General features: G+C 45.0%; 4 protein-coding genes and 1 non-coding gene across 10 annotated transcripts; all 5 read right to left on the reverse strand.

Annotated features, from left to right (window-relative positions):
* Positions 1-3,140: 3,140 nt before the first annotated feature.
* On the reverse strand, positions 3,141-59,031 carry LOC134365195 (putative pleckstrin homology domain-containing family M member 1P). Of its 6 annotated transcripts, XM_063081404.1 has the most exons (13): positions 58,895-59,031; positions 57,266-57,372; positions 50,349-50,431; positions 43,400-43,647; positions 40,860-41,486; positions 34,607-35,006; positions 22,886-23,156; positions 18,873-19,793; positions 15,978-16,123; positions 11,989-12,182; positions 6,994-7,057; positions 6,333-6,490; positions 3,141-5,338 (listed from the first exon to the last, which is right to left on the reverse strand). In XM_063081404.1, exons 3-13 carry the CDS (start codon positions 50,391-50,393, stop codon positions 5,227-5,229), a joined length of 3,186 nt encoding a protein of 1,061 aa, XP_062937474.1. In that variant the 5' UTR covers positions 50,394-50,431; positions 57,266-57,372; positions 58,895-59,031; the 3' UTR covers positions 3,141-5,226. The 6 variants fall into 6 exon arrangements, with proteins under 6 accessions (XP_062937474.1, XP_062937473.1, XP_062937475.1 ...); XM_063081403.1 differs by lacking the exon at positions 57,266-57,372; XM_063081405.1 differs by lacking the exon at positions 50,349-50,431.
* Positions 50,707-55,252, reverse strand: LOC134365025 (large ribosomal subunit protein uL16-like). The gene is made up of 2 exons (XM_063081246.1): positions 55,199-55,252; positions 50,707-51,021 (listed from the first exon to the last, which is right to left on the reverse strand). Exons 1-2 carry the CDS (start codon positions 55,250-55,252, stop codon positions 50,707-50,709), a joined length of 369 nt encoding a protein of 122 aa, XP_062937316.1.
* On the reverse strand, positions 51,071-51,201 carry LOC134365315 (small nucleolar RNA SNORA70). Its single transcript, XR_010022020.1, has one exon. It is a non-coding gene; the product is annotated as a small nucleolar RNA SNORA70 (small nucleolar RNA).
* Positions 59,032-63,876: 4,845 nt separating the features above from the next.
* Positions 63,877-69,537, reverse strand: LOC134365073 (leucine-rich repeat-containing protein 37A-like). Its single transcript, XM_063081264.1, has 4 exons — positions 69,437-69,537; positions 64,423-64,477; positions 64,217-64,341; positions 63,877-63,984 (listed from the first exon to the last, which is right to left on the reverse strand). Exons 1-4 carry the CDS (start codon positions 69,535-69,537, stop codon positions 63,888-63,890), a joined length of 378 nt encoding a protein of 125 aa, XP_062937334.1. The 3' UTR covers positions 63,877-63,887.
* Positions 69,538-69,830: 293 nt separating this feature from the next.
* Positions 69,831-113,210, reverse strand: LOC134365074 (leucine-rich repeat-containing protein 37A3-like). Its single transcript, XM_063081265.1, has 11 exons — positions 110,269-113,210; positions 109,807-110,151; positions 106,521-106,592; positions 98,084-98,155; positions 95,329-95,400; positions 94,586-94,666; positions 79,551-79,622; positions 78,930-79,004; positions 73,535-73,653; positions 70,650-71,797; positions 69,831-70,043 (listed from the first exon to the last, which is right to left on the reverse strand). The coding sequence occupies exons 1-11, from the start codon at positions 113,208-113,210 to the stop codon at positions 69,831-69,833; spliced, it is 5,211 nt and encodes a 1,736-aa protein (XP_062937335.1).
* Between the last annotated feature and the right edge of the window lie 3,832 nt (positions 113,211-117,042).

Here is a 117,042-nt window from a genome sequence, read left to right on the forward strand (position 1 = left end):
CAGGGGCGCGGGCGGGTCGCGAGCGGAGCTCTGAGAGGGGACGGCCCCGCCCCTGCGGGATTGGCTGTCCGCGAGCCCCTGCCCCTGGGCGCCCTGCTCGGGGAACGTCGGGCTGGGGCTGCTCGTTTCGTCCGGGCGTTCCCGTTCCGAACGAGGCCATTTGCACCCTGAATCACCGACTACAAGTGCTTTCCAGCCGGATTGCCGGCACTACCCGCTCCGGGCCCACCTCCGCCCTCTCCAGGCCCTTTCCTGGCGCAGCCAGGACGGGCCTGGAAAAACTGGGAGCGGGATTCCCACGGCAGGGGCGCCCACCGGAGCGCAGTCTTCTCGGGCTGGGTAGGGAGGGGACCCGGGCCTCGGCTCCTTACCCCGCCCTGGGGGAGTAAAGAGAAGGGGAGCGCTGGGGGAGCGGGGAGGGTCCCTGGGGCGCAGGAACGCTCACGTCGCCAGGAGGTGCCCTGCGTCCGCCGCCCGGGCGACGCGAGCGAGCGGCGGGGGGCCCGGGCCTCGTTCCCTCCTGACCCCGGACGGAGGGCGGCCCTGCGCCTACCTCCACTTCTCCAGCGGGACCGGGCGCACGCGGCCCTCCTCCCCGGCCCGCGCGGCTCCCCCCACCCCGGCTCAGCGTCCCCAGCCCGGCCCTGCCAGCCCTGGCACCTCCGGGCGTCCGCTCGCTGGCCTTGCCTCCACTTGCCCTGGCAGAAGCGCGTGGGCTCGGCGTCCGGCGCTCCCTCCTCGACCGCCCGGCTCCAGCGCTGCCCTGTTTCCTGTTCAACAATATAACGAGGGAGGCACCGGCGGAGAGCGCCCGGCCAAACTTCCTCCCGGGCTGGGGCTGGGCTGCGGTTGCGAGAGACAATCCCCGGTGTCCCGGCTTCCTGTCCCCTCTGGGCCGGGCCAGCGCCCCAGGAGCAGAGGCGCCACCCCCTCCCCGCTGCATCTCCGGGATCCTGGGCCACACCTGGCTGTCTCCAGGGTGGAGGAGGTAGCAGGGCCAGGATGGTGGGATAAGGGGGGGTGGTAAAGCCTCCTCCCACCAGATTCTCCTGCCCAGATTGCCCTCCCATTGTCCCCCCCCCTTTGATCCTTGTTGGGGAGGAGAGCCACCAGCCCCAATCTATCCACAGGGTAAACTCAGAGCAACCTCCTGGAGGCCAGTCCCAGGGCCCTCCATCTTGGGGGTCTTGAAATCGGAACCACCTGCCTGTTTGGAGAAAGCAGCCCACCTCCTATGACTTGCTCTGTACTCACTCTGGACATGGACAGCCCCAGCCCACTGGGCCCCCTACTTTCGGGCCCTCAAGGAACAGTGTGTCCACCTGGTGCATGTGCTGAGTGCTGGCTGCTACAGGCTAGTGTTCTGAGAGGAGAAGGGAGCCCCCACCCCAGGGGTGGCCCCTCCAGACACTTCATGAGGGCACAGGGTTTGGTTGGAACCTGAACCTAGCCTGAATCTAGCCACATTTTCTTGAACTCCCTTACACCAGTGAGTCCACATTGTGCTTGCTATCTCAGTGTGTGAGAGTGGCATCTTGGCATCCTCTAGGACAGGTGCATGGCAGAACTCAGCATTTGAGTTAGAAAATAATGGCTGGATAAACCCTCTCTCAACACCCACCTGCCCCAGAGTTACCCAGCAAGCCGGGTAGGGTGGCAGTGGCTGGTAGTGGTCATGGTCCTTGCCTGGGGTCGGGCAGGGCTGATACCCAACTCTGCCACTTTCTGAGTTTCAGACCTTGGGAGTTGTGCCTTATCTCTGCATCTCCGTTTTCTTTTCTATAAACGGCATGGTAACCCCTACTTTATAGGATTGTTGGGAAGATTAAATGAGGCACTAGGCACAATGCCTGACACCTGGTAAGTACACACAATATATTAGTTATTATTACTTTTATTATGAGACGAGCTCTTTGGGGTTGGACCGGGACCTCCAAACCTCCCGTCCTCCTTTAGGCAGCAAGAGAGAAGGGGGAAGCAAGTGCCCTCAGAGCTCTTTGCTGAGAATGGAGGCGCCAAGCCCAAAGGCAGGGCAGCACCGGGTCGCCTCGCCCTGCTCTCAAACTCAGTTCCTTTCTCTTCTCTGGGCCTACCACCTCCTGCCCCTGAAGGGAGGTGAGGCCCTTGGGGGAAGCTGCGGCTCATGGATGGGCAGAGGTTGCCCATTGTAGGCTGAAAGGGTCTTCCAAGACAGGAAACTGCAGAACTGAATGTTGTCTTTTCCCATCCCGATTTCCCTGCAACCTTGATTTTCCTTGGAATTAGTCTGTTTCCTTCTTTTGTTCTTACAATGGACAGTGGTGAGTTTCCCCCTGAGCTTCTGCTGGAACTTCTGAGGAAGGCTGTAGCCAAGTGAAGGCCACTTTGAGCCCTAAAATGATGAGCCCTAAATCAACGGTCCTGCTCAAATACCCTGTCCTCCCTGAGTGCCCTCTCTCTCCCTTATTTCTCCTGTGAGAAATTTGTCCCGTATTCCTTAGGTTTCACAGGATTCAATGTCAGCGTCTGTGCTTTGACATTTAAGGTACAAGAAAAGAAGCTGTGGTGCAATCAGCTTGGGTTGTTATGAGTGTATGCAAAGAAAGCTTCCCAATGCCCCTGAACCCTACCCCACAGGGGACCCTGGCTCCTGGGCGTGGCAAGGGTGGAGTACAGACTGAACACTGTGGCTTATTCACCCTCTTCTCCCTGCCCACTCCTGGCCCACAAGCCCCCTACCTGCAAGTGTTTGCCACCTACCCTGCCTCCCCAGCCCTTCCCTGTGCCCAGGGACTGACCAACAGGAGAATGAGGGACCTTATCAGAAGGCAATGAATGACTGGTGGTCTTCCCCCAGTGACGGGATTCAGAAGCCAGACCAACAGATTAGAAAGATCAGGTCTTAGGGCTGGCCCGTGGCTCACTCGGGAGAGTGTGGTGCTGATAACACCAGGGCTATGGGTTCGGATCCCTATATAGGGATGGCTGATTGCTCGCTGCGGAGAGCGTGGTGCTGACAACACCAAGTCAAGGGTTGAGATCCCCTTACCGGTCATCTTTTTTTAAAAAAAGAAAGATCAGGTCTTTACCGCAAAATCATTCAAAAATCACACGGCAGCAGTTCCTTCAATACACTGCAAAGCACTTCTCAGGGCCAGAGCTCCACTTGCTAGAAACAGTTTATTGCATAAAATAGCATTTCTAAAATAGTGTGGGCACTACTGAGGTTCACATCAGCTTTCCACTGGAGGTGAGGAGGATACAAGTCAAATCATCTGAAAGCATTAGCAGCTTTTTGGTAGGGGGAAGGGGCCAGCTCTAATGCTAACAATCCTGGGGCTGGGCGGAGGCCCCACCAACCAGGGCCTTACTCCTGCTGCCTCCTAGGGCACCTTCTGGAGTGTTCTCACAGGCCCACCCCAGGCAGTTACCTGCCCACTCAGGGATCTGGAGCAACTATGGCTTTGACCTGGCTGTGTCTGTGGTGGTTAATGCTGGCTATGGGTGGTGGGCTGGGGATAAGGACCCACATCTCGGTTGAGGTGGCTTTGGCATACCAGACACGGAGGGCCCCATCATCCATCATGGGGCTAGAGAAGCTGTGTGGCAGCCTCAACTGCCTGCCACTACCTCCCCTGTCCTATTGCACAATTCACACAGGGCCGGGAGGGTGAGTCAGCAGCCAAGTCACCCAAGGGAAGGGTGGGGTATGTTCACCTCTTGATAGTGATAGGCAGATTCTGCCAGGTAAGATGGCCAGAAGATACCAGGGCTGAGGGGGCCTGCTGGGCACAGGAGAAGTGGGGGATGCAGCAGAGAGACCACACCCATATTCCCCCAAACCTCAAGGGTCTAAAACATCACTGAAAACAATTTGAGGGGCCGGCCCGTGGCTCACTTGGGAGAGCGTGGTGCTGACAACACCAAGTCAAGCATTAAGATCCCCTTACTGGTCATCTTTAAAAAAACCCAAAAAACAATTTGAGGCGCCCATCCCATCCCCAAGACCTCCTTTGAAAGGCAATCCAACTCCAAAGAAATTTCCCATTCTCTGGCAGCGTCCCTGCTGGGCCAGTCCAGCAAAGCTTTGGGAATGAACGGCTTTGTGGGACTGAGGCTGAGGATGCTTTGGCAGTGTAGCGTCTCTGCCTGGCCCAGTGCAACTCAGCAGTGGGAGGACCCGGTCACTTCTCCACAGTGCAGGGCCCGTAGTCATGGCACGTGAGGCTGGCCCGTGGCCTGGGCTCGCTGCCCTCTCTGGGGTGCGGCCTATCTCTGCCATTGCAGGGTCAGTTGGGAGGGGCTGTACCCTGACAGCCTACCCGGGGTGGGCCTGCCCATCTGTGGAGGAAAGAGGAGGGCATGGGGACGAGGGCTGGGCAAGATAGCGACCCTTCCCTGCACCAAGGAAGGCGCAAAGTGCTGACAGTGCTGGTTTCAAGTCACTTCCCTTCTGCTGGGACCAAGATCCCAGGCTGAAGGAGAGCCAGGGGGCTCTGACACCGAGAGAGGGATGGGCTATCCAGGAGAGGAGCACGGATGCGGGCGGAGAGTGAAGAGGAGACCGGAAGAGGAGGAAGGCGGTCAGCAGGCTGACCCTGCCTGGCCTGATGGGCGGTTTGGCACATGGCACTCAGCTGCCAGCCCCAGTGCCGGTGAAGGAAAGGCACCCCGACCAGCCAACAGGACCTGTCCCAGCTGGGGCCCGCCCGCCCAGCCACTGCCCACTTCAGGCCAGGCCTGAGTGGCTCCTGCACACCTGCTCAGGGTGAGAATGCCTGGATTTCTCGGGTATAGGGTCAAGAATAAAAAAATATTTTCTGTTGAAATCTGAAGGGGAAAAACCCACCTTAAAAAACTAGACCTTTTAATCAGGAATGCAGAATTGAAAATGTTCCCCAAGTCTTGTTTCCACGGTGTCTGAACAGCCCTAATGGGGGTGCCATGACAGCAGAGCGAGCCAGGGCCTGATTAGTGAAAGGCTCCCTTCTGCCCCCAGACAGGGGGCATCTGGAGGTGTCCCTGCCTCCTGGAGCAGAGGGGTGGTAGGGAGGCCATGGGGCATCAGGGGGGGCTTTCTGGGCTTTCTCTGGGAGGCCCGTGCTCTGGTCACAACTGAGGGTCTTCCTGACAAGAAGAGACAGCTGTGACACTGATACAGGATAGCTGAGCTGATAGCAGACCCAGCTGGGATGTCTGAGCTGCAGCTGACCCCCTGGCCTCCATGGTGGGGTCGGGAGATCAGGGTTAGGTGAGCATGTTCTGTTCCTGGTACTTGCGCCGGCGGGCACAGCGGGGGCAGCCCTTCTTCACCACAGCCTGGCAGCTCTGGTGGAAGACGGTCTTGCACTCAGCACACCTGGGGAGAGAGTAGCAAGCCCTGCTTGGACCAGTTGGGCCGGAGGCCTCCCTGTGGCAGGGCTGGCCGGAGCTTTTGACCAGAACCCACCTAAGGCTGTGCTCTACTCTGCCACCCGTGCACACATGCAGCACCTCTCCATCCCAGAACAAAGAGCCATGAAACAATGCTTGCCCATAAGGCACGCAGTGCACACTGATAGTCTCTGTCCTATTTCCTTTTTTATAAATCCTGCTTGAGAGTCACTAAATGATTCTTGCGTTTGTTTAAAATACAGTACCATTTAAAAACTCAGCCCTTGGGTTGGCTGGTTAGCTCAGTTGGTTAGAGTGCAGTGTTATAACACCAAGGTCAAGAGTTCGGATCCCCATACCAGCAAATCAATCAATCAATCAGCCCTCGGCCCATTAAGGGCTGAATCCTGGCCAGTGGACATCTACTGAAAGTGAATGAATGCTCCCACCATGCAGTTTTCCACTCCCACATGGGTTGAAGGAAGTTTGGATGAATTTTCCATCTGGAGGCTTCAGATAATGACCAATAACTGGGGACAAGAGCGATCGCTATAGTCGCAGAGGTAGTGGCAGGTACCAACCGTCAGGCCCACTTTGCACTGGACCTTGTGCCTACACTCTAGGGCAGTAACTCATCCAATCCCTCTTCAGCTCATTCAGAGATGACAAGACCGAGGTCCAGGGAGGCCCCTACTCAGACGACCAGCAGCCATCTCTTCTCTAGGAAGATGGATGGCTCAGTAGAGGCAGGGAAGTCCTGTGTAGGTTCGTCTTGCCCCTGAGCTGAACCTGAGCTGGTTGTGACTGCCCAGGGCACAGCTGCTCTGGACAGCCTTGACACCCCTTGGTACTGGCACAGTGGATGTTCAATATGTTCCTGTGCAACAGAGCTAGATCTGCCATCCTGGAATGCTCAGGCCAGGCTGAGAGTGTTGGGGGAGGGTGGGGCTGGAAGGCAGCTGGCTGGGTGGCCCACGTACCTGACTGTGGTGTCAAATTCAAAGGGGAAGATGATGTCGTGGTGGTGGCAGATCTGGCAAATGAAGCCACGCTGGGTGCACAGGTCACAGTGGTAGACGTGCTGGGAGGCAAATTCGATCAGGGCCTTGAGGAATCCTTCATATGTCCCCTCTGCAATCTGTGGAGGGCAAGCACAAGCCACCAGGCCTTTCAGGTAGCTGTGCCGAGGCTGTGTGGAGCGTGGCCCGCTGTGGCTCCTGGCACATACCTGGAGACCTTCTACCCCCAGTTCCCATGAGGGCAAGGAAACCTCCCCAAACTCAGCTGAGCAATGCAGGCGTCCAGCTGCTGTGCACAGAGGTTCCTGGAGGGTTATGGGGTTTACAGATGAGGCCCAAATCCACTGCGCTCTCCCTTGAGGAAAAGAGCGTCCCAAACTCTCACTCCTGTGATCCTAGGATTTGCTGAAGTGCCTGTTCATTCTGGGGGGGGCTGGGGGGCTCAGTCACTGCCCAGGAAGCTTGGGGCAGCAGGGCTACCCATTCTGAGGTGCAGAAAAGCTGAAGATTGCCATCTTGCTCAGTAAATTGTAGACACCCCTTGTCCCATCTCCCTTTCCGATTTCTCCAGGAATGAGTCCCTCTAGAGAGGTCTGGGGGGGTGGGGACATGACATTCTTACCTGCTGGAGGTCAGCAACACTGAACTTGTGTGGAGACTCCAAGAGATAATTCCTGCGGTCAAGCCTTCAAAGAAAACACAAGAGATCCCTTAGAAGGTTTCCAAGAGCTGGGCCAACCTGTGATGTTTTTCATTCCCTCAGCTCTGCTAACCGGGCATGAACACTTCACCTGGGCGGGGCAGCGGCTAAGCATGAGTCAGCCTGCCTGGCCTTGGATCTGGTCTTCCAGGGAACTAACCAGCTGGTGGGACCTTGGGCAATTTACTTAACCTCTTTGAACCTCAGGTTTCCTCCCTTGAGAAATGGAGTTCTGAGGATTAAATAATTTATTTAAAGTCTTTGGCACAGTGCCTAACACATAGTAAACATAATTAATAATAATGACGAGGATGATGATGAATGCTAACACTTGGTACCAGGAACTGGGCTAAGAGCTTTCTGCACGTTCATTCATTTAATCCTCACGATAACTCTGCGAGGCTGGTACTATTAAAATACCTATTTTGGGCTGGCCAATTAGCTCGGTTTGTTAGAGCTCACTGTTATAACAGCAGGGTCAAGGGTTCCAATCCCTATACTGGCCAGCTGCCCTCTCCCCACCAAAAAAAATCCCAATGTTGAGAAGAAGAGGATACACAGAGAGGCTAAATAACTTGCCTGAAGTCACGCAGCTGGTAAACAGCAGAGCTGGAGCTGAATGCAGGAGCCTGGCGCACTCCAGAGCCTGGGCCCTCAACCACCCCAGCGAGTGCCACATTACAAACCAGGGACAGTGCTGGGGACACAAACGCACAAGGCATGGCCTCTGCCTCGCTGTATGCCCTGGTCTGGCTGAGGAGCAGACGTTCGAGTGTCTGGCTTTGGTGCTACCTGAGAGGAACTGAGATGTGTCCCAAGCATGGCAGATCCCATCTTCAGTATGGGGGAGGCAGAAGACGAGGGTTTAGCTGCCAACCCAGCACTAGTTTCCACCCCACCAATGGCCAGGATCCCACAGGTCACATCCTGAGGGATGGAGAGGAAACACTTGCAGAAAATCCCCTGGTACAAAAACCTGCCTGGCCTTGCTGTATGTGTTTGTGTGGGTCCTGGAGGTGGGGAGAAAATACTGTGGCAGAGGAAGCTTGGAAACCTGCCCGGGGATGCCCCAGACATCTGGGAGCTGGATGATCCCAGGGCCTGGGTCTGGGCCTCCAGGGCATGAGCTGTGGGGCACCTGGAATAGGGCCTTGGCCACCCCGTGACCTTAATTGTGGTCCAGGGGGAGCCCAATCTGGAGCAGAGATGGTGAGTCCCACCAAGCAGCCAGGCAGGCCACACTGTGCCACATGGGATGAGGATGCTGCCAACTAGCCCCTCAGTTTATCATGCTGGTGTCCCCAGTAAATGTCCAGCTTTCTGGGAACAGGAAACTGCCATTTTCCACCAAGAACACACCGGGGGTGGTGGGGGGCACGGGCTGGCCCTGAGCTGGCAGGAAGGGTGGGGCTGATTTGGATAGAAATTTACCTCTGTTGGCTGTCCTCCATCCACAGCTGTGGAAGCCGTGGGGGCCGCCCATGGCCTTCCCTCTGAGCCACTGTACCCTGGGCCTGTCATGCTCTTAGCGGGGCCTTGCAACTGGTTTCTCTGCCACACCCAGTCAAGGCGAGAGGGGAGAGGACTGGCTCAGGGTGAGAGGCCCCTTCTCATCCTGGCCTCTGGAGAGAAATCCACACGTACCAGGGCATACCCCAGGCCTACTCAGTGCCTCAGTTTCTGCACCCTCACAATGAGGAGGCCCCTCTCTGTCCTCTGATGTGAAGCTGACTGCCTGGGGAAGGATCCAGAGGAATCTTTAGGGCTCTCTGGGAGAGAGCAGAAGGTGAGAGAAGAAGGTTGCCTCAACCCCTGTAACCAACGAAGTGAGGGATAGGAAAGGGCGCCAGCTAGGGCGGGAAGATCTGGGGGACTCACGTGGATAGGCTGAGTGCTACCTGTCTCCTCTCGGCCCCCGGCTCTTCCTCTGCCCACCCCTCCCCCGCTGTTGAGAGGAGCACCTGACGTCTGGTGGGCAGATGCCCCTGTGGGCCATTTCTGTGCAGGCTCTTTCCCAAATGCCTGAAAGGACGTTCTCCAGGGGCTTCTCTGGCCTTCAGAGACATGTCCCAGGCCTGCCAGAGAACCTGGCCAGGCTGCTGCTACTGGTAGAGGGGAGGCCCTCCCTGACTTCACCTCCCACATCCACAGCCTGCCCACACCTCCTCAAACCTTCTCCATCTCTCAGCCTCTCTCTGGCTGGCTCCTCCAGGCCTCCCCAGCTCCCCGGATTAATTACTACTCCAGCCACCCACCGAGGGCTCTCCCTTTCACCCGTGCACCCACTGCTGTCAGAGCAGTCTTTTCTAACTGCTGATAAGAATGTGAGAGTCCCGTGCTCAAAGCCCCTCAATGGCTCCCCACTGGTGGCAGACAAAATCCAAAGGCCTTCGGTGTGGCACACAGGACGTCCGAGGTCTGGCCCCTGAACCCACAGCCCAGCTGCCCTGAGCCCCTCGCGGGTCCTGGCGAGCCCATTCCCACCTGCCTCCTGCCATGGGTCCCTAGCCAGGAAAGCCAGGCCCTCCTTCGCCCTTTCTTCTCTTTAGTTATTTTTCTAAACCCCAGTTCAGCATATGCACAACGCCACTGTTGCTGAGGGAATTCCGTTTTCATGTTCATGAGACAGACTGAGGACTGGAAGCAGAAGACAGTGGGATTTGAGAAAGGCGATTTGAATGTTCTGCTTTATTCTCTTTTATAAATATCCCTTAGAATATTAACTATCTTTGTAAAGAAGAAAAATATTTTTTTAAAAGAAAAAGGAAAAACACTCCGTAACCCTGAGCTTAATGCCATCTCCTCTGGGAGCTCCCCTGGCTCTCTGGCCGCTTCCCAGGCTGGGTTAGGCACCCTCCCTCCCTCAGGGCACACACCACACTGACCCAGGGCCATCTGTCTGCCTGTCTGTGGCTCTCTCCAGACTCTGAGCCCCTCATGCAGCCCTCACCACAGCTCAGGAACACAGGGATCACTGGCCCATGTTATAGATGGGACAGCAGCGGCCCAGAGAAATGAAACAACTTCCTCGAGTCACACAGCAGGTCCGGGGCCGGGCAGGGGCTGCTCCTCAGCTCTTTCCCCTGCCCTGCGTTGCTTCTGAAATGGGACTTCCACGGGCATGGCCCCGCCCTCTAGCAGGCTGGGTGCACAGTAGGTGTATAATGCTGCTGCCCAAGGATGGGACAGCAGGACCAGGGAGAAAGAGGCAAGCCTGCCCCTGGCACACAGCACAGCCGGCTCAGAGACGAGTCTCAGCAGGATGGGTGAGTGGGCTGGTGCCCTGAGCCCATCCTGCAGGCACCTGGTTTACACAGGCTGGCAGGTCTCTGCAGGTACTTGGAATTTTGACCAGGGAGGGTGACGAGGCCCCACCATCCCAGTCAGGGGGCGCAGGAGAGCAGATAGGCAGACTCTCTGGAGCCCTGGGTCCTGGAATCTCAGTAAGGATAAGAACGAGTGAGAACCCACTGAGTGGTGGAGACCCAGGCACCCAGCTGATGATCAGGGGTGAGCAGAGACTCTCAGAATAGAAGCCACCTAGGGTCCCTCATGGTGGCCCCCAGAGGGCTTTCTGTTCTTCCAGGCCCTGCAGAGGAGACCAGGGCTCAGCTAGCTGCCCTGCAGGGACTGTGAGGGGCAAGACTCTCCCCTTTGCCTAGAAGAGAGCTCCCTGCAGCACCCTCCTCCTCAAGAGCCTCATGGGACCTGTACCAGGTACACCCTGGCCCCAAGGAGTGGTATAGGCATGGCTCTGGGAGAACTGTAGCTGGGACAGAGGAGGGGCCCTTCAGACAGGTGCTCTCTGTGCCAGCCCTGTGGGGAGGGGAGGCTGGAGGAGGGAACCTGGAGGGACTTGTGAGCTATTCCAAGTCCCCAGAAATCCAGCAAAGGTAGCACGAAGCCTGTGGTGGGCAGTAAGCATCGGTTCCTTGACTTGAGGTCTGCCCTCCTGAGGGCCTGGGGAGAGCACAGCCACTCAGAAGGCTGCAGCCTGGCCTGTGAGCTAAGGGCTGGGGGTGTTTATGATGGGCACAGAAAGGCCTTCCAAGTCCATCCTGAAGCCCAGTGTCATCTCCTATCTCTGAGCACCAAAGGCCCCCAGGCCCTGGACACCAGAAGCTTCTTGAAGGGCAACCTGAGGGTCCCAGTCCCCCATGTCACACTCCTTGGAGGATTTCAGGAGGGATGGACGTCCAAGCAGGCAAGGACGGAGGACTGGCTGGGGTGGGGAGGAGGCAGGGAACACAGCTGTTCATCATCCGGCTGGCGCCTGCCTCTCTGGCCTGCCTCACCCCACGCTCCCCACTTCCCTCCTTGCTACAGCCACAGTTCTCCCTGTTCTCTCCACACATGGTGCCTTTGTCTGTGGCCTGCGTGTGCAGTTCCTTCTGGCTGGAACCTTCTTCTCTTCTTCTAACTCCTACTCATTTTTCAGGTCTCACCTGAGAAGTCCCTTCCTCCAGGAAGTCTTTCTGGCTATGCCATCCTCTAATCTGGGTCAGATGTCTCACCTCTGTGCTTCCTGGGTGTCCCGCCTCTCTCTCCTGGCCCTCAACCCCTGGCTGGAGTTGCCAGCTTACTCATCTGCCTTCCCTGCCAGACCAGGAGCTTCCAGAGCTAGGTCCTGGGTCTACCCTGCTCAGAGTTGTGTCCCACACCTAGCCTGGTGCTTGATACTTAGTATGTTCCCAATTAAATATGTTGGATGAACGAATGAAGACATGAACAAAAAACAAAAACCACCCCCAAAGGATGCGGTCATTTCCCCAGCCCAGTAGGAAGATCTCCACTCAGTCCTGGCACTTCTCCCAAGTGAACAGATGCCTGGCCCCGGGCACTGGCCTCCATGCATGCATGACATGCGTGCATGTGCGTGCCCGTGCGTGCCTGTTTTCATGCGTGGAGGGCGCTCACCTCTTGCTTAGCTCCTTCAGGGCACCACTTCGGCACAGGCTCAGATAATCCCCCAGAAGCTTCAGCTGCTCCCGGCTCCTCCCGACAAGGTGCATCTGCTCCACATGCTCGTACAGAGACGCGTTCACCCGCTGCAGGTTGATGAGAGGCTGTGCCCGGATATGAGTCAGGAACTTTAGGGCCTGCCGGCAGACCTGGGACACCAGCAGGCATTGCGGGTGGGAGAGAATGGCCGTTCAGTGAGCACCTCTGGGCCAGGCGCTGCACTGCCTAGTCACTCACCTGCCCCTGCAAACCCTCCAAGGGCAGCAGTACGACCTTCCCCTTACAGATGAGGAAACTGAGGTCCAGAGAGGTGAAGTGACTTGGCATAGTCAGGATTGGAACCCTCTTTATCTGACTCCCAAACCCACGCTCCCTCTGACAGCACAAGTTGCTGCCCCTCCTGACCATGCTGATGGGGGAGGGGCCACTCTGGTCAACACCCCTCACCCCTGGGCCTCAGAGACCCTTCCCACTCCTTCCTGTCCTCCCAGCCCCCATCTTCCTGCCTAAAGGAACCAGGCGCTCCCCTCCAGGCCCTGATTCGGGAACCAGGTGACAGGTCTGAGTCAGGCTCCAGCCACAGGAAGCCACAGATCAGGCACAGGTCAACAAGGATTTCCCGAGCTCCCTCGGCTCTCACCAGCGATCTCCATGTGGGGTTGAGGGATCTGTTTCAGCCACTCCCACCAATAGGTGTTGAAGGTTGTACCCTCGGCCCTGGCCCTAATACCAATAATGTCAGGAACTGAGCACCTACTCTCTGCCAGACGCTGGGCCTGGGCCCTTGACTACATCCTCTCCTCATCTTCAGAACAACCCATCATCTCCATCTTTCAAATGAAGAAACTGAGACTCAGAGAAGCTAAAGTGGCTGATCCCACCTGTCTGCAGAGCTGAGGTGTTGCCTCTGAACACCAGGCTGCTGCACTAACCACTGAACAGCCCTTCTCCCCTGTCATCTCACCGCATGACAAGAGGGAGAGAGGAGCTGACATTCTCCATGGCCGGCTGTGGAGTCAGAACTGGATCAAAGCCGCCTCCACCACTTCCTACATGTATGACCTTGTGAAACGCAACCTCTCTGTGACTCAGTTTCCTCATGTGTGAAGTGGCGGAATAAAAGCGCCTACCTCACGGGATTATTTTGAGTTTAGATTAGAAGAGATAATCCATGTAAGCTCATGGCACAGGGCCTGGCATGTAGTGTGTGCTCAGTAAATGTGAGTTGCTGTCAGCTGCTATGGGAGTGCCTGTTGTGGCCCAGCCATCCCTTTGAGGGTCAGGGCCCTCAGGAGACCCGCCCCTATATTTGGGGGCTAGGGAGGCCTCTAGCGTCCTGTCTCTCAGCTCCACCAAGATCTCTTCCTCCCCCAGCAATGGACAACTCCTTCTTTTCCCATATCTTAGAGCCCTGAGCTACCAGCCCCAGCCTAGGGGCAGCCCAATGGCAAACTGCTGTCTTCCAGCCCTAGCAAAGCCCTTCCCACAACTCATCCTCAGGCCTGGGGTGAGGCTCAGATGAAACAACACAGGAATGTGCTGCAGATGGGCGGGGCTCCATGCTCCCCAGGGACCATTTGTTTCTGTCCTGTGGGCATGGAGGAGACAGACAAAAAAGCCCTAGTCCTGGGCTGACATCCTGCCAAGTGCTGGCCAGGCCTCAGCACAAGCGGGTCAGCCAGAACAATAACAGCAAACGATAAGGCCCCAAACCTGCAGACCAGCCACTTGCTATTCTGAATTTTCCTGTCTTTCCCAGGCTGGCAATCTTTGGGAGAGATCTGAGTATTTCCTGATCTCAGATATGCCTAGAAAAGAATTGTAATTTTCTAGTTAGAAAAAGGAAGTGGCACAAGAATTGTAGCAATAAATAAGGAAACAGCACAACAGAAGTATCAAGGTCCTAGTAAATAATGAATGAGGTTTTTGGTCAAAGGGTTTTTTGCATTTTGGGTGATTGTGAGGCTTAGTTTTCTCCATGTTTTTGGCTAAATACTTAACATTGAGTGCAGAGGTGGGGACAGTAAACAACTAAAAAGCCAAAATGAAGCCAACTTCCTTGGGGTTTCCCTTCCCTGGGGAGCAGACGTTGGGCTGGAACTGACTTGGAGAGTCACCCTCTCTGCACTCGCATGAGGACTCATCCACATATTGAGACTGCACAGCTGGAAGGCAAACAGCTTCTTGTGTTTCTGTGTCTGTCCTGGCAGAAATCTGTGCCTTTGGGAGAAAGCCAAGGTGCGCCCCTTGAGGCTGACCTGGACTGAGTTAATTAGGGGCAGGAGGAATTACAGGCCTCAGGGAAGGGGAAGGGTATTGTTTTAAGTGACAGGTGCGTACTGCCATGTCTGTCCTCACAACGACTCTGACACAGATGCTGTTATGAATCCCTTTTTACAGATAGGAAACTGAAGTTAATTTGCTGGTGGTAACACAGCTAGAAAAGAGGCTAAGCTCAGCTGGAGAAAAGGAAACTCTGAAAGATCTTAGGACACAACTCATTCAAAATCATTTGGTGAACATAAAAAAAGTACCCAAGATATAATACTAAGTGAACAAAGCATGTTACAAAGTAGTGTGAGTCCAGTATGATCTCAACTTCATAAAAAAGTAGATGCGTATGTGCGGAATACCCTAAAAAGCATATGTACTTCACAGGACACGGTTTTCCAAAGCCTTGCAGTTTCAAATATTGACCTTGTGGAGGAATGGGAATTTCCCTCAGGCTATAAGTCTTTGTTGCAAGATAAGGATTGTGGCACAGCAGGTTGCTGGCTCAAAGACAGACTAGTTACTGATGGTCATGTAAAGACACTGAGAATTGTTATAGGAAGGAATGTTTGCTAAGATCAAACTGCTGTTGATAAGACCACTTAACTGTCTGCTGGAATGTCATCTGGCTTGTTTCACTGAAAGTTACCAGCCTATACTGTTAAACTATAACCCCACCTATGTCTCTTCCTGTAACTTCTTGGTCTGGAAAATAAATGCAGGAAGAGAACCCCAATTCGGCATTAATTTCCCAAGGAAGGGATGCCTCTTGCTTGAGGGTTCCGGTGGGAGAATAACCACTTCAGGGCCTCTCACTGCTCAGCAGAGATGGGCTTTGAGTAATCCTTTGCATCTCTGTCACTCAGGGGAAATGGGGTGACAAACCCGTTGGGGGCAAAGCAACATGTATGTAAATAAATGCACAGAAAAGGGTATACCCCAAAATGTTACTAGTGATTATCTCTGGATTATGACACAATTTTGACTTGTCTTTGGCTTTCCCATAATTTAAAAATGTTAAGCAATAATCTTGTATTATCTTTATAAAGGGGGAAGCCCCAGAAAAAGTGCCCTTTCACAAACATGAAATGAGCGAGCCCATGCAGGGCCTGCAGGGAAGTGCAGTCACCTGGGCCTCATGGGGTTGGCAAAGGCAGGGCTGACTGCTCCAAGGGGTGTAGCCAGCCAGCCCACCCACCCATCCGCCCCCCACCCATTGGTCCATCCATCTTATCTATCTACCTACCTTTCTATCTACTGACCTTTCTTCCTTTCTATCTGTCTATGTATTTACCTATCTACCTACCTTTCTATCTACCTACCTACTTTTCTTTCTTTTTATCTAGCTAGCTAGCTGTCTAGATATCTAGCTAGTTAGTTGTCAGTGCCTTACATGGTTTTGTTGGTAGCTGTGGAGAGCTGCAGAGAACCATCCTCAGATTTCCACCTGCGACCAAGGCAGGCACTGGCAGAGCTCTGCCCAGGGGCTGTGGACAGGCACCACGTTTTTCTTTTGGTCATCTCCCCCACAGCACAGGGCCTGAAAAAGTGACCCTGGCTTCCCCAGAGCCAAACTCCCCTAAACAGAGGAACAACAGCAGCCAAGAGGAGTGAACAGTCTTCTGTTACTCAGCAGCCCCAGGTGGCTGTGACAGGTAGGGCCTGGGACTTACCGGGCGCTTGGTGAGGTCCCAATTGTGGATGATCCTGGCTGGAATCACTGAGGCATCATCTTGATGGCAGATGTCACAGTAATAGAGGCCAGAGAAGGCACAGAGCTTGGGTCGTACAAAGGAGAAGCCGATCTGCCGGGAGCAGCCTGGGGAGACGGGCAGTGGGTGAGTGGGAGGCTGTGCGCCAGAGTCACCTCCTAGTAACACAGCAGCTGCTGTGGCAGAAAGCGCCCGCTGGTTACTTTTATATTTTTAATTTTTAAAAGATGACCGGTAAGTGGATCTTAACCGTTGATTTGGTGTTGTCAGTACTACGCTCTCCCAAGTGAGCTAACTGGCCATCCCTACATAGGGATCCAAACCCATGGCCTTGGTGTTATCAGCACCGCACTCTCCCAAGTGAGCCACGGGCCGGCCCTGGTCACTTACTTTTAAAGGAGAGTAAAAAGATAAACATAACCACCACTCATATCTCCACCACTCAGAGTCAACCCTGTTAATTAATTAACCTTTACAATGACAACCCACTGAAAGAATTATCATTGCCATGTTACAGCTGAAAGAAACTGATGCCCAGGATGGTTAGGAAATGTGCCGGGCACACGACGATTAAGCAGCACAGGGGGCATCACATCTGGATGTGGTGGTTCCCAAGCCCGCATTTTCTTCCAGTACACTTAGCTGGCTTTGTCCCCACTGCTTGCTCACCAGTACCAACCTCCTCCCGGTCCACCCCTCCACTGGGCCTGGAAACAGAAGCAACTGAGTCGGGGCCTCGGCAAGCAGGGAAGGAGCTAGGGAGATGGGTCTGGCCACAGCGCTTCCAGTCCCTCAGGATGGGGGCAGTGGGAGTGGGGTATGCACAGGACAGAGAACAAAGTCCTGGCTCAAATCCTGAACATGTACCCTGCCTTCCACAAAGGAGGGGAACAGGTCCCTCCAGCCTCAGGACAGAGGGCCAGCTCTTTCGCTGGCCAATGGCCTCATAAATGACCTTCACCTAATTTTTTCCATGTTCCATTTCAGTATCTGTAAAATTCAGCTACTATCAGCAATTCTGTGGGGTTATTACAAAGACTAAATGAGACGAGGTTCTGAAACTATGAAGTACAACCCAGATGTCAGTGGTCAGTGTCTGCCTGGCCACTGAGCCAAGCTTGCAGGGTGGAAAGGAAGCCCAAACTCCCTGGTCTCATGGTCCTGGCTGGGAGGTGAGAGCTGTGGTGAGAGCCGTCCCCAAAGCATTCACACTGATAGGTGGGGAACCCCTCCTCACAAGCCCTGCAGTCCTGGACTCCCACAGTCTGAAGATCAAGTGGGAGTGCTGGAATGGGTGGGACAGGGGGCAAGGGTTGGGCGCTGGCCTGAAGTGGCTTTCTACAGGAAGCTCTGCTCTGCTTAGCTTCTCCCATCCTCCAGGGGTCTGACCACAGACCACTTCCTTCCAGACACTTGAAGCAGGCTTTCCCCTCCAGTCCATAGGCTCCACTCCAACAGGACAGCTCCTAAACCAAGGCAGAGCTTCTTGCTCTGGTCTTCTGCAGCAGGGCAACCTCCTCACTGTTCTCCTGAGGACCCCATGGTGATGGAGATGGCATCTCCCCTTGGATGGGGGAGTGGGAAGAACTAGCACTGGAACATGGGCCATGGGACATCTCATAGCCTTGAACAACACACTGGACAGGAGGCCCTCTCTGGTCCTGCCTATGAGCACAGGCTCTGGGGCCCAACCATCAAGGTCCTAATTCTGCCTCTGCCACTTATGAGCTGTGTGAGCCTGAGACAAGGTATTTACCAGCTCTGTGCCTCAGTTTACTCACCTATAAACAGAGATAACACCTCTCTCTACAGGGTTGTTGTGAGGATTAAATGAGATCATCCAAATAAAGCATCTGGCCCAGTGCCCAGCACGGGAGTATTAGATTTGATCATGAGAATGATATAGCAGATGTACTGACTTGGAGTAATATCCATAATGTACTATTACGTAGGACAAAACCAAGTGGCAGAACAATAATATATGAGAGTACTTCAAAAAGTTTGTGGAAAAACAATGAAAAGATAATACGAGTCTTTCCGTGAACTTTTTGAAGACCCCTCGTATAGCTGCACTGTCCAATATAGTGGCACCAGCCACGTGTGCAAGGGGGCTGGCCGTTTAGTTCACTTGGTTAGAATGTGGTGCTGATAACACCAAGGTCAAGGTTTTAGATCCCCATACTGGCCAGCCACCAACAACAACAACAAAAAAAGAATTTAAATGGAAAATTCAGTTCCTTAGTCACCCTAGACACATTTTAAGCACACAGTAGCCACATGTCGCTCAGAGCTACCGCATTGGATAACACAAATCTAGAACATTTTCATCATCGCTAAAACTTCTATTGGATGGCACTGAAGCATGAGCCCATTTTTGTAATAAAAAACTGTGTCCACTGCAAAACCATGCACACCTCTCTGGAAAGATACCATGCCCTGGCTCTGAAAGATGACAGCACATAGGGCCGGCCCATGGCTCACTTGGGAGAGTGTGGTGTTGACAACACCAAGGCCATGGGTTCGGATCCCTGTATAGGGATGGCCGGTCAGCTCACTCGGGTGAGCGTGGTGCTGATAACACCAAGTCAAGGGTTAAGATCCCCTTACCAGTCATCTTACTTAAAAAAAAAAAAAGACAGTATAGTAAGAAGACAATGGGGGGGCGGGACTCCCGGAGTAGAGCGCAGTGGAGGCGGGGCTGCCACCCGCAGGTTCCACCTTGGGAAGGAGGCAGCACGCAGGGAAGGGGGAAGGGAAGGGGAGGGAGGCAGGCGCTGTGGAGCGCCAGGGCGGGGCGGAGAGCCTGCGTCAGGAACCCGCGGGAGGCACAGGGAGGCTGGCAGGTGGGGGCGGGACCTGCGCAGAAGCAGCCCTGGGAGTCGAGGCCCTTCTCCGTGGGGATGGCCACCAGGTACTGCAGCAGGAAGCCGTTCTCCCGGGTGGCAAACTTCAGCACCTCCTGACAGCTTTCGTCCAGACTCCCGCCGAGTGTCACTGCCTCCTCTGCCGTCTCCAAGTAGGACGCCAGAACCTTGCGGACCAGGTCCCTCCACAGGGCGGCCTCCTCGGCATCCCCGGCCTGCAGCTTCAGGACGGCCTTGGCCGTGATGATTTTGAAGAACGACGGGCCCCCGAGGCTTGTGTCCGGCAGGATATCTCGGATGGTCTCAACTCCGTGGCTGTCACTTAGTATCTTCTCATTGTTTCTCACGCGGAAGCATTTCAGAGACTCCAAGGACAGGGAAAAAATATAAGGCACCCAGGTCCTGTCCGTGCACAGGTACAGAAGGGACTCCTTAATAGCGTCTGGCTCTGGAACCTGAGCGGACGACCAGTCCAACCGTGTGCCCTGGAGGGTGGCAGGCTCCGAGAGCAGGTCCGAGTGAGAGGGGCAGCCATCCTGCGGGGCCTCGGGGGGGTCCTCAGGCTGCTCTGGGTACTGGATATTCACCCACTCGTCCTCCTGCTGAGGCCGGACCTTCTGCAGGGCCTCCCGCACCCGGTCCAGCCAGTCCTCGGCTTCATCCTGGGACGAGGCACGCAGCGCCAGCTTCTTGCCGGAGAAGAGCAGCTCGAAGCGGCCGTCGCTGTGGGCCGGCCCCACGGACTCGCAGCGCAGCAGGGAGCAGCTCTCCACACAGGTGCGCTCCTCGTCACTCAGGTAGAGGCGGAACTCCAGCGGGGAGAGCTCGCAGAAGAGCTCCTTCCAGATGCCCATCACGCCCCGCCGCTCTACTGTGCCCAGCTTCACGAGCCCCCGGAACGGGTTGGACAGCCCTGGAAGCAGAAAGAGGCACTTTAGACTATGCACCTGTCCCTTTACCACCAAAGGCGACCTCTGGAGCCCGATGTCCTGCAGTGGGTGTGGACACAGCGACTGTCACCAGAACGCAGGCCTGCCACAGGTCACTGTCAAATGGGATTCTGAAAGTGGGGAGGGGGATGTTTCTTGGGTGCCTCCCTCCAACCTCCCCCGAGCTGTTGACCTTGCTTTCTGTATTTTGCTGAGAAAGTAAAAGCACTCAAAATATTACTTCCACATGTCCCCTTACGACACTCACCCGCTTCCAGCATCTGTACCCACACTCTGACTTCCCTCCTGTCGCTAGGGACGAAGGACTGTGCTTCTGTGGAGGCCAACCCCTCCATTTGCACAGAAGGTCCCCGACCCCTGCCACCTACTCAAGGACAAGGACATCTCTCCAGCAATTCTCCCCTTCTCCTGTGTCACCCTGTTCTCCCTTCTCACTGGATCATTCCCATCGGCACACAAACTTGCTATCCCCACTCATTCCTCTAATCACCACCCTGTTCCTGCGCCCCGTCTACAGGAAAACTGCTTGAGGAGTTTGAAACTCTCTTTCTCTAGTTTCCCTGCTCCCATTCCTTCCTCAACCTGCTCCAGTTGGGCTTTTGTCCCCTCATTCCACTGAAACTGCTCCTGGGAAGGCCACCAATGCCCTCCTGTTGCCAAACCCAAAGGCCACTCCTCCGCCCTCCTCTGCACCCTCCCACCCCTTGGCTTGCTCCTCCTCTCCCTGACCTCTCAGGGCTGAGCACCCAGAGCTTAGTCCCGGGTCCTCGTCTCTTCCCTGCAGACACCCACTTCCTAGCTGACCCTACCTGCTCTCAGGGCTGTATGCCAACAACTCTCCAGTGTTTATCTCCAGCCTGGACCTCGCTCTTGAACTTCATATATCCATCTGCTCCATGTATGTCTAAGCGAGCGTCTCAATGCTGGCAAAACTGAATTCCTGATTCTCCCACTGCAAACCTGTTCCTTCCCTAATGTTCCTTATCTCAGAAACTGGTAAATTTCATCCTTCCAGTGGCTTGGGCTAAAAGCCTTGAAGTTACTGTAGATTTTCTTTCTTTCACACCCCACATCTGACCGAACAGCAGATCCTGTTGGCTCTACTGTCAACACACATCCAGAATCCCCCACGTCTCACCACCTCGGCCACCACCTCATGGGATTAATCCACTGCTGTCTCTGGCCTGGGGTATGACAATCGCCTCCTAACTGGTCTTCTCCCCCTGCAGTCCTTCAACATAGGAGTCAGGATGGCCTGTTTAAAAGACATCATGTTCTGCTGCCCAAAACTCTGCAGTGGCTGCCTCAGGGCAAAACCACAGTGCTTTCCAGTGACCCTGAGGCCCTGTCACTCTGACCTCACCTCTTACCACCCTGCCCCCATCTCCTCTGCTCCAGCCACTCTCGTCTCCACTGTTCCCTGCATGTGTCCAGCATGTTCCCAGCAAAGGGTCTTTGCATTTGTTCTCCCTGCTTGAAACATACAGGTCACCTCATGCCTCCCTCTCTCCTTCCCTCCGTTCACATCTCCTTAAATGTCACCTTATGTGAGGGCTTCCCTGGCCAAACTGCATGCAATAGTCCACGCTCCACCTTGGTACTCCCTGGTTAATTGTTCTCTACAGCACTTATTACCTCACGACCATACTCTACAATTACTTGTTAATTTTCTTATTTCCTGTCTCCTGCTATTAGAATATAAATCCCAGGCCGGCCTGTGGCTCACTTGGGAGAGTGTGGTGCTGATAACACCAAGGCCACAGGTTCGGATCCCATATAGGGATGGCCGGTTAGCTCACTGGCCAGTGAGCGTGGTGCTGACAACACCAAGTCAAGGGTTAAGATCCCCTTACCGGTCATCTTTAAAAAAAAAAGAATATAAATTCCATGAAGACCGGGACACTGTTTTGCTTCCTGCTGTGTCCCCAGCACCTAGAACAGTGCCCAGCACATCACAGATGCTCAATAACTATTTTCTGTATGAATGAGTGAGTGAGTGAATGAGCGAGTGAGTGCGTATGTACCACAGACTCCCGGTGCTCCCTGCTCCCTGGGTCTGCCACCAACCAGGGGGTCCAAAGGACACACAATTCTCTCTCTTCCAGCCTGGACTTGCCCTGGAGATTTCAAACTATTGTACAGGGGTTTCCTACCCTTCAGGGAACTTGATGGCCTAGGCATGAAGTACACTGTCTCTGGCCTGGTCAGAGACCACAACCATCACATGGGCTGGAAGCCAAACCTAAAAGGAGCCAGCATGAGACCAGGGCTCCACCCACATCGCCCAAGCCAGGGCCCCACGAGTCTGGCAGAATTCCCTGCTGTGTCCCCACAAACAGAAAATGAGGAGAAGGCTGGGTGGTTAGCTCAGCTGGTTAGAGCATCAAGGAAGGAAAGAAAGAAGGGAGGGAAGAAAGAAAGAAAATGAGGTGAGAAACAGACCGACTCTAGGGCACACTTTTTGTGTTGGTTTTGAAGAGGGAACTCATGATGAGGATTACAGAAAAATTAGGTTAAGGTTGTTTAGCACTTTCTGGAATTTCACAGGGTATAAAATAAAGATCAAGCTGCCTGACTGTAAACAGCAGGCAGAGTACACTAAACAAATGGCAGAACTGATAAACCCCACCAGAGCTGCTAAATAAACCATCTGAGATAAATGCCTTTGGAAGAACCAGTTGAAACACCTGGGGCTTCAAGGGGCAGAGATTGCTCTGAGCCACAGATAGAATCAAGTGTTCTCTATAATCATGTCTTTCGTAGAGTAGTTTCAGGGAAATATTTTCCATTTCAATATTTGAAACAGTATTTTTGTTCTCTGTAGGCAGCTTTGAGCATTATTCTATAGAGATTTTATAAGAAGATACAGTACTTTTCATGAAATGCTTTCCTGATTTACTAAGCACAAGTGCTCCTTATTATGGGGTTCTAGGATGAGGTTTTCCTTGTGAGAGCACACCACCGTTTGGTAATGAAAACAGGACTTTAGGGCTGCTTTCTGACAGGCACTGTCCCTGCATACAGGGCCCACCGGGGACCCCGTACAGGCACCTACCCATCTGCCTCCGGTGCACCACACAGAAGTTCTTATGCTCCTGCGCCGGGGCTGCCTTCGTTTTCCTGCTTCCTGGGGAAGGCACACGTGCTTTGTCTAATGCCCCCAGGGAGAAGCTTTCTCTTGGTCCTTGAGAAAAATTCCTGTGGAGACCCGGCTTTGACTCTGGAGTCCCTCTGGAAGATGCTATTGAGTGATCTGAAGCCATTTCTGGGGGTTGCTCCTGGGGAGGCCGGTAGAAATCATCTTCTGAGATCCAGCTCTTGCTTTTCTATTCAGAAAGAAGTAAAGACAGGTTGTTTTTAAGTTTTTTTTAAAAGAAATCTTTATTTAGACATAATTCATGTATCATAAAATTAACCCATCTAAAGTGTACAATTCAATACTTTTGGCATATTCATAGAGTTGTGCAACCCTCAGCACAATCTAAGTTTAGAACATTTTTGTCATCCCTAAGAGAAGCCCCTCCCCATTAGCAGTCACTCCCATTTCCCCCTGACCACCCCAGCTCTAGGCAACCACTAATCTACTTTCTATCTGTACAGATATGCCCATTCTGGCCATTTCCTTTAAGTGGAGTAATGTATGGGGCCTTTGTGACTGGCTTCTTTCCCTTAGCATGATGTTTTCAAGGTTCATTATGCCGCAAGCCTGTATGAGTATTCATTCTTTTTTATTGCTAAATAATATTCCATTGTATGGATGCCCCACATTTGGTTTATCTGCTCATCAACTGATGGACATTTGGGTTGTTTCCACTTTGGGCCATTATAAATAATGCTGCCATGAACACTTATGTACAAGTTTTTGTGTGGACTTACATTTTCATTCTCTTGGGTATATACCTAGGAGTGGAACTGCTGAATCATGTGACTTGCATTTCCTTAATGACTTGTAATATTGAACATCTTTTCATGTGCTTATTGGTCATTTACATATCTTCTTTGGAGAAAAATCTATTCAAATTCTTTGCCCATTATAAAATTTTGTTGTTGAGTTGTGTTATAGGTTGAACTGTGTCTCCCCAAAAGACATGTTCAAATCCTAACCCCTAGTACCTCAGAAGGTGACCTTATTTGAAAATACAGTCCTTGCAGACATAATTAGTTAAGGGGCTGGCCAATTAACTCAGTTGTTAGAGTGTGGTGCTGATAACATCAAGGTCTGGGGTTTGATCCTTGTACCAGTCAGCAGCCAAAAAAAAAAAAAAGGTGAGGTCATATTGGAGTAAGTAGGGTAGGCCCTTCATCCAGTATGACTGCTGTCCCCATGAGAAGAGGAGAATGACGCACACAGAGAGGAGAATGCCAAGTGCATACAGAGACACAGTGGAGAACACCCTGCTGATGCAGGGAGGGACTGAAGTAATGTGTCCACAAGCCAAGGAATGCCAAGATTGCTGGCAATACTAGACGCTAAAAGAAAGGCATGGAAAAGATTCTTGCTTAGAATCTCCAGAAGGAACCAACACTGCTGACTTCTAGATTTCAGACTGCCAGCCTCCAAAACTATCAGAGAATAAATCTCTGTTGTTTTAAGCCACCCAGTTTATGGTACTTTGTTACTACTGCCCTAGGAAACTAATACAAGTTTTGACTTGTATTAGTCTGGATACTAGATCCTTATCAGATATATGATTTGCAAATAATTTCTCCCATTCTGTAGGTTGTCTTCTCACTTTCTTTACAGTGCCCCCTGAAGCATAAAAGTTTTTATTTTTATTTTAATTTATTTATTTTTTTAAAAAGATGACAGGTAAGGGGATCTTAACCCTTGGCTTGGTGTTGTCAGCACCAAGCTCAACCAGTGAGCTAACCAGCCATCCCTATATAGGATCTGAACCCGTGGCCTTGGCGTTATCAGCACCACACTCACCCGAGTGAGCCATGGGCCGGCCCCAAAAGTTTTTAATTTTTGATGAAGTCCAGTTTATCTATTTTTCTCGTTTGTCTGCTTCTGGTGTTGTATTTAAGAAACCATTGCCTAAGCCAATGTCACAGAGATTTACTCCTATGTTTTCTGCTTTGTGAAAAGCTTTATGGTTTTAGCTCTTACGTTCAGGTCTATGATCCACGCTGAGTTAACCTTTGTTGAAGGTGAGTAAGGAAGGAGTGCCACTTTATCCTGTGCACGTGGATATACAGTTGTCCCAGTGCACAGGGTTTTTTGGCCCTGCTCATAGGGCTGCAGGTGAGGGAGGTATGGCAAGAAGGATGCCGACATCCTCGCTGGACACCTCTGTCTTTCTCCCTGCTTCTGAGCAGGCCCCTGGGACCCCAGGTAGCCAGGACCTGCCCCCTCCCTTCTGAGTCTGTTTTTCACTGGCTGGGGGAAGAAGGAGGTGGTCTGGGGTCAGTGCACTGTGGGAATGGGTTCTAGTTCCTTTTTTTCACTACTTCAAGCCCTCCCTGCTTTCTGTGCCTAATCATGGAAAAATGGAGGCAAGGAAGCTGGCTGTGCCACCCTAAGTGACTGTCTACATGGAGGAAATGAGTCACATGAGGTGTGGGAGCAGCCCAGCTGTCTTAAGTGCCACAAACCTCACCCTGATGTTGCTATTTCCAGCCCCTAAATCAAGACTGCCCTCCCTGCTTGTAGACAAGGAAGAGGAGCTGGGCTGGGGCCACCGGGAAGGGTTGGTTTGGTTTGGACAGTTTAATCCATTCGAACGCTGAGGGATTCCTCAAGCAGAGCATGGTGAGTTCTGATTCAGGTGCCTGGGGGTGGGGGCTCACAGAACTGGGCCACCAGGGCTTTCTCTGTGGGACAATCAGAATTGGCAGGTGCTTCCTTCTGCCAGTGATGGGATGATGGGTTCATCAGGATGGCTACTGGGGACTATCGACAACACTGGATTCTCAATAAACCCTGCTTAGGTCATTAAGACCCAGGAAAACTCTCTGAGGAAAATGGGCAGGAGGAACTGCTGCCCTGCAACCAGGTGGTTGTCCTGGCAGTCACACACACCTGGGAAATCATGTGATCTCCAGCCGCTGCTAATGGCCCTGATGGGAGAGATCGCTATCCCTTAAGACTCAGCTCAGAAGTCATCCATCAGCTCCTCCTGGAAGCTTTCCTTACACATCCACAGCCTGCAGTCCCCTAACCCCCAGCTGGGTTAGGGACCCCTACTGGGTTCCCATAATATTCTGTGCTTACCCCTATCCTAGCACCTATAAGCTGTTTGGAGCAATCGTTTTTCTTGGTATTTCCTGCAAGTGCCTGGCACAGAGTCATAAAAGGAGGGAACCTGCACCAACCAGCCGACCAAAAAAAAGGAGGGACTAAATCTTAGCTGTCCAAATGCCTCTAAGGTAAAATAGGTAAAATAACAAAGGTGGGTGGAGGGAACTGGAAGGAAGGAGACAAATGTGAATTTTAAGATTATGGATGTTCACTGGTGAGGGCTTTTCTCTCCATTGAGGAAAGACTAAGGGAAATGTTCAGACATAGTCCATGGACCACAGATCAGCCACCAGGAAATGATAACCTAGGGAAAGACTTTTGCTCTCTTAAGCAACAGGGAAAAACAGTGGGAACACTGGTTCCTTGGAGCTTCTGCACAGGGGCCTGGACAGAGCTCTGAGACCGTGTGCCCCCCAACCCTGGGACACAGAGGGGGTGAGAGAGCACATGTAGGTGCAAGCACTGCTGTTTCTCTCTTCTCTCCCCTCATTCTACCTCCCTACTACAGCCTGCTCACTCAGGGCCCCTCATCTGGCCCTCTCCCTGCCCCTTAAACAGTGGAAGAAATCACCACTGACCAAGGATCTACACCAGAGAAGCAGCTGCTTCCAGGGACCCAAGATAGAGGAATGCCACCCAGAGTTACTAAAGCAACCACGACACTATAGACAACAGTTAAATCCCAGACAGGAGTCTGGCTGAGGAGTGAGATGCCAAGTCTCTGGACCACTTTCAAAAGGACTGGCTAATTACCTCAGTTGGTTAGAGTGTCGTGTTAGAACACCAAGGTCAAGAGTTCAGTTCCCTGTATCTTCCAGATTCCCCCCCAAAAAAAAAGACTGGACAGTCAGTCCTCATTATGCCAGGGAAAAGGACTGCCTATACCCATAAACTGGGGGAGGGAACCGTATGCCATAGGAAGGTGGACCATGGGGGCAGTGATTCAGGGTCAAGTCTTAGAACTCAGACTGCCCTCTGGGAGTAAACTGTGAAGCCAGCCCACAACCCCCAGATCCCAGACGTGCAGCCACCCTCAAAAGACCCTCACTTCCTGCATCTTTCCTTTCCAGCACTCAGCACAGGTATAATTACAATGTGGATAATTATTTGTCTAATCTAGTGTCTGTCCCCAGAGGGCAGGGCCCTTGTCTGTCCTGTTTCATCACTGTAACCCTAGCACCTAGTATGATGCTTGGCTTATACTGGGTGCTTTGTGTGGAATGAATTAAAAAAAAGTTATTTTTAAGAAAGATTGAACGGCTAATGAGTCCAGGCAGAGTGAACAGACAGTGACCCCAACATTCCCCCCAAAATTGTCAAATAAAAAGCATGTGACCAAATGACAGAAGCAGAGTAAGGTGAGGATCACAGGAGTTGACATGCAGGGCACAGCCTAGCATTGTCCAAAGGCGGGGAGTCCACCAGGCCCATGTGCCCAGTGACTATCTACGAGTGGAGCAATGAATGAATCCACAACTCCCCTGTGAAACAGACAGAGGAAGAGGGCAGCACCCAAGGCTCTCGCACTGGGCTCAGTGCCAAGTGCTTTGATTCCACCTTCCCCAAGCAGCCCTCTAGCCATCAGACTCCTCTGAGGCCAGCAAGGGGGTGGAGCCTGCCCTGGTAAGACCAACTTGACCACCCCACCCACTTGATAGTGCACTTCTCAAAGTAAACTTACAAGTTTGGCATTTCGAGAGTCTCTTGAGAGTTCAAGAACTGGTAGTGGATACCTACTCTCCCCCAGGTACAGTGTTCAGTGCCAACACTACAGAAGTGACCTGGCATGGTCCTCTGTACTATGGAGCTAACATTCCAGTAAGGAAGACAGAAAATAAGCAGACAAATAAAGAGATAACATAATTGCACATACTGGTGAGTGTTATAAAGAAAGTACAGCAGATAAGCGAGATAGAGAGTCACTGGGTATGGTACTATTTAGATGCTGGGGTCAGGAAAGGCTGAGACAACAGTGAGGAGCAGGAGCAAATTGGCAAAGCAGTCCAGGCAGAGGGAACAGCAGACGTAAAAGCCTGAGGCTGGAAGGAGCTTGCTTTGTCTGAGGAGCTGCAAGGAGGCTGGAGAGTCAGAACTTAGCAGAGGAGGAACTTTGCAGATGAGTTAGCCTGGGGGCCCTGGCAAGATAGGATGTCTGAGACTGCAAAGCAGAGGCCAGACTCTGAGGGCCAGCCCATGGCTCACAGGGGAGAGTGTGGTGCTGATAACACCAAGGCCAAGGGTTCGGATCCCTATATAGGGATGGCCAGTTAGCTCACTTGGGTGAGCGTGGTGCTGACAACACCAAGTCAAGGGTTAAGATCACCTTACCAGTCATCTTTAAAAAAAAAAAAGGGGACCACCCCATGGCGCACTTGGGAGAGTGCGGAGCTGGGAGTGCAGAAGCGCTCCCGCCGCGGGTTCGGATCCTATATAGGGATGGCCCGCTCACTGGCTGAGGGCGGTGCGGCCAGTCACAAAAAGGACAAAAAAAAAAAAAAAAAAAGAAGCCAGACCCTGGGCAGGAGTGAACTCAGCACGGTCAATGCCACGCTACAGAGCCCTGTTGGGGCACAGAACCACCATCCCTAGGCAACATCACTCACCTCTAGCTAGAGCCAGGGGCTGCAGAACCTTTCTTTTCAAACCTTCAGCATGGGTTGGCAGTTGGCCAGTCACAACCGTCAGCATCCTATAACATTTACTTGCCATTTTCAGGATAGTAAATATGGAGAGTCCAACTCACTCTTATACAGTTACATTTATAGAGTCATATTCAATAAATGGTGGAAGGTCAATCAAATATCCATATGGAAAAATATAAATTTTGACTCCTATCTTACACCTTACACAAAAATTAATCTCAGATAGATCATAAACCTAACTATTAAAAGTAAATTACTAATGCTTCTAGAAGAAAACACAGGATAGTACCTTCAGGACCTTAGAGTAGACAAAGATTTCTTAAATATGACAAGAAACACACAAACCATAAAAAAAAAGATTGATAAATTGAACATCATTAAAATTAAGACCTTCTCAACAAAAAATACCATTAAGAGATTTAAAGGGCAAGTCATAAACTAGAAGAAGATATTCGATATATATATATATATATATATATGTTTCTCTTCAATAAAAGATTTATATCCACAATATAAAAAGAACCCCTACAACTCAGTTTAAGGATGGCATGACAACTTGAACAGACACTTGACAAACGAGATCAAATGAACAAGAGAATGAAAAGGTATCAATATCTTTAGTTATTAGGGAAATGCAAATTAAAACCACTACACACCTACTAGAGTAGCTAAAATTAAAAAGATGGACAACATCATTGGCTAGGATAAAGACCAACTAAAGTGCTCATATATTGCCAATGTGAATATAAATTATTACAAGCACTTTATTTATTATTTTTTAAATTTTAACTTTAATTTTAATTAATTAATTAATTAATTATTTTTTAGAGATGACCGCTAAGGGGATCTTAACCCTTGACTTGGTGTTGTCAGTACCACGCTCACCCAGTGAGCCAACCGGCCATCCCTATATGGGTCCAAACCCATGGCCTGGGTGTTATCAGCACCACACTTTCCCTAGTGAGCTATGGGCTGGCCCAATTAATTTTTTAAAAAGATGACCAGTAAGGAAATCTTAACCCTTGACTTGGTGTTGTCAGCACCACACTGTCAAGTGAGCCACAGGCCGGCCCAGCACAAGCACTTTAGAAAACTGGTTGGCAGTATCGATTAAAGCTAAACATATGTTTACCCAACAACCTAGCAATTCCATTCCTAGGTTATGTACCCACAGAAATGAGTGTGCAGGTTCACTAAAAGGCAGGTACAAGAACACTCACAGCAGCTTTCTTCATAATAGCCCAAACATGGAAACAACCCAAATGTCCATTAACAAGAGAATATATTGTGATATATTCTTACAATGGAACACCACAGAAGAATGGAAATGAAATATAGCCTCATGCTGTATGTATAGATGGATCTCAGACATAATGATTACTGAAATAAACCAGACATAAAAGAATACACGGTGTATGATAACACTTACATAAGGTTCCACCAGAGGAAAAACTAATGTATGGTGCTAAGGATCAGAATGGTGGTTTCCTTTGGAGGGACCAACAACTGGGAGCAGGTGTTCTGGTGGGCTAGAAATATTACCTTGATCTGGGTGGTGGTTACAGAATGCATATCACATGTAAATACTCACTGAGGTGTACACTGAAGATCTGGGTACTTCAAATACATCGTCTCTCAAAAAAATTTTAGGGATGGCTGATTAGAGCATGGTTAAAGCATGGTGCTCATAACACCAAGGTCAAGGGTTTGGATCCTACTACCAGCCAGCCACCAAAAAGAGTTAAAAAAAAAAATTTAAAGGAGGGAATGGGACATTTCAATGGGGAAAGGATATTGTTTTCAATAAATGGTGCTGGAGCACGGGCAACCAAAGGAAAAATAAACAAATGGGATTATATCACACTAAAAAGCTTCTGCACAGCAAAAGAAACAATTAACAGAGTTAAAAGACAACCAACAGGGGCCGAGCCCGTGGCGCACTTGGTAGCGTGCTGCGCTAGCAGCGCGGCGACGCTCCCGCCGCGGGTTCGGATCCTATATAGGAATGGCCGGTGCACTCACTGGCTGAGTGCCGGTCACGAAAAAGACAAAAAAAAAAAAAAAAAAAAAAAAAGACAACCAACAGAGTGGGAGGAAAATATTTCCAAACTAAAAATCTGACAAAGGATTAATACCCAGAATATACAAGGAACTGAAACGACCTTACAACAAAAAAACAAGTAATCCAATTAAAAAATGGGCAAAGGAGCTAAATAGGCATTTTTCAAAGGAAGATATATGAATGGCCAACAGACACATGAAAAAATGCTCAACATCACTCAGCATTCGGGAAATGCAAATCAAAATCACACTGAGATACCATCTCACACCAGTTAGGATGGCTAATATCCATAAGACTGTGAATGATAAATGCTGGCAAGGTTGAGGAGAAAAAGGAACTCTCATACACTGTTGGTGGGACTGCAAAATGGTGCAGCCTCTATGGGAAATGGTATGGAGGTTCCTCAAACAATTGCAGATAGATCTACCATATGACCCAGTTATCCCACTGCTGGGAATATACCCAGAGGAATGGAAATCATCAAGACAAATGTATACCTGTTCTCCAAAGTTCATTGCAACACTATTTACAATAGCCAAGAGTTGGAACCAGCCCAAATGCCCATAGTCAGATGAGTGGATACAGAAAATGTGGTACATCTACACAATGGAATACTACTCTGCTATAAAAAAGAAAGAAATACTGCCATTTGCAACAACATGGATGGACCTAGAGAGAATTATATAAAGTGAAACGAGGCAGGCACAATAAGAGAAATACCACATGTTCTCACATATTTGTGGGAGCTAAAAATAAATAAATAAATAAATAAACAAATAACCTGGGGCAGGGGGCAGAGGGAAGAAGACACAACAATTACAATTCCTTGAAGTTGTCACGACAAGTGAACAGATATGAGGTTGTTGGGAGGGAGGGGGGAGAGGGAGGAGGGAGGTAGGTTTCGGTAATGGGCCACAATAGTCAACCACATTGTATAATGATAAAATAAAATTAAATTAAAAAAACCAAGAAAACATAATCAATGACAACTATAAATGCAAAAAAAAAAAAAAAAGGTGCTGGTACAACTGTATATCAACATCCAACATACACAAAAATTAACTCAAAATGGATCACAGACCTAAATGTAAGAGCTAAAACTATAAAGCTCTTAGCAGAAAACAGGAGTAAATCTTCATGACCTTAGATTAGGCAGTGAGTAGTTAGAAACAACACCAAAAGCACAAGTGACAAAAGAAAAAATAGATAAAATTGGACTACATCAAAATTAAAAGCTTTTAAGCTGCAAATGACACCATTAAGAAAGTGAAAAGACAACCCATAGAATGGGAGAAAATATTTGCAAATCATATATCTGATAAGGGTCTAGTATCCAGAATATATATAAAGAACTATTAAAGCTCAGTGATAAAAAGACAACCCAATTTAAAAATTGGCAAAAGTCTGAAAGGACATTTCTCCAAAGAAGATACACAAATGGCCAATAAACACATGAAAAGATACTTAACATTATTAGCCATCAGGGAAATGCAAATCAAAACCATGATGAACTACCACTTCTCAACCACTAGGATGGCTATAATAATTTTTTTAAAACTGGATAGAACAACCTTGTTGGTGAGGATATAGAGAAATAAATTACTGGTGGTGCAGCTGCTTTGTAAAACAGTTTGGCAGTTCCTCAATAAGTTCAATATAGTTGCCATGTGATCCAAAAGTTCTACTCCTACTTAAGCACCCAAAAGAATTAAAAACATATGTCCATTCTGATCCCCAGACAGGCCAGCTGCCAAAAAAAAGATAAAAACATATGTCCACACTAAAACTTATAAATAAATGTTGTAGCAGCATTATTTATAACAGTCCCAAAGTGGAAATAAGCCAAATGTTCATCAATTGATGAATGCATAAATAAAATGTGACATAGTCATGCAATGCAATATACAATATAACATTACTCATCAATAAAAAGAAATGAAGTCCTGATACATGCTACAACATGGATGAACCTTTAAAACGTTACACTGGGGAAAAGAAGCCAGACACAAAAGGTCACATATTATATGAATCCATTTATATAAAATGTTCAGAACAGGCAAAACTAGAGACAGAAAGTAGACTGGTGATTGCACAGGTTGAGGAGGGTGAGGTAGGGCAAGGGGAGAAAGGTAGGGAGTGACTGCTAATGGGTAGGGGGTTTCTTTTATGGGGGATAAAAGTGTTCTAAAATTAGATTATGGTGGTGGGTACACAGCCCCATGAATATACTAAAAAATAGTGAATTATACTTTAATTAAGTGAATCGTACGGTATGTAAATTATATCTCAATAAAGCCCTCTATAAAAAAATGAGGGATGTGCCTCTGCCCATCTATTTCATGGCCCTGGCCCCATCCTGAATTATACAGTATAGAAGCTACCACCCAAAGGAGAGATGAGCACAGATGGATTTGAAAAAGCAAGACTATATCCCACTGTGAGCCCCAGCCCACAGCTGGGATAAACGCTGGCATTGTGTGTCCTGTGCACATGAGCATACAAATTCCCACTTCTACTCTCCTGGACCCTCCTTGGTACAGTGTAACTGTGAAACCCAGAGAGATAAGGAGTCAGAGGCACCCAAACCTATAAAGGTATTCATTCTCTCTCCCTTCAGCTTGGCACGAACCTTGACCCACACTCTCGCCTTCCCTCCTGTGCACTTTCTCTGTAGGTCCCCCTGCCCTGGCTAGGCAGGTGGGGCTCCAATTACAGAAGGGGTGGATACCGCACACGTACCTTTCCTACTGACACTCAATAAAAGTCAATAACTTTGTCGGAGAAACTTCAAAGGCCACACAAGCATAAATGAAAAAGGTAAAGAGCTGGAGTTCACAGCCTTTGACTGCCACTTCATTGGCCTAAGAGTTCTCAAGCCTCTCCAACCATGGCTCTCTCAAGGAGATGCCCAGGACTGGCTTCCTGGGGCTTTCAACAGACTGTATTGGCTTATTCCAGAACAGTTCTGTCCAACAGAAATACAATGCCAGCCACATATGTAATTTTTAATGTTCTAGTAGCCACATTAAAAAAACTAAAAAGATGGGCTTGCTGGTTAGCTCAGGTAGAGTGCTGTGTTGGTAACACCAAGGTCAAGGGTTTGCATTCTGGTACCAGCCAGTGACCAAAAAACAAAAATAAAGTAAAAAGAAACAGGTGAAATTAATTTTAATAATACATTTTATCTAACTCAATATATCAAAAATATTTTCATTTTAACATGTGATCAAGAAAAAATTATTAATGAGATTTAACATTCTTTTTTTCACACTAAGTTGTCAAAACCCAGTGCTTATTTTACACAGCACATCTCAATTAATTTGGACTAGCCACATTTTAAGTGCTGAATAGCCAAGTGTGGCTAGTAGCTGCCACACCAGACAGAGCAGTTCTAAAACCCAGTTCATGTCATAAAGTGAGTATTTTCAAAGCCTGGTATTTTTTGAAAATATTAATTTAATAATAAGTACTAAGGAGGAAACTGAGGCAGAGAGAGGTGAAGTGACTTGCCTAAGGCCTTATATGTTGGTAACTGAGATTAGTTAAGGGCCAAGACTGCGGTCAGATGGGACTGACCTTCTTCACAGGGTCAATGTGAAGACGACAGGAGACTATGGGAAGTGACCAGCAAAGTGCCTGGCTTATTTCCACTACTCACCCACCAAGACACATCAGCACCATCGTTTCAATGCTATTAACACTCCCCCACACAAGGATGGGGAGGCTATGGGGAGAAGGCAGAGACCACTCGGGGTCACTAGCTGGAGAAACCCTGCATCAGCTCGGAGACATTTCCCCATGACCTTCTCCCGAACAGCTTGCCCCACTCACCGGGCTGGTGGGTGAGGAAACCACAAGCTTCGGCCCAGCTCTGTCATCCTCCAGGGCCTTCTGCAGGCCACTCCATTGACTGGCTGCTCTGGTTGTCTCTCCCGGTACTAGAAGGCTGCTGGCCTGGCTCCCTGCAGGGACAGCTGGGGCAGTGCCTGGCTGCTGCAAATCCAGGGTGCCAGGCACCTGGGAAAGCAGCTGCTGCTTGTAGCCACCATCGCGAGGCCCAGAGGATGCTTGGGCAGGAAGGAGCTCTGCCGGCACATCAAAGTGTAGGTGTGTGTTGGTGTCGAGGCCATGGTGGGACAGCAAGGTTTGGAGCGTGGGAATCTCCAATTCTTGGCTCAGTCTGTTGGTTGGCACAGAGTTTACCTGGGCTTTGCTGAATTCCGACAACACCCTAGAAAATTTTAAACAAAGAAACCTGTGTGACAGGATGTCAGGCTACAATGCCCAAGGCAATTGGGACAGGAGTAAGAAAGGAAAACTGCTGTCTTATGATTTAAAACAAACAAACAAACAAACAAACACCACCCTCTTAATGCACACACAGCTTTCCTCTAACACTCTCACCCGTGGTTCTTCCTGGCTGGGACTAGCACAGATGAGGAAGACAGTGAGTTGTGGAGCCCAGGATGTCAGGCGGAAAAGCTCACAAAGCAGAGACAGAAAACGTGGTGTGAATGGGAACTGAATGCCATTCTGAACAGGCTAAGTGTGGGCCTGGAGAGTCTACTCAGCCAAAAAATTGGTTGTCTGGGCAATATTTACCAAAACACTGTCTGCAGGGCCGGCCCATGGCTCACTCAGGAGAGTGTGGTGCTGATAACACTAAGGCCACAGGTTCGGATCCCATATAGGGATGGCCGGTTAGCTCACTGGGTGAGCGTGGTGCTGACAACACCAAGTCCAGGGTTAAGATCCCCTTATCAGTCATCTTTAAAAAAAAACAAAACCCTCTGTCTGCAGCAGAGCCTCCATGAACAGGGCATCTCAGGCTGGGGCTCCCCAACAGCATAAGCAAGGTGTGCAAGGGTGTATACAAGTATACATGGGCTGTCCACCTTCTCCTCCCAGGGGGACTGCCACTCCCTGTCCCCTCTGGTGCTTCCTGGGGCCATAGGGAAACAATGTTACTGCCTTTGTACACATACATGCTGCACACACAAACCGCACAGAAACATATCTCTGGGCTTTCTGGAATATGCACTGGCTAGTGACTGCTCCTCCATATCCTGACGTTTTTGAGAATCCACGTTCCATTTCTAAAATAAACCCATTTGTTGTTTCCTCTCCTGCTTATAAGTGGAGTCTGTCATAGACAAATGCAGGTTCAGGTGGAACAAAGCTGTCTGAAGCCTAAGAGACTGCACACATCTGCCCTAAAGGCTTAAAGTAGGTCCAGGAGATACACAAGTTCCCCTTAATTTGGGTTTATGGAAATGAGGATTTTAGAACTCAAGTTGCTAACCTGATTGTCTTCTCACTGAGCTCTGCTCTTACTCATAACCCCAAATATTTCAAGATATTAATTACAGTAAAAAATAACCCATAAAATTATGAGCAATTAATTTTCAACATGGATACCAAGACATTTCAATGGAGAAAGAACAGTTTTTTCAACAAACATTGCAGGGATAAGTGCACAGTCACATGCAAAAGAATAAAGTTGGACCGCTATCTCACACCATATACAAAAATTAACTCAAAATGGATGAAAGATGCAAATATAAGTGTGTAAACTATAATACTCTTAGAAGGAAATATAGGTATAGACTTCATGTCTTTGGATTAGGCAATGGTTTCCTAGATATAACATCTAAACCATAAGCAACCAATTAAAAAATAGATAAATTGAACTTCATCAAAATTAAAAACTTTTGTGCTTCAAAGGATACTATCAAGAAAGTGAAAAGACAACCCACAGAATGGGGGAAATATTTGTAAATCACATATAAAGGTCTAGTATCCAGAATATATAAAGAACTCTTACAACTCAATAATAAAAAAGACAAATAACAAATTTTAAAATGGGTAAAGGATTTGAATAGACATTTCTCCAAAGAACATACACAAATGGCCAGTAAGCACTTCAAAAAATGCCCAACATCAACAGTCATCAGGGAAATGCTAATCAACTGCAATGAGACATCGCTAACCCACCAGGATGGCTGTAATAAAAAGACAGAGAGTGACAGCTGTTGGCACATTTTTATGTGGAGAAGTTAAATCTCTTATACAACACATTAGAGATGGGAACATAAAATGGCACAGCTGCTGTGGAGAACAGTTTGGTAGTTCCTCAAGAAGTTAAACATAGTACACTAGGGTCAAAGGTTCAGATCCCTATACCTGCCAGCCATCAAAAAAAAAAAAAGTTAGTTAAACATAGTTAACAGATGACCCAGTAATTCTACCTCTACCTGTACACTTAAGAGAATTAAAAACATGTGTCCACACAAAAATTTGTATGTGAATGTTCATAGCAAAATTACATATAATGGACAAAAAGTGGTGGGAAATAGTCCATTAACTGATGAACGGAGAAACAAATTGTGGAATACCCATACAACGAAATATTACTCAGCCACGATACATGCTACAACATGAATGAACCTTGAAAACATTATACTAAGTGAAGGAAACCAGTCACAAAAAGCCATGTACTGTATCATTCCATTTATATGAAATGTCCCGAATAGGCAAATCCATAGCTAAAAGTAAGGGTTTCCTTATAGGGTGATAAAAATGTTCTTAAATTAGATAGTAGCAATGTTGCACAACCTCGTGCATGTACTGAATACCACTGAATTATACACTTCAAGATGGTGAATTTTATGATATGTGAATCCTACCTTGATAAAAAAAAAAAAAAAGAAATAGGCTACCAATCAGAAAAGGTGGAAAGGTGTTTGTGGAATAGTTATGGTGGGGAGGCAGGCCCATGCTGGTTCTTGCTGAAAGGTCTCACTCTAAACACAGATCGATGGGGCCGGCCCGTGGCTCACTCGGTAGAGTGCGGTGCTGATAACACCAAGGCCACGGGTTCGGATCCTATATAGGGATGGCCGGTTAGCTCACTTGGATAGAGCATAGTGTTATAACACCAAGGTCAAGAGTTCAGACCCCCTTACCGGCCAGCCCTATACAAACAAAATGGGCAAAAGCAGTTTATATGGAGACAACTAGTAGGAGAACTGATGTCACAGGTACCTAGTAATAAAATGACATTACCACCTATTGAGCACAATTGATACCTACATGCCAGGCACTGGTCTACACACTTTACATATCTTCACTCAATTAATCCTCCCAGCATTACTCTGAAGAATTATCTTATCTCCATCTTACAGATGGGGACATCAGATCAGAAAGGCTGAGCAATTTGCCCAAGGTCGCAAAGCTGGTAAATGGAAGACTCAGGCAGTGCTGGCTCCTGAGTGACTTTTTTTCTTTTTTGATGCTGGCTGGCACTGGGATTGAATTCCAGACCTTGGTGTTATGAACACCACATTCTCACCAACTGATCTAACCAGTCAACTCTGAGTCCACTTTCTTAACCACTAGACTCTACCTATGCACCTTGGTGATACTTATAATACAGACCCAATGCATGCAAAAGCAACTACTCAGAATAGCCAATCATCTAGTCACAAGGCAAACTGCAATTTAGTTTCTGCAAAACAGAACCCCTTATATTAATAAATTTCATTTTGAATGTTATGTGTTTTGTACTTTATGCCTAATTTGTAGATGTTTTGATTTTATACTTGAAACAATAAGCACAAGGTATTTATACCTAATTTTAAGCTACAAATATTTAAGCAATATAATAATAACTTAAGTAAACTCTAAGTGTTACTGAGAATCTTTTACCCTTAAAATATATGCTCCAAGAAATGCTGGTCTCTGTGGATGCTCAAAGACCAGCTTCGAGGCCCAGCTCTAACAATGATGGCACTGGACGTGTGGTTGTGCATCTGTGTTTCATGTTTCCCAGTTCCTGACCTCACTGTCCAGTATTCATCTATACATCCTGACCCTTGCCCCTTGAGCTCCCCCATAACACCCAGGATAACACTTCCCACACAGGGTGGATGGTTACTGATTCAATGACCTTAAGCTGGAATTTTCCAATCATAAGACTCATGAGAGATAAAGGCAAGGCATATGACAAAGAGAAGGCTGGCTGGTCTGTGAAGGAAACAGAGATACATTAAGAGCTAAGACAGGTGAGTGAGCCTAAGTTACACCACGCACCTAAGTCACGCCACAGGCCAGCTATCTCTGAAGGCAAGGACTGCTCCTCTCCAGTGTGTTCTATCTAAATTCCTCCATTTGACATCTGAAAACTCCATCTAATGTGCTTAGTGCTCAGAAGCCATTTCTGGGGCCTACCAATCTCATGTGTGCAACTGACAGGCATTTGATTTGATTCTTAGACAGCCCTATGAGGGTATCTCGATATTAAAGATGAAGAAACAGAGCTTCAGAAAGAGTTAGCGATTTGCCTGACACTACTGGACTTGCAAGTGGTGGAACAGGACTCAAAAACAGGTCTGCTCCAAGCCCAGCCTGTAATAGCACCCAATCCTGGTGCTATTCTCACGCTGCGTGGGAAACCTGGAAGGAACTGAACCTGGGCGGAGAGGTGAGGGGGGCAGCAGGAATGGAAAAGAAGGTCTTAAATTCAGGCTGATGGAACATGGGCCTGACTAAAGGAGGCTCTTAATAAAAGTTTATCATTTTTCACTTATCAGATAAGCAAATATCCAAAAGTTTGATAATACCTTCTGTTGGCAAGGCTGAGAGGACATAGGTATATTCCCGTGGAGTGTGAATAGGCAGCACAGGTTAAATATTCCTTCTCACAAATGCTTGGGACCGAAGTGTTTTCACATTATTATTTATTTTGGACTTTGGAATATTGGCAGATCCTTAATGGTAGAGCATCTGTAATCCAAAAATCTGAAATCTGAAATGGTCCAATGAGCATTTTGTCTGAGTGTCATATTGGCACTCAAAAAGTTTTGGATTTTGGAACATTGCAGATTTTGGATTTTGGGGTGAGGGATGTTCAATCTATGTCTGTGAAAATTACAAATTAACTTTTCCTTGGGCCCAGCAATTTTGCTTCTGGGTTTAATGAACAGAAATACTTGCATAGAACTAGGAGACTATATACATGAGATTATTTAGGGAAACAATGAACTACATTGTCCATTAAATACAGGGCCAATTAAAAAACTAAGGTACAGCAGCCAGGTGCAAAAAAAATGCCAAAAAACTAAGGTACATTCATACAATGAAACAATGTGCAATGGAAAAAAAAAAAAAAAAAGAAGCTCTGATATGAACAGATCTCCAAAACAAGCTACAGAACAGTGTATACATACTACTTTTTGTGGAAAAGATGGGGGTGGGAGTAAGAAATAAGGAAGAAATATTTAAATCTGTATATGGGTATTTGTTGTGGATGCATTTAGAAACTGAAAGAATATGCAAAAAATTAACAATTACAGTCAAGGGGATGGAAGGGAAAAAGAAGACACTGGATGTGGGACATGAATGGGAAAGACCTCTCACTGTACATGTGTCATTTTTTTTAACCATAAAAAGATTATTCAAAAATTCTTTTTTTTTTAGTTCGGTGGCTGGCCTGTACCTTTGACCTTGGTGTCACCAGCACCATGCTGTATTAAGTGACCTAACTAGCCAGCCACCAAAAATTAATTTTGAGGAAGGCTGTGTATAGAAGGCTCTGCCCAGCCTCCCTGTCCAGTCGAGTTAGTCTGCTGCACATACTCTTGCACACACTCGCTTGTCCCAAGTATATACCACCCCTCCAAGCATCACTCAGGTTTTAGCTATCCCAGGTCTTCTGTGAAGTCAAACCTGCATGCATTATGCTTTACTGCATTTGTCAGAAGTTGTACATATGCTCTGAACCATTAGTCTCCTTCCCCCTGGATGAAGAAGACAGTAGTATCTTCTTCAGAGAGACTAAGTGGCTTGTCAAAGGCCACCCAGGGGCAGAGCTGCAGCATGAGCCAGCTTGAGCCCTTCTAAATCCTTCCTTCCTGCTGTGTCCATGCTGCCTCCATTGCAGCTCCCAGCAACTCCAGTCTCCAAAGAGAAACACAGTCTGCTTTGACTTTCTTTATACGCTGATGGAGTTCAGTGGCAGACAATCATGTGCAACAGAAAGGAAGGGAGTAGAGAGGGAGGGCAGGGGGGTGGGAGGAACACTCACTCTTGAAGAGATCGGTCTGAATCATCAGCATTGGCTATGCCCAGGTCTGAGTCATAGGACATGGGCTCCTCGGAATGGTCTGGACTCTTGGAGCCATTCTCTTGGAGTAGGCAGCTATCAGAGTTTAGGCTGCAGGACAGCTGCGATGAACCGGCTGTGTCCAGGCTGAGCAAGGAGGCAGTGAGCTTCCTACTCTGCTGGATCTTATGGCCTGAGTGCTGGACTTCAATGTCCTCTAAACCTGAGGAATGGGAAACTGAATCCAGAGACTCCTTTCGCTGTAGTTCCGCGCCAGAGGTAGTGAGAGTGTCAAGCTCAGAGAGTGGGCAAAGCCCAGAGAGGGCCAATGGGGTGAGCGTCCACTCATTTAAGATGGCAGACTTGTAGGAGAGTTCAAAGGACAAGGACGTCAGCCCCTGCAGGAAGCTGAGGAGGAACTCGCCCTCCTCGGCGTCTCGAAGCAGGGCTGTGGGCTGATAGTACTCGCACAGCCGGGCCTGCTCCTGGAGGAGCAGTTTCAGGTAGCACTCCATCAGGCCGTCGTTGAGGGCCAGCCGCAGCCACGCCCGGCAGCGGCCCACGTCTGTGTTGACAAAGATCAGATGCTCCAATTCTGAGATGATGTGTCTGGGAAGGCAAAGAACAGACTCGTTTCAAAAAACTACCTCAAATCACTGAAATCACTGAGATATTGTTTTAGCCACTGGGTAGCAAGAACCAATAATAACTACTACAAATATATATACAAGCATGAAAAATTCTTGGATGATAGTGTTTTAAGAGGAATACAGAAATATTAAACTATAACTCCCAATTTTTGAGGTTATGTCATGAAGGATAATTTCCATGTTCATTAAAACTACCCCTTGCCGGGCTGGCCCGTGGCTCACTCGGGAGAGTGCGGTGCTGATAAGACCAAGGCCATGGGTTCGGATCCTATATAGGGATGGCCGGTTAGCTAACTGGCTGAGCTTGGTGCTGACAACACCAAGTCAGGGGTTAAGATCCCCTTACCGGTCATCTTGAAAAAAAAACTACCCCTTGGACCCCTGCCATCACCTGCTCATTCAATACACGTTTGCTGAACCCCTAGGTACAAGCTCCTGGGAGCTGTGATAAAGACATGGTCCCTGCCCTCAGTCCAAGTAACTGCCTTTCAAGGACACATTGAGGCGAGCCCTTCTGTTGGTAGAGACGGAGTGGCAGGTTGGGTAGTCATTCCTGGGTGGGAATAAGAAAAATGCCATAGAAAGGGCAATATCTGAGCCAGGCCCTGAGGGATTTCAAGAGGCAAAGATGGAAGGAGATCCTGCTAGGCATAAGAAATAGACAGAAAAAAGGCATAAAGGGTAGGAGAGCAACTGGCCTGCAGCAGGAGTGGGGAGCACTCCAATTACCACACGTGGAGGAAGAGTGGGTGATTCGGTTGCAAGGTCAGGTAATGGAGGGTCTCGAATATCAACAGCTGGGGCAACGCACGACAATGGTTCCCACGCCTGGCTGTGCATGAATCCCCTGGGGAACTTGATCAGGATACAGATTCTGGGGAATCAGACCCCAGGCTAGCATTTGGGAGCCTGTGGGCTGGAGGTTTTTGCACAGAACCACAACTATGTTGAACGTAGATTACTCCAGATAATGAGATCAGACCCCAGGTGTACCAAACTTGGTTCCTGAATCCCTCAGTCTGATGTAAATGTCCCTCTGAACTACCACAGTCCCCTGTGCCTGTTCCTCCATGGGAGTACACACCACACTCTTGGGCTGAGCTCCAGGTAGCTTAAACTCAGTAAATGTTGACTAGCTGACTGACCTAAGGAAAGACAGAGTGAGATAAGGGGAACAATAAGAAAGCCACTGTCACCCAGGAGAGACGTATGAACCTGAGACAGGGCAGTGGCAGTAGGCATGGAAAGGAAGATCAGAGACTGACAAGGCACCGTTGGGATGAGGGTGGCATTTATTAGCTCTTAGAGGCACAGTGCCAGGTACTTGCTCAAAAGCCTGGGTAATTAGGGGCAAGGCCAAAAAGACAAGTGTTCCAGGGTGAGTATTCAGATGCTCTACCAAAATCCCACTTTTACTTAAAAACAAAAACAAAAACCCATACCTCATTATGAATACAATATTTAGAACACAGATGTTCAAATATTCTAGGGCAGGATCAGCAAACTTTTTCTGTAAAGTGCCAGATATAGCAAATATTTTAGGCTCTGCAGGCCATACAACCTCTGTTGCAACACCTAACTCTACCACAGTGTGGCAAGAAAGGCTGCTCCTACTAAAGGCAACCCAGCCCAGGGGCTGAAAGCAGCCACAAGCTCTTGCCTGAGGACCGAGGGTCTCAAGATCTGCACGCACAGCAGCTGGGACGCCTGGGCTAGAGGTGCACCTTTCTATGAGACACTCTCCACCCCACCTCAGCCTGTGTCTGCACTAGAACACAGGGTGTGTCTGCTGGCTTCCCACACAGCTGGAGAGGAATAGCCAACTGTCCCACACTCTGAAACTCCTCCCAATATTTCTCCAGGTGATCTCACTTGTGGGTGACAGCTTTCAGAAGGGGCCAGAAGACAGGCTGAGGCAGAGGTTTCTGGTGGGCACATTTCTTCTTCTTTCCTCCAGCTGCAGCTCGGATGTGCTTGGCATGAAGGCCGTGGATAAACACGGCCTCCAGGGCACTGCACATGGTGTTGGCGTCTCCGTCTTCACTAGTGACCACCGTGTCCAGGGACACATACTGCTTCTGCAATGACTTCACGGATCCCACTAGCTTCTTCTTGATGACCTAGGCAGTGTCAAACAGAACACAGGCTTTAGAGGAAAATCTTACGGAGAGACCCTGGAATGTGATTCTGCCTATTGCCAAATATATGTGCAACCACAAGAGCACACACATCTATGTATGCATCTACAGATGCCTTCTGCAAAATTAGCACATGTTAATTATAGCAAATAGAGACAAAGCATAGAAAACAAAAGGAAAATCACACACTTACACCACCCAGAGATAAACACTGTTACTGTTGTTTTGCATATCCTTCATTACGGATCCTTTCTGTTGTCTCAACTGAACCTCAATGAACTTACGGCCATATAAGCTTGTTTTTAAATACGGGCTCTATCACAGTTACAGCTACAGGAGCTTGGGTAAGTCCATCTAGGACAGGGGTGAGACTTCCCCCCTTATTTACATAATTAAATTGTGCAGAGAATCAATAAGCTAAGAGGCAAAAGTTGCTGCTTTAGAACAATAACAACATCAAGAAAACAGGAGCATCATCTACATTAAGAAAGACCCCGTGGCCGGGTTGCTCAATGGCTGAGCGTGGTGCTGACAACAACAAGATATGGGTTAAGATCCCCTTACCGGTCATCTTTTTAGAAAAAAAAAAAAAAAAAAAAAAAAAAGGGCTGAGCCTGTGGCGCACTCGGGAGGGTGCTGCGCTAGGAGCGCGGCAACGCTCCCAGCGGCCGCGGGTTCGGATCCTATATAGGAATGGCCGGTGCACTCACTGGCTGAGTGCCGGTCACGAAAAAAGAAAAAAAAGAAAAAAAAAAAAAAAAAAGAAAAAGAAAAGAAAAAAAAAAGAAAGTTTCTAGGCCCAGGAGCCAGAGGCCTACGTTCAGTCCCAGCTCTGTCAGTAATCTGGGTCACATCAGACATTTCACTTAACCTCTCTGAGCCTCAATTTCCTCATCTGTTAAATGGAAATAATACTTCCTCAGGTACAGCACTGGAGGGATTGCTCCTATTTTTTATTCATCGTTGTGTCCTCATCACTTGGCTCTGTGCCTGGCACATATAAGTACTCAATAAATGTTACCAAAATACATTACAAAATGTACATTTTGTTAGCTGGCTGGTTAGCTCAGTTGGTTACAGTGGGTGCTGATAACACCACGGTAAAGGGTTTAATTCCTGTACTGGCCAGCTGACAAATAAGTAAGTAAATAAATAAAAGAGAGAGAGAGAGAGAAAGAAAGAAAAGTAAAAAAAAAATACATAAAGTCTTTTTGGAAATATAGAGTACAAATTGTTCAGTAATAATTGTAAGTATGTCAAACTTACGTAAGTGTTTGGAAAAGGGCTGGGAGGGTTTGCAGAAAAACTGGTTTGAATTGTTGGGTAACAGAATTATGAATAAATATTTACTCTTTCATTTTGATTTTAACCAAAACTAAATGTTAATATTCTTTGAAAAGTTAAATGCGTTTTTTAAATAACAGCTTTAATGCCATAAAATTCACCCACTTAAAGTATACAGTTCAGACTGGCCGGTTAACTCACTATGTAGAGTGTGGCTCCGATAACACCAAGGTCAAGGGTTCAGATCCCCTTACCAGACAGCAGCAGGAAAAAATAAAAAAGTACACAGTTCTATAGTTTTATTATATTCACAGAATTGTGCGACCATCACCATTATCTAATTTTAGAAGATTTTCATCATCTTCAAAAAGAAACACTGTGTATTAGTGATTGCCAGGGGCTGGGAGAGAGGGGAATAGGGACTGACTGCTAATCACTAGTCTACTTTCTGTCTCTATGGATTTGCCTATTCTGCACACTTCATGTAAATGGAATCATGAAACGTGACCTTTTGTGTTTGGCTTCTTTGATTTAGCGTAATATTTTCAAGGTTCATCCACAATATTCCATGCATGGATACAACACATTTTATTTATCTATTCATCAGTTAATAAACATTTGAGTTGTTTCCACTCTTTGGCTATTACAAATAATGCTGCTACAAACATTTAGGTACAAGTTTTTGTGTGGACATATTTTTTTAATTCTCTTGGATGCATAACTAGGAGTAGAATTTTGGATCATACGGTGGCTATATTTAACCTGTTGAAGAACTGCCGGACTGTTTTACAAAGTAGCTGCCCCATTTCTCATTCCCACCAGCTATGTATTTCTCCACATCCTCACCAACAGTTGTTACTGTCTAGTATTTTTAAAAAATTATTATAGTCATTCTAGCTAATGATGTTAAGCATCCTTTCATTTATTGTCCATTTGTGTATCTTCTTTGGAGAAATATCTATTCAAATACTTTGCCCATTTTATAATTGTATTATCTGTCTTTCTATTGTTGAGTTGTAAGGGTTCTTAATATATTCTGGATACTAGACCTTTATCAGACATATGATTTGTAAACATCTCTCATTCTTTGAGATAGTGTTCTCTGAAGCTTAAAAGTCTTTAATCTTGAAGAACTACAATTTTAAATGTGTTTTTAAGTGCAAGATATTGTTAGCATATTATATAAAAAGTACAAACACTTCCTTCACCTGAGCAGCTACTATGTGTTGGGCTAGGGGATGCAGAGATAAATATGGCATACCCTCAAGGAGTCAGTCCTTGTTAGAAGGCTGAGCTGGCCCAGGGCTCTGCCCCAGCTATGGAGGGCCCTGGGGTGGGATGGGAGTGTTGTGGCAGGGGGCAGTTTGTATGAAAGCCAGCTATAAAACAGGTGGAACTGGACCCTCCAGTGCCAGGAGGGGGAAAGGGACATGTCTGAAGGCTACGGTTCCTTTCAAGCAGAAAGTTCTCTGAATGGGGAACAGCAGTGGGAAGAAAGGGAAATCCTGGCTTCTCCTCCAAAGCAAACTCAGGATTCCACTGAGGGACCAACCCAAAAGCTGTCTGAGCTCTGCCTCTCAAAGGAGGTGACAGAGCTCGGTCCACGGAGTGCCCAAGACAGCCCAGGGCCCAGCAGGGTGCAAAAGGCTCTTCGAGAGAGAGGGTCTGAGGGGGCTCTGGTGAACTGGTCACAAACAACTATATTTAAAAAATCCTGGAAAACAGTAAATGTTCAAAGGTATGTGTAAGCTACCAACTTACCCCGATTACTGATATAACAAACCAATGCCTGGGAGTATCTGTTTCTGAAAAATTCAATGCATTGGCCAAACTGTGACCAAATCACAGCCTAAGGGCAGAGGGCTGAAAGGCTGAATGGAAATCCAATCCTGGGCTGAATGGAAAGCTATCTTACATTTGCAATTTTTAAAAGTAAGTTCTCGGGATCCAATCAAGATGGCGGAATAGATGGTCCACAGCGTCACTCTCTCCCACAAATCAACCAAATTTACAACTATAAAAATGTAACATCAGCCAAGCTGATGCCGCTTGAGCTCAGGGGAAGAGGAGGAGAGACCTATGAAGTTCATGAAGGTGGGAGAATCTACGAGGAGAGAAAGAAAAAGCTGCTCTGAGAATTTTGGGGCGCGGCTGCTTAAAGGCTCGAGCTGCTGAGCGCATGGAGCGTGAGCCGGCAGAAGCCGCAGCTGTGCCCTTCAGGTGGAGTTATTTGGAGGCAGCGATAGAGAAGAGGGCCTTGGGGGCTCCCAGGACAGCAAGACCACTAATAGGGTTCCCACTGACCCATGCAGGAGCGAGGAGCCAGAACAACTGAAAAAAGGGAGCCACTCAGAGGCTGGTGAGTCATCGCAAGGAACCTGGGCAGGGCCCATCCCATGGGAAGTGTTTGCAGCACGGACGGTGGGACGGGCGGTGGGGGAGACGTGCCCACCAGGGGAACACTGGGACACAGCAAGGACAGGTGAGCTGCCCCCCAATCAGCACAGGACCACGCAGAGGAGACTGGTCAGGAATACAGAATTGCATGCAGTGCAGTTTGATGAAAAAACTCAGGTCCAGATCAGAGATTCTACAGAACACAGATCCACCAGGTCTCTGGAGAGCCGGAAGTACCTGTAATACCAACCATTAAACCCTGAGCTGCACAAAAAGCCTTCCCTAGGGAAACAGCAGCAAAGCAGCAATTTAAACAACCACGCAGCTCAAGTACTGGTTCCCACAGGAAGTTCCCCCATGTCAGAAGCAAAGGATAAAAAATTAGTTCCAGCCCAGGCACACTACCAGCACCTTGGGGCCTGCCTGGGAACTGGAGGCTTGGATCTGGGGACTGGACCCCACTCCCACTTCCAGGCAAACCTGCACCAGTGCGTCGGGGCCAGCCTGGGGACCTGAAGCATGGAGAAGGGGATTGGACCCTGCTCCCACAACCAGGCACACCACACCAGCACCCTGGGGCCTGCCCAGGGACCCAAGGCAATGAGAAGGGGACTGGACCTCTCTCCTACAACCAGGCACACTGAGCCAGCACCTTGGGGCCCACCCAGGGACCTGAGGTATGGAATTGGGGACTGGACCTCTCTCCCACAACCAGGCACACTGCGCCAGTGCTTCAGGACCCGCCCGGGGACCCAAGGCATGGAGAAGGGGACTGGACCTCTCTCCCACAACCAGGCACACTGAGCCAGAGCTTCAGGGCCCACCCAGGGACCTGAGGCATGGAGAAGGGGACTAGATCTCTCTCCCACAACCAGGCACACCATGCCAGCACCTTGGCCCCTGCCCAGGGACCGATGGCATGGAGAAGGGTACCGGACCACCCTCCCACAACCAGGCACAACATGCCAGGACCTCGGAGCCCACCCAGGGACCTGGGGCATGGAGAAGGGGACTGGACCTCCCTCCCACAGCCAGGCAAAACATGCCAGCACCTCAGAGCCCACCCAGGGACCCAGGGCATGGATAAGGGGACCAGACCTCTCTCCCACAACCAGGCACACCAAGCCAGAACCTCAGGGCCTGCCCAGAGACCTGGGACATGGAGAAGGGGACTGGACCCCTCTCTCACAACCAGGCACACGGCGCCAGCGCCTTGGGGCCTGCCCAGGGACCAGAGGCAGGGAGAAGGGAACCAAACACACCCCACAACCAGGCATACCGCCAGTGCCAAGGAGCATGCCAAAAACACACCTCCATGTGTGTTTTTTTTGCACCATGGCTGCTGCAAAAGCAGCTAGATGCCACAGCCACCACGCAGATGGTCCGCCAACCACTGGAGTGCATTCACACAAGAAGAGTCACCAGCAGAGACAAAGAAGAGGATGTCTCTCTCTGCAAAGCCCATTCCAGAGTGACAGAAGAAGCATCTGCTCTATGATAATATCGGGGGACATGATCATATCTGTCAGCATTGGACAGATCATCTAGGCAATGAATTAACAGAGTAACCATTATTCTTTCAGGAGAGAAGAAATCTAGGGCAATTAGAGGGGGGAGGGAGAAAGAATGGGAGAAGGGGAGAGGTTGGACAAGGGGCATAAAGAATAATTACAAGTTGTAACAATATATATGCTAATAATATTGATTTAATTAACATATCTCAATGTTCAACCCCAAAATATGTATGATCGATTTTGATTCAATAAATAAATTAAAAACAAACAAAAAAATTTTTTAAAAAAAAGTAAGTTCTTATTTTATAGTGCCCACCCGTGGCTCACTTGGGAGAGTGTGGTGCTGATAACACCAAGGCCACGGGTTTGGATCCCTATATAGTGATGACCGGTTAGCTCACTTGGGAGAACATGGTGCTGACAACACCAAGTCAAGGGTTAAGATCCCCTTACCGGTCATCTTAAAAAAAAAAAAAAAAGTTCTCATTTTATCACCAATAAGATGATCTAGAAAGGACAGGATCTCCTCATGAGATATGAGGTGCTCAGTTTCCTTGGGGTCAAGTTTCACACCACTCCCCTGGGTCTCAAACCACTTCCCTAAGACTCAAGCCCCTCCTTTGAGTTCTCAGGTACTGTTCCTTGTTGCACCTATTTTCAGCACAAGCACATGGAGACTGAGACTACAGGAGGCAGATTTATGTAATTCCAGTGGCTGAGCATGAGAGCAGCTTATCTTATGAATGACCTTCCACTGCAGGTGCTAGAGAGCACCTAGCATATTTTAAGTGTATTCGGTGGAATTTGATCAATCAGCCTGCTCTGAAGAGACCACTGAGCATGTGCAAGTCTTTGTTACATAACCTGTTACATAATGGGGAACCACTCCCCCTTAGGTGAATATTCATTAGATAGTGTGAATATGTATAGATAGTCAAACTATAAAAGTTAAATCCAGGAAGAAGGCAGGACTGCTGCTCACTCCCTCTGGAGCCAGCCCACACTTCACCTGTGAGGTGTGTATTTCATGCTTTTTCTGTTAAACCTGCCTTTAGCCGGCTGCTGCTGACTGTCTCAAGCAAGCCTGCACTTTGCCTGTGAAGTGTGTATTTGTTACTTTTGTATCAAACTTGCTGCAGCTGCAGCTCACTCTCTGGAGCCAGCCCACGCTTTCCCTGTGAAGTGTGTATTTCTTATTCTTCACATTAAACCTGTTTTCACTTTTCACTTTCTGTTCAAACTCTGCTCTTGAATTCTTTTCTGTGGCAGAGTCAAGAACCTGGGGAGGACAGGGTGGGCTGAGGTCAGCTATCCGACCTTCCCAAACCCTCTCCTCTGCTATCACTCGGAGTCTGCTTCTGCTATAACTTTCTCAGCCTGAGGCCTGTCTTTCCAAACAGTGACCATTCATTTCAAACTGAGAAAAATCAATTAAATGGCTGTCCTCTGCAGTCCTTCCCAACCCATGATTCTTCCTTGCCCACCTACCGGGATGGTAGCCCGGGGGTCCAGTCCATTCACCACTGAGAGCATTTCCACTCATGCAGCAGCTCCAGTGAATCACATGACACCTGCAGGGACAGAAGGTGGCCAGATGAGCCAGCTTCCACCTCACTCCCCAGCCAGAGTCCCCTCCCAGTGCTGCAGTGAGCAGGACTGAAGCCATGATGGGACCTAAAGCAGCAAGGGCTATGGGCATATTTTAAAAGGACACAGTTTTCTTCTTGGCATGCACTTCTCTGAGTTCCCTCTTTTCCTATAGTTATTTGATATTTACATATTTTTGGACAGGAAGTAGGATTTATTAGCGGGCACGAGTAAGGAGGAGGCAGCACAGTGGAAGCCCTCAGGAGAGCAGGGCCCGCCTCTTGTCCAGGGGGACACGGTTGGGGATGTAGTTAATCCCACAACCATCTGGGATGAGCTGCTTCTCAATGACCATGTCTTCAGATTCATCCACATTAAACTTGGTAAAGCCCCACTTCTTTGAGAGGTGGATCTTCTGGCAGCCAGGGAACTTGAACTTAGCCCTGCACAGGGCCTCAATCACATGCTCCTCGTTCTGCAGCTTGGTGTGGATGGACATGATGACTTGGCCAATGTGAACCCTGGCCACTGTGCCCTGCGGCTTTCCAAAGCACTGCACATACCTGTCTGGATTCTAGATTGGGGACAGCACTAGGTCAGAGACATAAATGTCCATTTGAAAGGGCTGTCTCCAAGGTCCATTAGGGCAACCCATACAAGCAACAGGCTACATACACTATGGAGGCTGCTGTTTGTAGCCATTGCACACCAGACCCCACAAAGAAAGGAGCATAGATGGCTTAACTGGCTGCAGAGGTTATTTGATATTTTGAACCTTGGTTATGGGGCAAGATGACATTATTTACATAAATGTAAAGTTGTTTTCCAGCCAGCCTGAAGCTGCAGACTTGCCAGGAGGCACAGACTATCCAGACCCTGAGATAACAGCAAAGATGGGAACAGAATCCAGAGGGAATCTTGGCAGAGACCTTGCACCTGACTCCTTGCACGAAGCCCCCACAGCTCATGTCTCCCACCCTCCTGGTTTTTAGGAGGAAATTTCACACGTGTCATTCCCTCAGCCCCCTCTTTAAAAACCCCTTGGTAAATCTGAGTCTTTGAGATGGCTTTAGTCTGGCCATTCTCCTTCATGTTTACTGGAGAGATGGGTTAGCCTCACATCTCTTCTCAGGTCACTGGCACTCCTGAACAAAGCTGACTTCCATTTTCACCAACATTTGACTTTTGAATGGTCTGCTTTTGAAAGGGGGCAGGAAGCTGGACCTATGCCCAGTATCAAATTTTGGCAAGCCAAGCCGGGAGCTGAGTGGCCCCAGTATCACCAGCAGGGAGCAAGAGGTCAGCCCATCTTACTCAAACTGCAACTGAAAGGCCTTTGAGTAATATAAAAGTAAACACCAAGAGTGGATTTCAAGGAAGAAAACAAGGACGGGAAAAAAAAAGACAGAAGTCTCAGTACTTGGGAGGTGAGGAACCCTGCGTGCCATGGGTGTGTTGGAGTGAGCAGGACCAAAGCCATGTAGTTACCTAAAACCACATGGGCTCTAAAAGATTTTAAGAGGACACAGTTTTTTTCTTGGCATGCATTTCTCTGAGTTCCCTCCTTTTCTGTGGTTATTTGATATTTCAAACCTTGGTTATGGGAAAGGGGGCATTATTTACATAAATGTAAAGTTGTTTTCCAGCCAGCCTGGAGTTGCAAACTTGCCAGAAGGCATGTACCATCTAGACCTGAGAAACCAAGTTAGACATCAGTATGCTGATCCTACCCCGCCAGCAGGACCCTGAGATAACAGCAAGGACAGGAGCAGAAACCAAAGGGAGCCTTTGCGAGACCTTGCACCTGGCTCCTTGCACAGAGCCCCTACAGCTCATGTCCCCCACCCTCCTGCTTTTCATTTCCCATCTTCCATTTCCTCAGTGCCCTCTTTAAAAACCCATCAGTGGATCTGAGTCTTGGAGATGGCTTTAGCCTGGCCATTCTCCTTCAGGTTTACCAGAGAGGTAGGTTAGCCTACCACATCTCCTCAGGTCACTGGTATTCTTGAATAAAAGCCAACTCCCATGTTCACCCACATTTGACTTTTGAGGGTCTGCTTTTGAAAGGGGTCAGGCAGCCGGACCTGGGCCTGGTGACAGGTGGGTCCAGAGTGTGTGGTGAGGGCTGTTTATTCCACACCAAAAGCAGCACAGAAGGGCAGGGCCCTGTGGGATTGGGGAGCCCGAAGGTGGGTGTGAATGAAAGGCTGATTCAAATACAGAGCTGAGGGTGTGATGGGGACACTGTAGCTGAAGGTGCCAAGAACCCACAGGGACCAGGAAGCAGGAGCTCACAATTCCCATTCAGGGCCTGGGCCCTGCCACGGCCCCTCTACCCCTCTCCTGTCCCAGTCCCCTGTCTACCAGCTCAGCAGTGAAAAGTACAACTGGAACAGCTTCAAAAGGGGAGGACCCTCCTGCCGCACTTGTCCTTCAGGCTGTGAGGGTCTGGCCTGAGCATCATGGGGACATGTCTACACGGGACCACCAAGGGTTCTAATTGCAATTTGCCATTAACCAATGTTAAATAAAAATTATAGGAGGCTGCTGTTTTGGACTCAGTTCCTGCACTAGGCCCCGACAGACAAGACTAAAAATCAAAATGGAGTCACCCCTGCTAAATTCCATGTCAGTTAGGTTGTGTTCTGACATTCTGAGAAATCAGGAGAAAGAGATAACCGGCAATTTCCTGAACAGGACAGTTTAAATCTACAATAAGTGTGATACAGAAGCTCATTTTGCTTTAATCCTGACACAAAAGAGACAGCCAGAAGTATCCTGATGTAAACTAGTCAGTCATTTTTCTATTGTTCTGTCTTCCTGTCCCCACCTTACAAGAAAAGTAACTTTGAAACGACTGAGCTGCTTTCTTGTTTCTGCTGTCTTCAGCCCTTTTCCTGTCTATAATAACATCAACCCATTTTGCACAGCTCACTGGGACACTTACTCTATTTTATGGAATGAAGTGCTGCTGCAAGAGATCAATAACTAAATCTGTTGTCATCGTGTCCTTTGACACTGCCAAGGCATGCTGGGACATGGTACCGGACCACTCGGAAGGAGAGTAAGCATGTGTAAAAGGCCTAGCACAGGGCCTGACATGAATCAGGGAAAAACAGTATCTGTAACCCCACATTGCCACTGCCTAAATGAGTGTGCAAGAGTAGCCAGAGTCAGTACATTGTTAAATCCCTCAGGGCAGCTGGCTTCCTCAATGATGGGGTGGGGGCTTTGGTGTGAGCCTGAGGGGGCTACTGATTGGCCTGGCCCCCCCCCGCCCACCAGCAACTTGGGCAGACCTGGGCTGGGCAGCCACACTTACACTTAAACAAATATCCAGCTCCAGCTGACCATCAGGGGACCAAAAACAAACAAAAAATGGTTATGGCTATCTCTACCCTCAAATAATTATGTCCCAAAGAAGTTAACACAACCAAGGAAAGTTACATACGTACTGCCTCATTTCTACTCCTCCTACTTATCCTAGGACTGATAAGGAAATGGAGGCTGACCCAGGTCAAGGGCCTTCTCATGATGCCAGGGCTGATAGTGGCCTGGCCCTACCACTGCCCCCAGGGCAATGCTAGCCCCAGCTCCAGGGAAACCCAGACTCCTGAGTGAGTGCCATCACCTCAGAGCTAGGATGCAAGAGGTGGGCTGGAAGAAGGACACTTCAGCTCCGGGTCCAGGGCAGGGGAAGCAGGGGAACATCAAGGCCAGTCTGGCAGGAAAGGTTTCTAGGAAAGCCCTGGAGCATGAGGTTTGGAAAGGGTGGCCCTCAGTGGTGGAAGATGCTGATTCAGTCTCTGACTAGGGGTTGGCAGAGAGTAAACAGGACAGAGTCAGGACCCAGAACCCACCTCCCCATCTCAGGCCATGCAGGAGGGAGGTGTGTGAGTGGAGAGTGGCCCCTGCAGAGCCAGCTCTGGGCAGGGTGCCACAGACCACCAGGAAGAGCCCTTGACCCTGACTACAACCCAGAGTGCCTGCCTCACCTTTCACTACATTCTCTGCTCCCACCTCCCTGGGGATTCCAGGGCCCTCCTCTGGAGACCAGATCCACACTCTGGCCAACGGGGCCACCAGAAAAGGGGTGTGTGCCATGGTCAAACAGACTCACTCTGGGTCCTGGAAGTTGGGCTGCTTCAAAGCTACCCTTGTGAAGCCCAGCAGGCAAAGTCCAGGCTCCCTGGCTCAAAGACCCTGGACTCTGATCCCAATTAACAAATCCAGCTGCCTAAGACCTCTCAGGCCTGCCCTTCCAGACAGAGCCCTGAAGCTCCAAAGTTGCCCTTCCCTCAGCCAGCTCCAAGGCCAGGAGCCTAAGGGCTTAGACCCCATCAATCTGAATAAAAGCTTGGGTCCATCAAGGCTTCATTATCTAATTAGGTAAGAGTAATAGAGTATTAATGGGGTTGGGGGATCTATCAGTAAGTGTGTGCTCTAGCCCAAGTCTGCTAAAAAACCAAAGTAAATTTAAGCTAAGAGAGGTCAGAGCAGAGCCAGACAATAGACAAGGAAATGCCACCTAAAACAAAGTATCAGAAAAGACACAAAATGACTGACAACAGCTCAGAGGAATCCAGGAGAAGAGCCACTTGACAATTCACAAAATAAGACAAAGACTTTGGGGTTCAGGCCACAATTCAGGACAGCTTTTTTTGGAGGAAGCCAAAGCACCCTACCTATTCGAGCCTGTTCCATAATGCTCAGGGAGGCAGGAATCTGATGTCCATGATGTAAGAACTCACTGGAGAAGCCTGAACAAGGCTTTGGGTCTCCTGCCCACTGGATGAGCACGCCATCATCCACCTGGCTGGCCCAGACCCCAAATGAACCATCATATGGGACTGGCTTCACTTTCTGTCCTCAGAACACTCTTCATTGACACCAAGAACCAAACCGAAGAGAGCTGTGCCTTCAAGGAGAGCTACGTTAAAGAGTGTAAGAGAGAACTTGGGCAGCACTACCAAAGGGCTCTTCACACATCACTGGTGAAAGTTCAACAGCGGAAACCTGACTTCTGCCATTTAGGAAAGCCCAGCTCACATGTAATTTACCTCACCCCTATGGATTGATTCAACGTTCCACAGCTCTCCAGAGTGAACAAAGCAAGCTACTCGGATCTCATTCTCTAACCTCATTTAATTCTTACAACAATCCTGTGAGAGACAGATGATTATCCATATTTTACAGAGGAGAAAACTGAGGCACAATAGAAGCAAGTCTCGGCTAAGGCACAGGATTCTCTGGTTTCCTCATTCCAATTCCTGTGCTTTTCACTGGATCAAAATGTCTCAGGTCTTTGGCTTGAAGAATTTCAGGTAAACTATTACTTACAGAGTCTGCAGAGGTACTCAGAAAATCCATTTCATTAAATAAGGTCTAAAACCAGTAAGAAACACTCTTGCCAATCAGACTTATAGCCGCAGCCAGCTGAGTCCGAGTCCTTTCCATGGTACCCAAGTTTCAGAGCTGTCCTTCCTTAAATGCTCCACAGAGTTAGGAAGGAATCGTACTGGTTGTTTTTCTTCATTATACTGCTTGGCCTTCTGTGTATGCCCAATTTTACTTCCTCCAGAGACCAAGGAAGAAAGAAAAGAGAAGAATGAGACTTACATTAAAAGAAGAAATGGATGACCTGGCTTCACCACTCTCAAAACACTCACTCCATCAGTAAACAGCAACCTCTTCTCCTTAGGAACTTGTCAAGCACTCCCAACAGCCTTCCTGCTTCTGCGTGAATCGTGTACCTGGCTTTTCAGAACAGCCTGGCATTTAAGCCATCCAGCTGCTATACCAACTGATGAGTCATGTTTTTTCAGTTGGAAAAGAATGACAAAGTTATCTTCTGATTCAGACAGGCAGCTGATCTTTCAGACATGTGAGTGCTGAATGAGTAAAAAGCACCTCCTTCCACCTGAAGAAAGTTGGGTTTCTAGACAAGTGTCCTGGGAAGGGTAAGACGAGGGGGCAGGTGAGAGGGGAGAGAAAGGAGGCCTTTGAAGCAATTAAATATCAGCTGGAGGATGAGAAACTTCTAGCTTGTGATTCCAAAACCAAGGGCTAGTGGGTGAGGGCAGGATTGTGAAGTCAGTGAAAACTGGGTATCTTTCTTTCTTCTCTCCTTCCTTCTCTCCAATAACACCCATCTGCCCCATATTCTTGTCCCACATTCCATAGGATTCTAAGGACAAAACTCTAAATGAATGAAAATGAGAACTCTGCCTGACTCACTCACTACTCCATTTCTAGTACCTTAGAACAGTGCCTGGCACACAGTGGGACTCAAAAAATACTTGTTGAGTGGATTGATGAATAAAATGAAAACAAGGCACAAGGCAGGTATCTCCATTCACAGACCGTGGGAAGTTGAGGTGTACGACTATTAAGTGGTGGGGCCACTGCGGAACTCCTCCCATGAAACCAAGCTGCCAATACGCTGAAAGCCATTCTCTGAAGAGTAATCGTAAGAGTATCTTACCTTAATGCGAAGGTAGAAAGACATTCAATTTTCAAAGGGATTAGACTATAAATGGCAAGCAAAGACAATGGGTCCACATAGGGGCCCTTCATAACTGCTGTCAAATGGGTGACACTTCTGAAGCCAGGTCATCAGAATTTGGAAGAAATGTACACTAAAAACCCCCAGGAGACTATAAATGCTGAGCATGGGAACTGGGTACCTCAGGAATGTCACCCTACCTCAGCTACTCTGAGATAACTCAGCTCCCTGTGTTCATGGAACCCAAATGCCCAAAACTCAGTGATCCAGCACCCGCAAAAAGAAGGAGCAATTCAACAGCCTCTGTACTCACCCAGGCCTCAGCCTCCCCAGGGCCCATACTCTTCACAACAAGTAACGTCACCTCTGGTACTCATCACAACTGCTGTGTTCAGCGTTGGGACTGATCTACAATCAGCTCTGGCAGGGAGGAGGACCGAGAGAGGGTCATTTACAAGTGCCAGGTCAATACACATGGATAAGGTTCTGCAACCATAGCCAACTCCACACAGAATCTCCTAGAGATTCTCTAGGGCCAGAATACCAACCAAAAGGAAGTAATGGCTTCTACTGCCCCAGGTTGAGTGAGCCAGACAAGTGGCCATGTCTCAATTTCTGTATTTGAATGACACCAGGAGCCAGCGCAAGTAACTTAATATGAATTCCAGAAACGTGATCCCCAGGCACAGGGGTCAAACACCAGGAAAAACTCCTGACCCAAGAGTGGGGGGCGGAATCTCTAGTTCTCCACACTTATTTACCACCCAAGGCCCTGTACACACCCATCAAGCTGCTCAATCTCTAACTGCCTGGCTCTGACCAAGCACTCTGACCAAATCTGGCTGTTGAGAGGTAGCTGGTGGGGTTGGCAGGGAACTGTACGCTAAGTTCTCAGATTGAATGGGAGCTGTGACAAGGGAAGAATGGGTACAGAGTTGGGGTGAAGAGTTGTGGGGGGACAGCAGAGGTGAAAGGACATAGAGATCTCATTTTTAATAAGATTGGGTGTGGGTGGTAGGAACTGAGGCAGCAAGGGTTGGGGGCGCTTTAGCAAAGACTCAGGGATGGGTGTCCTCAGGATGACAGCAGAGGGAAAGGAAATATGTGGTGGGCTAGGAAGTCAGGGGACCAGTCTGAAGACAGGAAGACACATGTTAAGACTTGAGATGAGAGGGCCGGCCTGTGGCTCACTTGGGAGTGTGGTGCTGATAACACCAAGGCCACGGGTTCGGATCCCTGTGTAGGGATGGACGGTTCGCTCACTTGGGAGAGCGTGGTGCTGACAACACCAAGTGAAGGGTTAAGATCCCCTTACCGGTCAGCTTAAAAAAAAAAGAAAGAAAGACTTGAGATGAGGGTGAAATCAGAGTCATCAAGAAGAAAGGGGAGAGCGTACGAGACACCAGCTTTGGCGGTGGGTCTTAAACGCGAGGGGGCAGAGGTAGGGTGTTTGGGATGAGCAGACCTGGGGGAACTGAGCAGGAAGGTGTGGGCAACTGGGATAAGAAAGCTGAGCCAGAAAAGGGGGACCAGAAGGCTGGGTCTGGGGAAGGTCTGCGTGGAGCACTAGAATCTCCAGAAGAGTCGGGGGCTGAGAATGAGGTGCGTTAGGGGCAGGCGAAGGGACGTGGCTGAAATCGCGGTGGGAGCTGGGGTAACGTGGGGTCACGAGTGAGGCTGCGTTTACGCAAGACCGGGGGTGAGCGGATGGGGGTAAGCGCTGAGGTCGGGTCACGGGTGGGAGAAGATGGAGGGGACGGGCCAGCAGGGTCGGGGTGGCGCGGGCACGGGCTGGGCTGGGGAGGGTCGAGGGCTCTGAAGCCGGCCAGTCTCAAGGCACCCAGGGCTCTGGAGCCATCACGGAGAAGGCTGGAGGCCCACCGCCCGCTCGCGTCTCGGCCCCGCGGCCCCAGCGCCTCCCTCCTCGGCCCGCGAAACTCACCGAAGGGAGCGGGGAGCTGGGCGGGGGGCGCTCCGGGCGGCAGCGGCCCCTCAGCCTGCCAGCGGGACGCGGCGGCCTCCAAGCCTCTGACAACAGGAAGCGGAGCGCGCGACGCCGACGCCATCACGTTGGCTCGGCGCTCCTGCCCCGCCCCCGGGCCGCGGAGCCAATCGCAGGGCCCGGAGGAGCCGCGGGGCGGGGCCAACTGCTCTTGGAAGCCCGAGGGGCCGAGTGCCGGGAGCCGTTGACTGGTCCAGGTGGCCCGGGTCCCTAGGACGCCAGCCCGGCGCGAAGAGGCGAGGCCACCAGCGCCGGACAGAGAGCCTTCCAGGAGGAAAGCAGAGCTTTTTTATTATATGAGCCAACAGAATGTAAGCCATTTTTTGTTTAAGCATGTTGTAGATGGATTTCTTTCAAATGGAACATAAAAACCCCTAATATCTCTTTGAACTTGGGCGAGTTATCTATCCCCAGCCTCAGTTTCCTCATCTATTAATTGGGGAGAATAAGAGCTACTTCACAGGTAGTTATAAGATTTAAATGAGATCAAGGCACACACAATATATGATCACTGTTAGTGATATAATAATTATATTTGTGGGAGACACAGGATTTATTTGCTCTGCAAACAGTGCTTGGCGCACACATGCATTCGGAGGCCCGCTGCCGTAACTGGCCCTCCAAGGAGCTGTAGTCACCGGTTGGAAATCACTGCTCGGGGGTTGCTTTTGAGCAGGGCATCTTGTATGCTCCTGTCCCCTTTTGGTCTGTGTATGTTCTTTCTCTAACAGCATAGTTTGGTGTTGCCCAGTTCCTCCCACCCCACACCCACCTTAACTGGCCTGGAGACAGGTTACTTCCAGGCAGGATCCCCATCCTCTATAACCCTGATTCTCAGACTCGCTCAGGAAGCAGGGTGCTTGGAAGTTGTGCATTCTGCACAACACTTATTTCTTTTAGAGAACCAGGAACAGCCTTACCAAGAGGAACTATGGCTGCTGTTTATTCATACAGAATAAAATCACAATCATTCACACACATTTCTCAGGAAAAAAAAGATGATGTATTAGTGAGTTTCGTGTTGCTTATCACAAAATACACAGAACTGGGTAATTATAAAGAAAAACTAAATTTATTGTTTACAGTTTCTGAACCTGGGAAGTCCAAAGTTCACCTGGTGGTTGTGACAGTGACCCAGGGGTCTCACATTGCAAGATGGTGGAAGCAGAGAGAGACAGACTCTCCTCTTAAAGCCCTCAGGACCACACCCCTGACCACCATTTTTAATCCATTCACTATGCATGGTCTTACAGTCCAATCACCTCTTCAAGGCCCCACCTTTCAATTACCATAATAGGATTTCTCACCCTCTTTACATTCACAGTGGGGGCTAAGTTTCTAATACATAAAACTTGGGGGACACAATTCAAGTTCCAGTGAGGTTTTGGGGGACATAATTCAATCTACCACAGATGTCAACCAGTGCATGACAGCTGGTTGTTTTTCCTTTCACATTCCTCTGCTATTTATTAACTCACTTTGTTGCCTATGAGCTCATAAGAGCAGAGATGGTAGCAAGAGCTCAAAAGTGAAGCTGTAAAAAAAACTTAAATGTAAAATTGTTGGGGAAAAATAGGAAAATGCAGGGCCCCTCGGATGTTCAGAACCTTGCTGAGCATTTGCTGTAAATATCCTCAGGTGTTCCTTGTTACTACTTAATGTAAGTTGTGTATGGGCACCCAGGTGTCCAGGGTTGTGGACTTAAGTATAAAAGACTAACAACTCTGCTCCATAGTGCTTCTCAGAACTCTCAGACAAGCCACTAGAATAGTTGCTCCTAGATCTGAATAAAACCCATTCGGGCCGGCCGCGTGGCTCACTCAGGAGAGTGCAGTGCTAGGAGCGCAGCGGTGGCCCTGTGAGGGCAGAGGCCGCGGGTTCAGATCCTACATAGGGATGGCCAGTGCACTCACTGGCTGAGCGGAGTGTGGGCGACACCAAGCCAAGGGTTACAATCCCCTTACTGGTCCCCCCCCTCAAAAAACCCATTCATTTTTTCTATATCTATGGCTCCCAGAACCTTTTTTTTCTATTATCTACCTCACAGACCTGCGTGTGGAGGGTTTGTAATCCAATCTGTGCAACAGACTCAAGGGGTCTGTAAGCCCTAGCTTTACAAAAATCATACTTATTAACTTACTTTGTTTCAGGCAAACTAAAACAATTTCCTGTGAACCACTGTCTAGGTATAGGGACCCCATTATAGGGAGTCCTAATTCCCAACTTGCTTTTTTATTTCTATGTTTTAGGTGGCTGGCCGGTACAGGGATACAACCCTTTGACCTTGGTGCTATAACACAATGCTCTAATCAACTAAGCCAACCAGCTAGCCATAAATACTAAATATTTCCTGAATTAAATTGAATGTCACACTGCTGGTTAGTTGTTAGCTTGGGTTTTTTTCTTTACCTTTTTCTTTTTGGTGGCTGGCTGGTACGAGAATCCAAACCCTTCATCCTAGTGTTACAACTTGGCACTCTAAAGAGCTGAGCTAACTGGCTAGCCCTTTCCAATTTGTTTTATAAATTATTTATTTTTATTTTTAACTATTTATTTTTGGTGGCTGGCTGGTAGAGGGAACCAACCCTTGTTCTTAGCAGTATAAGACCATAAATTTAATTTTTAAATATGTAACACAAGCGTATAAAATTTAAAAGGTACAAAAGGGTATATGGTGCTGAAACCTCCCATTGTCCTCCCCGAAGGCCACCATTACTTCTGGTTTCTTGTGTGTCCTTCCAGAGGTGTTGTACACCAGCATTGTCCAACAGAGCCAAATGATGAAAACAGTTTACCGTGCTGCCTAATATGGTAGCCGTTAGCCACATGTGGCTTGAGCACTTGAAATGTGACTTAGGAGCTGACTTTTACATTTTAATTTGTATTAATTTAAATTTAAGTGTATATTCAAATATAGCCACCTGGGGCTAGTGGCTACTGTATTGGGCCATGCAGCTCTGTATTTCTGTACAGATGATGCACAGCACACAGTCGTATACTATACACACACTAACTACACTTTACTTTGTTTGCTCAACAAACTGCCTATACGTCTTTGACAAAGATTGTTCATCAGCCTCATTTCTTTTTTGGGGGGGGGGCTGGCTGCAGTCTGCCTCATTTTGAAAATTCCTGCATAGTATCCTCTTGTAATCCACCAAGGTGATCCCTTACCCAGCCTGGAGAGCCACGGGCCATAACTTTTCCTAACAAGCTCTGCAATCTTCCACGTATGTCATAACCAGGACACCTTGCAACAACCCTAGTTCCCCACCCACTTTTATCCACCCGGGCCTCAGACAGCTTGACATTGAATAGTCCCTTTGGGGACATAAGGGAAATAATTAACATGAGTCACTGTCCTAAAATACACTCTTCACCCATATGGCCCATGCCTGGACTTCAGTGGCAATGGTAGCGTTCTTCAGGGTTAATCACAGCTCTCCTTAAGTGGTTCTCCTTTAAAGTGCAAAGTCTCCTGGGAAGGGCAGCAATTAAGGTAAAGTATCTGGAGCTGATCTTGCTTTTGCCCTGATGAGAGGGGCAAGAGGCTTTGTGGAGCAGTGGGGGCTCTGATGATGGATCTCATGGCCTCAGAATTGCCCTTCAGTCCATGTGGATCCCTGAGTAGGTTTGTGCCTTTAGATAGCCTTCCTCTTAGGATACTGCAGGTGATGAGAATCCTTCCAGTTGCAATGGCCTTGAGAAAACTCACTAATCTTTTTTGGTATTTAGCCCTGAATAAGCCCTTTCTTCTGGAGGTCCCCACGGGGACCAACAGCATCTCAGTCCCTCCGGAATTTCAGGATCCAGAGCCGGTAGAGCCTGTTGCCCCCAGGAGTGAGAGGCCCTGACTCCAGTGTGGGAGGTGGCAGGTGGCAGTGGCAGTGTTACCTGTGTGCGGATTCCGAGGTGAGAATCCAGTCTTCCTTACACCGCCCTGTCCTGCCTCCTCCACCTTCATCTCCTGCCAGAGAACCTCTGCTTCCTCCCAGCCCTCGGCATCATACCTCAGTAGTTTAGTGAGCATAAAATAAAATGGCTTGTTAAAATAGGTCCTTTTTTCTTGGCGATTGGCTCAGGAGGGGCAGCAGATGGGTAGGAAGAGAGGTTTTGTGGATCAGCCATTTAAATAAGCATCTCAGTGATGTTTGAGGATAGAAGTCCATAGACTATGTTTGCAGAAATTGTATTTCCCTCTGGACACCTTGTCTCTGGCAGCCCATTTGAATGGGGGCTACATTTTCTCTGATAGTCTATGGCCTGCAGACCACCTAGATTTTATTCTAGTGATAACATTCCAAAACAAACTAAGGATCAATCCTACACATTTCTCCAGTCACCTCTGGGGATGACTGCATGCCATCAGCAACGTGCACCTCACCTGTTGCCCAGCTAGAATGACACCTTCCTGGGACTCTGACTTAGCTAGGTCTCTACCATGTCACTCCACAGAGACCCCTCTTCTTGGACACCCATAAGCCTACACCTCCTTGCCACACCTGGATATGGAGGTGTGCTGCAGAGTGTTGGCACCCATTCCCACCCCTGTCTATGAAGGTGCCAGAAGTCCAGGAACCACACTTCAAGACTCCCTTGCCAGCAGGGTGCTAGCAATAAAATGTACGCATGTAAAATCTGGAAGGTGGAGAGGAGGTAGAAGTCATCCTCTACAGAAGCAGACATGCATGCTGCAGGGGCTACCTGGACTCCACATTCGCCACGAGTCACCAGCCTGGGGCCATGAGGCTGCAATTCCCCCCCCCATGGGCAATGTTATTTATATATAAATATTTAACTATTTACATTTTAATTCCTTACCACGTGGCTAGAATTGCTTATGAATTTTATGTTTCAGTAAAAAAAAGTATTTTACACGCAGTGCTGAAAGGTGAGAAAATAAGATTTGCGGGTGGCCTGAGGCAGGATGGGGTCACTCTGTGTTCCCCTCAGGCACCTCGCTTTCCTCTCCCTCGTCAGGCATATCTATGAACACGGAGTCCTCTCTTCGGGCTGATTCAGGGAGCGCCCTAGGATAAGAAGAACAATGTCAAGGCTTTTACTCTTGAAAACAGCAACTAACAGGCTGGCCAGTTAACTCAGCTGCTCAGAGCGCAGCCTCACATCACCGACGTCCTGGGTTCAGATTCCCTTACTGACCAGCCACCAAAAAGATAAAATAAAAACAAAACTTTTCATTATCTCCTCATTGTAGATACAAGTTTTAAATTGTTCCCAATCGTTTACCCTCTATTCTTTTACCTCTCATCCTCATCAGAAGATGTCTTGTCATGCAGCTTTTTGGATATATTTTTCTGGTGGGTAGCTCTCAGTGGTTTATATATATCCCTAAGCCAAACAGGCTTCCATAACAGGAAAAGGCCCTTCTAGAAAATAACAGGGGAAATATTAATTCCGCATTTCCCCTGCTATATCAGGGCATAGGAGTGAATCCTTCTCAAATTTACCTGACAGTGATTTTTCTTTGAGAATTTCCTATGCCGCAGAAATCTGAAACAGCCCCTTGGGAGAGAACACATGCACAAGACAATTAGCCATGCTGTTTTCCATGTCTCTCACAATGTACATCTCTTATTAGGACTAAATGTGCACCTCAGTCCATAATCACGAGTAAATCACCACAGACCAGGGAACTTCAAAAAAGTTTCATGCATGCTGGGCTTCCAGAAGCTCTCGTCTGTCCTAAAGGTCCTCACAACGTCTCTGGGGAGAACTGTGTATGCAGCATGGGGTACAGGCAGGACTGTCAGCCCCATATACTCCCTTGACCAAGTGCTCTTGAGCAGTGAAGAAAGCACACAGCCACACTGGGCAGAAGTGTCTGCTGTCTCCAGAAGCATTTTACATCAGTCCCTTTCAGACTGTCTCACAGGCGTCATCTGCTGGGGGGTGGGGGATGAGGTGCCTCTGTCTTCCTAGCTGCTTTATCCTAGAAGTTGAATCACATCAAGCAAATATGCCTGGGTTCAACTAGCCAGGTTATCTACTCCATTGATTTTAATACTGCAGGCTGTCACTGATGAGTGAGTGGGTGGTGGAACCAGTTTAAGGGACATGACTAGCACTAAAACACAAGATATTCTTTCTGAGTACAAACAGAATAGGAAAAATCAGAGTGCATCATTTCAGAAACTACCTGTGTCTATATATGTGTGTACTGATTCGGGACATAAAATGTAGCTCGCAGCCCAAGCACAGTAAAACCAATGGAGAAATCCCCAGCTAGGAAAAGAATCAGCTTCTTCTGATACTCACTACAGTGTGACCATGGGGCAAGATATTTTCCCTTTCTCCTTCTCCATTTCCTTATAATAAAAGGAAGAGACAAAACTGCCTGAGGTCTCTCCTAGTTAAGCTCTATGAGGTTAGGATAAAAGGAATAGAGAGTGGGGCCCCAAATCCAGTAGGATAAGAAGGTAAGTTTTCCTGCCACTTTAGAGGAAGGACTCATGTATTCTACCTTCTGTGAACCTTGAATTACCTTGATATCATGTGGTCTTCCCTACCCCCTCTCCAGAGCCTCCAAGAAGGCCTCTGGCCTGGCCTGGTGCCCACTCCCCAGCAGAAGGAACAGGCACCACCAAAGCCTCTCCCCCTGATCCTTTCTTGGCAGGACAGCAGGTGCATCCTTACTAGTCACTGCTAACTCAGCTCTGCCTGGGGAACTACTGTTCCTGGGGTCAGGCAGAGCTCTGGGTTAAGGAAGTACTCTTCCTGCCTCTGGCAGTTTTCTCACTGCAGTTGAGGGAATTGGAATAGATAAATGTTAAGTTCTTCTCTAGTTCTAAAATTCTAGTTTAAAAATTGCCAGATTAATACTTACCCTAGGGACCCTTCTGGTATTTCTCTATGAGAATAAATCTGTTTTGGAAAAAAACATGATCGTGATTATCCATCACAGTGACCACTATCTTCAAATCTTTATTCATTCCTTTTATAAATGTGAAGTCTTATCTACCTGGTGAGATAACGTTTTGGGGAACAGGAACTCTATCCTGTTAAATAGTTCTTTCATTCTTCTACAGTACCTAGCTTGGGGTCTTGCATGCAGTAGGAAAAAAAGGAAACATCTGTAACTTGATAAAAGTATCTCCCAGAAACCTAAACAACAGCTTGGTTTTAAAGTCAAGAACAAGAGTATGACACCTATTATGACAGCTACCAGTCATCATTGTTGATTTGAGGTCCCAATAAATGCAATAAGAAAAGTAAACGGGGGCCGACCCCGTGGCGCACTCGGGAGAGTGCGGCACTGGGAGCACAGCAGCGCTCCCGCTGCCAATTCGGATCCTATATAGGCATGACCGGTGCGCTCACTGCCTGAGCGCGGTGTGGCCGGTCACAAAAAAGACGAGAAAAAAGAAGAAAAGTAAACGGGGTATAAGGATTGGAAAGGAAGAGATAAAACTATCATTATTTGCATATGAAATGATGGAAAATGTAAAAAGCCAAAGAGAAACAACTAAATCTTTATTGGAAGTAACAGAATTCAGTAAGGTGGCTAGGTACAAAATCAAGCCATCAGTACACAAACCGCAATAGCTTTCCTATGTACCCCCAATAATTAATTAGGACATGGAAGAATGATCCCATTTACAGCAGCAATAAAAGTGTAAAATACCTAGGAATAAACATTTAAAAAGATGTGTATGATCTATGTGATGAAAACACAAACTCTTCTCAATGATGTTAAGAAGATATAAATACATGGCATGAGATACCATGGTCCTAGAATGTTGTAAAGATGTCAATTCTCAAATTAATCTACAAGTTCAATGCAATCCTATTCAAATCCCAAGACAGTTTTTTACAAAATTTGTGCAGCTGGCATTTGGTAGAGAAAATGGGCAAGAATAGCTATGAAATGTATGAAAAAGAAGACCAAAGACCACGAGCTTGCCCTACCAAACATATACCTCAAAATATGTTATAAAGCAACTAGAATTCTGTAGTGTGATCCTGGTACTGGCACAGGAAAAGACAACTGGATCAAAGAATAGAAGAGTCCAGGTAAAGATGGTACTTTAGATCACTAAAGAAAGAATAGACCATTCAATAAAAACTGCCTTAAAGCAATTGAATATTCATGAAGGGAAAATTGTTAGATTCTCTACCGAAAACCACACTAGAAGCCAAGAAATTAAACAAATTCCAGATGGATTGAAAAATATAAATAATGGGGCCGGCCCGTGGCTCACTCGGGAGAGTGCAGTGCTGACAACACCAAGTCAAGGGTTAAGATCCCCTTACCGGTCTTCTTTAAAAAAAAAAGAAAGAAAAATATAAATAACATAATGCTAGAAAAGTACAAAAAGAAATTATCAGAGACTGTTCTATGAAGTGACAAAGGCCTCTAATAAGATTCGCACCCCGTAAGCCACAGGCTAGGGCTGCAAGGATGACAGCATAGACGATGAATTCCCTACTCTTCACAGCCTTTGGCCCTTTCTCCACTGGATTGTCTTTTTCTTGCTGGCTTGTAAAACTCTTTATATTAAATATATTAATCCTTCCAATGGTTTTCATTGTACTTCCATGTTTCAAATATTTCCCAGTGTTTCTTTTTTGTCTTTAAGGAGGCAAAACAGAGTGGCAGGGAGGTGCGCAGGCTTTGCAGTCAGGGGAATCTGGGTTCTGCTTTTGGTTTTGCAATGGTGGCCTTAAATTGATGTCCTTCCTCTGTAGAGTGGGATGATAATATCCTCCTCACAGGACTGTTGTGAGGATTAAATCATATAATACATGAAAAATTCTTTGTCCTAGGCTCTCAGCATATTAACTGCTGAGTTTGCTAGTGGTGTCGCAGACAAGGCGGGCAAATGTAGCAAAGGTTTCTGCTGTGATACAGGCTTAGAAAGCTCTTCTCCACTGCAAGATTATAAAAACTACTGCTTCTATTTTCTTCTAATATTTTTACATTTTCTTTTTTTACATTTGCTGAAATATGTTGAAGGTGAGAATAGGGGTCTGCCATTATTGTTCCTTAAATAGTTAGGTGTTTTGTTAGCATTTATTCATTTTCTCCCACTTCTTAGAATATTAAAAGGTGACATTTCAAAAGTCTTAGGAACACACAGGTCTGTCTATTGCTGGACTCTGCTGACCACTTCAAAGAAACACTAGGTTGCACTATTCCTCATTGTGGAATTGACATAATGCCTCATCTCTCTCTTCCTTTGCACACCTCTATTGTCTACTACAGGTGAAACACTGCATGCTCCCTGTCTGCATATAGCTTACCACCTAAGTGAGGAAAGGAAATAATGACAATGTGTAATTAAACACCAATGGCCATCTTCCCAGAGGCCTCTGCAAACTGACCCCAGCTGGTCCCTGCCTTCTAGGCTCAGAAATCAGACTCTGTCCTCACCAAGAGAGAACTCCCTCCTTCCACTCAGAGCAGTCTCACTTTATTGATATCACAGGACTGACTGAAAATCAGAATGCTAGATTACAACTTGACAATGAGAAACATATCTTATTCCACAGACAGAACACCTGTGTCTACACAATCAGTGAATCACCCCTGTGGAGACCGGGGCCTCCGCGGCACACCGGAGCAAAACCTGAAGGCTAATGTGAGAACAGAATCAGAAAAGGAACCGGCTGACTCCAGTGTTTAATGGAAAGGGCTGAGGTGGCCGGACTCACCCATCCCCCAGGTGTAGCCTTGCCAGGCCGACCCCACATCTGCCGCCTGAGGTGCCACCTCAACTCACGCACAATGTCAGGTGGGCACTGCCCTTGCTGGGCTCTTCCTCGCCTTGTCTGTGCTGTCACTACGGACCAGCCCTCTGTACATGGACATGTTTCTCTTTAGATACGTTAATACGTCCTGTGCGGCTCTGCTCACGTCTGTAGACCAGGGACCTTACACCTCTGCTCTGCTCATTATCTGTGAACCTTGGATAGCCATCTTTTAAAAAATGGTTTACCACATTTTTAAGTTCTCAGGGGAGGGGGAATTCCTCACTATGGACTCCAAGAAATGGTGACAAATCTCACGGAGGGACTAGGCCCAGGAGGGCTGGAGTATTCAGGGATGGCTTCGTGAAGAAAGAGGAACTTGAGGTGGCTTTCGACAGACTCACAAGACTTCCACAGGCAGAGTGACATGCGGGAATTTTAGATGGGCAAAGGCACAGACACAAGTAGGAATGGGCCTGGTGTGACGGGTGTGGTGGGGGCTGCTTTGGCTGGAATGGAGGCTGCCATGATGGCAGAAAAGGTAAATGAGGTAAATGAGGTTGGGCTGGTAGAGTCAAGACTGTCAGCTTCTTAAATCACTGTTTTCATATGCCAGGACCTGCCTGCTGGGAAAATAAGCTATTTTGTAACTGAACAAAAGGTAAACAGAGGCAAGTTCCAGGAAGGCTGCTGTGAATACGACATGCCTTAGAGTAGCCTAATGCAGGATTTGGCTGCCCGGCTTTACCTGAGCCTATTTAGACAATGCCTTACACACTGGAGAAGAAGGATGCTGTGTCAATCTGATGAACCTCCAGGACAACACTGCTCTCTGTTGGCCCCTTCCTTTGTCCCCAGGGTGATGACAGCTCCATGAGGGCTAAGGTTATACATCTCTTGTCATTTTAGTAACAGGGAAAGAACTCAATGGCAGAATGAGGGTGGTTGGTGTGTACATAAAATAGCTGACATACTTTTAAGCTGGCAAAATTTCAGTATAGTATCAACTCTGGCCTTCTTAAAGCACAAAAAATAGTCTAGTGGCTTGTTATTTTGGTCTTAATTCCACAGAGATCTCCTGGGAGTGGGTTTCCTGTAAGAGTCCCTGGACTATACTTTGAAATAAGAGAACAAAGCATACCTCAGTCTCAGTGACCGAAGAGGAATGTCATACAGTAGTAGGTGGGAAAGTGGCTTTGATTTTCACTTTGTGGGTTTGGATTCTATTGTAAAGAAAGGATGTATTCTGGAAACCTGAATCAACTGTTGTTCTTACCTCAATGAGACAGAAAATTATAATCAAAATGATCACTACGACAGTCACAGATATTGCCAAGATGAGTTTGTTGTCATGGCCATATCCTGGAACATATTTAGTGAGCTAAAAAAAAGAATGAAAATCATGTTTATAAAACAAAGAGAGGATGAAAGCTGGGATGGCTGGGTAGCTCACTTGGGAGGGCATGGTGCATATAACACCATGGTGAAGGGTTCAGATCCCTGTACTGGCCACCCACAAAAAAAAAAAAAAGGAAAGAAAGAAGGGAGGAAAGCTAACTATTCAAAACCCCATTCTTGGGCTGGCTGGTTAGCTCAGCTGGTTAGAGCCTGATGTTGTTAACAGCAAGGTCAAGGATTTGGACCCTGGTAGGCTCCAGTTGCCAAAAAAAGAAAAAAAAAAACCCAAACAAAAAAAACCATAAAACCGATTCTTCTAGATGAGTAGCTTACAGGTTTTTAAAGAACATACTAAATCTATTATGTTACATCATCTTACTATTAAGCATTTTCTTCTACAATTTATATTGTGTGTTAGTTCTGCTTTATTCTCTGTGCAAAGTGGGAGGGAGATCATTGTCTTGGCCAAAGTTACATGACCAAGACGAGATATGGACTAGGAGCCTCTGGTCTTCCTGCTTGGGCACTTTAACTGCACATCCTAAATGATGGAAAACTCGGGGTCTCATGTTTCAGCAGTTGTCCTTACCTCAGGTGACTCCTGGTCTTTCTGTTCACCCTGGGCTTCTGGGCTCTCATTGATGTAGTTCTCAGTTTTCCATTGGTCCGGATCCCATTCTGCCTTGGACGCCTTTGCTTCCTGCTGCTCACTGAAAAGCTTCATCAGGAGGCCTGTTCTGGAGATGAGCTTGGCACAAGCCATTTGTACATAGGGCTCAGAGCAGTCTGTTTTCAAAGTCCGGATAACATGAGAAATGAGCCTTCTCATGTCACTGTTGGACATGAGGGATTGTAGGTGCTGGTTTAGCTGAAATTCAAATTGATCACCTGGGGATGAAAGCGATGGGTGACTGAAGTCTTTGTGCTTGAGGGGTAAGTCAGTCTCCAGGCTGCCGTATTCCCATTGTGTTTCACTGGATTGTTTAGCAGTTGGCACTGACTTTAATGCAGTCACAGGAGAATCTGCAGCAGAATTCTTCTGGTGCTCTGATCCCTCTTGATGCTCTGACCCCTCAATGCTGCTCTGATCTCTCACTTGTTTGACGTGCCTGTTCTTTCTGCCTCTTCGCCCCTTGAGGACTCCGTACACTCTCTGCAGCCTTTCCCCTATACTCTCAAGTTTTTCCAGGATGTCCTCCTGTGGTTGGGCAGTTTCTAATTTCTTTAAAAATAGTTGGTGTTTAACTTTGGGTCCTAAAAGACTAGACTGCATAAGCATGGCAGTTTTTTCTTTCTTCTTAATCTCATCAATTTTTTCTTCAGTTTCTGTATCTAACAAATTTTTGAGAAAATGGAGCTTCCCCAATTTATTTGTGTAGGGTGAATTGTTGGGTTCAGGTGTAAGAGAGGGGCTATTTGTGTTTTTTTTCAAATAATCCAGGGGCATATCTTCATTCTGTCCATTTGAAAAAAGCAGCTTAATTAATGGTAATAATGTTGATTGTATATCTTCTAGGTTTCCCTCTGGTAGATAAGATAATAAGTAATTTAGTGCATGTATAATTTCACTTTTATCATTTAGATCTAGCTCCTCATTCACATTTGCCCAGTTCATGCCAGTTTTGTCTGAGGATGCCTTCTCTGGCTCAATCGTCAGCTCAGTGCTTGTGTTCTTCTTCCGAGCTCTTAATATCTTCATGAATTTTCCTTCTGGATTCTTTAGAGATGCCTCTTCAACTGTCAAAAGAGAAGAGACTACTTTTGATAAGGAAGACTCAGAGCAGCTTTTTGTCAGGCCACAGCTATACACCCCAGTCAAATAAATTAGGAGTCAGCAAATATATGAGTGCCATTTAGAGAGGAGGAAAATAAACCAACACTTAAATCTAAGAAATAGCAACAACAAAAGGAGAAAAGGGCATCATTTGAAAAAGTGGCCACCTACTCAGAACATTCCATTTAGATTATTCCATTGGTCCCCAATGGCCAATTGCCCAGTATTCATGCCCAAGGCTAGAAGACAAATATTCCCCAGTCAGCTGGGTTCTCTGTAGATCTTCCATGTCTCCTCACATTCAAGTGCCCCATACTGTCCTGCCTCATGTGCTGAGCAAATGCAAGTCTTCCTCTCTCCACCTCTTTAGTGTGCTTTTGGTCTCATAGCCCCCATAACAGAAGGCTCTACACAGGACAAAACAATATGTCTATTCTGGTTCTTTCTTTAAATTTGGGCAGGGATCTGGGATATCAATTAAATTTCTAATTTGCCAACTTGTATGCTTATGTGGAATGTTCAATAAATGTGTGGAATAAATGCAGTTTCCGGGTAAATATTACTAGAGGTCCTAAAATGCAGAAGAAAAAAAGCAACTTTGTCAGAGGCCTAGTATTTCACTTTCTTTTCATTTCTAGTATTTCCAGCTATACTTGGGGAACCACCCAAAGCTTCCAACTGCATGAAGTCAAGTGTACCACTGTGGAGCTGAGTTTCTTTCCAGAATTAAAAGTATTTTTGGTGGCGGTGAGGGTCAGAAGAGGAGGGAAGGATCGTGAGAAAGGAGGAACATGGGACAGAAGACCCAGGCACTAGGGTAAGGCACGTAACACCTCTGATCTTGCTTTTCCTCATCTGTAAAAGGAGATTTAAAATGCTTGTAGGGAAGAAGGAAATAATTTAATTGGTGAAAAAAGCATTTTGAAAAACAAGCAGCACTGTCTGTATATATGTAGCAATATGTTATTATTTATTATTTACCCCAGATCACTGGTAGAGACCTGTATTCAAGCCATCTGGACATAAGAGCAGTCACATTTGGGAAGTCATATAGTTAGTGCTGATAATAGAAAAACACTTAAAAAGCACCTGAGTGTTTTGTCGATAGAAATGCTTGAGATCCAGAGCAAGTTCAGAGTTAGACAGTCTAAGAAGGGAAGAACCTTATGTTCCATTAGTAGGGCCAGGTAGCAATTTCCACTTATGGAACTAGAAACTGTAAGTTTCCAAATACCACAGCATCACTTGGGCTTTCTTATAAAATTACAAGAACAAACAAACAAAAAACCCAGATCTACAACTGTCCAATAAGGCAGAGGGCACTTGAGACCTGAGGCATGTGAAACAAGTTTACAAACTGTGTTGCACTATATGAGTAAGTTATTGCTCAGTGACTAACCACCGAGCAGAGAGCACAGCACACAGTGTGTGGCCATTAATGTTATTTCCTTCTACTTCCATTTTTTTCCTGCAGCAGAGAAATGGATCTTTTTGCACATGGAAGAGTTACATTATTAAACTATGTAATATTAGCTGAAAACCTGACTTTCAGCAAGGGAGTAGTACAGAAATTTGGGGATTACGAACTAATGAATAAAATAAAGCAATTATAATCATTAGTGTAAAAATTTATCACCACCAATTAAAAGTTAAAAAACAAATAAGAATAAAAAATGTATCATCAGGTAATTCAGACTCACGACAATGTGTGGTGCTTGTCAGACATGTACTGTCACAATGCAGCTTGACTGTCTTGCAGACAACCTCAATATTATTTTTAAATTGGCAGAGGCAGCAGGCCAAATGGCGAGGTAAGATTCTATAAATGGAAACACAGAGAATTAGGTTAATGGTAAAGGGGTTACCTGAGTAGGTAGAAGAGGCAGGTGAAGGCTGTCATAGGGCTGTGCAAAAAGAAGTTCATGAGGTCTGTGGCCTGGACAGTTGGGTAGGGACCAGATGGCCAATTGATGCTGTTGAATATTGTAAATAGGAAGGAAGACAAGAGGTGCCCAGCAGAGAGGTAAGTATGACAGTGGACATAGAACACTGAGAATAAAAGTGATAAGGATCAGAATTAGGTGACACTGATCTAAAGTTTAATTCAGAAGTATCTCCTCCCATCTCAGAAGTCTCACTTTGGGATGAGAGTACACAGGGAGAAGGCAGACTTCTAAGAAGAGTCTGGATAAGCCCCTATTCTAGAGTCCCTTTCTCAATTCTTGTTGGCTGTGGTAAGTATTAGAAATTACTCTGGACATAAAAAAAACAGCTTAGTTTAAACCTGCATTATGTGATGAAACAATAAGAGAGATCACCTTGGCCAAATCTGGGCAACTTGAGCATTCAAAAGCATAACGATGTTAAGAAGGTTCAACATAGTGTGAAGGATACATTAGTTCATAATGATAATCAAAGATAAAAGGGTGGGGAGCTCTTCTCTAACAGAATAGTGCCAGCTAATAAATGTAAAAGGAATGATAGAATTAGAAAAGTGCCATTTTGCAACCACCAATATAATAATTCATTCACACAGGATTATTATTGATGCACAGTTGGGTGAAAAGGCGTTTGACAGTAGGATCTTAACTGATCTCAAAGTGTCACCGCACAAACTATTTATTAATTACCAAGGGGGAAAATAACTTTACAATGGAGAGATCTGTAAGATACTACCTTAATCAAGTGATCAACCAGCATTATAGGCCATTTAGAGTCATGAGTTAGGAAGGATACATTGCCTATGTAGTATTCTTACCAAAAATATTTAACCTGAATCTAATCAGGAGGAAACAGACAAATCCAGGTTGTGGGACAACTTACAAGACAACTGTCTTAGACTCTTCAAAAGTGCCACTGTCATAAAAGACCAAAAAGAAGTAGGGAAATGCTTTAGACTAAAGGAAACAAAGACATAACATGCAATACCTGATCTTTGATTGGATCCTGGATCAAACAAAACAGATTTAAAGAACATTACTCTTTTCTGACCAAGATGGAGTTACAGAGACCAATTTAACCTCCCACCTGAAAGAACTGAAAAACTAGACAAAATATACAAAACAACAATTCTCAAGACATTAGACATCAGGCAACAACAGACAGTGATCTCAAAGAGATGGGAAATAAACAAAGTAAGCCCTGTGACTGCCTTGAGAGAGTTTCCAGGCTGTGGTGCAAGGGTGGGGGAGACACAGGCAGAGACTTGCGGACTCCTTGATTAAGGAAATGGAGCTGAGAATCCAGGAAAACTGAGGTGACTAGAATTCACAAAGTAGAGTACTAGAGAGAAAAGAAGTGCACAGAGAAGGAACTCTGGAGTTATGCAGAGGGATCTCTTGAGTGTTCAGCAAAGTACTGATCAGTGCATGTGTATGAGGAAACTACTTAAGGCCAGGAAAAGAACCACTTGAAAGCATTAGACAGGCATGGTGCTGATAACACCAAGGTCAAGGGTTCAGATCACTGTACTGGCCAGCCATAAAAAGAAAACAAAGCAACAACAACAAAAGTATTAGAAGAATAATTGAATTATACACAGGCTTAGGAATAGCACCTATTCCCACGACAGGCTGGAAAACCTCATGAGTCAAGGGGCATTGGGTACTCAGAAAGATCTTGCCTTAACAGCTTTGAATGTTGAGCTCTACACTACAGTCTACTATGTGGTCCATCCAGAGAGCTCTAGAGAGAGAAAGAGAATGTTAACAATAAAATCCACACAGAGGATACAAGGGTCTCCATTTTACTTACTCTTTCATCTTTCTCGTAGGTTTAAGTTTTTTCAAAAGAAAAATTTGAGCAAAAAAGATATCCAAACTATTGATTAGCTTATTATTAGGGTTTACTGGGTGCGGTTCCAGGGAGATAAAAACTGTGTCTGTGACTGGAGTAAATCCTCCAGGTTAACTTTAAGCAGGATAGCATGGTAATTAGGAATACAGATTCCATAACCATAAGAGGCTTGAATCCCACCCAGCTCTGCTAATAATGTGACCTCGGGCAAACTGCTTAATCTCTGTTGCTCAGCCTCTCTGTTATAATAGCGCCTACCTCTGATGAGTTTTTAGGAAAAAATGAGTCAATACCTGAAAAGGGCCTGCCACATGGTTAAGTGCTCGATAAATGTTAATTAGTTATTAACTTGCAGACGCTGCCCAGAAAGTTATCATGCTCTCCCACCTTGGGTGCTTTCTCTGAGTCCTCCAAAATGATGACTTTATTAGGATCACATTATGACTGTCAAAACAGAAGTGTGTTTCACGGGTCCATGAAGGCTGAGTTGGCAGTACAATGTAAAGAGTTTTAGATTAAAACTGCATCCAATAAGTTGGCCTGACATATTTTCAAACCCCTAGAAGGGTAATTATATGTGACTAATATTATTCCTTTTGGTCTGGTGGAAGCTTCTGATCTTCATATAGAAAGAATGGACCCAGAAGAGTAATCCAGCATTTTACATCTACGGGAACCTCAACTCTGACACAAAGTGTTTGCTGTTTCTTTCCTGTCCCAACTTTTCATTTTGGAAAATTTCAAATCTGCAGAAAACTTAAAAGAATGGTATAATGAACATTTGTATACCTTTCACCTGGATTCAACAATTGGTGACACTTCACCACACCTGTCTTCAGTGTGGGTATGTTTATACATTTTCTGGGCAAACCATTTGAGAGTAAGTTGCAGGCATAATGACTTGTCAGTGCTAAGCACTTCAGTGTGCATCCCATAACAACCAAGGCATTCTCCTACATACCCCAATACTATTATCACCCAGTGAAATTAAATATGAATATCTCTGTCTCCTACATAGTCCATATACAAATTTTCCCAACTGTCCCAGTTATGTCATAAATTTTTTTGAAAGCCAGAATCCAAACACCAGGCACTGCATTTACTGTTCATGATTCTTTAGTCTCCTTCAATTTAGAACTGTTCCCCATCTTTTAAAAATCTTTCATGGCACTGACATTTTTTAAGCATTCAAGCCCATTGTTTTACAGAATGCACCTCAATTTGGTTTTGTATGATCAATCTGAATATAACAAAGAAATATTTTTAGCAAGAACACTTCATAGGAAATATTGTAGTTTTGTTATTCATTAAAAAGTATGAGCTAGGAATAATGCAAGTGTGACAAACTTAAATAATTGTTTTAAAGCATGCTGACCAATTTTTGAGACTACAAATGACCTGAGGTGTAGATTATCCTTACTTAAGAATAACTATTTTTCAATACACATTAAAGATCATTACACATGAGTCAAGACTCAAATGAGCTGGCTTACTTACTTTGTATGTAAATGTCTAAACTCCTGAGGACTTTCAATAATGAACTCCACTGTGACAGTTGCTATAATCTTTCATGGCCTTGATGGCAAATGGCTACAGAGAACGACAGCACTTTTTTCTTATCCACTAATGGACAAGAGAAAAGCAGATAGAACCCCACTACTGTGAATAGCAAAGTGAAAAGGCTGGTGGATGACAGCTTTGACTATGCAGCGAAAGGTCATCTGGCAAGATGGGAGGGATCCACTGTGTCAGACGCTGCAGGAGGTTGAGGGCGATGAGGCTAGAGCAGTATCTGATGGATCTGCTGACAACGTCGTGAAGATAGTCAAGGAGGAGACCTGACAAATATGACTGCAGCAGAGTGCAAATGAAGGGCCTTTTTCCATACTGATCTTGTGTAATCCCCTCAACTAGCCTTAGCACAATAACACGTTTCTGTTTAGCTTGCCATACTGGAGGGAGGATTGCAAAATGTAAGCTGCGATGAGTTGTGTAACAAACTGTCACAATAGGGCCCTATGGAAATAAAAGACTGCAAAAAATGACATACTTCACACCATACATAAAAATTAACTCAAAATGGATCATAGACCTGAATGTAACTACACAATTTCTAGAAGAAAACATAGGAGAAGGTCTTTGTGAGTTTGGATTAGGCAATGGGTTCTTTCAAAGATTTCTTAGGTCATACACAAAAAAGCACAAACCATTCAAGAAAAAAATGCTAAATTAGAATTCGTCAAAATTAAAACATTAAAAACTTCGGCTCTTCAAAGATACTTTAAATAGAATGAGAAGATAAGCCACAACCTGAGAGAAGGTATTTACTAAACACATATCTGAGAAAAAGGACTTGTGTCCACAGTATATAATAAAGCACTCTTAACACTCAAAAAGATAAATATCTGATGAAAATATGGGAACAGATTTGAACAGACACTTCAGTAAAGATGATATGTGCACATGAATAGACACTCAATATCATCAGCTGTTAAAGAAATGCAAATTAAAACCACAATGACTACACACCTACTAGTAGAAAGGCTAACATTTTTTAAAACCCTGGAATAGAAGGATCAGGTGAAGATGTGGAGCAACTGCAACTCTCATACACCGCTGGAGGGAATGCAAAATGGTACAGCCACTGTAGGAAACAGTTCAGCAGTTTCTTAAGAAGTTAAATGTGCACTTAGCATGGGATGCAGCAATCCCACCCCTAGGCATTTACCCCAAAGAACTGAAAATATACATTCACACAGAGACCTGCATGTGAGTATTTTTAGCAGCTTTATTCATAATTGCCAAAAAATTGGAAACAACCCAAATGTGCATAAACTGATGAATGGATACACAAACTGGTATATCCACGCCACTGGAATGCTGCCCAACAGTAAAAAGGAATGAACTACAGATAGATGCAACAGCATGGATGATAACATAATCTTAGAAGGATTATGTACTCAAAAGGCCACAAACAACATGGTTTCATTTACAAGACATTCTGGAAAAAGCAAACCTACAGGGACAGAAATCAGACTGGTGGTTGCCAGGGGTTGGTAGTGGGAGGAGAGGATTGACTGCAGAGAGACATGAGGGGACTTTTTGAGGGGAGAGAAATGTTCCATATTGGGAATGTAGTGGTGGTTACATGACATACATTTGTCAAAACTCATCAAAGTGTACTCTTAAAAAGAGTGAATTTTATTATATGAAGATTATGCCTCAATAAACCTGACTTAAGAAAACAATAAAACAACTTGAAAACTAAGTGAAAATAAATCTAAGAAAAAAATAACTTACAGTTTTTCCAATTCAAGAGTCATCAGGATGGTGTTCTCAATTGTTGTAAGTGACACTTGTGTTGCTCCCATGTCTCTGGAGGAGAAAGCCCAAACATTCATGATAGGAACCCCAATACAAAAGTTCTGTACTTAAAAACACATTTCAAGGACATATGAGTACTTCAAATTTGGCTTCTCTATAAACAACGTTAAGAGTTGATTGGCCATAGAAGATAATTCTAGAGAGCTCTTATTGAATAAACTTAAATTTATCTGCATCAATAAACTAATGGCCTTGGGACTGAATTGCATTCACCTGTCTTGATTACACTTTTTTTTCTTTTTAAATAATGTACAGCTCTTCCTCTTTGCTTTCTGGGATAAATGATATTCCTTCATGCGTCTACATGTTCCATGTCTATATGTTTTCTTCAACTCTGCTCTCTTCCACTGCTGGCTGTCTTGCCCATTATACATCATTTCTTAGTCCTTTCCTTTGCCAATAACTTTCCCCTCCAATAATCCAGTTAAAATTCAAATTGTGACTTTTTAGCCCAAGTGAAAATACTTAATCTTTGATGAAAGGAAAAAAGAAGAGCAGAAGTCATCTCGTGACTCATGATATTATTGTGATACTTACAGATATTTTAATGCTGGCAATTTAAAAAGATGTGAATCTTCAACAGTAGTCAAAGGATTATGATTGAGAGTTCTGAAAAATGCAATGAAATTAGAATTATTTGCATTTTCAATGTGCATGAAACTGCATGAAAAGGTTATATTCATTTTTGTAGCATGGAACTTTTCATAAAAGAAAAATCATCATTTTCTGTCTTTACATATAAATTACACTTAGAATCTGTAAAGTCCTCTTCCTTTGGAAACTAAAAGATAAAGTAGAGAAGAGAAAAAGAAAAGAAAAAAATGGATAGCAAAGAAGAAGTATGTCAAAACACTTTTCAGGTCAAAAATCCTAGAAGTGACTTCACCAGTAGATAGACTTTACTCTTCAGGAAACAGTATTTATAGTGCCCTCCATAATTCAAGGTGCTTGCCTTTCACCTTTAGAAGTTTCAAAAAAAAAAAAAAATAGAGTCATGGTTAATCCATCCAGTCAAGAAAAAAATTGGACCAGGCTGGCTGGTTGCTCAGTTGGTTGGAGCACCACCTTGTAACATCAAGGTCAAGGGTTTGGATGTACCTGCCAGCCAGCTGCAAAACAAAACAAAAGAATACATAAAAGCCACAAGGAAAATTTGGAAAGTGTGGTGTTGCTGAGAAAAGCCAGGAGAAAAAAATGGGACCAATTCCTTGGCTTTGGAGCCAAAGGAAAAGGTTCACATCTAAGGGAAGGAACTGGTCAAAACCATACTCCCGTCACACACACCAGCCCTTGTGTTCTTGTATCACATCACAGCCTTTGTTACATTGCATGTAACCACATGTATACTTGTCAGTCTCCTGGAATGTCAGCTGCTTGAGGGCAGGGGACACATCTTACTGTCATTGTCATCCCTGTGCCTGGAAGAGTGCCTGAAATTTACTAGGTATTTAATAAATATTTGTTGACTAAATAAATAACATTTTTTAATAAATCAATAAAATGAATAAATTTGTTTTTTGTCCCAAATTTGTATTCCAAAATGCTGGAATACATTTTCTTTTCAATATTTTATGGCAAAAAAACCAAAGAAAAACAAAAAATGAAAAGAAATAGGGAAAAAGAAAAGAAAATCTACCTTTAGGTTAACTCTATTCAAGAATCATTAGTGTACTTTTGCAGAACATTATAAAAATAATAATTATTACAGCTAATATCTATTCAGCTGCCAGGCATCTATGATCAGCATTTCACATTTAATCCTCAGAATAACTTTATATGGTAGATATTATTATTACCCCATTTTATGAATGAGGTGACTGAGTCACAAAGAGGTTATATGACATGTCCTAGCCGGCCAAGCTGATAAGAATCAAAGCTGGAATTTCAACTCAGTTCGGACTCTAAAGCCTGTGTTTAACCTGTATAAAGAAAAGGGGTTTAAAACAGCTGTAACGTTAACCTTAATTTTTTTTTTTAAAGATGACCAGTAAGGGGATTTCAACCCTTGGCTTGGTGTTGTCACCACCACACTCAGCCATTGAGCCAACCGGCCATCTGTATATAGGATCCAAACCTGTGGCCTTGGTGTTATCTGCACCGCACTCTCCCAAGTGAGCCACGGACCAGCCCTTAACCTTAAGTTTGAGAAGACTAAATATAGGAAAACTTTTGAAACTTCATGTACTTATCTGGGAAAGCCACTGTGAGAATTACAGTTTCTCTGTTTACTCCTTTCCCCTAATCGTTTCCCATGATTGAATATTTAATTAATCCATCGTCATTGAGACAAGAGATTTCAAACCATGCTGTAGGTGACGTCGGTGAAAATGGTGGAGTAAGGACATCGGAAACTTCATCCCTCCATAAAGGCAGAAACAACAAAAAATGGTATAAATGGTCAGAATCAACTTTTTCAGAACTCTGGAAATTTAACCAAGGCTTGTAGCAGCCAAGAAGCATATAAATATTCCAGAAAAATAGCTGAATTTTTGTAACAACAGTGAGATTTGAATCATTTTAACTTGCCCTAGACCATCCCTCACTATCCAGATCAGTGGTAACCTGAAAATTGCCCATATCCCTACTGCCAGAGGGAACAGATTGGAGCTGGTGCTCCTTCAAAATCTCATTCCCGTTAAATTGTCATTATCTGACCTGTCTGGGGGTTCCCTAGACGGTCTCACTTGAAAAGTTTGCTTATTCAATCTGACTGAGAGCTACCCAGTGCTAAATGTTTCTCACCAGAGGATGTTTTTAGAAAACAATTACAGGCAATTGTTCTAAAATGACAGCTACATGAGGCAATGAATAATGAAAAATGGCCTAATTGAAAGCTTAATAGGAAAAGCTGAGGAATAAGATGTCCTTAGGGACTTTGAAATACTCCAACATGTCCTTGGGAAACTGGAACATCATGAGATATATTCTTGGAATGTGGAAGTCCATACATGTGTAGGGCTGTGAGCATTGTCAGAAAAGACCTGAGAAGGCCCTAAACTCTCAACCTTGGCTGATCTTGAGGTTCTGCACAGCAGGAAGTGAGAGTTAAGGCAGAGCTGTAAACTGCTGGCTGAGTGCTGAAGGCATGCCCTACTATGCACACATAGCCCCTTGGCAAAAACTCAGAGACTTATTGGTTCTAGGCATTTAATGAAACCTCTGTTCAATCATTAGCTGACCACTGAGATAACCAAGTAAAGACTTCAGTGGCCACACAAGACAAAGAACACAGACTTTACAAAATTAGTTCAGAAAAGTCACTAAATAAACAGCAACTACTAAAACAAGCAGCAATAATAACACCAAACCCTGGGGGTGGGGATCTGATTTCCAGAATTGCTACATTATATTATTTAAAATATCCAGTTTTCAACAAAAATTCATGAGAAATGCAAGGAAGCAAAGTATGGCCCACACACAGGGGGAAAAAAAGCAATCAGTAGAAACTGTTTCTTTGGAAGCCCGGGTGTTAGACTTACTAGATGAAGATTTAATTCAGCTATTTAAAATATGTTCAAGAGATAAAGAAAATCATTTAGTTGTATAGACTAAATCACTAAAGGGAAGTGTGAGGACAATGTCTCATTATAGAACAACAATCGATAGATAGAAATTATAAAAAGGATAAAAATAGAAATTCTGGGGTTGGAAAGTATTGCAACTGAGATGAAAAATTTACTAGAGAGTCCAATAGCAGATATGAGCAGGAAGAAAAAAGAATCAGGAACTTGAAAGTCAATGGAGATTATTGAGTCTGAGAAAAAAGAAAGAAAGAAGAATAAAAAATGAATGGAGTCTCAGAGACCCATTTGTGAGACACCATCAAGTTTACTAACATACACATCATGGGAGTCTCAGAAGGAGAAGGGAGAGACAAAGGAGCAGAAAGAATATTTGAAGAAAAAATGACCCAAACTTCCCAAACCTGATGGAAAACATTAATTTACACATTCAAGAAGCTGAAGGAACTCCAAGTAGGGTAAACTCAAAGAGATCCACACCTAGATACATCATAATCAAACTGTCAGAAGCCGAAGACAGACCATATTGAAAGTAGCAAAAGAAAAGCAACTTATCACACACAAGGAATCCTCAGTAAGATTAATAGCTGATTTCTCATCAGCAACAAAGGAGGCTAGAAGGCAGTGAGATGGCATATTCGAAGTGCTGAAAGAAAAAAAAACTGTCAACCAAGAATTCTATTATTTGGCAAAACTATGCTATATACACAAAACTAAGAGCTTGTAGTTTCTAGAAGACATTCCCTGTAAGAAATGCTAAAAGGGGTCCTTCAGACTGAACTGAAGGACAGAAGGTTGTAACTTGAATCCACATGAAGAAATAAAAAGCACCTAACTATGTAGGTAAGTATAAAAGACAGTATAATGTATTTTTTAACATCTTTTATCTCCTATCTGATTTAAAAGATCAATTGCATAAAGCAATAATTATAAATCTATGTTGATGGACACAAAATGTATAAAGATGTAATGTGGGACAATAACAGTAGAAAGGAGATGGTGAGAGTAGAGCTATAGAGGAGCAAATTTTATGTCTATTATTAAAACTTAGTTAGTAATAATATGAATTAGAATTACAGTAAGATGTAAACGGTAGTGCCCAGGACAACTGCTAAGAAAATAACTCAAATATATATAGCAAAAGATATAAGGCAATTGAAATGGTACATTTGAAATATCTACCTAACACAAAAGAAGGCAGTAATGGAGGTAGTGAGAAATGAAAAAAGACATAAGACAGTGAAAGCAAATAGCAAAGTAGCAGATATAAATTCTACTTTATCACTAACTACATTAAATTAAATAGATTAAACTCTCCAACTAAAAGGCAGGTGACAGAATGTATTTTAAAAACATGATCCAACTACACACTGTCTATAAGAACTTCACTTTAGATTCAAAGACACAAATAAGTTTAAAGTAAAAGAGAAATGGAAAAAGATATATGATGCAAACAGTAACCAAAAGAGAGCTGGGATGGCTACAGGAATAACAGACAAGATAGGCTTAACACAAAAATTGTCACTAGAGACAAAGATGGACATTTGTAATGATAAAAGGCTCAATCCATTAAGAAGATAAAACAATTATAAATATATTTGCATCTAACAACAGAGCCCCAAAATACATGAAACAAAAACTGACATAATTGGAGAAATAGACAATTCAACAATAGTAGCTGGCGACTGGAATATTCCACTTTCAATAATGGATAGAACAACTAGACAGAAGATCAGCAAAAAAATAGATGAGTTGAACAACTATAAACCAATCAGACCTAACATATCTACAGAACACTTCCCAAAAAATGCAACAAAAAATAAGTAAAAGACATGTTCTTCTCATGAGCGCACATAGAACATTCTCCAGGAGAGACCATATGTTAGATCCTAAGACAAGTCTCAATAAATTGAAAATGACTCAAATCATACAAAGTATGTTTTCCAACCACAGTGGAAATTAGAAAACACTAACAGAAATAAATTTGGGAAATTCACAAATACATGGAAATTAAACACAGTCCTAAATAATCAATGGTTCAAAGAAAAAAATCACAAGGGAAATTAGAAAATACTTTGAAATGAATAAAAATGAAGGTGCGTAATGGAGAAAAGATCACTGGTTGCCAGTGTTTGAGGGTAGGAGGATGGGACGGATAAATAGGTGGAGCATAGAGGATTTTTTGGGCAGCAAAACTATTCTGTATGACTGCAATCATGAATACATGACATCATGCATTTGGCAAAATCCAAAGAACTGTACAACACAAACCTAATGTAAAATGAAGTAAATAATAATATATCAATATTGGTTCATAATTGGAACAAATGGGGGCCAGCCCGTGGCTCACTTGGGCGGGTGTGGTGCTGATAACACCAAGGCCATGGGTTCAGGTTCCTATATAGGGATGGCTGGCTTGCTCACTTTGGAGAGTGTGGTGCTGACAACACCAAGTCAAGGGTTAAGATCCCCTTACCGGTCATCTTTAAAAATAATAATAATAATAATAATTGTAACAAATGTGCCACACTAATATAACATATCAATAGTCGGAAAAACTGTATGTGTGTGTAGAGAGGGTATGGGAACTTTCTTTAAAAAAAAAAATCAACCATGGGCCGGCCCGTGGCTCACTCAGGAGAGTGTAGTACTGGTAACACCAAGGCCATGGGTTCGGATCCCATATAGGGATGGCCAGTTTGCTCACTTGGGAGAGCATGGTGCTGACAACACTAAGTCAAGAGTTAAGATCCCCTTACCAGTCATCTTTAAAAAAAAAATAGACCAACCAACCAACCAAACAAATAAATAAATACATAACATACCAACACTTCCAGGATGCACGTAGATCGGTGCTCAGAGATACATTTATAGATATAAAAGCAAATATTAAAAAATCTCAAGTCAGTAACCTAAACGTACACCTGAAGAAACTAGGGGAAAAACATCAAACTCCACCCAAAAGAAGAAGGAAGAAAATAATAAACATTAGAGCATAAATAAATGAAATACAGAACAGAAAATATAGCAAATCAACATAACTAAAAGCTGGTTCTTTGAAAAGATCAACAAAACCGACAGACCTTTAGCTAGACTGATCAAGAAAAGAGAGAAGACTCAAATTGTTAAAATAAAAAATGAAAGAGGGCACACTACTACCAACCTTACAGACATAACAGGATTATAACGGAAAGTTATGAACAACTGCATGCCAGTAAATTAGATAATCTGGATGAAACGGACACATTCCTAGAAAGAAACAAGCTACTGAAACTAAACTTAGAAGAAACAGAACATCTAAAATAGACCTATATCAAGTAAAGAGATTTAGTGGTCCAAAAACTTCTCACAAAGAAAAGCTCAGGACCAGACAGCTTCATTGCTGAATCTACCAAATGTTTAAAGAATTAACATCAAACCTTCATGAAGTCTTCTATAATACAGAAAAGGAGAGAACATTTCCTAAGGCTGGATTACTGTGATACTAAAATCAAAGACATCACAAGAAAAGAAATTTACAGATCAATGTCTCTTATGAATATAAATGCAAAAATCCTCAGCAAATACTTGCAAACCAAATTCAACAGAGTATATCAAAGGACTATACACCATGACCAAGTGGGATTTATCCCAGGAATTCGAGGTTAATTCAACATATAAGAATCAATCGATATAATACTGCATATGAATAGAATAAAAGAAAAAAACACATGATGATTACAATAGATACAGGAAAAGCATTTAAAAAATTGGAACACCTTTGCATTATGAAAACGTCAAGCAGGAATAGAAGGGAACATCCTCAACCTAACTGAGCTTCACAAACCTCTATGAAAAATCCATGGCTAACATTTAATAGTTTAAAAGTGAGAGTTTTCCTCCTAAGATTAAGAACAAGGCAAGAATGTCCATTCTTACCACTTCTACTCAACATCATATTGAAGGTCTAGCCAGGGCAATTTGGCAAACAAAACAAAAAAGCATCCATATTGGAAAGTAGTAAAAAGAAGTAAAACTATCTTTATTTGCAGATGACATGCTATTACATGTAAAAACTATAAAGAATCCATAGACAGAAAAAAGCTATTAGCTCTAATAAATGAGTTCAGCAAAGTTGCACGACACAAGATCAATATGCAAAAATTAGCTTTACTTCTACACACTAGCAACGAATACTCTGAAAATGACATGAAGAAAGCAATTCCATGTATAATAGCATTGAAAAGAATAAAACACTTAGGAATAAATTTAACCAAAGAGGTGTGATACTTGTACACTGAAAACTACAAAGATAGTTGAAAGAAATTAAAGAAGATCTAAATAAACAGAAAGACATTCTGTGTTCATGGATCAGAAGACTATACTGTTAAGATGGCATAATTTTACAAATTGATCTATGGTTTCAGCATAATTCCTATCAAAATTCCAGGTGGCTTCTTACCAGAAATTGATAAACTAGTTCTAAAATTCATGGGGCTATTGAAGGGACCCAGAACAGCCAAAACAATCTTGAAAAAGAACAAAGTGGGAGGACTTAAACTTCCCAACTTCAACACCCCATTTAAGTTGACAGCATCGGGCTGAGCCCGTGGCGCACTCGGTAGCGTGCTGCGCTCGCAGCGCGGCGACGCTCCTGCCGCGGGTTCGGATCCTATATAAGAATGACCGGTGCACACCCTGGCTGAGCGCCGGTCACGAAAAAAAAAATAAAAAAAAAATAAATCGACAGCATCACCGTGTGGTACTAGAATAAGGACAGACACATAAATCAGTGGAATAAAGTTCACAGTCCAGAAATAAACCACCACATTTGTGGTCAATTGATTTTTAACAAGGATGCCAACACAATATGGTGCTGTAACATCTGGACATCCAAATGGAAAATAATAAAGTTGGACCCTGTAAGGAAAGTAGAAAAGTTTAGTCAGGATCTCTCGCCTTGCTTCTGTTACAAATGGGCAAGATTCAGCATATTCACTAGAAACAAGTTATAAAAGTAGTGTAACTGCACATGTGTGCCCATTTACTGATTGAGCATGATTGTTGTAATTATGTAATTCTTGGCTTGTGGCTGCTGTTGTGTACTAAGAGTATAAAGGTACCTGCTCTGAACTGCTGGATGGCATGGCATGGAATGAACTGCAGAGCATGGAGGGTCAGTGGAGTAGAGCTTGAGCTCATATCTAGGTTAAAGCATGTCTGCGAAGCTCATATCTGAAGAATAAAGTATGTCTACCTTGCATAAAGCTGCCAGGGTCTTCTTTCAACTACCTGACTTATGGCCAGCACAGGAAGGGGCAGAAGGATCTGAGATTCCTTCTTGACAGACCCTTAAACCTCACACCTTATATGAAAAGTAATGCAAAATGTATTAAAGACCTAATTTTTCTTTTCTTTTTTTTTTGTGACCAGTAAGGGGATTGTAACCCTTGGCTTGGTGTTGCCCGCACTGCGCTCAGCCAGTGAGCGCACCGGCCATCCCTATGTAGGATCCGAACCCACAGCGGCTGCACTCCCAGCGCTGCACTCTCCTGAGTGAGCCACGGGGTCGGCCCTTAAAGACCTCAATTTAAGAGATAAAACTGTAAAACTCGTAAGAAAAAATATAGGAATAAATACTCGTGACCTTGGATTAGGCAACAGTTTATTAGATATGACACCAAAAGTACGAACAAACCAAAGGAAAAATAGACAAATGTCATTAAAATGACAAACTTTTGTGCTTCAAAAGACACTGTCAAGAAAGGGAATAAACAACTCACAGAATGGGAAAAATATTTGCAAATAATATATCTGATAAAGTTCTAGTACCCAGAATATCTGGAATATATAAAGAACTCTTACAAGTCAATAAAAAGACAGCTCAATTTAAAAAGGGGGACAGGGTTTGAATACTCATTTCTTCAAAGAAGATATACAAATGACCAATATGCACCTGAAAAGATGCTGCATGTCTTAAGTCATTAGGGAAATGCAAATGAAAACCATCATGAGACACTACTACTTTACACTCACTAGGATGGCTGTAATAGAAAAGGCAGAGAATAACAAGTGTTGACAAAAACATGGAGACATTAGAGCTCTCATACAGTGCAGGTGGGAAGGTCAAATGGTGCAGCCACTGTGGAAAAGTTTGTCATTTCCTCAGAAAAGTTAACTTTGTGCCAGTCAACCACAAAAAAAAAAAAAAAAAAAAAAGCTAAATATAAGTCACCATATGACCCAGCAATTCTACCAGGTATGCACCCAAGAATTAAAAATATATGGAATGTTTTTTTAATTCCATAGAAAAACTTGTACATGAAGGTCATAGAAGCATTATTTATAATAGTCAGAAAGTAGAAACAATCCGAATGTCCAATAAGCGAATGCACGAACTGATATGTTATATCCATATAATGGAATATTATTCAACCTTAGAAAGGAATGAAATACTGATACCTGCTACAACACAGATGAACCTTAAAAACAACATGCTATGTGAGAAGAGCCAGACCCAAACAGCCACATGCCGTATGTTTTGTTTATATGAAATGTCCAGAATAGGCCAATCTACAGGGACAGAAAGTAGATTTGTAGTTGCCTGGGTGAGAGAAATGGGAAGCGATGGCTTTTTCTTTTCAGGGTTCTGAAAATGTTCTGGAATTAAATAATGGTGATTGTTGTACAACCTTGTGAATGCACTGAATTGTACACTTTATAGTGTTGCATTTTATGGTATGTGGATATCTCAATTTAAAAAAGAACCATGTTGTAATACATAAAGCACCAGGTGCCAGGAGAACATATATGTTGGTAGATGGAAAAAAGAGAAGTAAAGATTCAGACTCTTCCTTCACCAAGGCCAAAATGAGTCAGTGGTAAGGCTGGGAGCCATGCAGCTGGTCCCTTGTGACCTCCCCTATTCTTCCATTTCTAGTATATTCTTCCTTTTTTTTTTTTTAGTACCATTAACTTGACTCAAAACACTAGTTAATATTCAATAAGATAATGTTACAAAGAGAAAGATTGTGTCATGTGACTGGTTAAGGATGGTTCCTCCAACTAGGGCTTTAAGGGTTCTCTGCTTTTTTCCTTTTTGGGGTGGAGGGGGACATTAACACCTGTAAGTCACTGGTGAGCTCTGTGCAAGTGCATCTCCTCCTGCCCGCTTTCCCCAGCCATTAAAAATGACTGTAAAGCAATATGTAGAAAAAACAATTTAACCAAGTTTGTTATCCTTCCTCCGAAATTATCTCAGTTCTCCAACCCTTCACTCTGTCTTAGCTCATTCATGGCCTTGCATCTATCAGCTCAGTGTTTCCTCTTAAGTCAGCAATAGGGTCCTTGCATTTGTCCCTAGTGAAATCAACATACGGGGCCTGTCTGTATTATCCTATTTCTTCCTCCTGTTTTAGAGCATGCTTTTCTTCACCGAGGTTGTGCCTAGGCAGTGGAGAGAATGAGTATGAAGTGACTCAAAAGCTGAAATCTGGGGACTCTACAACAACTCTTTTTCTGTGAATCAGATGATATGAGCGTTTTAGATTCAGAGGGCACTGTAGTAGAGATTATTTCCATTGCTGGTTCAATTCTTGCATTTTATAGATAAACTAAGGTCCACTGACACCTAGTCCATGGCCTTAGTCACACCTTTATGGGAGTGAAATGTGACAAACTTTTTGTTAGCCTCAAAGACTATCTCAGACTCAAAGTTTAAGAGGAAAACTCAAATATTTTTGCATAAGCCTTTTGCTGTAGAACAATGGAACAAGATTCTTAAAATAAGGGGACATTTCTAAACCTGTTGGGTTTTTTCTCTCCAAATTCTTCTATACGGGTCCAGTCAGACGGGCTACATTTCCTTTCTAGTAACTGAGGAGGCAGAGAACAATCGAGGACTGATGCATGTCATCACTATCCTGAATGTACTGAAATCCTAACAGCTTTAGCAGAAAAACTGTCCAAAGCAGGCAGTGAAAATAAATTTAAAACAGGACAAACTCCAAAACTATCTGTGCTAGAATCTCAAGGCAGGCAGGGAAAACTGGTTGCTTGGAGGAAGGCAGTCGAAGAAATAAGCAGTGATATTCTGATAAGTGTGAAGTCCGTGGGGATGGAGTAACCCCTCTCCTTTGTTCATCGACACACACCCATGAGCCATGAGAACGTGACTGCCCACAGGAAGCTCCTCAACACAAGACCTCTGACTGCGTCACATAAACCCTTTCTCAGGGGCAAAGTCTAAAGGATCTGAAATGGTGAGCCTGTATTTTAATCAAAGTTCTCACAATAGCCTTGACACAGACTCCCTGACAGTGAGGAAGAAAGGACGAATAACCTCGCAGAAGCCTCCCTGGCAGTGAGGAACATGGAAGCAGCCAGGGCCCTGGATCAGGCAGACCTGGGTTTGAATCTTGGCTCTGTCACTTTCTGGGTAAGTGACTTAGTATCATTTACCTCACAGGGCAGTTTGAGGATTAAACGGAAGAACATGTGTAAAGCACCTAGCATGGGACTGGGCACAGGGCAGGTGCTCAGCAGTAATGATGTCATATCTGTACTTGCCAGTAAGCAGAAACCCTGGGGATATCCAGAGGTGGCCTGGCCAGGAGCTCCAGAAGTGGGGAATTCTCAGTGGAAAAGGAGTTCTCTGCTCTAAAGGTCCTATTGAAGTCAGAAGCCACCTTCAAGATAAAATGCATAAAAAGCTAAATTGTCATCATTCAGCTCCTATTACAAGGGAACAAAGAGCTTCGTGACTTGTAAGTGGTTCTGTCACTTCTTAATGGTGTGAACCTAGGGCAAGTTATCCAACATTTCTGAGTCTTAACTTCCTCATCTTCAAAATGAGGATAATAATGTCTACATCACAAGAGCTGCTGGAAAAATGAAAATAAGATACAGGAGAGAACATGTACCGAGCATTTACCACGTGCCAAACGCTATTCTAAGAACTGACTTGCATGTTCTCTCACTTGCATAAGTACTAATATAGTGCCTGGGACATAATAAGCACCTCATAAATGTAGGTATTAAAGAAATGTTACAGGGCAGAGGAAGAATTACTAAGCTTCCAAGAGAAGAAAAGATACCTTGTTATACAGGTGGGAAGAATAACATGCAGTGGGAGAAAAAATGTAAAATAGTTACTGGGTGTGATGATCTCAAAACTTTTGAACCATCACAAATTAAGCAGCCACCCTAAATTACTCCAAAGGACAGGCCCACATTGTTATCTTCATTTTAATGTTTATGCCTCTCTGAATCTGAGAAGAAGCTGCCAGGATTCCAGTACATACCAAAAGGTGATGAGCACACCCTGAAGTGTGCAAACTTCTGTGTGTCTGCAACTATCTAAAGGAAACCAATGCTAGCGGACTGGGGGTGGGGGATGGCGTAAGAAGCAATAGAGTGTCTCTGTGACCACAGCTCAATTTGCTTTCGTAGTGGGGCCATATCTATCTCATTGATATTCTCAGTAGTGGGATAATAATTCAATGGGGGTATCGTTTGGATTTTCATTTTTATGAACTTTTGTAATTCAGGGAAAAACAATTGTTTCCACTTGTAAACATCCCAGAACTGTGTCGTATCAGCCATAAAATTACTGGCATCCTCCCTTGGCAAGCTGCCTTTGGAAAGAGATGCTTATATCTAATTATGGCAAGCGTTTCCTCAAGGAAATTAGCTTTGTCTATTAGAAAGACTTGACCCAAAACAAAGGAGCCCAGCCCTCAATGTATACTTGGTGTATTGTGACCTTGTGCCAATCTTTGAAAGTAACAGTGAATCAGTTTGAGGGGTACAGCTCTATTCAGATAACATGATATGAGTATTAGTTTCCAACATGAGGTTGCTCTTACTTTTTCATCACCATGAAGCAAATGCCTGTTTCTGCTATTTAAGATGAAAATAGAAACTCAAGATAAACAAGTTGGTGCCTCCACTGTTATAAGTCCTTCCTAACCCACCACACATTCCCATGTTGTCATCTCCCTATCTTGTTACCCTGCGGCACAGATCCTGGCATGGCCCTCATATGTTTTCCCACCAATATCCATCTTCCTCCTTCCAGTGTGAAAGTCTCTTGTGGATAAAGTCCCTGTCCTATTCCAATTTGAACCCCCTGCACTTAGAACAGTACCTAGCACACAGTGGGCATGGCAACCAGTGAATGTTTTTGAATTAATTCATTAAGCTTTATTATTTGTGATTTTTTCCCTCGTATTGCCTACATAACCAACATGAAACTTGGATTCTTATGAGGGACTTTCAGTGATATAAAATGCTTAGTAAAGGTGGTTTAAGACATTTGTCTTGACGCTACCAAAACCTCTTGGTGGAGGGACCCGAGCCACCTCTCTGATGCACAGGGGAAAGCAAAGCAGATGCTCAGTGTTCTTTCCCCAAGTCAGACATCAGCAAATTGATGAGGGGACAGAAGAGGCCACCACAGATGGGCACGTGCAGGAACTGGTCATCCAGCTGCAGACACATCCTGAACCCTCCCTCTAACCCAGGATGAACTGTGTAAAACTGGGTTTCTGAACCACAAGACAGGTGGACTGTCCTTTCCAAAGTCAGGTTTAGAGGAGAACCTTCAACTGGCCAGTTAGCTCAGTTGTTTAGAGTGCGGTGTTGATAACACCAAGGTCAAGGGTTCAGATCCCCATACAAACCATCAAAAAAAAAAAAAGTAAATCCTCACCTTGAGTCAAAAATCCCCTGCAGGCCATTGAACATGCCCACTAGGATTGGCCTGTGTCGCAGAGCAAACACAGACATCTTGCCCTGAAAGGGAGTAAATCCTTCAACACTTTTTGTTACAGGGCAGTCCAGAAAGAAGTATATGAAACTTGGCTAGATCAATGTCTTTTCTTTACAGATAGTTTTCACACAGTAGCTTAACATAAACACCATCTTTTCCCACACCTCAAAGCTTTGCATTGCACACAGATAATTCATAACTTCAGAGGTACATAATTTTGAAAACTAATGTTCTGGGTGATTGGGGAGAGGAGTACTCCAGGAGAGGTTTCCTGGAATTCTTTCTACTTCACGATTTATAAGAAACTGGTACTGAGAAAGCATCTGCACACCTTTTGCTCCCTGGAGGATTTTGTGTTAAGCTTTGTTCTCCGCAGCTACATGTTAAACATGCTTAAGCAGTGTAGTGGATTGAATTATGTTCCCCCAAAACTCACTGAAGCTTGAATTGTGTCCCCCAAGTTTGATGTATTAGAAACTTAGCCCCACTGTGACTGTTAACAGTGTGGGAAATCTTATTATGGTAATTGAAAGGTGGAGCCTTGAAGAGGTGATTGGATTGTAGGACCATGCAGTAGTGGATGGATTACACATGGTGGTCAGGGGGGTGTTCTGAGGGCTTTAAAAGAAGAGAGTCTAGCTTTCTCTTGCTCTCTTTGCTCTCGGCTTTCACCATCTTGCAATGTGAGATCCCTGAATCACTGTCACCATCGCCAGAAGGACTTTGGGCTTCCCAGCCTCAGAAACTGTAAGCAATAAATTTCATTTTCTTTATAAATTACCCAGTTCCAAGTATTTTGTTGTAAGCAACAAAAATGGACTAGTACAAGCAGTTAGGAACTCTGTTCATGAGCAGAAATCTAAGTTAAATTCAGCGTAGTTTCAAAAACCATTCATTTATCAGGGCAGCATCATATGGCCTCCTATAACTATACTAAGTTCTTTCTTTCTTTCTTTCTTTCTTTTTTTTTTTTTGGCAGCTGGCCCCTACTGGGATTCAAACCCATGACCTTGGTGTTATTAGTGCTATGCTCTCTCAAGTAAGCTAACTGGCCCACATACTTGCTTGGTGCCTTTTATTGCCCATGTCAAAGATCAGTACGAAGGAAGGCAGAGCATGTCATATATGTTACACAAGCTTCTTGGCCTCTTTGTACCTTAGTTTCCCTATTGGAATAAAATGAATGGATCTTAAGACATACTTTTCAGCGTTCATAGTGGCTTATACCCAGCTAACAGAGAACTGTATGGTGTTTTTATACATAAGTAGTTTTTTACATTTGTATCTTCTGTTTCACTTACAACTCATTTAAAAACTGAAAGCCGTGCCATGCCTGAAATGTTCCGAAGCTCACTTCGCTGACTAAGTTGCAACGAAGATTTCTACAAAAAAAAAAAGAGAGAGAGAGAGAGAAGCCAAATGACAAGAAGAAAAAAGATGTTCGAAAAGTAATTCTAAATTTATACACAATGAAACATAATTTCAATACTTTCTCCATACACCAAAGAAATACCACTGTGGAAGCTACTGGCTTATGATTTATACTCTCATATTTACACGTGTGGTGTATTAGATACAAAACAGTGCAATTCTCAGTAGATACTTGTGTTAAGTGATCTTCATTTCTCTAGAACAGGGTTTCACAACTTCAGTGCTATTTGACATTTTGACATTTTGAGCTGGATAGTTCTTTGTTGTGGGGGTTTGTCCTGTACATTGTAGGTTGTTCAGCAGCATTCCTGGTCTCTGCCCACTATATGCAAGCAGCACACCCACAGCTGTGACAACCCAAAATGTCTCCAGACATTGCCAAATGTCACCTGGGTGCAAAATCACACTGGCTGACAGCCATTGCTCTATCACAATTCACTCTGATCATGTAATAATGTTCACACTAATCCTTGCTAGAGATGAAAAGGGTTTGTTGTATAATGTTAGTAACTTACTACTAGTAAAATTTTAATCATATTTCAAAATGAACAGCAAAGAGGTTTACAATTTTTATAAAAATTCCAAATTTAATAAAGTTGTATCTGTAACTTACAGAGACTTCAAAAAAGGCAGCGCTTCAAATGTGCGTCTTTCAATGGCCTGTATTTTATTACAGGATAGATCTCTAGAAAAAGGAAAAGGAAAATATTGCCTTGATCGGCTATGAGGTACATAATTAGTAGGAAAAAATAGTAGAGTTTAGAGTGATAATATTGAATATGGAATTTTTGTCTAGACTTTAAACCTTTGGACTTGTAGTTGAACTTTCAAGAGCCCCTCACCTTGCCTGTACCTCTCCCAATAGTCTCACCATCATGATCCTCATAAATAGAATATGCAATTATAGATTTTGACAGATTTTGGAGATAATCTTTCCTGAGCCCAGGAGAATTGACTAGATGACCTTTTATAGTGTCATCAAATTCTAGATTATCAGCTCAAAGTTTTTATCTGTATGAATATATAATTTCTAATATTAAAAGGAATATTCTCACATTCACATGCCTTCCTGTTTTAGTTCTGTTTTTCTAAGCCAGTTCAATAGCTAGAAGAAATAAAAGATGTCTACTGGCCAGCCACAGAAAAAGAAGAAGAAACAAAATGTCACTTGAAAGGAAGTTAATCCTCTATTCAGAATTCCACTTTCCATCATATTAGTAGAAATTTATTTTTGGTTTTATATTGCCTTAATATTAAATGAAAGGAGTTTTAAAAATTAAATGGTGAGACAACAAAAATCAACATGGAACTTGGTTTTTATTTGAAAACACCCATTCTTGACCACGATGAGTCTCTTACTTCTGTTGATTCCAGCTTGTCCCTCACTTTTCACCTGGATGGGTATAACTGTTGTCTGACTTGTATCTCTGGCTGTAGTCTCTCCCTTTCTAATCCATCCTGCACAGTCACCAGATGAACTGTCCAGAACTGGTTCTCAAACACCAGCATCACCTGGGAACTTACTGAAGATGCAAATTCTAGGCCCTCCTCTAGACCAACAGACTCAGCAACTGTGGGGGTGGAATCCAGAACCTGTTCTAACCAGGCCAAGTGATTCTGATGCATGCTCAAGTTTGTCTCAGAGCATGGCTGTGACAACAGGGGCCCCCGGGGTGGCTCCCTTGCCTACCGTTCAAAGCCCTAGAAGATCTGGCTTCAATCTTCTATTCTCCCTCCTTGTACCCTACAGGTACTCATGGCATTCCTCAAATACTTTCCTGTGTTTTCCCTTTCTGCCACTTTCCCTTTGCAAGCATAGAATATTCTCTCCAAGATGTTTGTCTGATGATACCCAAATAAATAGCTGGGGAATGAGTAGAGGAAGGACAATGACTATTTTAAAAAGAAATGTAGTTGTGCTGCTTCACGGCCTCTTCTGCTGCTCTGCAGCACTGTCACCCACTTAGTGCTTGTTGTATTGTGGTTTGAGCTTATGCGTTTCTTTACCCTGACAGGTCATGATTTTCTAGAAGGTAGTGACCCTGTCTTTCTCATCTTTGTGTCTCCAATAGTGGGCACAGTGATTGGCATATTATTCTTTTTGAGCTTTTATTTATTGACTGGCATATTTTCTAATGAATGAGAATACACATGCCAACATGGGATTACGAGCTTAACAAAGTATGTCGTAGTAGAAGTAATGAAGGGCCTACTCCACTGAGTAGTTTTCTCATTTGTTTTTCTCCAGAATGTGTGTGTGCGGTTTGGGAGGCCAGATGGCAGAGGTGCCCAAGAAGACCAATATGAAAGTGGTCATCCTCGTAAGGCATAGAAGGTTTGATAGTTCAAAGGACTATTTTTAATGTCACATGAGGCTCTTTATACCCACCTTCCCTTAAGCCTTCTACATTTGAATGAAGAATCTATCTGCTAAACAGCATCATTAATTAGCTTAGTAAGTATTAATGACATACACACCTCTGGATCCATGGAGAAAAGATAAAATTCAAGCTTTCACAGCAAACAACATGGTATCTCAAAACAGACAGAAATACTATACAAACATTTCTAGCTGTACCATTTAATCATCATTTTGAAACATCTATTTTTAATATGAGTATAACAATTCCTGCATTGAAATTGTTAATACCAGTCGTTCTCTTGGTTCCTTAACCATTCTAAATATTACTTGCATAATTCATCTGTTTAATTAATATTTAAATGTTAATATAGATTAAATTATCATAAAATTCTGGGTTAATGGCATTCAAATTAACATAGGTGGTCTATATTTTCTTCTCCTTTAGGCAACAATCTGTGGTTAACTTTAATTCCTCTCATTCTACTAAACCACCTATTTTGGACCTTTTTAAAAGGGAAGATTGTAAATATTTTAGGCTTTGCGGGCCACATACAGTGTCTGTTACATATACTTCTATGTTTCTTTTCTTTTTCTATTACCTATTACAGTCTGTTGAAAATGTAACAACCATTCTCAATTTATGGGCTGTACAAGAACAGACTGTGGATCAAATTTGATCCTTGGACCACAGACTATACAAGCAGATGGCATATGAACACTTATAAAACAACGTTCCCACGCATGTCAATAATTGCTCAGATCTTATTACCACTTTTGTTCTTTAAGTGAAGTTTTTTCTATCTATATCCCATCTATATAACTTAACAAATTGAAAATACACAGGAGATAGTTAATGCTAGAGATGGGCTCAGACCCTACACAGACTTACAGAATTGCAGAATTTTATGGCTGAAAGAAATTTCAGAGATTATCTAATTTGAACCTCTCATTCATTTATAGATTACATAACTAAAAACTCATAAATAAATATGATTAATTAACTTACAAATGCTGGAGGGAGAGCAGGCCTTCAAATGAATCCTTATGTAATTCAGTCAAATGATTTTCACTGAGAATTCTGGAAAATGAAAAAGTTATTTCTGAGTCAAAATGCAAACTAACCACAACTATTTGCTACAGAGGACTAACTCCTGTATGTGGAGGAAACTAGGGCAATGGTTCCAACTAAATACCCCAATTCTTACTTAATTTCAAGATGTTGATGTCTGTTCTGTTTTTATTCAAACCTTTTTTCCTTCTCCTTTTTGAGTCCATCTGTCTCCACCCTCCCACCCCGACACCTACCTACACTTCCCACCAAATTGTGTATTTAATGCCTGCCCTCTAGATCACTAGGCCTTGTTAGAACCCAACTCTGGGTGGTACCAAGCTTGGCAGAACTGCCGTTTTCTCCTCTCTTTTCCCAAACCTTATTATGGAACCTCCACATGGAACTATGTCGGGGCTGCAAGTGATGCCATTTGACTCCCTGCCTCCCCATTATTATTTTTTGAGAGCTATAAAATGCATATAACTGTTCGGTTTAATAATGATAAAGAAAATAGTCATGTTAACACCATCCTGTCAAGAAAAAACACTGCTAGTGCCCATGAAGCCTCCAGAATGCTCCTTTCCAATCACAACCCTCTCTCTGACCTGTAAAGGTAACCACTATCCTGACTTTTAGAATAATTTCCTTGCTTTTCAAATGTAGTTCTACCTATTATATATCAGCCATAGACAGCACAATTTAGTTTTGCCTCTCCTTGAACTGTATATAAATGGAATAATATTATGTGTGTTATATTCTATCTTGCTTCTTTCACTCAACATTCTGTTTGTAAATTCAAGATGCTGCATGTAGCTGAGACTGGCTCATTTCAGTGCCTGTGCTGCATGTCCAATAAGGTAGCCACTAGCTATGTGTGCTTTGTACTTGAGAGTGGCTGGTGTGACTGAGGAACTGAACCTTTAGTTTCATTAATTTTAATTATTTTTAAATTTAAAAACTGATACCTGATGCAGGTATTAGAAAATGTTTAATACATTTGCAACAACTTGGCTATATGATGCTACTTTTTCAACTGCAAATTTTATGAAATCTCAACACAGACTAAGTATTTCTAATGAAAATTTAGCAACCGAATTGAGATTCCAAAGAGTTAGTATGGAAAAAGAGTGCAAACTCCCTAATTAATAATTTTATACTAATTACAAGTAGAAATAATAATTTGTTGTATGTTTTGAAGACAGTATAAAAATAGAATATCTCAGTAGGAGAGTATGTAGTGATTACACATTGAAATAATATTTTGATTGTATGGGTTTAAAAAGCATAGTAACATTTATTTCACCTGTTTCTTTTTACTTTTATTTTTTAAATGGCTACCTGAAAAGTTAAGGTTATGTATGTCTTGCATTGTGTTACTAATGACTGATGCTGCTTTACAGTATTCCATTGTGTGATTATACCACAATTTATTTATTCATTCTACTGTTGATGGATACTGAGATTTTTCTCTTTTTTAGTTATTGCAAACAATGCTGTTTGAACATTCTTGTACATGTATCCTGCTAACACATGTACCTGAGCTTCTCTAGGCTGTAAGGGTACAAAATTATTTTCCTAAGGCATTGTGCTATTTTGAGTTGGCAGATGGAGAACATGTCAAGTCTCTACCTTTCCAACCTCTACCAAATCCCTAAAAATGACAGAACAGATATAATTGAAAAACCCACAAGCTTAGCTCAAACATGGAAGCAGCTCTACAAATGCTCCCCTACCAGAGAAGCCTTGGAACTATCTACAGAGTTACTGGTTGGGGCACTGCACTAGGAGCAGCCTGAGGCACATCAGCCCATATCCTTCCTCCTCAGACAAGGCAGCAAAGGGTGTCTTTCTCCAGGCAGGAGCAACTGGTGTTAGAAAAGCACAGGGTCCCGGACCCTGGAAGAGGTGCACTCCCTTACGAGCCACATCCCACCCCTCCCCTTCCTTATTCTCAGGAGACTCCATCTGGAACACAAGCCCCAGCATCTCATTTCACCTCTCCCCGAGAGCTGTAAGCAGCAGAATTCCAACTACAAAGATGAGTGGTACTCAGGAATGACCAAACAATGTGAGAAAGCTAACTCTATTAAGGACAGAAAACAAACCCAAACCAACTTAAGAGCTTAAAGCCAATGAATCAGAGTTAACAGAGAAAGCACAGAGGACTTTAGAAGAGCAGAATTAATATCCTCAGACAGCTGTAAGCTGATAGTGCATCCATGAAAAAGAATCAACTAAAGATTATACAAATGAAAAAAATTCATCATTAATAAAAAACTCAGTATATGAATAGCAGAAAGAACAATTGAGGAATAAATGAGAAAACAGAGAGATACAGCCAATGATTTCTCCAAAATGCAGAATGGAGAGGATAGGAATGATCCTCAGACGAGCCTGACACCTGGGCCTACCCAACAACTGTTACGGCTTTTGCTTCCCTTAGTCTTGCAGTCAAGACTGGGAACGTGCTGGGAGAGAGGGTGTTGCACTCTTGGGGCCCTGAGAATACATCAAAGACCCCGACCTCAATTTGAAATTCACCACTTTAGAAGGAACAGCAGTGATGGTCAGAATGTGTGATGGGGACACCAGGTGATGTTGGGATTGATTTGTCTTCTCACCTCGGTTAGCTAATGGTTTCTTATTTTAATGGAAATGATCCAAAAAGAAAAAATGAATCAACATACCTGACAATGTTTATAGTAACCCTCTTCATAACTATAAAAAGTTGGACAAAACCCTATCTTCCTATATGACTTAACAAAAACCGTATGGATATGCCATGAATGTTGTACAAAAAAGACATAGGAAATGATGATTAATAAAAGTCAAGACAAAAGTGAAACTTGTATATACATTTTATAACTTTAAAAAATATAAACAGTGACAAGGATTCAGTAAGGACAGAGAAAGATGGGGGTGACCCGCAGCTGTTTATGGTCCATGTCTTTTGTGACTGGCTTGTGCCCATGTCAGACTGTTTGGTTGAAGAGTTGAATATCATGCTAGGACTAAGAGTGACTAAAAAGTATTTTAAATTTGTGGGTCTTCTCTCTGTTTGGATCCAAAGTTGTTTGGATGACAGGATAGTAAAAATCTTAAATAATAATAGTAATAAATTCAACCGAGAAGAAAAATTTAGACTGAGAAATGAGTCAGTCACCAAAAAATTACTCCAAAAAAGCAACATCAAATAAGCAACTAGAATGAAATACATTAATCTGCTGAATGCCAAATATTCATTTTGATTGAAGCAAAAAAATTAATACTATAGGGAATCAGTTAAACCCAAATCTAAAATTTTCCCAAACCACGGAAATATCAAAACAAGGCCACCTTAACTAAAATTTAAGAAACATCCATGTTTAAATTCTCACCAAGGCAATCTTGTAAACTTCATAATATTCATTCTTGGTTTTATATAATGACAATTATTCTTCCTTCTGCTTCTGTAACTTCTAGGACATTGAGAGGGCTCAGGGGGCTTTTCTGGCCTTAGTTATACATACAATGCAAGCAGCAGGCCGTCCTGAAATTGACTTACTCTCCTTCCCCTGCTTCCTCTCTCTCAAAATCACTTACCAGGACTTGAGATTGTAACTACTATATTTATAAGTTATTTGCATATTACATATTTATAGCCCTTTGAGAGCTGGACGTTTGGTCTGTTTGTTCCTTCCTGGGCCTGTATGCCTGGCACCTAGAACAGTTTCTGGCACATCAATTCTCAGATATGCTACTTTTATTTAAAACAAAGCATCCATGTATTATCACTCATGAGGCTAAGTACAGCTTTGCAGGAAAAGAAATTTCTTTCTTCTCCCCTACATTTTTTGGCTCTTAGTGTTTTATGAGACAAAATCATTGGAGAATCTCCCCCTCAAAAAACTGTACATTCTTGAATACATGCAAAGAAGTTTAGGCAATTTCCATTTGTGTATCATCCCTTTAGGGCAGAGGTCTGTGAGAGGAATGAGTTGAATTCAGGAGGCCAAACTTGGATGAGAAATAAAATTACATCTCTCTTTTCACAAACCTCTACTGAAATGAACATTTTCTTCCATCATGAATGTATGCAACAAACCACAGGAGATCAGCATTACACTTAATTTGTTCCCCGATAGAAATGACAGATATTTTCATGTCACACATTGGTTGACATATCACAAAATATCATTAACTCTCATCAGTACCTTGAAAATATAATAGTTATTAGTCATACCACTATGTCTTGTTATTTAATGCATTGAGACATTATTCTGTCATTAATCTTTTTTTTAAATATTTTGAAAACTGTATTTCAATATCAGCTTCTTTGTTTCCCTAGATGTTTTATCTTATGCATTTAAAAACATTATCCCAAGAATACAGGCTTCTGCAAATCACCAAAGAGATACATGCCAACAAAAAATAGTTTTCAGAAACTCTGCCTTAGGAATCCATAGATCACAAGCTAAGAACCTTTGTCTCACAAGGCAAAAAATCTCAAACTGACTTATAAGGTACAAACTTCGAAATTCATGTTTTAATAATTAATTTTTAAATTTAATATTTTTTAAAAGTATGTAATATATATTTACATGGCTCAAAATTCAAAAGGTATATAGGAAATAATCAAAGGTTTTTCTCCCACCCCTATACCTCAGCCTTCCTCTTTCTACAGCCCCCACAAGAAATTAGTGTTATTTATTTCTTGTGCCAGGGAACTTTCATTTTTCTTACAAGTTTGGGAAATAAAATCTACAAATCAGATACTATCGTGGTAAAGATAAACTATATATAGTAGTTAAGAAATTCATAAATTAAAAGAATACAACTGCCTGGTTCTCGCATTTCTCAGACTATAGGAGGAGTCTATTTTAAGGTGGCCTTAATCCCCCTTTTCTTAAATAACTATAACTGTTATGCGTTTTATTTTTAATTCAGAAATCATTTATGACTTTTCTACACAAGGCGAACTAATGTTATGACACACAAACTTGTGAAAAATGCCAATTTACTTTGAATGTATCTGTTCCAAAATCATTTGTGTCCTAACCGATTCCTTCTACAAATCAATAAGAAAATGATAAAACAATTCAACAGAAATATGAACAAAGGACAGAAAACTCAAGAGAAGAAACACATTCAAATGCTCAATAAACATTTAGAAATTTAAATTTATGAGTAATCAAAAAATTCAAATTCAGATGTGACCCCTTTTTATTCACCAATCGTATCAGCAAAAGATGGAGAATACCCAGCAGTGAAAGGGGTGGGGGTGAGTGCCGTCATATTCTGTTGACCGGAGTGTAAGTCGGCAAATCTCCTGTGAGGGCAACTAAGATTTCATATCTGCATAGCCATCACCCCGACAATTCCATTCCAGGTATCTACTCTACGGAAATACTTGCCGATGTCCGCAAAGAAGCACGGACAAGGACGTTCAGTGCAGCAATGCGTGTAACAAGAAAACTGACCGTAATCTACGCGTCTATCAATAAGGGAATCACTAAACTGTGATACATCCACACTATGGAACATATGTACATATATGTACGGTTTTTTTCTAGTTCATGCAAGCTTTTAAATGTCTTTTGGCAGCTCTCGGTGTCACAGCACAAAGGGAGAGTTGGCACTTAGCAGCACACTTTGACATAACTGTAGGCAGGTCCCAGCTGATACCTTCAGTAATGTGGATGGTTTGCTCTTCAGGAGCGTTTCAGCGGATCAGAGGGGTGTCCCCTCCTCTTCCTCCTCTCCTGCCACCGCCCCCCTGCTGCCCCTCCCACGTGCAGCGCATGCAAACACCCCTAAATCACACATTACTGACCGCATCAGATTAATAGGAGGATTCTGCGGGTGCAACATACGCTTAGCCCCATAACATCCAAAGGAGCAGAGAAAAGCGATGCACAGAAGACAGGGAGCAAAGAAGAAGCGGAAGGAAGGGAATCAAAGCAGTGCGCTCCAGAGCCGTTCCCAAGCTTCGCCAGGAGGCTGTGCCCTGCTTTGCCACCGCTGCACTCAGAATTTTAAATAAAGCAGATACCACCATCTTGCTTCCTGTTCTCCACCCTTTAAACTTATTCATTGCTTGGCCACACACCCCCTCCCTGGTGGCACAGGAACCCAGCTTGCTCCACTTATCTCGGTGCCCTGTCGCGACGCTTCTGAGGGCCAATAGCTAAGAAAGGAGTTTGCAAGGGCCAGCCCGAGGCTCACTCGGGTGAGTGCAGTGCTGATAAAACCAAGGCCATGGTTCCGACCCTATCTAGGGATGGCCGGTTCACTCACTGGCTGAGCGTGGTGCTGATAACACCAAGCTAAGGGTTAAGATCCCCTTACCAGTCATCTTTAAAAAAAAAAGAAAGAAAAGAAAGGAGTTTGCACACGCACTCTCCAAGCACAGGAAGCTGTCCCACAACTTTCTGTGATCCCTCCGCCAGGAGAGGCATCCTTGTCTGGTGGATCCAGGAGCCTTGCTGGGGCTGGAACTGGTCTTCTCTAAGACCCCACGGCACAGATGGGCATGTGGGCAGAGGAGGAGCCAAAGATGACATCAGGGACATGGAAAGGGGAAGCGGTGGGGTAGACACTGCCAAGGCTGAGCTGTGGGGGACAGAGATGTTTAGACGAGGAGGGGGAAGCATCACTTCTCTGGTCTCAGCTCCCAGTGATTCCACCCACAGCACATTTCCTTTGTGCATCCCTCCAAGTGCTGGCGCTGGTTGTCTGCAGGATGCCCTTGGAGGAAGCCACGTGGAAGGTGCAGAGAGAGGAGCCACAGGGATTATCAAAGATGATGATGGGCTCCCATCTGCTGGTGTATTCATTTGCTAGGGTGGCAGTAACAACAATGTGACTTACACAACAGACACATATTGTCTCATGCTTCTGAAGGCAATGAGTCCCAGACTAAGGTGTCCACAGAGCTGGTTCCTTCTGTGGACTGTGAGGGAGAATCTGTTCCAGGCCTCCCTCCTAGCTGCTGGGGTTTGCTGGCAATCTTTGCCTTTCCTTGACTTGTAGAAGCATCAACTCAGTCTCTGCCTTCATCTTCACATGGTGTTCTCCCTGTGTGTCTCTGTGTCCAAATTTCCCCTTTTTTATAAGGACACCAATCAGATTAGATTAGGGGTCCACCCTATTCTAATATGACATCATCTTAACTAATTATATCGACAATGACCCTATCTCCAAATAAGTTGCATTCTCAGGTACTGGGTGTTAGGACTTCAACATATGAATGAGGGTGTGGGAATATTTCAGTCTTTAACAGTTTGGTACCTACTATGTACCAGGCACTGTGTGCATACTTTTCAGTATTACTTCTAACGCTTTAACAGTCCTGTGAGGTGGGTGTTTTCATACCCATGTTACAGAAGATGAAAGCAGGGCTCAGAAAAGTAGAGGGTCTTGCCTGACGTTAGGCAACAGTAAGGCCATCTGAATGCATCATTCAACGCGTGCTGAGAACCTGGGAGCTGGCCACTGCACCACTTCTCCCCTAGGATCCCAGACAGGAAACTGTCTCTCCATCAACTTTCTCCATATAAACCACCCTGTTTAGAGTAGACTGGCCGAGGATCACTTAGTTCTGTCAGATTTCAACATGAATCACTCATGAGCTATGATTCTCCAGAGTCAGCGTGGCAGGTGGTCTGTGGGTGTGGAGCCTCAGATGGACGGGGGACGCAGGGTGTGTTGGGCTGGAGCTTGGCCCTCTTCTGCACACGCTGCCTTGCTTGGCAAGATTCTTCTTCTTCTGAGCTAGTTTGGATGCTGGGAATTCCAAAGTCCAGGGGCCACATCTGGTGAGGGCCTTCTTCATGGTCACCAGCTTATCACATGGCAAGAAGGGGTCATAGTATGGCATATAACGTAGGAGTTTAAGTGAATGGAGTAACCATGTTAAGTATTAGGAACGAAAAATACCTAAGGCATATCATGAAGTGAAAGAATTAATTTGTAGGATGTTACCATTTATGTAAAAAAAAAATAGATAAAACTGTACAACAAAGCTATTTTGCTATGTGTACATATATGGAAGCAAATGCATGGGGAAAGGTCTGGAAGGACATATACAAAACTCAGAGTAGTGCTTACCTCAGGGGTGAGGGATTAGTGCATGAAGAGGGTTTCCACTATACCTGTTACTTCATTTTTACACATAAGAATATAGTCAAGTATAACTAATATAACAAAAAATAAATTTAAATTGTCTGTTATTTTAAAGAGGCCACCAATTTTAATTTTAAATAACCATAAGGCTGCAATCAATAGAGGTTGATTTGGGATATGGAAGGGGAAATACCTTTTCTCAGAGGTACTGACCTCAAAATTCTGGACCAAGAAAGGACTTACACTGCATGTAGTATTTTGTATTCCTATCTGGAGAGAATATACTCACAGTTTCTCAGTCCAGCGGTATGCTTCCCACACATGCTTATCAATGGAAGATATAGCGTTTCCTTGGAAATTTCTGTGAAGAAACACAGTTCACATCCTTGATTAGGTAGGAAAAGAATGAACAGAAAAAGTAAAAGAGTCATGGCAACCTCGTGGGGGATATTCAAACACGGAAAACACTAGCTTCTAATTTCCAGAGCTATCAGCTTCCCAGTTTGCACAATTAATAAAGAAATAATGTGGGGTCACAGGCACAAACCATGAGGCATCTCCTCAGAATCTTAACTTCCTATCTGACCAATCTTTTGGAAAGATAATGCCAGTTAATTACTCTTTTCTCTAAAAATCACTATGTGTCTAAACTGACTCCTACAAATTAATAAGAAAATGGTAAATAATTCAATAGAAAAATGGGTAAAAATACATCATCATAAGCCAAGAAGAATAAAGAATCCCCATGCCAAATAACACCAAAGCTTTGGCTAAGAGCTCTCTGCAGGAACCTTTCCAGGTACTGGAAGGGTGAGGGAAATTAGAAATTAAAGGGTCTAATGTGCTGAGATGGAAAGAACTCTTAGAAATACTGTATAGGGAAAAAGCACAAATCACTGAGCAAGAAATAAAGCATCAACTCATTAGGGAAAAAACGGGAAGGAAAGAGATCGAAACGAAGGACGTACACCAAAAAGTCAGGGTTATCTTATGGGAGGGAGTGATGTTGGAGGTAGGGCCCAGGGGCCCCGTAGTCAGCCTCAACCTGCCCAGTCCTCTTACCAGGTTCTTGACTCTGCCACAGGAAAGAATTCAAGGGCAGAGTCACAGTAGACAGTGAGATCAAGTTTAATATAAGAAATACAGGTTCCACAGAGAGACTGTGGCACAGCCCAGAGACTGAGCAGGGCCCACACCAAGTTTAACACAAAAGTTAAGTGCAGTACAGACATCAAGTCTAACACAAAAGCTACAAAAACATACTTAAAGTTCAGTACAAAGTGCAGGATGGCTCCAGAGGATGAGCAGCGCTTGCTGAAAGCAAGATAGATACAAAGTAAAACATACACACCTCAGCCAAGTGCAGCCACCTCCAGAGGATGAGCAGCTGCTTGCTGAAAGCAAGATATATACAAAGTAAAACATACACACCTCAACCAAGTGCAGCCACCTCCAGGAAAGTGAGCAGCAACAACCAAGCCTTCAGCTGGGATTCGGCTTTTATAGTTTCTCTATCTAATGGATATTCAATTAAGGAGGTGGTTCCCAATTATATGCACCAGAATGTTCTGTGGTCTCAGCTGAGCACAACCAGCCACTGGATTGCATCAGCCAGTCCTCTGTGGTCTCATTTTCCCCCTGTTGGTGCTAAAAATATGTCTAACTGGCAACAGTAGCTTTCCTCCAGGGGAGAGCCCAGAGGAGGGGTCTGAGACCTCAGCAAGTGGCTGGAAACCCAGAGGCACGTCCTGAAACCTGAGCCCAGGGAAACTGAGCACATCCTGTATCAGTAGGGTGCAGGGTTGGGGGGCGATAAGAGGTATGGGGCTTCAGATTTTCACATTTTATCCTATATACTTTCACGGCTCTTTAAAAAATGTGGGAGTGTCTCCATGAATAACACATGTTTAAAAGAAGCTGTTAGATTCCTTATATTCACTTTCAACTCTGTGGATGACTGAATCCTCACCCTTAACTCTGTCCCCGTCCCGCAGCAACAACTTACTTAGTTTATATACACGATTTCCCCTGGGGAGCGGCAGAAACAAGTCAAAAGAAATACCCGTCTGCTCATGTGCCTAGTGGACACTTGCACTCAGCCAGAAGCCTTCTGGTTGCTTTATGCTCACCGATAATAAAAGATGCCTAAAGCTGAACTCATCTCCCTCAAACTGGCTCTCCTTCCCACCTGTCACGTTTCCACCTGTCATACCACCATCCTTCTCCTCATTTTCCAGGACAGAAACTTTGAAGTTATATTTGATTCTTCTCTTTCCTGTACACCCCATCCCCCAACTCTTTAGTCAGTTACTAAGTCCCATCTGTTCTTTTTTGAGGTGCTCCCAGGATTTGCTTTGCACTCTTACCACAACCACTCTGATTCAGACCCTTTCCACACCACTCCTAGATTTTGCTACAGCTTTCTATTTAGTCTCCCTCTATTAAGCTTCCCCCTCTATATCACTCTAAATATGTATTCTACGTTAATCCTCCTGTTTTAATCATTTATCTGTTTTGCTTAAAATTTTCAATGGCTCTCCATCTCTCTTTGTGTAACTTTCAAAGCCCTATAGTTGATATTCAAGCTTTTTCATAATCATTGCTTCTTAACCCAATTCTTTGCAGCCAATTATCTACTAAATTTTGATCATTCCTGCAGCCATGGCTTTGCCTAGGCCGTACTCACTATTTTTTCTCTTTTTAACAAATTATAGCCACTCTTTAAATCCCTGGTAAAGTTTTAGCTTACCCATGCAACTTTCCCTGATCCCTTCACCTCAGTGATTACAAATTCTGGTGAATTACAGCTACTGTCTGCATCTAATTTAGCACTTAATTATATGTCACCTCCCTTTTTATGCCTAGTCCATTTCTTCCCACCTATCATGGTCACATTCTGGAGACAATGTCATACTTCTGTGCCTCCCACAGTACTTAGCCCTGGATTGGGTACAAAATGGCTGTTATCTATAGAAAGCCAGGGACAAAGATGTGTTCTCAACATAACTAAGGGACTGAACAATAATAATAATATTAATGGCTACGACTCATATGTATGCTAGGCACTGATATTATATATTGACTCATGTAAATCTCACAACAATTCTATGAAATGGTAACTATCATAATCCCCATTTTACAGATGAGGAAACTGAGTCACAGAACTAAATAACTCACCCATGTTCACAAAGCTAATAAATGACAAAGCCAGGCAATCTGGCTCCAGACTCTACTCTTAACCACTTTGTTGTCTCATCACTAAGGACATGGGGAGAGACACCCTGCTGTAAAGAGTGTGGCTCAAAAATGGGAGGAGAGCAGAGGTTAAGAAATGTTATTGCAGAGATAAAGAAAAACAGAATTAAAGAAAGAGTCAGGGCAATCACAAGTGAAAGCCTGGAAAGGGGGCACAACAGTAAGGAGAGTGAGGATAAGGGGAAGTTGACAAGCAAAAGGTAAAATCAGAAAGTCGGTCAAAGTGGATTGGGAAGATGAGAAAGGCCTAGAAGACCTGAAGGAAAAGGCTGCTGTGCCAAGCAGGAGGGAGGGAACGAATGAGAAAAGGTGATTCTCACATGATGGTGAAGGTGCCGTTGTAGGTCTTGGGCTCTAGCACAGGCACTTGGCGGAGCCTCTGCTCTGGGCTGAGACCAGTACAGGACAGTGTCTCGTCTCTGCAGACACAGAGCTCACAGAGGTTGATGCTCTCCATGGCATTCTTTTCTGGGGTGTAGTTTTCAGAAGACACCAATGGATGCTGAGTTGTAGTAAGTTCCACATCCAAAGGTTGGGCTGTGACTGGAGTCAGGTTCGGATGCTGAGTCTGCACCTGCTGTGGATGTGGAGCTGTGCTCTTCTCCAGGGCTGTAGAGTACTCAGCCTCTGTAGTAGATACTGAAGTTACAGGAAGCTCCAGGTCTAAAGGCCAAACTGCAACATTGCGTGACGTTGGTTGCTGAGATTGATCCTGTCCTGGTTTTGAAACTGTCACCTCCTGGTACACTGGAGGTTGAGCTGCAACCTCCTTAGGTGTTTCTGGAGGCTGAGTTGTGGTCTCCTGCCTGGTGGGAGAAGGTTTCAGCTCTGTGGTATGTTCTGTAGTTGTGGTAAGTTCCAGGTCCAAAGGTTTAACTGTGACTTGCGTCAACTTTGGATGCTGAGTCTGGGCCTGGTGTGGATGTGGAGCTGTAGTCTTCTTCAGCGCTGTAGAATGTTCAGCCTCCATAGTGGGTACTGGAGTTATGGTAAGTGCCAGATCGAAAGGTTGAGCTGTGACTGGAGTCGGGTTCGGATGCTGAGTCTGAACCTGGTCTGGACGTGGATATGTTACCTCGGGAGGCTTTGCAGAAGGAGCTGTAGTCTTCTTTAGGGCTGTAGAATGTTCAGCCTCCACACTGGGTTCTGGAGTTATGGTAACCTCCACATCCGAAGGTTGAACTGTGATACTGGACGTTGGATTTGGAGCTTGATCCTGACTTGGTGCTGGAACCGTCATCTCATAATTCATTGGAGGTTGACCTACAACTTCCTTAGATGGCTCTGGAGGCTGAGCTGGGGCCAACTGCTGTGTCAGGGAGGATTCCACCACCACAGAGGGCTCTGCAGCCTGAGCTGGGACCTCCTGCAGAACTGGAGAAGGTTCTGCCTCCTCTGGGGGACCTGGAGGCTGAGGAAGGGCCTCGTGATAGACTGGAGATGGTTCTACCTTCTCAGGGAGTTCTGCAGGTTGAGATGGGGCCACCTGCTGAGCTGGAGAAGGTTCTACCTCCTTAGGTGGCTCTGAAGGTGGAGCTGCAGCCTCCTGGGGGACTGGAGAAGGTTCGGCCTCTTTAGGGGGTTCTAGTTGCAGGCCTGGAGTCTCCTGGTGGGATGGTTCAACCTCCTTAGAGGGCTCTGGTGGCCCAGCAGGGGCCTCCTGTTGCACTGGAGAAAGGCCTACCTCCTTAAGAGGATCCGGACTCTGAGCTGTGGCCTCTTGCTGGGCTACATCAAATTCAATGTTTTCAAGGGAATCTGGAGTTTCGGAGTAAGGATGGGATTGGATTGGATAAAATTCAACCTGCTCAGTGGGAACTGAAGGCTTAGCAGGGCCCTCCTGCTGGAGTGGAGAAGGTTCAACCTCTGCACTAGGCTCTGGAGTAGTCATGGTGAGCTCCACATCCACATGTGTAACTGTTGTACTAGGCAGTGTTGAATCATGACTTCTGAATATATAAGAGAGATCTAGAGGTGAAAATGTCATCTCATCATCCAATGGAAGATGAACTGAGTCTTCGACAGAAGGTGCTAGAGGCTGGGTTGGGTGCTCCTGCTGGACTGCTGGAGGTTCGGCACCCACAGGGGGCTCTGGAGGCAGAGCTGGGGCCTCCTGCTGCACTGCAGAAGGTTCTGCCTCAGTGGTCTGTGCATGCTCAGCCGCAGCCTCCTGCTGGGCCGCAGAAGGTTCTGCCTCCTCGGTGGTCTGTGCATGCTCAGTCGCAGCCTCCTGCTGGTCCACAGAAGGTTCTTCCTCCTCGTTGGTCTGTGCGTGCTCAGCCGTAGCCTCCTGCTGCACTGCCGAAGGTTCTGCCTGCTCGGTGGTCTGTTCATGCTCAGCCGCAGCCTCCTGCTGGGCTGCAGAAGGTTCTGCCTCCTCGGTGGTCTGTGCATGCTCAGCTGCAGCCTCCTGCTGGGCTGGAGAGGGCTCCTCATCCTTCATAGGTTCTTGAGATTGACCTGAAGCCTCTTGTTGAGATGGCAAAGGTTCAACCTCTTCGGGAGGCCCTGGAGGCAGAGTTGGGGCCTCCTGCTGGGTTGTAGAAGGTTCCACATCATTAGTTGGCACTGAGGGCTGAGCAGTAGACTCATGGTAAGTTGGAAAAGTTCCCACCTCTGCAGCAGGTTCTGCTGTTATGGTAATCTGCAGATCTGGAGGTTTAGTAGTGGTACCAGGCAAGCTTAAATGCTGACTTTGTTGGTGACCTAGAGGTAAAACCGTCATTTCATGATGCTCTGGAGACTGAGCTGGTTGTTCCTGCTGGGTTTGAGAAAGTTCACTCTCCTCAGGAGACTCAGAAGTCTGAGCTGCCTGCTCCTGCTCACTGGGAAATGGTTTGGCCTCCACAGCAGGGCCTGGAGGCTGAGCTAGGGCCTCCTGTTGGGTTGAAGCTTCTTCCTGCTCAGGAGGCTGTGGAGGTTGAGCTGGGTCTTGCTGGGGTGGAGAGGATTGGATCTCTTCAGGGAGCTCTAGGTTTTGAGATAGAGCCTCTTGCTGTAATTGATTAGTTTCAACTGGCTCGGGGGCCTCTAGATGCTCATCTGGGTCCCTCTGGGATTCTCGAGGAAATTCAGGATAATCTATATCCGTACTTGAAAATCCATTATCATCCTGCAAGATTTGTTTCGGATGCTTAGGTTTTGATGCAAATGTGTCTGGAATTCCAAGAATCTTGGCAAGCCGCGGATGCTGAGTGAGATCTCTCTTCCGGGGTGAAACAACAAACTTGGTTGCTTTTGAACTCTCACTGTCTACGGTTTGAATCTTACTTTTCAGTCTAAGAGGCAGAACCAGGGCCTGATTCTGTTGCCAGTCTTGCACTGGAACCATGTCTGGGAGCCTTTGTGGCCGAGCCAGCTTGTCACGCAGATCCCGATGCAGAACCGCAAACCGATCCGGCTCTGGGGGCAGTTCTTGAGCTGAATCCGGGCCCAGCGATGGAATCAGCTTCTTGGCCAATTCCCGAAACCAGACCAACATCTGGAAGGCAGCGGAGGATCCCAGGTAACCAAAGCTCCCTGCGGCTGCCGGGCGCTTAAACGCATGGGGTGATCCAGGTGGCAGTTCAGAGGAGCGCAAAGACCAAGTCTCAGTCAGCTCTGGGGGGATGGAGGTCAGTGGGACAGGGCGCCTGGCCCACTCCGGAAGGGGAGCCACCTGAACTAGCATCCATAAGGGTGCAAACGTCAGAAGCCAGAGGGCCCAAAAGCGCAACTGGGACATCATATAAATAAATAGAAGCTCTGGGGCACAGTGACCCAGACCAATCGGGTAACTGCTGCTCGCTGAGCGGCAACAGAACCCTTATGGCAGTCCCTGCCATGAGCACACCCTGAGCAGCTGTAGCCACACCCCTGGCCCACCCTTCATTTATGACATCACTATCACTAACAACCTTTACTAGGCTCTGGCCCACAAGAGTGAGCCTTGTCCTGTAATCAAGGGGCTCAAGCCTCCCTGCCCCCTGCAGAGGTGACAGTCACCTCCTGCTGGAACAGCCCCTCACTTACTTAGAGAGGCAGGATTTGGGTCACAGACCCAGATAGCCCTGGGCCTCCAGCAGTCCACTGGGGTGGGGGGCTGCAGGGCATCCAAGGGAGTCACAGGGCCTCTCCTCTTGGGATATTCAGAAGTGCTGCTGTGCTTCTGACAGCCTGGACTCCGCCTCTTCCAAGCTGAAATATGAGAGACCTTCTTCCCCTTGGCCGTATGGCTTCCAAGAAAATGTCAATGTGAATGCCAAGATTAAGCATTAACCCTGGTCTACATTACCAGGTAGCTGGATTATCCTACCAGTTTGTATGTCCCTCTAACTCATGTCCCTTCTCTCTTTCCCAATAACACCAGATTAATATTCCCAAAGTGGTGCTTTCATTACTTTGTTCTGCTCAAAAACTCTTCTGCTCATATAATGTCTATTCATTACCAACTCATTGAATTTAATCTTCTCAGCCTGGATATTAATCTCCCTACAACCTGCTTCTGCCTGGCTCATAAACCTTCTCTCTTCTTCCTGTCAATCCCATTCTGGCCACTGCTGTAATATTCTACTGTCCTCTTTGTTCTCTTCTCCCGAACCCCATTCTCAACTCTGGTCTTTGGCTCATGCCATTCCATGCCAAGAACATTCTTTCTCTTCTCTGTCAATTCAAACTCTTCCCATCTTCCAAGGCTTTAAATTGTACTTCTTCAACAAGCTTTTCCCAGTTTTCTAGCCTGCAAGGATTTCTCTTTCCTGAATTCCTTTATTATTACAAGGGTAGTTTGAAAACTCCATAGAAAAATATAATTAAAAGATAATATGAACCTTTCCACAAACTTTTTAAAGTACGCTCATATCTGCACCATCACATACATATTGACTTGCCACATTATCCAATTTTTCCTGTTAAGCATTATTTTCTCAATGAGATTAGACTCCTCCAAAGATTAGGGGTTATGTCTTTGTTCCTCAGTTATGCCATTTGAAAATGCCGTGTCTTACCTGCCAGGACCCTGAATGATACAGTCTCCTTTCTTGTCTTACTCTTAAATGTCTTGCTTTCTTTTCTTCTTAATCAGGCACATGAGAGCAAAATATATCTTACTGGTTTTTCAGAGAGCTGGCTTTTGGATTCATTGATCACTGTCTTGCACTATGTTTTCTCTTTTGTTAATTTTTATTTTTACCTATATTAATTTCCACCTCATAGATTTTTGTTTATTCCTTTGTGGTTGCTCCTCCCCCCACCCCACCTAGGGAGGGGTGCTTGGTTTCTTTCTGGCTTTCTGCTTTAATAATGAAGAAGTTTAATGCATCCTTTTAGTTTCATTATGAGGAGTTCTCTATTACTTTCTACTAGATAGCTTGTAATTGATGCCAGGATTATTTAGGAGTATATTTCTTAATTTTCTTTTCTTTTTTATTACATATAAATTTTAGAGTTATGATCACATAATGTGTCCTCTAAGATGTTAAAGAGAATCTTTATCTTTTTAAAGTTTTTATTATGATCTTATCATATTTTTGTAAATCTGTAGGTATATGAAAAATGTCTAGTCTCTAGAGAACTCACTGAGTTCTATATATATTAGGAAACCAAGTTTATTAGTTGTATTATTTAATTCCTTTATGTCTTTAATTGTATTTTGTCTACTAGATCTTCCCATTTTAAAAGATCTAAAGTCTGAGGTTTATAAAATTGCATTTTTATAAAATTCTTCTCACATAATATTCTTTGCTTTATGTTTAACTGCGTGGTATTTACAGGTTTATGACTGTTATAAGATTCTTCATAAGTTTTGCCTTTTGATATCCCTCGTATTTACATCCTTTTGATGCTTTAAATCTTACTTTGTTCAATATTACTGTTGTCAGTATTGATTTCTTCTTCTTTGCATTTGCCTTGTATATCATTGCCCATTCCTTATTTTCAATATTCTTTATTATTTGATTGAAGTATGTTTCCTGAAAACATCATATAGCTGGGTGTTTGAAAACCCATCTGACAATTTTTCCCCTTAATTGGGAAATTTCAGTTTGTTCAGACTTGGTATAATACTGTATATACTTAATTATATATGTTTCAATTTATTTTATGTTTATTATTTGTTTTCCACTATTGTTTTCTCTTTTTCTCCTCATGCTTAGTATTACTGGTTTGTGCAATTGTCACTCATTATATTTGGTTTCTTCCTAATTCACTTTGAAGTTCCAGAGGAGTTTCTCATTCCTGTAATTCTTCCATTCCCTTTCCTCTCATTCACTATCATACTTACATATGACAACTACGACTGGCAACAAAATACTGCTTTATTCCCCGTCAAGATATCCTTTCTCATCAGATACTTTATTTCACCTCATCTCTTCCCCACCACACACACACAATCCCAGGAGGCCGAAACTGTGGGAAAACTCTTACTCCTTTCACCACTTCCCCCGATCTCCAGCTTGAGATTTTTGGAATATCTTTACTTCCGCAACAATACGTTCCCAAATTTCACGAACAATCAGCTCCCAGGTTTTCCTGAGGTAATTTAATACATATTAGAATTTCTCTTATATCATCTCTCTTCTATTTCAAGACTTGTTATTTACCACTTAATATTCCATATTCTACAGCAGATTACTTTTGAACATATAGAGAGGAAGGAAGCTTCTGTTCTGGCATCCCTGCACTTTCACCACCTCAGGAGCACGGACATTTCTGTTTTCCTCCTTCGTGGCCTTTTAAGAGTCATGGAAACTGGGAACACCCTCATGCTGGCCTTTACTGACCTTCATCAGGGTCTTCAGGATTTCAAGTGCCAAGCTCTTTCCAGCTGCTTTCCAGCTCTGTTCCCACGCTCTGACACTTCTCTGGTGTTTCCTAGTCCATGTGGGACAGAGTCCCATGACCATTTCTCCTCTAGGGCAAAATCAGAGCTCAAGGCTTGACATATCCCTAGCAGCCTGTAGAAAACAGTATGTTCAACTATCAAAATGCAAACAGCCTGGAGATGGTAGGAAAAGGGACATGAGCCATATTCACGTCTTCCTATTGCAGAAGCCCTTCCAAAATTTTGATTAAACTAAACATAAAAGAACAAGAATAATATTATAGGTAAAGGAAATTTTCTCTTATCACACAGAATGCTTTAATTCCTGCTAACAGATTCCTCCTCTGTTGAGGTGAATTTGGGATGATTTAATGGAAGAGAACTCCGAGGGCCTAGTTCTCAGTGGAAGTCCCCAATTAAATGCCCTATGGTAGCGAGCCCTTTCATCTTGAGTCAGAATTTTCCCAGTTATAAACCAGCTGGGCAAACAAAACAACAGAAGGATAAAGTTGAATCCTCACCCTAGCAACCCATATACAAAGCCAGACTAAAAAAGAGTAATCCCCTTCAAAGATCCTATCTTTTCTTCCACGATGAGCTTGGTTACCAATAATAGTCCAGTGGAATCAACACACATTTTCCATACTGTCCTGTCCTATAGCTGGTGTTGACACAGAAATTATTAGATGCCAGGAATACTTTAAGTGATACAGATTAAAAGTCTAAAAATTCTTCTCAGCACAGAGTTAGCAACATT

Source organism: Cynocephalus volans, chromosome 16 (assembly GCF_027409185.1).
Source record: "Cynocephalus volans isolate mCynVol1 chromosome 16, mCynVol1.pri, whole genome shotgun sequence".
NCBI lineage: Eukaryota > Metazoa > Chordata > Mammalia > Dermoptera > Cynocephalidae > Cynocephalus > Cynocephalus volans.

Excerpts from the sequence above, each read along its gene's own strand:
- LOC134365195 (XM_063081403.1), bottom strand. The coding sequence starts at position 50,393 with ATGCTCTCAGTGGTGAATGGACTGGACCCCCGGGCTACCATCCCG. Across the intron at positions 41,487-43,399 it reads CTGAAAGCTGTCACCCACAA|ACACATCATCTCAGAATTGG; the intron begins GTGAGATCACCT and ends TTGCCTTCCCAG. Across the intron at positions 35,007-40,859 it reads TCAGACCGATCTCTTCAAGA|GGTGTTGTCGGAATTCAGCA; the intron begins GTGAGTGTTCCT and ends AAAATTTTCTAG.
- LOC134365025 (XM_063081246.1), bottom strand. The coding sequence starts at position 55,252 with ATGGCGTGCTCATCCAGTGGGCAGGAGACCCAAAGCCTTGTTCAGGCT. Across the intron at positions 51,022-55,198 it reads GCCTTGTTCAGGCTTCTCCA|AATCCAGACAGGTATGTGCA; the intron begins GTGAGTTCTTAC and ends TCCCCAATCTAG.
- LOC134365073 (XM_063081264.1), bottom strand. The coding sequence starts at position 69,537 with ATGGAGCTGTCATCACCCTGGGGACAAAGGAAGGGGCCAACAGAGAGC. Across the intron at positions 64,478-69,436 it reads GCATCCTTCTTCTCCAGTGT|GGGCTGTTTCAGATTTCTGC; the intron begins GTAAGGCATTGT and ends TTCTCTCCCAAG. Across the intron at positions 63,985-64,216 it reads TCTTCTGATGAGGATGAGAG|GGCGCTCCCTGAATCAGCCC; the intron begins GTAAAAGAATAG and ends TTCTTATCCTAG.
- LOC134365074 (XM_063081265.1), bottom strand. The coding sequence starts at position 113,210 with ATGTCCCAGTTGCGCTTTTGGGCCCTCTGGCTTCTGACGTTTGCACCC. Across the intron at positions 110,152-110,268 it reads GAGACCACAACTCAGCCTCC|AGACCTGGAGCTTCCTGTAA; the intron begins AGAAACACCTAA and ends AGTTTGGCCTTT. Across the intron at positions 95,401-98,083 it reads CTGCTCTCCCTCCAGCATTT|AGATCTATCCTGTAATAAAA; the intron begins GTAAGTTAATTA and ends TCCTTTTTCTAG.